The following is a 140,290-nucleotide window of genomic DNA, read 5'->3' as shown; positions in this document are numbered from 1 at the left end:
AACAGCCATATTGAGTGGCCTGAGCACACACCTTGGAAGTCTCCAAGTCACTCCATCATCCCCTGGTGATCACGAGGCTTGTCCAATTTCAAGCAGAGGGGTCGTAGACTGAGGAGAGTTGCAAGGTTCTGGAAGAACACGTGGGATGGGAAATATTATTACGGCTGTTTCAGAATAGAAACCAAATCTCTGCCTTAGGATGGTACCTGTGTGACCCGTACCCATCATTGGTCACAGCATAGTTATGTGAACTAGGTACATCCCCTGTGTTAGTCTGCTTGGGATGCCATATAAAATACTATAGACTGGGTGGCTTAAACAACAGAAATTTATTTTCTCTCAGCTCTGGAGGCTGGAAGTCCGAGATCCAGGTGTCAGCAGGGTTGGTGTTTGATGAGAGCTCTTCTTGGGTTGTCTTTTTTCACTGTGTGCTCACATGGCCTTTCCTTGGTGCCTTTGCAGAGGGAGAAGGAAAGGGAGAGAGGAAGAGAGATGTCTCTCCTGGTGTCTCTTCTTATAAGGACACGAATCCTATCAGATCAGGGCGCCACCCTTATCACCTCATTTAACCTTCATTACGTCCTTAGAGACCCCATCTCTAAATACAGCCCCTCTGGGGGTTAAGACTTCGACATATGAATTTGGGGGGGCACAAACATTCAGTCCCTAACATCCCCCATAGTGATATGAAATAGATGACACTTGACAAATTTATATTGATATTCATTAATTCAAGAAAACTTCATTGAGCACCTATTGTGTGCCGGACTCTCTACTAGGCTCTGGGAATACAGGTAGGAGAAAAAAACTGTTCCTGTCTTTAATGAGTTTATAACTGCGAGGGAGACAGAGCAGCCGTTACAATACAGTGATCGCTGCCAGGAGAGCTTGCTGTGACAGCTCCTGGAATGAACAAATATACCGCTCCGTGAGGCTGCAGAAGTGATGTCCAAGCAGAAACCGAGGATGAGGAGTATTGAGTAGTAAACGGGGTGGGACAGACAAGGGGATTAAGAAAGAAGATACACGGAGGCCTGAGGTAGAACTAGGGTGACCACAATCCTGGTTTGCCCAGGGCTGTCCTGGTTTTAGCACTAAAAGTCCCATGTCCGGAAAACGCCTTGGCCACTGTGCCTTCTCCATGGAACCGTGAATAGTCCAGTAGAGCTGGTGCACAGAGGAGTGGGTGTTGCCACAGGATTGGTGGGAGAAACGCTGGAAAAGTAGGAGGAGCCCAAACAGGAACTGAGACACACTCAGGAGTTAAGACTTTCTCTTGGAAGTAGTTGAGCCATCAATAAGTGATCTTAAATAGGGGAGCAACTTGCTGAGACTTGCATTTAGAAAGAGCTCTATCTGCTGGATGATGAAGAAGAGGGACAATACTGAAGGCCCGTCAGGAAGCCATGGTGGTTTTCCAGAGAACAGAGATGGGGACTTAAAGTAAAATAATGGAGGGAGATGGAGAGACCCAGAGGATTCAGAATGTCTTAAGGAGAAGTAACAGAACTTAGAAATATACGTGTGGGAGGTGAGAGAGAAGGAGAAATCAAGGATGACTCCCAGATTTCTGGCTTGGGCAACTGGAAAAAGTCTTGGGAAGTCATTAAGATGGTTTGGAAATACCTTCCCCACTGCACCTGACATGAGAATACAAACAAAGCAGCCCTCCTTCTGCTTCCCATACAGCTCTTGACCTAAAATCTCTGTTATTGTGCAACTGCCCCAGAAATCTCAGGTCCATAGAGCCAGGAGACTTATGGGAACATCGGGATAAGGAGGAGGCTTGGGGCGAGAGGGGGAAGGAGAGGGGGGTTTATGACACTAGATTCTTCCTCAAGGTTTATGTACACTATCTTTTTTAAGCGTCACGAGAATCTTACGAGGGAGGTAGGTGGAGACTCTTATTCCCATTTCAGAACTGCCGGATGGGGATAAAGTAGCATTCCCCCGGGGCCACTGCCACAGAGCTGCAGAGCTGGGCTCTACAGTGAGCTGTGTCTCACTCTGAAGAACTGCTCTTTCCACCATGCTGCTTCCCTAATTAGCGCACTAGTTTCTACCGATTGGATATGTGGTCACATCTACTGCCATGCCTTCATTCTATCTTCATTCAGCATTTGAGAAGGATGCAAGGAATTCCCTGGCGGTCCAGTGGTTAGGGCTCCACGCTTCCACTACAGGGGGCATGGGTTGGATTCCTGGTCCGGGAACTAAGATCCCGCGTGCCTTGGCGTGGCCAAAAATAAAGAGAGAGGAGGACGCGAACCAAAGTAAGGGCTCTACCTCCTTCAGGGCCCTAAGAGGCTAGCTGAAGGCTGCTTGAAGGAGCAAGCTTTGCAAGAGAGCTTCTTAATCCTCTGTAACTGCCCCGTGCTGATGATACCTGCAAAACTCCGAAAGCCATACTTCCTGTATAATTATCTTTGTGAACGTCAAGGCCAGACGAAGCTTTGGAAACGGTGTGCCCATCAACAGCCTGTTTAGGGAGGGAGGGATGGAGGGGAGATGAAACTCAAGGGATAGGTAGCCATGGGCAGGACACTACAGGGAAGAAAGGAACACGGGAGGAGTCCCCAGGGCCTCCCTCCCAAAGATGGGAGTGCACAGTGAGCTTGCCTAAACCTCAGAAGGGGCTCTGGAAACCTGACAGCCATGTAAGTGGCCCCTACCTGGAGGCTGCCCTCCCAGGTCCCTCCAGGACCCTGGAACTGGAGCCTTAAGAGAAACCTGAGAGCCGACTCAAGCTCCTTCGTAACCAGCCACGTTTACACTTTGATGCGAATCTTATCTCCTGTGGAGTCTTCATAGATAATCTATTCATTTTGCTTATAGTAAGCTAATCCATTTTGCTTTTAGTCTTCTATTGTTATTTCTGCATGGATTTTGTTCCCGTCCCCCTTCTAGATTGGTAATTCTTCAAAAGATCCTAGTTTCGCTCTCTCCATGCTTTCACATTTTCTTTTATGCAGTAGGCATGTGTCTGCAGTTTGTTGTCGTTGGAAGTGTCATCAGAAGATCTGAAATGTTCATTTCTCAGCTGGCTTCTTTATTCACTGACACTGGCACAGAAAGGACACAAGAGGGCGCTCCTTCCCCTCTTATCTGAGTTCAGGGAGCTGCACCTTTTCTGCCCCTTCAGATCTCTCTTGAAAGCTTAGACACGACTGACGTTGGTGAAAACATGTTTTTTACTACTACTGGGGAGAGGCTTTGGGGAATTTTGAATATTTATACTGACACACTTAGGGAAATATTTATTCAGCTCAAGTCTTTGATTCCATTTGAATCAAACAAATATTCACATAGTCAGTTTTGGAAGAACTTATAGTCTAAGGAAGAAACATCTAGTTTAAAAATTAACCAACCACTTTATACCCATTGGGATGGCTATTATGAAAAATGCAAAATAACAAGTGTTGGCAAAGATGTGGAGAAGTTGGAAGCTTTCTGCATTGCTGGTGGGAATGTAAAATGGCAGCTGCTATGGAAAATGGTATGGTGGTTCCTCATAAAGTTAAACACAGAATTACCATAAGATCCAGCATTTCCACTTCTGGGTATATTCCCCAAAGAACTGAAAGTGGGGACTCAAAGAGATATTTGTACACCCATGTTCATAGCAGTATTATTTGCAATAGCCAAAAGGTGGAAGCAACCCAAGTGTCCATTGACAGATGAATGGATAAACAAAAATCTACTTAATTCTACTAAAGCATACCTTTAAAGATGGAAGAAAAAAAAAAAAACCCAGACTGAGAGAGATGTATCTTTAAGCCCTGGTTTCATATACAGCCTTATCTCTTACCAAGGTGCCTTAGAGTAATGAAGAACCTCATGGCCGTGCATCGCCATGTCTGTCAGGGAGAGAGCCAAGGTTTCTGAATATGGCCCCTGCTAAGACTAGTGTCCCACCCACCTGGGCTCCTGGTTCCATCCCCTTTGGTCTCCTGGGACCATGCTTTCTCAGTTTAGCATCTTTCGGGTGCCTACATTTTTCACCCCACAATTTACCACTGGTCTTTAAAATGTTATCATTTGACCCAGCCTTGTTCCTCTCCTTCATTTCACTAAACACTTTCCTGCAAGTTACATGTGTGTCTTTCTTTTGTTCTTCAATAACTACTCTCCTTAACCTGGTCTCAGCCTTAACCTCATGGCAATTGTACTCTCATGGTGTCTCAGTCCATTTGGGCTGCTAAAACAAAATACCATAGATTGAGTGGCTTAAAAACAACAGACATTTATTTCTCACAGTTCTGGTGGCTGGCAATCCAAGATCAAGGTGCGGGCAGATTCGATGTCTGGTCAGGCTCCTCTCCCTTGTTCACAGCCAGCACCTTCTTCCTGCATCCTCAACTAGCAGAAGGGGTAAGGGAGCTCTCTGGGGTCTCCTTTATAAGGGCACTAATCCTACCAAAGAGGGCTCCACCCTCATGTATTAATCACTTCCCAAGGGCCCCAGCTTGTAACCCCAGGATTTCAACATGAATTTTTTGGGGACACAAACATTCAGATCATAGCACATAGGTTACCAGGACCCTCCTCATTGCCAAATCAAATGGACTTTTCTGTGTCTTCATTCAACTTGACATCTCTGTAGCATTTGGTCTAGACGAGCATTCTTTTCTTTCTTTTTTTAATTTTTTGGCCCCTCGGCATGTGGGATCTTAGTTCCCCGACCAGGGATCAAACCCACGCCCCCCTGCAGTGGAAGCGCAGAGTCTTAACCAATGGACTGCCAGGGAAGTCCGAGTTCTTTTCTTTACAGATGTCTGTCCCCATCTTGGTGACTGCTGACGAAGCCTGTTCTCCCCTCTGTCTACTGTCTTATTTGACTTCTACCCACTACTGGCTTCTCCAACTCTGGTTCTTCTCCGTCCCTTAACTGTGGTCAGTCCCTTGAGTCTGCAGCAGCCATCTGTTTACTCTATCGACATTGTTGTGATCTCGCCTTAGAGGTCATCAGATCTGTGTCTACTTTACCAGATTATGATGTTGACTCCCAAATCTCTATCCCCAATGCAGACCACCCTCCCTCATTTAATCCCACTCTTTCCCCAGATTTACAGGGTGTTTGTGCTTTGGATGTTCTGCCAGTACCTCATACACAGCAGCCAAGGATGTTTCGTTTTTTTCTTATTTATTTATTTATTTATTTGGCTGCATTGGCTCTTCATTGCTGTGTGGGCTTTCTCTGGTTGCAGCAAGCGGGGGCTACTCTTTTTTTCTTTTTAAAGACAACCAGTAATCTTTTTTTTTTTTTTTAATGATTTATTTACTTATTTATTTTTTGGCTGCGTTGGGTCTTTGTTTCTGCGTGAGGGCTTTCTCTAGTTGCGGTGAGCGGGGGCCACTCTTCATCGCGGTGCGCGGGCCTCTCACTATTGTGGCCTCTTTTGTTGCGGAGCACAGGCTCCAGATGCGCAGGCTCAGTAGTTGTGGCTCACAGGCCTAGTTGCTCCGTGGCATGTGGGATCTTCCCAGACCAGGGCTCGAACCCGTGTCCCCTGCATTGGCAGGCAGATTCTCAACCACTGCGCCACCAAGGAAGCCCCGCGGGGGCTACTCTTCGTTGTGGTGTGCAGGCTTCTCATTGCGGTGGCTTCTCTTGTTGCAGAGCACGGGCTCTAGGCGTGCAGGCTTCAGTAGTTGTGGCACGGTGGGCTCGGTAGTTGTGGCTCGTGGGCTCTAGAGCGCAGGCTTAGTAGTTATGGTGCACAGGCTTAGTTGCTCCACGGCATGTGGGATCTTCCCGGACCAGGGCTTGAACCCGTGTCCCCTGCATTGGCAGGCGGATTCTTAACCACTGCACCATCCAGGAAGCCCCCCTCGTTTATTTCTTAAACATAAAATGAGGCGGGAAGGATCTTAGACACTTCTGACAGGGCTCCCCCACTCGGCTTCATGATTGTGGGGATCATTTAACTTCTGTGAGTCTCAGTTTCTTTATTGGGGAAGAGATTTACTTCCCCAAAATCCTATCTGTGAGGAATAAGAAAAAATATCTGAGTGTGTGTGTGTGTGTGTGTGTGTGTGTGTACTAAGGTAAAATAGGGACTTCTCTGGTGATCCAGTGGTTAAGACTCCACACATCCATTGCAGGGGTCACGGGTTCTATCCCTGGTCGGGGAACTAAGATCCCACATGCCATGCAGCACAGCCAAAGAATTAAAAAAAAAAAAAAAAGTAAGGTAAAATATATAGGTGCCAAGGAGTGTCAGAGCAGGGAATGAGAGGCCGTGCCTTCTCCTGAGCGCACCATCACACACAAATGGAATCTCAGGTGGTCTAGAGATGCTTGTACCTGAGCAGGTACGCTGTCAGGGTGGTCTGCCCTGCCTGCTGGCATGGAAGCACATGTCATTCCTAGATCTGGCATATTCTTCCCCACTTTGTCTAGCAGAGTCTCTTACTCATCAGTTGTCAAGGAACTAAGAACTGATATACTCTCAGAAAGGTGCAATTCTAACCCAGTACAATCGAAATAATCTTATTTTGATAAATACCACCGATACCTTCAATTTTCTGTCATGGTGGTTCTCAACCCCAAAACACTTGAGGGAAATGACTCTCCTATTATATCAGTGGCTCTCTGTGCTGATGATTCTGGGAGAGTGCATAAAAATCGGGGCTTGTCATGAGTGTGATTTAGAACTCGGGAGAGCATGCACCCTGAGTTGAGAATCGTGGCTCTATTATAAGACAATCTTACAGAAAAGCCCAAATAAATACTCCCTTGCTAATATCATTGAAACACCAATAACTGATTTTTCATGAGACCCCCATCCACTTGTCATCGATGTATTTAACAAAGATAGCAGCCTTTTGTACTAAAAAAAAAAAAAAGTTGTTTCTCTTCCAGATTCCATAAAGGATTCTAAAGGCTGTAAGACAGGATCCCTGCAATCAAGGAAACTACAATGTAGCAGGAAGGTTTCTTATAGAAAAGAAACAACGGGAGGGCCTCAAAACTCTAGTCTTCATTTTAAAGGTGTTAAGCATAGTTGTAGTTCAAAGAATATAGTCGGTGTGGGCCAGGATCATTAAAGAGTGTTGTGAGAGTGAATCTTGCCCCAAGCCCCAAAGGAACGGGTGAGGCTTGGATAGACAGAGAGTAGGAGACAACAGTAGGAGCATGAAGACAGAGGTAGGAAAGTTTGCTACCAGGAGGGGTGTAAAGGCTTGACCCTTACCCTGTGAGGGCAGAAGAGGAAGGGAGGACGGGGAGTGTGGGGCTAAGGGTAGGCAAGACCTGAACAAGATGCAGTAAGGTGCCTTTGTGGGTTCTTGCATGGAGAAATGATACGACAAAATAAGTAAAACATAGAAGGTGAGATATTGGTCTTGGGAACGATTTTTTGGATTTGACACCAAAAGCAAGGGCAACAAAAGTAAAAATAAACAAGTGGGACTACATCAAACTAACAAACTTCTGCCCAGCAAAGGAAACCGTCAAGAAAATGAAGAAGCAACCTACAGAATGGAGAAAATAATTGAAATCATATATCTGATAAGAAGGGGTTAACATCCAAAATATAAAAAGAACTCATACAACTCAGGAGCAAAAAGAAATCTAATTTTAAAATGGGCAGAAGAAGAATAAAATAAAATGGGCAGAAGAACTGAAGAGACATTTTCCCAAAGAAGACATACAAATGGCCCAAGAGGCACATGAAAATGTGCTCAACCTCACTAATCATCTGGGAAATGCAAATCAAAACCACAGTGAGATATCACCTCATATCAGTTAGAATGACCATCATAAAGACATTAAGACAAGCAATAACAAGTGCTGGGGAGAATCTAGTGAAAAGGGAACCCTTACACACTACTGGTGGAAATATAAATTGGTGCAGCCACTGTGGAAAACAATTTGGAGCTGCCTCAAAAATTTTAAAATATAACGACCATATGATCCAGAATTCCACCTATGGGTATATATCCGAAGGAAATTAAACAGAATATTAAAGAGATGTCTGCATTCCTGTGTTCATTGCAGCATTATTCACAATAGCCAAGATAGGGAAACACAGTGTCTGTAAACAGATGAATAAAGAAAATGTGTATATAAACATGGAATATTATTCAGCCATGAGAAAGAAGGAAATTCTGACATTTGTGACCACATGGATGGACCTTGAGGGCATTATGCTAAGTGAAATAAGGCAAAGAAAGAAAAACAAATACTGCATGATATCACTTATATGTGGAATCTGAAAAAAAAAAGTCAAAACTCATCGAAACAGAGTAGAAAAATGGTTGCCAGGGGCTGGAGGGGGGATGGGGGAAATAGGAGAGGTTGGTAAAAGGGTACAAACTCAGCTGTAAAATAGAAAAGACCTGAGGATCTAACATAAAACATGGTGATTATGGTTGATAACACTGTGCTGTATAATTGAAATTTGCTAAGAGAGTAGAATTTAAATGTTCTCACCAAAACAAAAAACTGCGTTTTAAAAAGATTCCCAGGTGTTTCTTATGCACTTTGATGTTTGAAGAACACTTTTCACAGTAACATAGTGAGTTAGAAGAGATTATTATGATTTTAGAAGTTTTCACCAAGTAGAGAGTTGATTTGTTCCTTTAAGGCTGGACGGGGTTTGTATGGATAGGTGTGGGCCTAGACAGGGTTCCAGGGAGATAAAATTGTTTATGCAAAGGAGGAAAAAAAAAAGCGAATGTGAACAGAGATTAGACAACTTTTTCTGAAGTCAAGGATTCATGAAGAGGAGTAGTAGTGATAAGATTGGAAAAACCCTGAAGAAGAGGCCTCGGTATTTATTCGGGAGTGAGGTGTTTTCTCTAACGTGTTCATGATGAAATTTTGATATATTTCCTTCCATCATCCCAAAGAGAAACAATTTTAAGAAAGAAAATGACTATACCTTTAATATCATAATGATTACTACTACCAGCACGTGTGCCCAGGAGAAAACTAAGCTGTTAAAATAAATACGATCCACAATTGCCAAATCTTTGTTATTATTTACTTGCTGCTGGTTCATTCAGTTTGTCATCTGCTAATGCTAGCAGATAAAAGTTTGGATCCTTACCACTACGGAAAAACAAACATCGGGGGAAAAAAAAACATTACAAGTTGAGGAAATTCTACCCGTTAAATGTTCTTTTCTCTATGAATTGGGGAAAGGTCAAGGTTATTTGATATGAGGGCAGACCACCTTGGTTCAGCTCATAGAACATCAGACTTCCCAGGGAATATGGATTAAGTCCCACTGTCAACCATGGGAAGTAAGGACCCGAAAGGATAAATGTGTGCTTTTAGGCAGATTACTTTGGTAACTGTATACACGCTGGGTTGTTGAAGGGAGCAACCAAAGACAAGAAGACCAGTTAGGAGATTAGAGCAGTAAACAGCAGTAATCCAGACTTGAGATGGAGTAATAGGACCTTACATTTACCCTACTTTATGTTATACACATTCTTTTCACAGGCACTCCTTAAAATGATTATGTGAGGAAGTGTCATTAAAAACCAAAAAAAAACAAAAGTGGACATTTAATTTAAAAGGTGGTTATGTGAGCAATATTTTTTTTTAATTGACAGGACTTAGTGAGTGGTAGGTTCGTGGGGGAAGGGATGGCAGGGAAGAGAGGAATCAACGGTGATCCCAAAGTTTTTGAACTTGGGCACCTAAAAGAATATTATTGCTACTAACAGAACCCTAGAGGAAAAGCGAATTTGGAGGGGGGTTTGTAACGGTAAATTTTCTTTTTTCTTTTTCTTTTGAAATAATTTCAAACTTAAGAGAAAAGTTATACCAAAATAGTACAAAATAACTACCACATTCCCTTTACCCAGAAACTCACTCAACTTTCACCCGTCTCAATAATGTCCTTTTCAGCAAAAGGACCCAAAATAGGACCACGCAGTGCACTCAGCTGTCACGTCTTTCAAATCTCCTTCCATCTAGAAAAGTACTGTGATTTTCCTTTACTTTCATGGCTGTGACTTTTTTGAATATTACAGGCCATTTTGTAGGTTTGTCCCCCAGTTTGGGTTGGTGTATTGCTTCCTCCAGATTAGACCCAGGTGATGCACCTCTGATTGGACTGTCACAGAAGTGACCAGTATTCTCACTGCATCAACAAAGTGATTTATCTCATTACTTGTCATGTTAACTTTCCTACTTTGATTAAGATGGTATCTGCCAGTTTTCACCATGGTAAAGTGACTCCACCCTCCCTATCTAATTACTAAAATATGTAGTGAAGAGATACTTTGAAACAGTGCTGACAAGGCTGGCTTCCTGGCAGTACCACCAATGAAGTTGTACTGGGCCCTGCACTTAGAAGGGTCCCAGGTTTGGTTTACTTTTTGCTCAGTTCCCACAAAGAAGGAAGGAAGGAGGGAGGGAAGGAAGGGGCAAAGAGGTTCAAGTTTAAAATTTTTTTTAATTATTTATTTATTTATGTTTTGGCTGTGCTGCTTGAGGGATCTTAGTTCCCCAACCAGGGATTGAACCCAGGCCCTGGGCAGTGAGAGCTCAGAGTCCTAATCAGTGGACCGCCAGGGAATTCCCTACATTCAAGTTTTGACTTGTTACCTTTGAGTTGCCCGGACACCTAAGCGTTAGAAGAGCAAGGCTAGGGCTTGGGAGTGAAATCTGGGCTGAAGATAAAGGCTGGAACGTTACATGCACAAAGGTGGTGATTGAAACGGGGAGGATAATCTCTCCAAAGGAATGAGAAAGAAAAAGAACTCACCTTAGGGAACGCGCACAGATGCGGTACAGAAGGAAAAAGGGAGCCCGCAGAGGACCTAAAGGAATGCATCAAAGAGGGAGGAAATCCAATGGTGCCGCGTCAGAGAAACCAAAGGAAAGGGGGGTTTTGTAAGGAAGAGTAGTCAGCCATGTGAGTACTGCAAAGAAGATAAAGGAGACAGCTGACCAAGGAAAGATCCCTAGTTCTGATAACCAGCCACAAGGAAGACATTATCCGTCTGTTCTTGTATGCATCCGACAAACTTTGGTGGCGGAGGGGGGATGGTTAGCGCATAGGCTTGGTAGAAAGGGTGTTGGCAAGACCGCCATCCTGGGGGGTACCACCTGTGTAGGCACACAAGGTCCCGCGCTTAGAAGAGTCGCAGGCTTGGTTTAATGCTCTTGAAATTCTTAATTTCTGAGCAAGAGGTCCTGCATTTTCGTTTTGCACTGGACCTTGCAAATTACGTGGCTGCTCCTGAGTGACCCCGCAAGTGTAATCTATTCTTTGGGAATCTGTGTAGTGACAGAGAGAGATCAGTACCTTGTCCCAGGGGCAAAGCGCAGGTCAAATTTCACTTAGCCTTGGGCACGTGTGTTGCGAGAGGGTAGTGGACGGTGGGAGGAGATTACCGAAGCTGCCGAGTGAGGGCGGATTTACAGAAAAGGCGAAAGATGGGTTCAAGGCCTTTGGGGCAGCAGACTTAGCCTTGGTCAGGCAGCGGGACGGGAGGAAAATCGAGGTAGAAAGACAGCCAAGGCCAAAAAGGTGAGGGGACAGACTGAGGACAAGCCAAACGCTGCCTTAAAACCTTGTCCGGTGCCTAGGACTGAGCGGGCCTTAACGACCGGTCTGGTGGAGAGCCCGCAGGACCCGACGCCGGGGCGCGGGCGGGGAGAGGCCAGCCACCCCGGCGCAGAACCGCGCGCACGGCCCGGGGACGCGATTCCCATCCGCGGGCCGAGCACGACTCGGGGACTAAGAGGCCGCGCAGGCCGCGGGGAAGGCAGCGCGTCCGGGCTGCGGGGCTGCCCGGCCTCCATGCTCCTCCTCGCGTCCCCTCCGCTCTCCCCGCCCGCCGGCCTCGCGCCCGGAGCGGCGCAGGGAGGCCTCCGTGGGCTGGGGCACGTCCGCGCCGCCGCCCTCCTCGCCCCGCGCGCCCGGAGGCTGAGCTGGCGGGGAGGGGCCTCGCGCTGCCTCCGGGCCCGGGCGCTTCCGCCGGCCGCAGCCGGGGCTTGGGCGTTGCGCCCGGGCAGAGACGGAGCGGGGACGCCGGGCGGCCCAGGGCCTTGGCAGCCGTCGCCCCGCGCCGTCTGGGGGCGTCCCGGGCGCAGCTCCTCCGAGCGCTGACGAGCCGGGACGCACGAGGCAGGACGGCCCGGGCGCTGCTCGCGTCTGGGAAGGAACGTGCAGAAGCCCGCCTCCCCGCTTCGCCCCGGCCTCTCGAATCTTCTTTCTCCAGCCTCGCCGAGCTCGCCTGAAGGGCCCTGCGGGGGCTTCCACACTTTTAAGAGGGGGAAATTAAACTGGAGGAAATTAACCTGATTCAAAGAATTGGGAAGGAAACTGAGAGGATTTGAGGTCGGTTTCAACCTCCGCCTGCCACCATAATTACAGAAGTGTAACTTAATTAGACCAAATAGAAAAAAAAAAAAACCAGGAGCACCCATCGTTCCACTAACCACAAGAAACACTTGACATATTGGGATATTTCTTCATATGAGGCTATGTATATTTTTCTTTACATAATTGATAATTCTGTGCAAATTATTTAGTATCTTGCTTTTTGTGCTTAATAACCTTACAAACATTTCCCATTTCCTTGAACACATTTTCTGTGCTAACATAGAGCTGTAGCAAAATGTAACCATTTTCCTTTTTTAAAGGTCCAAAGGATAAAAATATTTTTAAAGTTCCTGATTCTTAATACTAAGTTGTTCTCCACGAAGACTGTACTAATTTATTTTTCCAGTCGCACTGAATGAATGGCCAGTCTTAGTACACCGGTATATGTTGATCAGAGAAAGACACCGGGGCCTTGATCAGGTAACCCCATCTCTCCTCCGCACCAAACCTCTGCTCTACCTGCCTCCTTTCGTTAAAAATGTAAAGAAAAATACAAAGCCTTTTGGACTCAAACATTGACTACTGGAGACTTTGGCCAGTTCTTGTTTTTCAGTTTCCCCCATCATTTTCTATTCCCCTAAAGCTTTGAAAGGATACCACCCAATCAGTATCTTAAAGATGGAAGAGAAATCAGCCAGAAGTCTCTCTTCTAGAACCCTGCCCTCCTGCCTCCAAGTGAGGTTACTTCAGTGTGTTTCCTCAGGGTCTCAGCCTGCTAATAGATGCAGTGGCTCCCATAGGATCAGGTCAATAAGAAGTCAAAGCTCAGGTGTTAAGTAATTAAGCCTATTAAGAATTCTCTGATTCCCTGAGAAACAACCTAAGTACCAGTAGAGGGATGAATGGCTAAAGAAGACGTGGGATATATATATCACATAGATACCAGATATATATAATTTGACCTTGAGGGCATTATGCTAGGGGGGATAAGTCAGACAGAAAAAGACAAATACTGTATGATATCACTTACATGTGGAATCTATAAAAAGCTGAACTCATAAAAACAGAGTAGAATGGTACTTACCAGGGGCTGGGGGATGGAGGTGTAGGGGAGATGTCATTTAAGGGTACATACTTGGAACTAGCACACTGGGGATAAGTCCTGGGGATCTAATGCTCAATACAGGGATCATAGACAACAATATTGTATTATAAACATCAAACTTGTTAAGAGACTAGATCTTAATTCGTCCCACCACGAAAATGAAATGATAATTTTGTGATGTGCTATGATCAAAGTGCTAGCTAATGCTACAGTGGTAATCATATTGCAAATGTATCAAATCAACATGCTGTGCACTTTAAACTTACACAATGTTATATGTCAAATGTATTTCAATTAAAAAAAAAAAGTCCCATATAGCGGGAGACCTTAGAGAATAAAATAGAGAGAAAAGAAGCAACATTGTGCACAGAAGTGACCTCACTCTCACCTCATCCCATGAAGAATTAAAATCTAAATGGACAAGTGCTATAATAAAGGTGAATGCAAAATGCCAAGAGGGGGGAAAAAAATCTCGAAAACTGAGTGCCTCTCCATTCAGGACTGCTTAGCAAGTCACAGTACTAGATTCCCCAAATCAGAGTGGCTGAAGGGACTCTGAGTGACTTTCTGGAGCTTTGGCATTGCATAATAAATAATAATAATAGAATAAATAATAATAGCCACTCTATTGAGCATGAGTTTGCATGCTCTGAGTGTTAGGTCATAATCACCCTTTGAGGAAGGTAGTATTATGGCCCTCATTTTACAGATGAGGAAACTGAAGTCAGAGTGGTTTGTCTGATTCCTTGATACTCTGTAACTGATAGCATATGTTGCTTTCTCTTTTTTTTTTTTTTAATTTATTTATTTTTATTTTTGGCTGCGTTGGGTCTTTGTTGCTGCGCACGGGGTTTCTCTAGTTGCGGTAAGCGGGGGCTACTCTTCGTTGTGGTGCGCGGGCTTCTCATTGTGGTGGTTTCTCTTGTTGTGGAGCACGGGCTCTAGGCACGTGGGCTTCAGTAGTTGTGGCACACGGGCTTAGCTGCTCCGCAGCATGTGGGGTCTTCCCAGACCAGGGCTCGAACCCGTGTCTCCTGCATTGGTAGGCAGATTCCTAACCACTGCACCACCAGGGAAGTCCTGTTGCTTTCTCTTTTAACCCTTTGCACCAGTGGAGAGAGAGAGTGAATATGAACAATATCTGCACTTTTTCTTAAATTCTAAACCCTTGTGTACCATGTCAACCCAATCATAGTACAGCACTGATGGGAGCAAACCACAAAGCTGCAGCAACCACTTTTCATGTTTACTTCTATTTGGCTGCAAATTTGTCATCACGTGGTTTTACCATATTCTATCCACTAAGCTGGCCTGCATTCCCAGCCCCATAAATTCAGCTCACTTCTGCACCCAGAGCCTCCTGTTCTGGCCTTACCTTTGAAGTTAGTTATATTCATATATTTGCCTTGCATCTCCCATCTGGGCCACTGGCCTTGTGATGTTCTTTTTTTTTTTTTTTTAATAAATTTATTTATTTATTTTTGGCTGCATTGGGTCTTCATTGCTGCGTGCGGGCTTTCTCTAGGTGCAGCTAGTGGGGTCTACTCTTCGCTGCGGCACACGGGCTTCTCATTGCGGTGGCTTCTCTTGTTGCAGAGCATGGGCTCTAGGTGCACGGGCTTCAGTAGTTGTGGCACGTGGGCTCAGTAGTTGTGGCTCGCGGGCTCTAGAGCGCAGGCTCAGCAGTTGTGGCACACGGGCTTAGTTGCTCCGCGGCATGTGGGATCTTCCCAGACCAGGGCTTGAACCCGTGACCCCTGCATTGGCAGGCAGATTCTTAACCACTGCGCCACCAGGGAAGCCCCCTTGTGATGTTTTTAAAGACTGCTTTAACTATTCTTTCCAGAGTGGATGTGTTGCTTACTTCTTCTTTGGGGTTTCCTTAAGACAATTAAACATTCTCTTAGCATCACTAACTCACAAAATGATTGAATCTTCAAGCTAGAAGAGACCTTATCCAGTGTCTACTCATCATTTTCAAGAGGAGGTACTCTCTGGCCACTCTGCTAGTTGAGTCACCAAGGCTAGGACACAGGCATCCCATGCTCTTTCCTGCAGCCTCTGATCACTGACTGTTTCCTTGGCTCCAGGCTCTCCTGAACTAGCTTCACAATGAGAACAGGTAACCCATCAATGCCCTTAGATTGAGCAGAGGCCTCTGCCTCTTGGCTACTCAAGATGATTGCTTAGCCAATCCTGAATTCTTTTTTTTTTTCTTTTTTATTGATCTTTGCTATTGCTTTCTTTGTTTCTATTTCATTTATTTCTGCTCTGATCTTTATGATTTCTTTCCTTCTGCTAACTTTGGGTTTTGTTTGTTCTTCTTTCTCTAGTTTCTTTAGGTGTAAGGTTAGATTGTTTACTTGAGATTTTTCTTGTTTCTTTAGGTAGGCTTGTATAGCTATAAACTTCCCTCTTAGAACTGCTTTTGCTGCATCCCATAGGTTTTGGGTTGTCGTGTTTTCATTGTCATTTGTCTCTAGGTATTTTTTTATTTCCTCTTTGATTTCTTCAGTGATCTCTTGGTTATTTAGTAACGTATTGTTTAGCCTCCATGTGTTTGTCTTTTTAACGTTTTTTTCCCTGTAATTCATTTCTAATCTCATAGCGTTGTGGTCAGAAAAGATGCTTGATATGATTTCAATTTTCTTAAATTTACTGAGGCTTGATTTGTGACCCAAGATGTGATCTATCCTGGAGAATGTTCCGTGCGCACTTGAGAAGAACGTGTAATCTGCTGTTTTTGGATGGAATGACCTATATATATCAATTAAATCTATCTGGTCTATTGTGTCATTTAAAGCTTCTGTTTCCTTATTTATTTTCATTTTGGATGATCTGTCCATTGGTGTAAGTGAGGTGTTAAAGTCCCCCACTGTTATTGTGTTACTGTCGATTTCCTCTTTTATAGCTGTTAGCAGTTGCCTTATGTATTGAGGTGCTCCTATGTTGGGTGCATATATATTTATAATTGTTATATCTTCTTCTTGGATTGATCCCTGGATCATTATGTAGTGTCCTTCCTTGTCTCTTGTAACATTCTTTATTTTAAAGTCTATTTTATCTGATATGAGTATAGCTACTCCAGCTTTCTTTTGATTTCCATTTGCATGGAATATCTTTTTCCATCCCCTCACTTTCAGTCTGTATGTGTCCCTAGGTCTAAAGTGGGTCTCTTGTAGACAGCATATATATGGGTCTTGTTTTTGTATCCATTCAGCCAGTCTATGTCTTTTGGTTGGGGCATTTAATCCATTCACGTTTAAGGTAATTATCGATATGTATGTTCCTATGACCATTTTCTTAATTGTTTTGGGTTTGTTTTTGTAGGTCCTTTTCTTCTCTTGTGTTTCCCACTTAGAGAAGTTCCTTTAGCATTTGTTGTAGAGCTAGTTTGGTGGTGCTGAATTCTCTTAGCTTTTGCTTGTCTGTAAAGCTTTTGATTTCTCCATCAAATCTAAATGAGATCCTTGCCGGGAAGAGTAATCTTGGTTGTAGGTTCTTCCCTTTCATCACTTTAAGTATATCATGCCACTCCCTTCTGGCTTGCAGAGTTTCGGCTGAGAAATCAGCTGTTAACCTTATGGGAGTTCCCTTGTATGTTATTTGTCGTTTTTCCCTTGCTGCTTTCAATAATTTCTCTTTGTCTTTAATTTTTGCCACTTTGATTACTATGTGTCTCGGCGTGTTTCTCCTTGGGTTTATTCTGTATGGGACTCTCTGCGCTTCCTGGACTTGGGTGGCTATTTCCTTTCCCATGTTAGGCAAGTTTTTGACTATAATCTCTTCAAATATTTTCTCTGGTCCTTTCTCTCTCTCTTCTCCTTTTGGGACCCCTATAATGCGAATTTTGTTGCGTTTAATGATGTCCCAGAGGTCTCTTAGGCTGTCTTCATTTCTTTTCATTCTTTTTTCTTTATTCTGTTCTGCAGCAGTGAATTCCACCATTTTGTCTTCCAGGTCACTTATCCGTTCTTCTGCCTCAGTTATTCTGCTATTGATTCCTTCTAGTGTAGTTTTCATTTCAGTTATTGTATTGGTCATCTCTGTTTGTTTGTTCTTTAATTCTTCTAGGTCTTTGTTAATCATTTCTTGCATCTTCTCAATCTTTGCCTCCATTCTTATTCCGAGGTCCTGGATCATCTTCACTATCATTATTCTGAATTCTTTTTCTGGAAGGTTGCCTATCTCCACTTCATTTAGTTGTTTTTCTGGGGTTTTTTCTTGTTCCTTCATCTGGTACATAGCCCTCTGCCTTTTCATCTTCTCTATCTTTCTGTAACTGTGGTTTTTGGTCCACAGGCTGCAGGATTGTAGTTTTTCTTGCTTCTGCTGTCTGCCCTCTGGTGGTTGAGGCTATCTAAGAGGCTCGATGGGAGGCTCTGGTGGTGGGTAGAGCTGACTGTTGCTGTGGCGGTCAGAGCTCAGTAAAACCTGAATTCTTGAGCAATGTGGATTTTGCCTATATTAACTCCACAGAATATCCTGATAAACTTTTTTTTTTTTTTTTTTTTTTGCTGTGCCACGAGGCTTATGGGATCTTAGTTCCCCGACGAGGGATTGAACCCAGGCCCTCAGCAGTGAAAGCGCAGAGTCCTAACCACTGGACCACCAGGGGATTCCCATAATGGGTCTGCACTGGACTGGCTCAGCATCTGACCCTCAGTAGCATGACAGGGAAAAGAGCAGGGACCAAAGAGGACCTTTCAAAAATCCCACTCTTTCATGCAGAAGGAAGGGGCACCCCTACTCCTGGCCCAAGGCTTAAAGCTTCTTTGGAGCTGGCAAGAGTTTTATTTTATTCTGTTTTTCAAATGCTTTAAAATTTATTTTAAAACCTTACCACAAACATACAGCATACTAACACCTTTACAATTTATTCGCAGGGTTTTTTTTTTTGTTTGTTTTTAATTTTAAAAGCATTGTTTGGGGACTTCCTTGGTGGTCCAGTGGTAAAGAATCCGCCTTCCGATGCAGGGGACGCAGGTTCGATCCCTGGTCGGGAAACTAAGATCCCACATGCTATGGGCCAACTAAGCCTCGCACCACAACTCCTGAGCCTGCGCACCTCAACTAGAGAGAGAAAACCCGCACAACTAGAGAGAAGTCTGTGCACCGCAACGAGAGATCCCGCATGCCTCAACGAAGATCCCGTGCGCTGCAACTAAGACCCGACACAGCCAAAAAATAGAAAATAAATAATGAATAAATATTTTTTAAAAAAGCATTGTTTGTGTTATATTTTTATGTAAGTTATATATCACTTCAATTCTGCAATTTACTTTCCTCCCTTTTTGTAAATTACTTATTTATTTATTTATTTATTTATTTATTTATTTATTTATTTATTTATTTATACAGAGACATGCAAATATCAAAAGTCTATAGCTTGATGAACTTTCCCAAACTGAACACACCCAGTTACTTGTATTCAGATCAAGAAACAACATTTCCTTCACCTCAGAAGCCCCCCTGTATAGAGCTTCTTATTGTTGTTCTTTCTGCCCTCTTTTCATAAATTTGCCTGACATGAAAATGGATTTTTATCTGATTTAAAGATGGCACATTCCCCAGCTTCCTTGCATGCAGCACGTGTACAACAGAAGAACTACTTCTTTCCTTCCTAGTCTTGAGGCCAAGTTAAAATCAAGTGCATTAAAAACTCTGGCTTCTCAGGAGAAAGCCTGAGGGTAGATTCATAGATTCATACATACTTAAACCTGGAAGGGACTTTGGTAAGAAGAGGTTATGGTCAAGGTATTGGACCTCTCAAGTGGCAGATCTAGAACTGGAGCCCAGGACTCCCAACAAACCACCATCATTCCTTGCATTGTTAATGTCATGTAAATAGCCACAAGGCAGAGTGGAAAGGCAGCAGGAAGGGCAACTTCTGGAAAATTCCCTGTGGATAGCTGAGTAATAACACTGTGGCAAACCTTGAACAAGGGTATGTGAGTCCCCCTCCCCCATTCTCTGGGAGAGGACTCTGCTGCCCTCTGGCTGCTTCCTTAAATAGTCTCTAACACAGTCCTCAGTCCCAGGTTCCCAAACTGTGCCATCTCACCCCAGGGTGCTGCAGAAAATTCACAGGGGCACCTTGGGATATTTTACGTTGTTGAGGGAAGCACACTGATGGGTAACACCGGTTCCACACTGTATGCGTTACTAGTTAAAGGAAATCCACAATTTCAACATAAGGTTGCATGACATTGTTTCGATGACATCCTATGTTTATGGAGTTGGGTTTTCTGCGGCTGCTGTGTTAAAAAGAAAATTGACGAGGAAAAGGAAAAGAGGGTGTTGTGCACATTCTGATTCCAAGGGTTGAGAAGTTTGCAGAGCTCCACGGGTGCACAAATTTCATGAGTACGTGATTGTAGCTGGGGAACTAACATCCTGCATGCCGCACAGTGTGGCCTGAAAAAAATGAAATAAAAGAATACAAAAAAATTGAAGTGTTAAAATCAGAAAACAAGAAGCTAGAAAGACAAAAAGGAGAATTAATGATAGGGTTCAAGAAACAATTAAAATTAATTGATGTTTTAAAAAGGCAGAAGATGCATATTGAAGCTGCCAAGATGTTGTCTTTCACTGAAGAGGAATTTATGAAGGCACTCAAATGGGGAAATTAATAAGTGATCTACTTTTTAACCTATAGTGCGTGGTGGATATACCCTTTATTTAACTTAACTTGTAATGGTTTGAATTATTTTTGCTCTAAGAAATGAAGATACTTGATAATGAAATCAAAATAATTCCAAATTCCCTGTGTAGATCTGGGGATGTAAAATTGATATCTAATATTACAAAATGGAAATATTTTATAAAATAAAGCAATAGGAATTAAAAAAAAATAGATAGGCCAGAGTCTAGGATGATTTTTATATAGACAAGGAAATTAAGTCTCAGAAAGTAACTTGATGGAGGTCATCCAGATGAGGCAGATCCAGGTTTCACAGGATCTGAAGCGTATACAATTGTTGAAGCTCTCTGTACAGACAATAATGCACAATTAGGGGTTCAGAATTGGGTAGAGGGCTTGCCAGGGGCCTATGCAAGGAGGGGTCCTGATGCTTAAGATAAGAATAAGACTCGAAATGATAAGAATAGGAAGATAAGAATGGAAAGATAAAAATAGAAAACCAGGGATGTGAAAGCACTCCTAGAAATGTGAGCCTAGCTGGGGCATCTCCGCACCTGACCCTCTGTAAGAAGGAACCTGAGAATGGGAACGCAATTTCTGTATCCTCTCACTGGAAAGTTGTGACAGGGGACTGGAAAGGGCTTTGGCATCAAAGCTGAGTTTGAATTCCGGCTCCACCACTTCCAACTCTGTGATCTGGGCAAGTCACTTACCATCTCTGGTGTTACTGGAGCAATAAAACCCACAACCCACAAGACTGTGAGGGTTACATGAGATATCACAGATGAAAGTCCCTGTTCTGTGGCAGGCACACAACTCAATCTCCCTCTCTTTCCTCTGCTCCCACACAGATATCATGTATATTTGGAGACAAAACAAATATAGAAAAGCTAGTTGGTGGCGTTTCCCTTCTTGTGTGGGTAAATTAAGTAAATGCACATATATGGCAAGCAACTGTCTACGAAAGATGCAAATCAGACCAAGTTGGCAGATATTTGTCTGGTGTCTTGCCTTGGTGCAGCGCCTAGCTCAGTGTCTATTTTCAGGGGTTCCCAATCATCCACAGAGCAAGGCTGAAACTCCTTATCCTGGTATTTGAAATTTCCCCACATCTCAAGTTAACCTTCTGGGAATTCCCTGGCGGTCCAGTGGTTAGGACTCTGCCCTTTCGCTGCTGAGGGCCCGGGTTCAATCCCTGCGGAGGGGCTGGGGGGGAAAAAAGATCCAGCAAGCAGTGCTGCCAAAAAAAAGGATTCAACTTAACCTTCTAGCTTCCCCCCCTCCCCCCCACCGCCTTAACCCAACCCAAACCTGTCTTCTAACCAGAGTGGTTTCTTCACTGACCTTTAAATATCCACCACGGCCTCAGGGAAAGCCAGGAATTGTCTCTCGTCTCCACAGTCCTGAATCCTACCCATTCTTCAGGACTGGTCCCCTCTCTTGGAGTGAGCATTTTCTGACTGACCCCAGGCCCTGGGGATTGCAGTCGTCCCAACCCCTACCACTCCTCCGATTTGAACCCTGCATTCAGGAATTAACCACACACTGCCTTATTTTGTTTTATAGCTTTTTAGGGAGTTTGTTTTTCCTTTCAATTGCGTTGTAAGTCCAGTGCAATGTCATGGAAATAACATCAGACGGAAAGCAGAGACTTGGCTTCTGTTTCTAACTTTCTGTATAACCCCGGGGCAAATTAACTCAGAAGTGAGGGGGTTGGATAGGGAAACTCTAAGACTCCTTTTCTTAAAATTAGGACCCTCCGGCCAAGGCCCAACTCAGTGATAGGCATGTTATACTTTCATTTAAAAAACATTCAAACATTTGTTGATCACTTCTTTCCAAAGCACTGAGCTAGGTGCTAAAGGATGAAAAAAGGAGACCAAAACACAGAGCTTGCTCTCAAGAAATTTACAAGGGAGGATTAGATGCACATATTCACTTGCGGAATTTATTGAATGAGGGGTGGGTCAGGAGCTAAAAGGTCAGCAACTGGTGGAGTATCTATCTGACATTCTCTCTGGGAGTGGCCTTTGTCTCCCCACTGCACTGTTTGAATCCCACCTCTGAATCGCAGCGTTCCCCCTATTCCAGCACCCCACCATGTACACCCTATAAGGGCAGAGCTCAGAAGCTCCCTGCCTCTGTGCTCACTCTGCCACACATCCTGTTCCCCTCCTCAGAAGTCAGCGTGCTGCTCTTAACCTGGGGCGGCCCCAGCCAACATGGCTCCCCTGCCTCTGCCCTTCCAGTCACTATCTGCTGGAGCCTGAAGTCACTCCTCTAAAGCTGAGCCTGGCCTGACAGATTAACCTGCCTTGCAATACACAGAGGGAGGCATCGGGAAAGAGAGCTAGGACGTAAAGAAACCCAGCACAGTGGCTAGCTCAGAGTGATTTCTTTGATGGCTTTATTATGTGACAGGCGCTGTCCTAACTCTACTTATATTAACTCATTTAATCCTCACAGCATCTCTATGAGGTAGGTAGTGTCATTATCCTCGATTTACAAGTGAGGAACTAGAGGCAGAGAGAAGTCACATGGCTTGCCCAAGATACCTAGTAGGGGGAAGAGCTAGGACTGGAATTCAGGCTGACTGGTTCCAAGTCCACGCTCCCAACCTCGAGATGAAACTGCCTCTCGGTAAAGGTTTTCTTTTTTGCCAGCTCTGATCTATTTCCTGCGCTACCCTGAGACGGACAGAAGGTAGAGGGCGGATACATTTTCCCCGGGGGGTGTGTGTGTGTGGGGAAATCTAGAGGGTATTAACTGATAACCAAGGCTGGAACTACCGGTTCAGGGTAGTCGGTTTGACCCTGAATTGCAGGAAAGGATCAGGGCAGAGAAGGCCCTGGCCACAGGAGGTCTGGTCTTGGTTCCGGATCTAGGAAATCTTTTCACCTTTTTGAACCTCAGGTTTCCCCACCTTCAAAGTAAGAGGAAGGAAAGGGAGCTGGGCCGGGATAGTTAATGAATGGAGAGGTGTCGGAAGGCGGTACAACACAGGTCTGTGTGTGCAGGAGGACTTCTCTGCGGGTGCAAGCAGGAAGGCGGTGTGTCTGTGCAGCAGGGGGCTTGTGAGTACGCAGGGCGCTGCGGACGGGGCAGGAAACTTCAGAGGCTCTGCCGAGTGGGGACTTGGGGGCGAGGAGTCGGGAGCGAGCCCAGCGGCCGGGCTGCAGGGGGAGACTGCGCGAGGAGGAGCAGTCACAGTGGCAAAGTCACTGGGAGGCCTAGCGCAGCGCTCGCCGGGCGAGGGGCCAGAGCGGGGCCCCAGCCCGGCCGGAGGAGGGGCTGGCGGCAGGCCACGGCCCAGGCGGGCTCGCGGGAGTGTGAGAGGCGAGGCTGGACCCGCCCTCCCGGCCCCCGCGGCCGTCGCCGCCTGGGCCCACGCAGGCTCCGCCCACAACACGAGTCACGTGTGCGCCACGCACCCTCCCTCGGCGCGGGCTGGGGGCTCGCGGGCTGGCGGGGAGCGGGGTCCTGAGGGAGGCGGCTCCGGGGGCGGGCCGGGGACTGGGTCGGCAGCCCGGACCCGGCCGGGACCGACGGACGCCGAGAGGTGGAGGGCGGGCGGTCCGGGGCGGGGCCTGTCGCGAAGGGCGGGGCCTGTTGCTGGGGCTGGCGCAGGAAACGGGGAGAGGGGGCCGGTCCTACCGGCTGCCTGTCGGGCTGCTTGTTTACTCCTGGCGGGGGAGCTTTAACCCGAAGGGCGGGAGGGCGGCTGGGAAAACTCGGAGCTGGATCTGCGAGCTCCCGGAGCGGGAGAGGGGCGGAGGAGGGGCGAAAGGCGGGACTGCAGCGAAGGTGCCAAGGCCGCTGCGTTCCTGGAAGGGTGCAGCTAAAGACGCCCAGGACAGTTTTGTTTTTTGTTGTTTTTTTTGGTGTGTGGGTGTTTTTAAATTTCCTAGCCTGTACAGCTCCCGCCCCCCCCCGCCTACACACACACACACACGTTGGTGAAGGGTGCTCGCCCGCAAGCCTTTCGGCCCTGAAATTCCTTAAACCTAGAATGGGCTCCCCTCCCCGGAGGAGAGGGCTGTGCAGACGTGCTCGTAGGGCTCCCTGCCTTACGAGGTGGATGTCTGCGTGCGTGTTGTCTCGGAGTGGGTCTCTGCCACTTTTCTTAATCCAGGAAATGATTCAGTTGCAGGATCGTCATATATTTTTGCGTGTCTGCGTGTGGCTACAGTTACGCAAATAAGTTAGTTTATATTCTAGGCATTCCAGCCTCTTGAACTTCATTTTCCATTTTGCACGGTAGATTAAAAAACTTTTGGTAAAATGTAAAGTGCTCCATAATGTATTCGTATAAAATGCCTTCCTCAACTAAGTCAGTTTTCCATTATCTGAAAAATCACCTGGTACCATACAGAGATACTGTCACATATAATTTGATATTGTACTAGTAACTACCATGTAACCATTTTATACCTGAGGAACTGTGGCTCAGAAAGACGAAGTGGCATGTCCGAAATCACCCAGCTGGTAAAAGAGCACAGGAACATGAGTCCTTTGTCTCCTAAATGTTATCCTTCCTTCCCTCCCTCCCGTTTGTGTAGTGGACATATGTGATGTCTCTCTCCAGCGTTCATTCCTCTGGGACATCAGTCCTCTATTCCCTGTGGTTTTACTTAGGCTCAAAATCATAGTAACCCATCCCTCTGGCAACAGTAGTCCAAAGTGGGGCATTTTAACTAAGCAGAATCAATTAGAGTCTCTCCCTGGAACTAATATGTGAATAGTGAGAGAGAGAATTTTGTTTTCTGCTGGTGTTGCTAAATCGGGATGTCATAGTTGGTAGTTGCCAGCAACAGGCTTCCCAAGTGTATGAAGGAAGCTCTTTTTTTTGCGGGGTGGGGGTGGTTCTTTTGAAATAGGAAAGAAGGGGACTCGTAAAAGGGGGCAAGCAGAAAGGAGAGATTTAGAGCACAAACCCTGACAACTTTGTTTAAACCTGAGGTCTGGCTGTGTCTGTGGCCAGTATAAACTCCTGGATTTCCCAGTTAAGTGAGCCAACAAATTCATTTTTTTGCTTAAGTTAGCATGAATTCAGTTCCTGTCACTTGTCTCCAAAGAGAGGGCTGACTAATAAGTTTGGCACAGGATTATTTCTTTATCCCTCAGAAAATAATGGAAGTTGGGTTCTGGCCACAACTATCACTTCTTAAGTATTCTAGTTCCCATGAGTCATACCAAGTGTCCCATGGATATGGGTAGACAGAAGAAAATAGAATTCTTCCTCAGTATTATTGTATGGTAAACAGGACACCAGCCAACAAACCCAAATTAGAAGTTGGATAGATAACATTTAACCTTGGGCTATTGTAACAGTCTGAATCATGAAGAGGATAAGACTGAGATTTTTGAGAGGCTTTTAGGCTTTTAGTGGATTCAAGCTGAAGTGTGGGAAGGGGACCGGTCAGTTTCAGAGATGTAATGAAAAACGACACTGAACTTAGGGCCTTAGGCATCACGGGATCTTAGAGACAGATGGAGTCCCTGACAGATCATTCTTCCTCCTGAATGATTCTGGTGATGGACAGCTAAGTAGGCCATTGAGCAAAAGGTGGTCAGTGGTCCAAGGAGAGCAGGGAAGTATGAGCAGGTCCTTCACATACTTTTTCAGCTACTCTAAGGGTCTGGGGATAAAACTATAGAGGCACCAGAGAGACTGGAACTGGTCTGATACTGATACTGTTGTCATGAGAAGAAGAAAAGAAAAACATTAAAATTTCAATATATACGATACCAATCCCTTGCCACTCCCTGGCTTCCATGGGGAGGATTCTTGGCTGGCTCAGACAGCTGCTAGGTCTTTGACAAAGTTCAGAGACAGAAGTCAGGAGCAGGCTATTTATCCATTTGAAGAAGGAGGAGAAAGAGGGGAAGGGGTAGTAAGGAGACAAAGAGAACAAGGTGAGGACAGTGGAAGACAGAGGAGGAGGAGGAGGAGGGGAGAGAGACAGCTGCTAACGGGGGTAGGATTTTTGGGGACAGAAGCTTGAAGAGAGGATTTTTGGAAGCTTTGTTATGTGTGGTGAGATGAAATTCCTTCTTGGCTTCCTCCTAAAGAAAATGTCAACAAAGACATATTATTTTTAAGGCTTTTTTGAACTGAATTGGTTTTTCTCCTGGCTGTGTCACCCAGATTTCACAAGTCTGCCATCAGCATTTCATCACCCCTCTAACTCACTGAAGGTGCTATAGCATCTCACCTCCTGCACCTTTCCCAATGCATAGAAGAAATCAGTGACAATGATAACTTTCATTTATCAAGTGGTGGGTTAGCATGTTGGCCGTGGGACCAGCGGATGCCAAAGTATGTGATAGTAATGATTTCCCAGCCATTTTGGCTTTTAGTATTCATGTCAAAGAAGCTTGGCAGGTTATTGGCTAGTGAATTTTCTCTTTGGGTGATTAGTTTGGATTGGGAGGTCAGCCGTGAAGGAAGAAGAGAAATATCAGACAAATAACAACCTAGGGTGGTCTGGGACTGGATAGAAATCTGGTTCCTATATATGGCAGATCTTCACTCCCACGTTTGGATGCTAAATGGCTGAAAACCTAGGTGAGGTGCCAGCCACTTCTCTTGCCCTCAGGAATCATTTAAAGCTTATCAGGGGTGACCTGAGAGGCAATCAATTATACTGTCAGATGGAGAAAGTTGGGATTTGGTGATTCAACAATTTATAAGTGAGAAGATTGTGAGTGGCCATGTCGAAAACAAGTACTGGCAAATCGGAGTGCTCCCAGGTGGATAACGCAAAAGGATAATTGAACAGGATTTTGTTAACTCACAGGATTTCTACTCTAATGTATTTTTAAAAAATATTTATTTATTTATTTTTGGCTGCGCTGGGTCTTCATTGCTGCGCGTGGGCTTTCTCTAGTTGCAGCGAGCGGGGGCTACTCTTCGTTGCGGTGCGCAGGCTTCTCATCGTGGTGGCTTCTCTTGTTGCGGAGCACGGGCTCTAGGTACGAGGCTTCAGTAGTTGCAGCACTTTGGGCTCAATAGTTGTGGCTCGCGGGCTTTGGAGCACAGGCTCAGTAGTTGTGGTGCACTCGGTTGGTGGCTCCGTGGCATGTGGGATCTTCCTGGTCCAGGGCTCGAACCCGAGTCCCCTACATTGGCAGGCGGATTCTTAACCACTGCGCCACCAGGGAAGCCCCTACTCTAATGTATTATAAGGATTATTAAGGCAGGATGTGCCCTAAAGCTAGATGAATTGTAGAGAATCACCGTGAAAAAAAAAAAAAAAGAATCACCATGGTGACTATATGGATATATTATCAAGGTAAGTTATAGGTTTCCTGGGCAAGCATTTGACTGACTTTCTTCAGAAAACTAAAGATCAGGAAGGCTTACTCTTTTCATCTAAGTTAGTTTAGGCAGGTCTATGGAAAGAGGAGAAATTTTTTGTCCGTAAATGATTTCAATTTGAAAAAATTAAATTTGAAGGAGAAGCTAAGTTTCAGACCTTATGTAGGGCTAGTGAACAAAATGGCATGTATTTGAGGGGGTTAACAGCTTGGCAAAATGAAACTCTGGCAAGTTCTCCAGAGAAAAGGCCACCAGCCCCTTCTCTGGGAAGCTGTGGACTGGGGAGAGTACTACCGCCACGGGAGGGAAAACAAAAATAGAAGGCTTAAGAGCAAAATCACGTGACAAAAAACACAGGGCAGGAAAGTAATTATTGTTTTTGTGGGGTTTTTTGGCCATGCCACATGTGGGATCTTAGTTCCCAGACTAGGGATCGAACTCTCTCCCCCTGCACTGGAAGCACGGAGTCTTAACCACTGGACTGCCAGGAAAGTCCCAGAAAAGTAATTATTGTTGATTGGAACCTAAGAAACTAAAATAAGGGGTGGCATGGAGGTGTATTCACAATGCACACTTTTCTGGCACTGCTTTGCTTCTTACTGGTTGTTTTGCCTTTGCTTGATCTCTCTTTTCTCCCAATCTGCTTTTCTCATCACACTTGTTATCTCGGGGGTGAGATGACTTCAGCCCCCAACCCCACTGGGGTGTGACCCAGTCCTCTTCAGTTTCACAGTCTAAGTTTTCCTGTCTTTTTCCACCTTATTTAATGTTGCTTATCTCTTAAACAGCTCTGTGTTATCTCCTGGAGTAGGAAAGCTGGCTGCTTCAGCCCATTTTAAGGACTTTCTATGAGAAGACTGTTTTTACAAAGGTTACACTGGGAAAGCCGAATGGAGAAGGACTCCCAGTGAGATTGGGAGCGGTTCCAATAGTATTTGTTGAGTTGACGGAACTGGTATTTACACCACGTGGTATTTTCCTGTAGCTGGTATGCTTCAGCGTGAGAGCCATGCCTAGATAGTCTTAAGCCTGGGCAGAAGTTTTTTCCTAGGCCTCTCGTTCCTGTGTCTCAGTTACTAGCATCTCCCCTGGGGCACCATGTAGGATTAAGCTGGAGTTGGTCCACCCTCAAATTGGTACTGTTCTGGATTTTATCTTCCTGCCCTGAACAGTGAGAGGAACATACTTTTAATCCTCATTTTTTATGTCCTCACTAGAAAGCAGACAGGGTTGTTCCAGAATGGATTTCCTGTGTCATAGAAATCACAGAAGCATAAAAGGAAAAACCAGATGTGCACAGAGAGCCTGCCTGGGCTTACACATTCTTTCATACCCAGAGTTATAGGGCTTTATGGTCTGTCTTCCCAAAGTCAGCTCATTTTTTCCCCTTGTGAATATGCACTCTTTCTTGTATTCCCAGTTTCAGAGCTAGGAAGAAGTAAGCAAGGATCTGGGTGTTTATGCACTGGGGTGTGTCTGTGAGTATCCTTACACATGTGGGAGCTTGTTTGTTAAAAAGTATGGCTGTGCAGATCTAAGCAACTACTCCAGGGATACCCTTAAGCTTTGAACAGCCTACTTGCAACCTGTCAATCCTTTCTCTTCAATGAAATGCAAAGCCCACCTTCTCCAGGAAAGCCTTACAGATTGGGTAGATCAGAGAGAAGATGCCAGTTGCCTCAGGCATAACTGCAACTGACTTTCTCTTTATTATTATTTAAAATTTGTTTTTCTTTTTGGCTGCGTTGGGTCTTCGTTGCTGCGCGTGGGCTTTCTCTAATTGCAGCGAGTGGGGGCCACCCTTCTTTGCGGTGCGCGGGCTTCTCATCCCGGTGGCTTCTCTTGTTGAGGAGCTTGGGCTCTAGGTGCGCGGGCTTCAGTAGTTGCAGCGCGTGGGCTCAGTAGTTGTGGTGCACGGGCTTAGTTGTTCCACGGCATGTGGGATCTTCTCGGACCAGGGATCGAACCCGTGTCCCCTGCGTTGGCAGGAGGATTGTTAACCACTGCGCCACCAGGGAAGTCCCTGACTTTCTCTTTAGAGTTCCTGAGTTTTGTGCCTTTTAGAATGAAAAGCTTCAACTAGGTGTTGGGTCTGTTTTGGTCACTAGGACACATTGTACTTTTTCTAAATCAAAAGAAAAGGATAAAGTCTGCTACAAATGCAAAATTTGCAGTATTATCCTTTTCATTTGAAACTCATAGCCTGGTTTGAGGTTGTGATATGGAAGCTGTGTTTCAAACTGTGTATCATAGAGGTAATAGATGTCCCTGGTCTAAGTGGATGAGAAGCAGGGTGGCAAGCCATTGGGCTGCTGGTGTCCTGATGCCCTAATGTAGGAGAGCTAAATTCTGGAGGGACTAGTTGGGATTAAAGCAGTGGATAGGAACCTGTTCAGGGATAACTTTTTGGTAGTCTAACCCGATCCTTGATTCGTGATTCTTTCTTTCTTTTTTAAAAATATTTATTTATTTGGTTGCACCGGGTCTTAGTTGCGGCTCTCAGGCTCCTTAGTTGCAGCACGTGGGCTCCTTGGTTGTGGCATGCAAACTTTTAGTTGCAGCATGCATGTGGGATCTAGTTCCCTGACCAGGGATCAAACCCGGGCCCCCTGCATTGGGAGCGTGGAGTCCTATCCACTGAACCACCAGGGAAGTCCCTCGTGATTATTTCTTGAATGTTTACCACATGCTAGACACTGTTCTAGAAGCTGGGGATACACAGTAAACAAAACTACAGTCTCTACTATCCTTGAACTTACAGTTGAGTGGGTGGAAACAGGCTGTCAGGTGGTGATAAATGCTAAGAAGGGAAATAAAGCTGGGCCAAGGGATGGTTGGGTGGTGCTATTTAGATAGGTTAGCGAGGGAACGTCTTTCTCATAAGAGTGCTTTTGAGCAGGGACCTGAGTCAAGTGACGGAGCTGGCTATGTGGATATCTGGAGGAAGATCATTCCAGCCCAAAGGAACAGACCTGAAAAGACTGAGTTGGAAGTGGGTCTGAGGAAGAGCAAGGGGACCAGTGTGGCTGGCACTGGGGGACCCAGGGGAGAGTGGTGGGTGGTGGGACCAGAGAGTTGACTGGGGGCCTTGCAGTGAGGGAGGTGGGAAGCAGTTGAAGGTTTTGAACAGAATGGTAATGTGATCTGACTTAGGTTTTAAAAGGATCATTCTGGCGCTATGGTGTTGAGCAGAGTGTAAGGAGGCAACAGAAAAAGCAGGGAGAGCCGGTAGAAGTCTATTGTGGAAATCCAGCTCAGAGAGATGGTGGTCTGCCTAGTGATGGAGGGCTGGAAATGGAGGGATGTCACTGATTCTGGATGTATTTCCTAGATGGAATCAAGAGGATTTTCTGGTGGATTCGATGTGTAGTAAAAGAAAAAGAAAGGAGTTAAGGATTAAAGAAAGGACTCCAAGGTTTTCTTGTTTCTCTGTTTCCTGAGCAACTAGAAAAATGGAATTGCCATTTACTGAGATAGGGAGAAGCCGATTTGGGAGGGAAATCAAAGTCTGGTTTTGGACGTGGATATTTGAGATCCAATCTGACATCCAGGTGGAGGCGTTAGGTAGATCACTGGTGTTCAAGAAGCCAGGTTAGGTATAAAGTGAGGCTCTGGTGGAACCTGAAAACTCAGTTCATTCCATAGACTGCGTCCTGTTCTAAATAAGTGGTTAGAAAGTCTTCACCAGCCCTGACATCTTCTGAACAGCTGAGGCACGCTTCCAACTAGGGATTGCCTGGACCATGGATGGAAAAGCTCTAGTCACTCCCCAGGTTTCAACCAGCAATTCATTACTCACCAGTGTTTATCAAGTGCCTACCCCACACCCAGCACTCTGCCAAATGTTGGGTATTCCATGGAGACGAGACACACTCCTTGTTCAGTGTTGTGGGGAATTAGGACAAGGGAAGGGAGATTTCGGTACAATGCACTGGGCGGGGGAGTGAGTATAGGTCCTACTGGACGTAAAGGAGAGGCACCTAATCCAGCCTTGGAGGCCAGAGAAAGTGCTATCTAAGCTGACTCTGAAGGCTGGGTAGGGATAGCCAGATAAAGACATGAGAGAGGGGGCGGAGGGTGTTCAGGGCGGAGAGAAGAGCATGGGTCAAGCAACGAAAACGGCTGTTCAGGCAAAGGACAGAAGTTCAGTTTAGCATGTGTGGAGTGCAGAGTGAAGGGGCTGGAGGCAGAGAGCCGCAAGTAGTGGCTGGAGAACTAATTAAGAGCCCCACCATGAAGGATCTTAATGAGCAATGCTGGGACTTTATTATAAAAGCTACAGGAAGCCTTGGAGGAGTTTGAAGCAGAGGAAGGAGGCTGGTGTAAAGCATGGATTGGAGGGAGGCAAGCCTGGAAAGGGTTACATCAGGGGATGGGAGATTGTGGCAATTTCAGACTCACAGTGCCCTGAAAATCTCCTCTAAATGTGTCCATATAACATGAGACAAGGCCTGGGTCTGCTTTGCTGAACCCCAGCTTAATGGGAGATGCTCTCTGAGAAGCTAATGACTTTGATGGAAAGGAGGTACCAGATGTCTACATTTTAATAGGGGGCCACGGTAAGGGGCAGTTCTAGGATGGGACAGCCTCCAGGGAGGACGAGCTCTACTCTGGGGGGTGGGGCTGGAGCCAAGATTGGAAACCAACCAGTTAGAGTTTTCTAAGCACCTCCTGCTTTATGTCCTGTGTGCTGCGCAGTATGTGTTTAGGACAGGGCCTGGAGTCCCTGTGAAGGTTCTGAGAGCTGGGTGTGTGTTTTGGGAATGGATGTTTGTGAGAGAAAGTTCTCAGTCTGTGTTAATGTGCAAAACTCTGGAATGCATACTGACAAGTACATACCTGCAGTCAAAGGGGATATTCATTCAATATATGCTGTAAGAGAGCACGTGCCTTTTGATGGCCTGTCTCAGACAGAACAAGCTCTGGGTTCTGTTCAAATTTAGAAACTCTTTTGGTTCACGCTGCACACAGCAGGCACTCACATAGTTGTCAAACGAATGATTGTTTCCATTTTATTAAAGTTTGATCGTTTTAGGAAATATATAGGTTGGGTTACAAGTTTGAACTGGATGTTTTAAGAAAAATAAACTCACAGCCAGGCACCAACATCCATTTACAAAGTCTAGCAGTTTAAATCCTGGAATGGAATTTATATACTAGCTGGAGTCCTATCTCATGTCAAAAGCTTTCGCTATTTCATTTCATTCAACAAACATTTACAGAACACCTCGGCCAGGCAGCACTGGGTGTTGTTGCTGGAACTCATTTCCCTTGCCTCTGTGCCACCTTAGTCTGGGTGCTGCAATTAAAGCTTAATTATATGCTATCTTGTATTGTTCCTTAATTGTTGCATGTGCATTCATCTACTTCCAACTAGGCTGGATGTTCCTTGGGGGCAGGGACTATGTTATAAACTTCAGGATAGGTGAGGGACTTAGCAGAGAGCTGAATCTGCAGAAGTGAGTAAACACCCACTGTTTGAGGAAAAAGGGAAACAGAACCAAAAGCTATTTGTGACTTGTAGTAATACATAATATATCATAAGATACCTTAATAATTAGGGCACATACATTGGTTGTTAATTAAGTAAAATATTCCTTTAATAATAAAATGTAAAGTTCGAATCTGCATTTTCATGTTAAGGGCAAGCTTTGCATATTAATATAATTGCTGTGGTCCCCCAAATGCTTTCATTCTTGTGCTCTTGAATGCAAAACAAGAATGTTTCCTTGAGGATGAGAACTAAAAGGTAGAACCAGTCTTTGGTGAATTATTCGATGGCAGAATTAGCCTATAGCAGGATTTCTCAACGATGTCACTATTGACAATTCAGACCAGGTAATTCTTTGTTGTATGGGGCTGTCCTCTGCATTGCCGGACGTTTAGCAGCTTCGTTGGGCTATACCTATTAGATGCTAGGAGCACCACTACCCCAAGTTGTGACCATTAAAAATGTCTCCAGACATTGCCAAATGTCTCCTGGGGGCAAAATCACCCCCAGTTGAGAACCAATGTCCTATAGGAATTTTTTTTTTTTTTTAGATTTTTTTCTTTTGTAACAAATGGTGGACGTGGGGGAAGGAAAATAATATCTAGTGTTTATTTGGTGTGAGCTAGGCACTATACCTATGTTTTTTATTTCATCTTACAGATAAAGAAACTGAGGTTCAGAGACATAAAAGAACCTGCTGAAGATCATAAAACTAGTTCAGCAGTAAAATCAGGATTGCAAACCAGTCTTGTCTGACTGCAAAGCCTTTAGTCCTTTCCTACACACTCCCCACTGCCTCTCTGCAGGAAAAACAGCATACCTCAAATTGAAGGTGAACGGACTGCAAACTCAACAAGTATGTCCAAAAATATTTTAAAACTTCTGGGGGGAGGGGATTTATTTCTTTTATCCATTAAACTTATTTGAACATGACTCTATATGCTCACACATATAGGTACTGGGGCTCCTCACTACAGTTGTGGCTCTGGTGTTATCTCTGAAAAACACAGAGCAACACAATGGATCCGCTTCAATTCTCCTTGTTACAAATTATACAAAAGCCAGAGCCTAACGGTGCCAAAAGCAACTGGTATTGTTTACATAAGGGCTGAAGGCTAATAGTTAACTTTCTCTCAAGTTAATTCCAGAAACAGCAAATAACGCCTCACTTTACAACTACAAACGAGTGAGATCGAGTAAAATGTCATAAAATGGAGAAGACAACATTAAAGCAAAGGAAGATGGAAAGGTTGGTTCCAGCGTTCCCTCCCTCTCGCCTTTCGCTCACGCTCGGCGGGTCGGGGCGGCGCGGCCTGGGTCTCGATCGCCCCCGCCAAGCGCCCGTCGGAGGCGCCCGGAGCCCGCTGGCGGCATTTCCCGCCTTGGGGCGAGCTCGGCCTCTCTCGGAGAAGCCTGTCCCAGAGCCCGGCCTGGAAAAACAACAGCAAGAAACTTTGGCTCGGTTGCCGGTTCAGTGAAAACAGGCTAAGACTCAAGTTTGGTTCGGGACTGCAGCCGCCGGGTCCGATTTGGGGGTGGGGGCGGGGGCTTCACCACTCGGTCAGGTTCAAGTGCGCATGTGCGCGAGGAGTCGCTCGGGCACTTATTGAGCGCCCACTGTCTACGAGCGGCCGGGGGTGTGTACGCCGGGCGCGCGCTGGGGGGATGTTGGGGCGGGGGACGCGGGCGCGCGTGGCCGGCGAGGCGCACGCAGGCGGCGTGCGCGCGCGGCGCCGGGGGCGGGGGGCGGGGGACAGAGGGCGGGGGGGGCAACGGAGGGAGGGCGGCGAGGGGGTGTGTCCCCCGCCTCGCCCCGGCGCTCGCTGGCTGGCGCGCGCCTCCGCTCCCTTCCCGGGCGGGGAATCCGGGCCGGGTTGTGGCCGCGGCCGCGTACGTGAGCGCAGTGTCCCGGAGAGGGAGGGCAGGCCGGCCAGGTGGGCGCGAACGGAGCCTCGGCGGGCGGGCGGGCGACCGGAGCGGAGCCGGGCGGTGGGCCGCGCCGGGTGGGCGGGGGCCGCGACAGCCGCAGCCCCGAGCCGAGCCGAGCTGTCCGAGCGGGAGCTGCCCGGCCCGCGCCACCGCTCGTGGCGGGGCGAGGTGAGCTGCGCGGGGACCTTGCGGCGCTGCAGCCCGGGGACGGGGGCGGCCCGGGAACTTCCCACGCTCCGCACGCCCGCGGGGGCCGGGCAGGCGACAGGAGGGCCCGGGAGGCGGGCGCCGCCGGGGCAGCGGCCAGTCGGGGCGCGGGGGCGCTGCGGCAGTGGCCGCGCCGGCCGGGAGAGGGTGGCCGCCCGCCCTCCCGTGCGCCGCCTTGTTTATCTCGCCCGCCGCCGGCGCTCGCCGAGGAATCCCCTCCCCAACTTTGAGCGCCGGCCGGGAGTCGCCTCTCCGCCGGAGGGTGACCTGCCCCCTCCCTGACCCTTTCCGGCCGGGCCGCCGGCCCAGTTCTCCCGGCGCCCCGCGCGTTCCTGCCCGCTCCGCCGGGCGGCCGGGCGGGCGAGTGCCGCGCTCCGGGACGCGCGGCGCGACACACCCTCCACTTCGGGGGCTGGCCCCCACCCTCCCGGTCCCCTTTTGCCCTTCTGTCCACCCCCGCTTCCTTCTGCGCGCCTTCACCCTGCCTCTCCTCGCCGGCGGCCCCTGACCCTCCTCAGCACTGGCACTGTGGGCATGTGGGGTGCCCGGGTGGGGACCTGGACGGGGAGTTTGTCATGTGCAATTTCAAAGGTAGCATTTTCTTTCCTGCCTGGGAATTCAGGGCTCAGCGCCTTCACTTTGGGACGGACGCAGTAACCTAAAGAAGCCCACCTGCCAGGCGGCGAGGGGGGTCCCGCTGCCCCCTTGATTGCAGGCAGCCTGGGCCAATGTTCGGTGGCTTTGGAGCGCTTCTCGCAGGCCGGCGTTCTCCTGATGCCAGGCGGCCAGGTGCAGGGGTTACCTACAGGCCACCGGTCTGTTCTTTACACCCCCTTTTCTAGAAAAGTGTATTTGGTGTATTTTGCCTGGAAGTGAGTGATCCACAGGTATTGAAGGCCTTTTTGACACCCTCCTAAGATGTTGTGTAAACAGAGGTTCTGGGTCTCAGGGAACTTGAAACACCAGGAAACATAGCAATTAAGTTCAACTCCACAGGTACCTCTGGGGGGCTGCTGCGTTCTCAGCACCATGCCAGGTTCTCTGGGAGATAAAAGACACTCAAGAAATCTAAGGCCTCAGAAAGCCTACTGACCAGGTAGAAGTGATTTGAGAGCTCAAGTTCAAATTAATGTGCGCAGACTGCGTAAGTGACTGCAAATGCTGGGGGACAGGGGGACTATCAAAGGCAAGGTCAGAGTTGGGGAATGGACTTAGAGTCCTAAGTTAGGAAATAAGTTATGCACGTGAAGGATAACCGGCAAAGGCCAAAGGCAAGGGAGAAAGAAGTAACGGGTGTGAGAGGTCAGAAAGGGACTACGGAGTAGAAGAGGTTCAAACAGTTATCTTAGTGAGGAGGATGCAAAAGATACATGAGATGATTCCCTCCAGGGTTTATAACCTCGGGGGGCGGGGGGACAGAAAGACTTGAGCATGGGAAATAAGACCTCAAGATAGGGCACAATGACCTGGCAAACTGCGAGGTGTAGAATAGGTGCTGTTGGCGTTCAGAGAAGGAATAGGGTAGGAACCACCAGAACTGTATTTCTGGAGCGTGAGACCTTTGAGATGGGCCATGAGGTGCAAATGAACATGACTTTTCCTGAGAGACAAGGAGATGGCCTTGGCCAGACCGGGGGATGTTTCCTGAACAGTAGGAGATAAAGATAGAGAGGAACAATGGTTGAGGTTGTGAACGTCCTAGAAAGCCAGACTGGGGGATTGCATTTTACCCTGTGTGTACTGGGGAGATAGTAAAGGTTTCTGAGCCAGAGACTGATGTAAGGAAAGGGTATTTGGAAAGATTTTTAAAAGTAATGTTAGGAGACAAATCAGTAGGCTGTTACAGTTGTGGAGTGCCCAGGGCTTGGACTGGGATAACTGGAAATGGAAAACAGGGTGGATTTTAGAAGCATTACTGTTGAAATAATCTGTTGACAGGGGCAGGGTGAAGGAAGGAGATGAATGGAAATTAATTCTTTGTGGAAATTGATTACACGCCAGGGCCTTGGAGCTGCTGTAGTTGGTAACTTGAGAAATCGGAAATGTGTGTTTTGGAGAGAAGTAATTGACACTCAGGCTGCAGGGAAGTTTCTTGTGTTTGCCAAGAAGTCGAAACATAGGTGTCCTGCTAGCAGCTGTGGCTCTGAGGTTGGTGGGAAACCAGGGTGTGTAGGGTGGAAAAGGCTGCCAAAGCCGGGGAGGGAAGGCTCTCCGAGGAGTGTCTTCTTGGTCATGGGGTGGGGGGCAGTAGAGGATGCTGTTGAGGGGGACTGGGGGTCTGAGTTGGAAGGTTCTGTTCTGTCTTGCCATTCAGAAGATACCACCTGGTCCTGAACATGAATTTGGCAAAGTAACTCGGAGGAAATGAGGCTCCAAGGAGGATGGGCCACTTCTTCTGCTAACCAGGAGGGTGAGGGTGGGATTGGAGATTTGAGGGAAGTAGAATGGAATTCAATAAGCACATACATTGCTGGGCTTTGAAATACGTTGAATTTTGCTCTCCACTGAGACCTTCAGTCTAGTCCTGTTGTCCCCTTGTAGATGTGCGTGGGGGAAGCAACAAGATGAGGGGGCAGCAAGATGATCTAAAAGAGGAAGGAGAAGATTGTGGGCCTAGGGATAGTGCCTTTCCCTGGGCCAGGTCCCTCCGAACCAGAGCCCTTGCCAGTTTCCAGGAAGCCAGCGACCAGCCCGCAGAGGGGAGCTGGGGCTTCTCCTGAGCTCTGAATTCTGCTTTCCTGTTGCAAGGGTGACTTAGGGTGATTTGCTGAACAAATTCCCTAAGCCTCAACTTGCAGCATCCGAGGGCTGGTGAATTTGAAGGGTGATTGCAAAAAGTTGCAGAATGAGTGAGGATGTAATTGCAGTTACTTAGCCTCCCTGTTTCTCTGAGTTGCAGGACCAGTGAACTAGCAGGGGAAGCTGACTCGTGTGGGGAGAGGTAGCCATCAGATAGTTTTTTCTTTTTAGGGAATATATGACTGTCAAAAAAAAAAGCAAAGTTGCGTGGAGCACGCGTGGAGCACTGGTGGAGCTCATCTCCTTAGCAGTGTTTTCTACACTTTCGACCATGACCTACGTTAGGAAATAAACTTTGTATCATGACCTAGTATACTCAATCATGTATGTAAAAATCTAATTTAAGTTCATGAGTACTACCTCTTTTGCTTGGTGCAATCTCCTCTGGTACTTTTATTTTCTATTCCATTATTTTTCATTTAAAAATGCTTATTGTTTCCCACTAAGTCGATGTAACCAGTCTGTAGTGGATCCTCACTCACAGTTGGGAAAACAGCTATAGAGCATTTTCATATCTAGGAAGTATTTAGTAAGCTGCGCCTGGGCAGAGCTACCCTTATTTGTGCTGGAGGTGGAAGGAAGCATGAGGAAGGGATTGAAAGTTTACAGGCTCCATGGAAAGATAGGATCCACCTGTGATTAAGGAGCAAGGCAAGATGACGAAACGCCAAGATGAAAAATAAGTAGCCATAGGGCTCAGGAGAAGGGGCCATGCTTGTTTGGCTTGGAGAAACTTGCTGGAATAGGGAAGGAAGTCTGGGAAGAACCCTTTGGGGTGTCTCATGGTGCCGCACAGGTGGGGTGTGGATCACGGGCCACAGCCTGGAGTTAGGGGTGTACATAGTGTGCGGAAGAGTGAAGAACAGAGGTCCTTGTGAGAGGAGGGAGCAGTCAGGCTGGAAAGGTCGGTTAGGATCAAAGGGTAGTGGAAGGGTTGTAAACGGGACGCCCGAAGAATGTGTTCAGCCTTCAGATGAGTTGTCATTGGGACCACGCAAAGGTTTTCAAAAATTAGGAGCAATCCAGAAAACCTCTGGAGTTGGGACTCTGGTAAAGAGAGCAGGCAGGTCTGTGCAGCTGAGTGGCAGCTGCCCCCTGTGGGCGGGATATGGCCCGGGGCTCCCAGCCGTCCCAGTTCCCATTCTTTCTGTTGCCTCAATCCAGTCGAAGTCAATTCCCTGCTCAGCCCTGCAGGCCTTTGGGTTTGTGACCTGAGTTTTCAAGAGACTCGAAGGCCTAGTAGGGACTTTGGGATCGCGTCCCTGGCTCTGGGTGGCCACCGCAGGGATTCGGGTAGGAGCGTGACATGGAATCTGAGAGCCTTGTGTGCAAATGATTTGTTTTGGGCAGGTGAGCAGCGCTTTCTGAGTTGCTGCCGGCTGGCACTGTGAAATATTTTTCTGATGACTGGAATGGTACTAATTAGAGACGGCTTTGGGCTGTATTCTCTATGGTGAAGCCAATTTCTAGCGACCCCAAGATCTCTCAGGCCTTGCCATTTTCCACTTCAGGCTGACCTGGTTAGCTGGTGGCTCCTGGCACGTATCCTCTGAGAACGATGTCGGGGTAATAACTTGGTGAGATGTGAGTCATGGCCGCCAAGTGCCGCAAGACATTAGATTCTCAGGAGCTTTGGTTCTGTGAGTCAGTAATAAAGGAACGGCAAGGAGAGGGGCTGTGTCACTTCTTATTTCCTTCTTCCTAGGATGGGCCCGGGGGTAGGCCTCCAGGATCCAGAGATTGAGAAGCCAGGATTCGTAATGACTATGGAATAATTGGTTCAAGGTGTGAATGCAAATGACTCCTGGAAAACTAGGCTGATTTGGGACCAGCTGAAATGAATAAGTTCAGATCTCTGTGGTCTGGAGACAGTTTGGTTTACCCTGGGGGTCCATAACCGCCTGTGATTCAGAGCCCTTCCCTGGGGGAGCCACAGGTGACAGGGACTGAATAAGAGCCACCCTGCTTTATACAGGTACGCAATCTGATTATTTTAAAATACAGGTTTTGGGGAAAAAAACGTAGAAACTGAAATGCTTTTTGCTTAATTGCTTGAAAAAGTGTGCCCTTAGGATGCAGGGATAATCAGAAGTCAGCCAGATCGTATCAAATTAAACCCATTTCCTGTTTTATATGATGGTTACTATATCAGAGAAATGGTGTAGCAGCTATAGTACACTTTGTCTTTAGTAAAGTACTTAACAATTTCTGAAGATATGAAGGTCCATATTAAATAAGTGGTAGAATGTGGGCTGGATGGTGTTATTATTTTAATTTGATTGTCATATGCAAAAACTGTAAATTAGTGGCACCGAGTCAGCCTGGAAAGGGGTCTGAAAATGAGTGCCATAGGGTTCTATTCTTGGCCTTGAGCTGTTCGACATTTATTCCAGTGCCATGGATCAAGATACAGAAGGTATGTTTGTCAGCTTTGTTGATGGCGTAGAGGTGGGAGGAATTGCTTATTTAGTAGATAAACCAAGGTTCAGAGATATCCAGAATAAGGGCCCAAATTTAAAAAAGAAATTCAGTAAGGGATAAATGTAAAGTCTGATTTTAGTTTTTAAAATTTGAATTGTAATGTTCATACATTCTGGTAAGATAATTCCACTTCTGGAGACCACATCCAAAATGTAGATGATGCTTTGTGCACAGAGATTATTTAGAGGTGTTTTTTTTTTCCTTTTTTTTTAAACTATAATGGAAAATTGGAAACAACCTAAATATCCAATGGTGCGACTGGGCTGGAAGTAATCCGAAAGTGATTCCACTAATATTCCGTAATAGTGGAATATTATGGCCATTAAAAATAATGTTTAGGAATAACTTTAAAATAACATGGACAGATGTTTCTGCTAAAAGTTAAGGTGCATCTACAATATGATTTCAAATCTTAAAGGAACGAAGTGCATAGAAAATGACTGGAAGGAAATATATTAAAAATTCTAATACCAAAATACTAATATTGGTTACTTCTAAATGGATGAGTTGAGTGACTTTCTTTTTTTACATTTTAAATTTACTATTTGTATTTTTTGTAGTGTGTATGTATATCACAGTGGAAAAAACACTACCATGTATGTAAGTATATTTTTTAAAATATACTTTATTTTTTAGACCAGTTTTATGTTCACAGCAAAACTGAGAGGAAGGTGCAGAGAGTTCCCACATACCCCCTGCCCCCTTCACATGCACATCCCCCTACCATCAACATCCCCTACCAGATGGTACATTTGTTATAACTGATGAACCTACACCGTCATAATCACCCAAAGTCCATAGGTGACATTAGGGTTCACTCTTGGTGCTGTACCTTCTGAGTTTGGACAAATGTACCCACCATTATAGTATCATATAGAGTACTTTCACGGCCCTAAAATCCTCTGTGCTCTGCCTATTCATCCCTCCTTCCCCACAACCTTTGGTAACCAGTAATCCTTTTACTGCCTCCACAGTTTTGCTTTTTCTAGAACGTTATACAGTTGGAATCATACAGTATATAGTCTTTTCAGATTGGCTTCTGTCACTGGGTAATATGCATCTAATCTTCCTCCATGTCTTTTCGTGGCTTGATAGCTCATTTCTTTTTAGCACTGAATAATATTCCATTATCTGGATGTCCCACAGTGTATTTATCCATTCAGCTACTGAAGGACGTCCTGGTTGCTTCCAAGTTTTGGCAATCATTATGAATGAAGCTGCTATAGACACCCGTATGCAGGTTTTAGTGTGGACATAAATTTGCAACTCCTTTGGATAAATACCAAGGAGGGCAGTTGCTGGGTCATATGGTAAGAGTGTGTTTAGTGTTGTAAGAAAGCACCAAACTGTCTTCCAAAGTGCCTGCACCATTTTGCATTCCTACCAGCAAAGAATGAGAGTTCCTGTTGCTCTGTATCCTCACCAGCATTTGGTGTTGTCAGTTATCTGGATTTTGGCCATTCTCTTAACTGTGTAGTGGTATCTCATTTTAATTTGCATTTCCCTGATGATTTGTGATGACATCTTATGTGCTTTTTTTGTTATCTGTATGTCTTCTTTGGTGAGGTATCTGTTAAGGTCTTTGGCTCCCTTTTTAAAATTGAGTTGTTTGTTTTCTTATTGTTGAGTTTTAAGAGTTCTTTGTATATTATGGATAACAGTCCTTTATCAGATGTGTCTTTTGCAAATATTTTCTCCCAGCCCGTGGTTTGTCTCTTCATTCTCTTGAACACTGCTGTTTTAAAAACATTTTATCGTTCAAGGACAGGATGGGTAAAGGTAGATGATTCATTTAGTGACTAATCTTGAGTATTTACCTGCATGTGTCAAGCACTGACTAGGTACTGGAGTCAAAAAAAGAAGACTCAGTCCCTGACCTGAAGTTGATGATCTGATTTGAAAGGGGGAGACTGACAGGTAAACAGACAAGCACAGTGTAACCCTGGTGGTCCTCCAGGTGCCGAGGAAGGGGCAGATCATGTGGGAAAAAAGTTTTGAGATTGTTCTGTTCATGAGTTAAATGTGAGCCCTGAGTGGGATGAAGCTTTTTAGAAATTGAATCCCATTAATAACTGGATCAGAAATTCATCAGTCCAATCACAGGGTCTAGTTTTAATGACCTCCGCTGGTCATGTGACATTCGGACCACTGGGGGGGCCATGATTTAAAAGAAACATGAACAAACAAGGCTTCACCCACAGGAAGGAGACTAGGATGCTGTGGGATCAGGAATGACCGGAGTGCATTCATGGGGTGGGTACACAATAGCCCTTTTCAAATATTTTCATGGTTATGAGGTATAGGAAGGAGTCGACTTGTTCATTTCTGCTCTGGTGTTGGAGTATGACCAATGGATAGAACAACTGCTTTATCCTCTCTAGCTTCAGATTCTTCTTCTGTAGAGTGATTGCATTACATGATTCCTTATCCACTGAATGATTACACTGAAGGTGACGAGCTTTAAGGTTCCTTTTAACCCTAAAGACTGGGAGAGCAGATTTCAGTTCCATCAGAAGAGGAATTTTCTAGCTGGCAGGTCTGACCAGCAGTGGAAATGTCTGCCCGTGGAGTAGTGAGCTCCCCATCATTGAAGGTATTCAGGTTGGGCTGAATGCTGTGGATTAGGGGTGCTGTAGAAGAGAACAGGAATTAGGCTGGCCTCCAAGGTCCTTTCTCATTCTTGGGTTATTGTGTGACTTGTCAAAGCTGAAAGATAATGTGGAATATGGAATATACCTCTAGTGTGTAGTACTGGGGTCAAATCATCATTTTAAGCTCTTTAAAAAAATGTTAATAAGTGGGTCCTAACATTTTCAAGAGATCTTCTGGGGTTATTTTAGAAAGGAGGAAGAGAACTATTCCAAGGTGGGTCAGGACTCAGTTTGTGGCCCCAGGGCTGCTGAAAATGGAATTTTGTCTTTAGGGAAAGCAAGAAGGTGGGTGTGGGGTGGAAAATGGCAAATAACAATAAATAAAACAGATTGACATACGGAGGACTAATGTGTTTATTGGCCGGTTGTATTCAGTATAATGAATGAACCAAGATGGGGACCTTTAACTGACTCCTGGGTCCTCTGCTTGGCTGCGGAGGATCTGGGAGTGTCCTTGACCATCTCCTTCATTTTCTCCACTGCAGATTTATATCACCAGGTGTAGCACGTTAAAAACCATCCCAACATCAGGGACGAGTCTGAACCTTGTGATTGCTCTGTAGGCTTAGTGACAGAGGGAACAAGAGACAGATTTAAAGAAACTTTCGGGTGGGATTTTCCAGGAATGCATATATTTAGTTGCTATCCGACAGTAAATTTGTGGTTTGAATGAAAATTTTTTTTGTTTTTGCATTTTTATTATTTGTACCTTACATGTGGAAGTTTAATTTTGCCTAAATTTTACTTAAATATATGGTTTATTTAGAATCCACCCTGATTATTTAAAAATTTTAGATTTTCTTCCTGATATTTTTGGATTACTTCTTTTGCTGTTGGGGACACTGCAAGGGCTAAGTCACTTAGCAGACATTTCTTAGAGAAAATCCACAAGGAGAACAGAGGTTTATCTCATCTTTTGGAGAAGAACACAAGATTTCTGTCACCAAGTGATTCATGCCTACATTTTGGCATTTGAAAAAAGTCAGTATTGGGCAAGGAAGTGCTCTCTTCACGTGGAGTAATTTCAGGGTGCACACCTAGGGGGCGTCAGTTTTCGATGTATGTAAAAAATGTAGGCAGAACTTGGTAATTGGAACTAAAGTTGGAAGTCTTTGTGCAGTTGATGAAGGGCCCAGGCCGCCTTTATCTCAGTATCATTTGGACCTCACACAGTGTATGACACGTCATCTGTGCTTGTCGCATTGCTGTGAATCGGCTCCCTGGGCCACAGAACAGTGGGTATGGGAAAAACTTAGGGTATCATACTTTTTTTTTTTTTTTTTTTAAGGCAAAACATGATGAGAAGTAACAGCTCTCAGCCTTTTTTGTCCTTTGAGTATTGGGAAGCCATAAAACTCTTTTAGTAAAAACAACCACACTCAATGGTTGTTTTTCAAAGTGCAGGGGGAATGAAAAACTCCCTGTCCTCTATTTTTCTTCTGCCGAAAACGAATTGCTCCTGGTGCGCCGTTCTTAAATTCCTGTGTCCTCTATCCATTTTAATCTTGTTATCTATTTTTATGGTGACTGTCGCCATGGTACTTGTGCTCTTTACATAGCACAACAGAGATTTCAGATGTCTGATAGGACAGCTCAAAGTTCTGCTGCAGCTAGCAGAGAAACTGTACTGGGGTAGTTTTTTTTTTTTGTTTTTTTTTTAAATTGAGGTGTAATTTGCATACAGTGGAATGCTCAGATCTGAAATGTGCTGTTTGATCAGTTCTGACAAATGCATTTCGAGACAGAACATTTCCATCACCTCCGAAGTGTTCCACGTGACCTTTTCCAGTGAATCTTCCCCCGATCGGAAGGACCACAGCTCTGTTTTCTATCACCCTAGGTTAGTTTTGCCTACCCTAGGTCCTTAATATTAGAATTTTGTGTTTCTAAGGACTTTTCACGTAGTGTCTTGAAGAGGTGGAGGTGGAGGAGTGTCTGTGTTTAAAAATCAGCGTTCTGTGTGGTTAGGTGGCCCTGGGGGAGTAAATGATATTTTGGAGCTTTTCTAATGTGGTGGTCAGATTCTTCCTTCTCATTAGCCCACAGGATCTGAATTTCTGTTAGAAATCCTGATTCCCGGATGGAAGAGTCTGAGGCACAGCCGGCTAGGCCTGGTGTGGATTACGTGTGGTTGGGCGAGGGCTGCCATTATTGGCAAGTGCGTGTGTGCGTGTGCATGTGCGTCTGTGTGTGTGTGTGTGTGTGTGGTGGAGAGCTGGAACGCTCAACCAGAAGAACTGAAATCGCTCCTTGGACATCCCTTTGAATCACCCAGAAGTCCTCTGACATGCCTTTCTCTTTTTTCTTGCCTCTTCCTTGAACTAGTGTATAAATTGAACGGTCCACAGAGTCACAGAGTTGGGCTTCTAATATTGAAACAAGATCTGTGTTGCAGAGCCCACTGCTTTGTACTGCTGAGCGCTCAGCCTCCCGGGAAGCGTGTGTGAGATTTGAGTAGAAATTGCCCCCAAACACGTGACTGAAATGTACGGAGAAGGGTCAGTTTCTTTCTTTTTTAAAAAAAGTACATGGTGAAATGAAAGTTTCATTACACAAGTAGTACTTGAACACATTCTCTGTAGGGGGAAAAAAAATGCAAACCTTCCAGAGCAAACAAAAATCTTCCTTGACAACCACTCCTAATCCCAGCCCTTCCCCGGAGGTTAACCACTGTTACGAGTTTGTTGGTATTCTCCAAATGCTTAACATACTTGCATTTATACCTAAAGAACTTAAAAGAAGCTAAGTGCACTCACTCGAGTAGTAGTGTGCTGGCCCCCTCCACCCCACTACATCTCAGGGATGGCTTCCTGTCAATATGTATAAGTCTTATTGATTTTGTTTAACTCCTGCATAGCCTTCTTCAGAATCACAAGGCTAAACTGTTGGTTGATTTAGCCTAATTGATGGCCATTTAAGTTACTTCCAAATCCTCTGCTGTTACAAATGCTGTTACAATAAACATGGCCGTACATGCCTCTTTGTCACACACGTGAGTGTTTCTCTAGGGTAGATCCTGAGAAAGGGGACTTGCTAGGTAACAGGGTACATTAATTTTAAATCTTAATAAAGACCCATTACAAGGTCAGTTCCAAGCTTAGATTTAACGTAGGCCGGGCATACATGAGGTGGGCTCAGACACGAAGCAACTGTTTTCTAAGAATGGGGCAGGCTTTAGGGTGTGCGAGTGTGTGGCCCCCATGCTTCAACACGGTTTGGCTGGAAGGGTGGGTGTTGGGAAGGGCTTCGCTGAGCCCCATGGTCAGTTCTGTCTGGCCCCCTGAGGACTTCGGCCTGCGTGTTGGAGAGGAATTACCGGATGGATGAACAGAAGTGGTGGACTCTGGATGGTAAGTTCTAAACCCACTTCATTCCCTAGCTGGACATCTTCAACGCATCTGTGAGTCTTCTCCGTCCGTCTTTAGAACACGAAGTGTGGCCTCACGCGAATTATACAGCACAGATCTATGAACGTCACTCTGGAGCGTATTAAGTGCTTTAATAAACAAGTGCTGGGTGTGGGATGCAGGAGGAGCTCAGCGAGGCCTAAAGCTCTCTAAAGGCAGGGTGTGAAGCGGAGGCTCCGCCATTCTTCCGTTCGGCTCATCGGCAAGAGCCTGCACGTGTGTCGAGTACCGGCAGATTGTTTAGAACGCTGGTGTTTTGGTTCTGCGGCTCCCCTTGCCCTGGGTTTCTGGTGAGTCGGTTTTGCCCTGTGTGCTGTGTAGGTCTGCACGGGTGAATGTGGATCCAGATCTGGGACAGCTGGAACCCGGGACTGAAGCATCAGATTTGGGGGGTTGTTCTCACAGAGGCTGGTCACGCTCTGCCTCGGGAAGGCCTGGCAGCGGGCCTTGAACCGCCCTGGGCAGGGTACCAAGATGGAGATTTCAGCTGAAAGAGGAGGGCAGGGTTGGGACCTGTGGGCTGAGAGCGAGGTGAGGGGCCAGGTCACGTGGGCTCCGCTTTGGGCCACAGGGCAGAGCCGGCCGGCTGGGTGTTGAGCTCTCGAAGCAGGGAGCCCTGGGGTTGGTTCACTGTGGCCAGCTGGCCTCTAAATGGAATGTGCTGGATTTCTCGGTTCCCCTGTCTTGCCGAAATCAGTTCTGTTTGGGATTTCAGTTAATCAGCGGCTCACCCGTGGTCAACTTCTTGATTCTCTTTAGAGTCAGTAGTTGTATTACTGGTTCGGGTTGAATATCCTTTTGCAACCTCAGTTTCCAGATGCCAGCGGGACACTGGCTCCTAAGCTCTCCGAGTGGCCCACCGTGTCATTTAGCTGTCTAGTGCTGGTCTGAAATCGGGGAACAGGGGAGGCAACACATCTGTTGAGATCCTTTCACATGCTGGGCACCGTTCTCATTTTTCACGGTGAGGCAGGAAACTGAGGCTCCGAGGTGGTGGCTTGTTCCCGAAAGTCACACAGGTCAAGGTGACGGGCTGCCACGAGCCCCTTCCCTGGAGAGGCGTCCTCGGCAGTGTGCCCGGGGTCAGCTTCTCTTGCACGTTCTGTTTCCATTTCGAGGAGCCAGTTTTAGTTGCTCAGGTGTAACCAGCCTTTTTTTTTCCCCCTCAGCCACAGCATTCCTGGGGGATGGGAAGCATTCCCGTTGGTACTGGGGGAGATGCTGCAATCCCAGGAGATCAGAGCAATCTCCCGGGAGAAGGTGATAGAGTGACAGCGTGAGGAGCCACTGCCATCCTGAGACAGAAAGCCTGTACGGTCAGCCGGGAAGTCAGAAGGGAGGGAAAAGTTGGATTAAAAGTTGATCTGTGGAGGCCTGTTATCGCCCTTCTGGCTAGACACATCTATTCCCTTGGCTGGTCAGCCATCCTGGTCTTGGAACGAATTCTGGCACCCAGCTCTTATTTCAGGTTTTTAAATGTTATCAGCCACTAGAATGTTCTGTCATCCCAACAGCACGTGTTTCTTATCTCGTGACTCATAACTGCCAAGATTACACTTTTATTTCCCACTGGCTGGTTTGGCACCGGTGGCTCCTAGATGAGACTTGGATTCCGGAGGGGTATCTTGGGCACCTTGATCCCTTCCCGTACCTGTTTCTCTTTTCTGGTTTGGTGTCTCCAGTTGACTCATCCTGTCTGCGTGTGCATAGTTTCTCATCTATAATTTTGCATCTTCAACTCCTGGCCAGGCCACTCCGGGCCACTCCCCGGACCAGGTGGTTCCTTTCTTGGGCACCTGCAGCCCTGTGTGCTCTGATTATCCACCCCTGTAGAGGGCTGCTACCTTTTTACTACCTATTGATTTCAGCCAGGAAAGTCACCAGGTGGCTCTCACCTTCCCTACAACTGCCGCCCCCCACCGTCTGTTTATTTAGCATAGTCAGGGAATGTGATTATTCATTCAAACGACTGTTGAGTTCTGAATAGTTTTTCTACTTTAACCACTTCAATGAAAAAATAGAGAGAGCCTGCATTTCTCTGCCTTCAAAGTGGGGGAGAACATAAGGGGCCCTTTTCTTGCATCTCGGGGTTGGCACCTCAGGCATCATGATCACAGAGCTTTTCTGGCGTGTGCACCACTCAGGGCCTTACACTAATGGGTCCTGGACTGTTAGGCGTTTTAAGTTCTCCCCTCTGTGTTTTATATTTTGGGGGATGGTTCTTTTATTGCCAGCTTTCCCTTTTCATTCCTGTAAGTGCCTCTAATAGATCCCTTCTTCCCAATGAAACTCACGCTTTCTTCCTCACAGCGTTCATTGTGAGGATCAGACAAGGCAATGTGAAGGCATTGGGGCTGGGAACTCTGGAGCCCTTCCAGCCCGAGCCCCTGTCCTGCTGCTGGGTCTCCCGTTGAGGGGAAGAGAGAACGAGTCCAGGGAGGGGCCAGGAAAGCTGCAGGCACCCCAGCTGGCTAGCTCGGGCAAATCAGTGGCCTTCTGGAGGAACCTCAGTTTTCTGAGCTATAAAATTGGGATTAAATTGTCCCTCCGTGTTTCCTTGAGTTGCCAGGAGGTCAGAAAAAAAAGGAAGCCTCGAATGTGTGTATCAAAGTGACTGTAAACCCAAATGCCATTCAGGCATTCATTGGCGGTTAACGTTCAGGTTGGAAGCTTACCCTGCAGACTGCTGGAGGGAACTGTCAGTTCTCGGAGGCTTGTTCTCGCGGAGATACTCAGCTCCTGGCTCCCTCCTTCCTGCTGGCTCCGGGTAGGATGCTGAGTCAGCAGTCATGCATCTCCATGCCTCCTGCGTCTCACATAGTTTTGGTACAGCCAAATCAGGTTTAACCACAGTGCAGGCACCCACATGTCTACACATGCATGCGTGCCCCGTGCATGTACGAAAACAGTGCTGGATCATCTATCCCTCTCACATGGCACGTTCGTAGGCATGCTTTTACTTATCCCTGCTTCCTTATAAAGCATTCTCTACCTGTTTTCAAGAAAACACTGCTATCTTAGGACCGAGTCTGAACACTGAAACGCTACTAAGACGCTATGACTGTTCTTCATTTTTGGGCGAGCAGCAGGTCTTATTTCTTACAACACGTTTTTTATTTTTTTAAAGTAGAGGGAAGGATTTTTTTATTTATTTATTTATTTTATTTTTGGCTGTGTTGGGTCTTCGTTTCTGTGCGAGGGCTTTCTCTAGTTGCGGCAAGCGGGGGCCACTCTTCATCGTGGTGCGCGGGCCTCTCACTAACGCGGCCTCTCTTGTTGCGGGGCACAGGCTCCGGACGCGCAGGCTCAGTAGGCGTGGCTCACGGGCCCAGTCGCTCCGCGGCATGTGGGATCTTCCCAGACCAGGGCTCGAACCCGTGTCTCCTGCATTGGCAGGCAGATTCTCAACCACTGCGCCACCAGGGAAGCCCAACACATTATTTTTTAAATCTGGGTCTCTCCTCACCTATGGGAATAGCATCTCTTCAAAATCATAAATTTGATGGGATAAGCAAGGGCTTGCCGTCTAAGGGAGATGCAGTCCGTCGGAGCTAATAGAAGTAGTTACAGATCACTGAGCCCTGTGTGCCCAGTGCTGTGCTAAGGATTGTCTTGTTTCATACAGAGTAGTGTATGCATGACAGAGCAATGAATAAAGGGCACTGGTGGTTTTGAAAGCAAATGGGGAGCTAGGTGTGAAGGAAGGGGAAGTATAGTTCTGGGCTGAACTGTGAAAATGCTTTCCTTCCCTGCCGGCAGTGCAAACAGAATGGTCTCTTTTACTTGATTGAATGGCCGTTGTGCAGTCAGACCAACAAAAGTATTTGTTGATCAGGGTCATTTGTTATTTGCTGGAGAAAATTCAGTGTAACCAGATCAGGTGACCTATTTCTGTGGCCCATCTGCTGGGATATGAAAATAGCATGGCTATTTGGGGCCCTTATTTTCTCCTTCCGTTTTTCTGTTACATCTAGTACTCAGTGATGGGAAGGCTGGACACTCAGTTATAGGAAATGCTGTGGAGAGGATCCAGCCCCGAATGGGGGATGGGCAACCTTTAAGATCCCTGCCAATCCTGATCGTCTAATTTTAATTTTACCGGTAGTCTAAACTATTATACATTGAGGCAGTGTAATCCAGTTTTTAAAAACCTTCAGACGTGCCACAACTAAAGATCCTGCACGTGGCAACGAAGATCCTGTGTGTTGCAAACTAAGACCCGGCACAGCCAAATAAATAAATAAATAAGTATTTAAAAAAACCCAAAAACCTTCAGAAGAAGACAACAATTAGAATGACCTGAGAATCCAAATGGTCATTCTCTGAACAGCTGATTTAGAAATCTTGGTATTGAATCAATTACTAATATGCTCAGTGCTGTGATCTTAAGCTCATATCATGAAAACCTAAAATGCATACCACACATTTAAAAAATGGTGTAACAGGACCTGATGTATAACTTGAGAGACCTAGATGTTTTGGTGCAGGCCCTTGGCTACCCTTGGAGGTTTTTCTGTCCAAAGCCAGGCTGGGAAGAAAATCCTCTGGGAAGAAACGGTCAATATATGCTCAGTGAAGTGAATTTTTTTTTTTACTTTTTCTGGAGAAGTCACCCCGGAAGAAAATAAGGCTTAAGAAACTACCAGGCAGCATTTGGGCGGTGATGGTGGAGTATGACAACTTACATCTTTCTGCCAAGGTTCAGATGGCAAGGACCACAGACGTATTTGCATATAGTCATCAATATGCTGTGGATGCACATGGCATCTCTCAACAGAGATCGCCCCTGGCCAAGAATTGCTGAAAAATGAATTGTTTTGGACAAATGAATTGTCCTATTCTCCACTGAATTCTGTTATAAAATAAAAGATGTGGTGTGCTGCAACATTTTGACCTTTGCATGAGCTTAGAATGTCACATTGAAAAAAGAAATTAAGTTAAAACTTTACAGATTTAAAAGAAAACATTAGGGACTTCCCTGGTGGCGCAGTGGTTAAGAATCCGCCCGCCAATGCAGGGGACACGGATTCGAGCCCTGGTCCGAGAAGATCCCACATGCCGTGGAACAACTAAGCCTGTGCGCCACAACTACTGAGCCCACGTGCCACAACTACTGAAGCCCGTGGGCCTAGAGCCCGTGGTCCGCAACAAAAGAAGCCACTGCAATGAGAAGGCCACGTGCCACAACTAGAGGAAGCCCGCACACAGCAACGAAGACCCAACGCAGACATAAGTAAATAAATAAATAAAATTGAAAAGAAAACATTAGCAACTTTCTGATAAAAGATTAAGAATGATATGGAGAATATTAGCCAAAGAACCCAAAACTCAAATCGATGTTCTGTGCAGTGGTTACCAGGGGAGATCATAGAGTAGAAAGCTGAGGGTTAGTGGAGAACCTGAAACTCTTGGAAGAGGAGTAATGCCCGGCACCTTGGTCCCTAAATTGTTCATTAGAGAGGCAGCAAAGCACCCATGCTTCGGCAAATGGGAGTCTTACTCCAAACTTCACCCTCCTTAACGACAAAAAAAAAACCCATCGCCAAAAACCCCATTAGTTGTGTAATCAGTTTGACTTTATGACCTGTGTCCTGGAAGTGCTACTCGGTGACGTCATGGCCTGTTGCCACAGGAGGTAGGAGAGAGCGCCTGTTGAGTGTGGGCACATGCGCGTGCGCGCACACACACATGGATGTGCTGAGACCTGGGATTGTCTGGCAACAGTGACGTGTCAAATGGCAATTTGCAACTTAGAACCACAGAGAGGGTTTGTTTTCCTATTCTGTCTGTCCCAGTTATTTCACTGATGGCAGATGTCCTCATGAAGGGCTATTAGCGCATCAGAAGATGTTTGCTGAGCCTGGAAAAGGGCTAACCCCTTTTACATGGACCAAAATACACCTTCTCGGGTAGCCAGTCCCTCCCTGTGGGTGACAGTGGTGTGGTGAGAAGCAAAGAGGACTCGGGATATCTTAAAACTGTACATCAGCCAGGAAGTCTTTTTTAGCTTGAGTTTATGTTTCGGTCAAGGACTTCAGTAAGTCGAAAATGTAACATTGTAAAGCTGGATTTGACTATGTGTTGAAACACTGTTATTGTTACCCTGAAATAGATGTTTCTTGATTTCTCTTTGCAGTACCAGAACCATATGGCAAGTTAGGGGCTGGCTGGTTATTATGGACCATCAATAGCTCCCAAGAAAGAAACCAATAGGGGGGTGAGTTGAAAGTAGAGATCAGGGAAGAAAGATTTGAAGGAAGCGGTGGTTACATTGGTAGAAACATGCTGGGAGGGGGTTGGGACCCTCGAGCTAAGGTATAAAGTAACAGACCGTCCTGGAAAGTCCCTCTAGAGTCCAGATTACCCTGGATCCTCTTCCTGCCTGCATGGCAGACCTCTGTAGGTGCTTGAATTCACTTCTGAATCCCCGAAGGACTTGAGGGATGGTGTTATCTGTTGAGCCATGTTCCTAATGTAATGCAGATCAACAAACCTGGCCATCCTGCCCAGCCTACATTTAGTCTAGATTCATGTTTTTTCACTTCCATGCTATCAATCCGCAGTGTAAATTTGGCTAAGATTTCCCTTAACTTTTGGGATTGATTACATTATCTCTCTGCACCCTCTCAGAGGGCAATATTGTGTATAAAGGTCTTCCCAAACCGCTCAGTGATTAACAGTGACCTGGACTGCTGAACAAGGTTGGAGGAAAGCATTGACCTTTATTTTGTAGGTGGGAGGCTAGGATGCAAATGGAGAATGGGTTTTCAAGGAAAGAAAATGCGCACAAGGAGACTTGCAGGATTGGGAGCTGGTTTTTTGTTTGTTTGTTTTGCTTTTGCTTTTTTTTTTTTTTTTTTCCTGTAGAGGTTCACTGACATAGGGGAAAAAAATACCACGTAGATGAAAAGCAACTTGAGTGTTTTATTTTGAGAGATCTCACACCTATTGGAATAATGGTATTTGACATTGACACCAGATAGACATGAGTTCAGTCCCTAGTGGCTGCCTTTCCTGGTTGTGTAGCCTTGGCAACCTAACCTCTCAGTGGCTCAGTTTCCTCATCAGAAATAAAAGACCGTATGTTTATCTTAAGTCGCTCTGAGGATTCAGTTAGGTACAATTTGCGAAAGCTGGTGCTATTAGGCATTTAATAAAGGCAGTTTCCCTTCCTTCTTTCTCTTCTGCTTTTAAAAATTAAGATTTGGGCGCACTATAAATAAATAATAAAAGGTATTTCAGGGTGGAATTCAGGCCAGTTAAAGGTGAAAGGCCAGAGAACGCATGTGGGAAGAAGCCGGAAGTGGGCAGGTTCACCAACTGTGCAAATCCACCAGGCTTTGGAAGGTGCGGCTTCACAAACCAAGTAAAAAGCGTTCTTTACATTTAAAAAAAAAAAAAGACTTAACAAAAACATCGTCAGAGTCTGTTAGCCAAATATTTCAGGCTCCGTCTGGAAGCCCAGGAATTTTGGAAATACTACCCTTTCTTCATTTTCAGTGGTAGAAACCTCAAACTTCCTGCTGTGGAAAGTGGGGGTGGCCACTGTGTTTTTTTCTTTCTTTCTTTTTTTTTTTTTGGGTCAAGAGCAGGATTGTTTCTTTCTCTGGATGGATGCTGCCATCTGATGTCTCTAAGTGGCACTGTGGCTTCACTTCTAGCTCAGCGACATTAAACTGAGGGTTAGAGGTTCTTGTTTCTGGCTTGAGGCTTCGAGGATGGTGGTAGGTGACTGAGTTTTTAAACGCAAATTAGCACCAAATTAGCTTGGACATTTTTTTTTTGGTAGTGGTAAAGAATTTACTCCTTACGTTTTTATTCCTTTTGATGACATACATAGTAAAGCTTTCCAATAGAGTGTTACTAAATATAAAGTCACCAGACACCTAGAGAGGAACTCTGTAGGATGCTGTGATTTTGACCTTTTTCTTATCTCTTTGCTTTCTAGGGAATTCATGGTGGAGATACCATACTCTCTGATTCTAGCCCTTGAAGCTCTGAGTAAAACACTGATAAAAATGTGCCAAACCCTTTTCCTCTATATTTGCGACTTTATTCTTATCTTTTAAGCTTATTTTTACCCTTCACGTTTTGTTATTGTGGAGATGTTTGCTGAGCATACTTTCCTGGGATGGTTGGGAAGGAGGCCAGGAATCGGGAGACGTGAAGATGGCATGGGACCCAAACGAAGCCCCGAGGTACTTCTGGACAAGGGTGAAAAGTAAAGAAGGTTTATGGAACTATTCAAAGAAAGTTTGAACCCATAGCTGTGGTGCAGTTTTCTCCTGGCGTGGGTGCGGCCAGGGGCAGAGGGGTGGGAGGGAGGAGAAAGGCCGCTGGAACAGTCTCTGGGAATGCCAAGCTTAATAGACAGGGGTGGAGTTAGCCTGATGGGCATTCCAGGTAGGGAAATGGTGTTGGTATTGAGTCCGTGAAAATCCTAGTATTTTACACCTGCCACAGCACCGGGGATATGCTCTGTACAAATCAGTTCCTCGGCTAAATACTGACTGGAGAGGTGAGTTAAGAGGGAACAGAGGACCTGGGGCAGCAGAGACTCGGAGTGTGCTAGGGTACCCGGAGGGAATGAGCTGCAGGATGGCTGAGGAGCCACGAGCGCTCTGGAGAAGGGGCAGCATGAGTTCGCAGGGTGCCAGGTCTGAGTCTTCCCCTTCCGCCAGCAGACCCAGCAGGCCTGGGAGCAGCTGTGCCCCCTGGTAGTGATCCACCCCTCGAGCCCTGTGCGGATGCGAGGGATTCTGGTTTCTGGGGGTGAAGGGACTGCAAAGTTCTGACCTGTTGTTGGGTGACCAGTGGAAGTCAGTTCTTGGAGAGGAGCTGGTGGGAATGAAGCTGCTGAGAAGGGCAACCAGTAACCTGAGGACCGGGAGGGGGAACCAGGAAGGAGGGTATGCCTGGGGTGGTGAGCACTAAGCTTGACCCTCTGGTGCTGGGCAGTGCCTTGTGACCCAGGTCACGACGTGGACAGCAGAGATGGAAGTCAGTGGAGTCCGAGGAGGTGAGGCTAGGGAAGTAGAGGCCATAGGTCATGGGCCCCAGGCAGAGGGTATTTGGAAAGAGGAGGGGGAGCGTGGTGTCGTCCTAAAAAAAACACAGACTTTGAAGACAGTAGGTCCTGACGGGCCCTGATTTGGCCTTTCACCCTGACCTTGGTCAAGTCTTTTAATCTCTCTGGGTCTTTGTTTTTTTGAGAACAGAATAAGGATGGACGCTAATGGTACCTGTGGAATGAGAGAATGCCAGTACCACACTTAGAGTCTAGCACATAGGAAATGCTCTTCAGTGTTAGGTATGGATACCGTGTCTACACATAAATGAGGTGTTAAGAGGTGAGCTGTCCAAATAACCTGGGGGTTACATCTTATTACCTAATGGGGGAAAAAGGGATTATTCATCATCTTTTTAAGAACATGAAAGGTTAGTCTAATACAGAATTATTTAGAAGTCTGTGTCCAGAGGGCTTCTACTGGAACGTTCTCATTGCTCCTTGAAGGTCGATAAGGGGAGTATTTAGCATTGTGACTTACAGATGAGGAAACAGGCTCTGAGCGGGGTCCACAGTGCGGCCGGAGGCAGATCTACCGTGTTTTTCCTGCATCCTGCTTAGCAGGGAGGCTGTGGATCCGGGCTGGGATTTCCCAAGAGCAAGCTCGTTGACTGTTTTGAATCTCTGAGGTCCCATGAGATTGACTTCCTCTTTTCTGGAATGGTGTAGGCACCTGAAGGTCAAGGGGTATCCCCCGCCCCCGCCCCCCGCCGCCGCCGCCGCCGCCGCCCTGGGGCTTATAGAGTGTCGGCTGGTTAGAACCCCGCCTCTCAGGCAGGAGGATTTTGACTAAAGGAGCATCACACCAAGCCTTCTGGTGTTGTCTCCTTCCTAGCTCTGCTTCCCTATAAAATGCAGAGGACAGCGCTCCCCAGTGCCCTGCTTTCTGGAGTAGTATACGTGGGGGCGAGCTGATGGCTCTGAGCACGCAGAGATGATGTGTGCGGTTTCCAGAGCAGCTCCTGTCCATCGTGGGGTGACCGTGCAGAGGCCTGGAACGGTTCTCCCTGGTCCACGTCAGGGCTGTGGTCCTGCGTTTCCATCAGCCCTGAATGCTCGAGTGGCCTAAGCCCGGAGCCTGTCGGGGGCAGGGTGCAGGCAGCTGGGAGGCGCTGAGAAGACCTGGGTTTGGAGTCAGGAGACCAGATCTCGTTCAGGCCCTGACACCAACTACCTGTACCGCCAGCAATAAGTGGCTTAAGCTCCGCACATGAGTTCTCTCAAGTGGAAAACAAGGATAGTTAGCACGGCTCACTTCTGTGGCTGTTGGCAACTTTGAAGCCAGCTGAGCTTGAGAATCTGAGTGTCTGACAGACCCCCTCCCGCTCTGACTTAGTGCTGTGGTAATAGCATCCTGACCCGGGAAGCGGACGTTGGTGTGTGTGCTGAGATGCTCCCTGCGGGCAGAGCAGTTTCAGCAACACAACCCTGGGTACAGCCCTCAGGAAGAAGGATAAGGAATTTGTTAAATTTGCAGTGATGCATCTGCCTAAGAAAACACTGTGTGACTTATAAAAGTGAGATTGTAGAATAACATTCAGTGATGCAGTATAACCCACACAGGATAAGTGTAAATTCAGTTTACCAAACCATGATCCCATTTTTGTAGAAATAGAAATATATAAATCCATGTGTAGGGGACTTCCCTGGTGGCGCAGGGGTTAAGAATCCGCCTGCCAATGCAGGGGACACGGGTTCAAGCCCTGGTCCGGGAAGATCCCACATGCCACAGAGCAACTAAGCCCGTGCGCCACAACTACTGAGCCTGCACTCTAGAGCCCGTGCACCACAACTACTGAGCCGATGTGCCGCAACTACTGAAGCCCGCATGCCTAGAGCCCGTGCTCCACAACAAGAGAAGCCACCGCAGTGAGAAGCCCGCGCACCGCAACAAAGAGTAGCCCCCGCTCGCCGCAACTAGAGAAAGCCCACGCACAGCAAAGAAGACCCAATGCAGCCAAAAATAAATACATAAATAAATTTATTTAAAAAAAAAATCTATGTGTAGAAGAAAGCTTGGAATGCTGTATAGGAAACATGGGTATCTCTGGGAGGCTGCTTCTTGAGGGATTTGTTTTTCTTTGTGCTTATCAGTATATTCTAAATGTCCTACTAGTAACAGGTATTACTTTTGTAAAAAGAACAAAGTTGTAAAAGTTACTTTAAAGTGTTTCATCCTTTTTAACGGACGCTCACGGGTTCCGGCTGTGTGTACGGCTTCCTGATGCCTGCAGATACAGGATAAAGGACTCTGTGTCCCCTTTGCCTCCCAGGAAAGGCAGCGGCATGGCCAGCGTTCTGTCCCGGCGCCTTGGCAAGAGGTCCCTCCTGGGCGCCCGGGTGTTGGGGCCACCCGGGGCTGCCCCACCCTTGGAGCCTCAGGCAGAGCTGCTTGAGGGGGCGGCTCCCCAGCCCTTCCTTGCCTCTAAGGACACGTCCTGCCAGGAGCAGCCCAAGGAACTCCTCAAGGCTCCAGGCACCTCAGGCCTCCAGCAGGTGGCCTTTCAGCCCGGGCAGAAGGTAGGTTGATCCCCGAGTGGACAAATGTCTGATCTCCCCAGGCTTGCGTCTGGTGGCCCAGTGGTGCCCTGAGTGAAACTCTCTGGGCACTGGCTTTAGCATAGACCTTTCCCCTGCAGCCATATGAGCCCTTGGGCAGCAGGCTTCCCAAGGGAATGAGCAGACCCAGGGCTCCTCCACGACAGTTCTGGGCTCAGGCCTGTTCAGAACCTCAGTTCAAAGCATGGCCAGAGCTGTTTCTCTTAATCTGTCTCAGTTTGCAACTTTACAAAAACAAGGGAAAGAATCTCAGACTTACAGGAGACAGATAAGATTGCATCTTTGAATTACCTTTAGATGTTTTCAAGAGATGAAGGTGTTTGTTTAGTTAGAATGCCATTTGGAGTCCCTTTTCCAGTGTTTCCTCCCCTGTGGCAGGGCTCAGGCATCACCTGTGCCTGATATTGTCACTAGATCCAGATGCATGGGCTTCTCTTTCATTGCCTTCTCAAGAGCTGATAATAGAGGCTCTGCTTTCTGCCTCTGTTTCAAGGCTTGTGTCATCCAGACATCTCTTCCCATGAGGTGAGGCCACCTGGCAACTGCTAGGCACCCTTGAAAGCAGTCAGCCTACTTCTTCACCACTACCATCTTGCTCCCAGGTAGACTCAGGATTCTCTGAAGGGAAAAATGCAGGGTGTGAGCAATTCAAGGCAATAGTTGGGGACCAGCAGATATGTAGGACTTCAGAGGCTAGTCAGGGCAAGAAATCGGGAGGAGGGACACAGATTCCAAATTCGTTTGATTTGAGAATTTAATCCGTTTACATTTAAAGTAATTAGTGATAGGTAAGGACTTGGTATTGCTATCTTGTTAACTGTTTTCTAACTGGTTTGTAATTCCTTTGTTTCTTCTTCTCTTGCTGTCTTTTTTTTGGTGATTTGTTGATTTTTTTTTTTTTTTTTTGGAGTCCTGTGCGTTGATTTATCTTTTGTGTATCTCCTAGAGGTTTTTTCTTTGTGGTTACCATGAGGCTTACAGAAAACATCCTATAGTTATAACAGTCTATTTTAAGATGATAACAACTTTAATTGCATATAGACTCCAAGTTAAAAAAAAAAAAAATCCCAGAAACTGACACATTCGCTCTCTCCATCTAGAGAATTTATAAGGATTTGTTTTGGGAAGAACCAATCCACTGTAGCTAGTCTGGGTGTTCAGGTGGGAAGCAGGTACCTGGGAGCATCTGCTTGAATTGAAGATGAGTCAGAGCATGCAGTTTGTGGCATACGGCTCCTGGCTCCCAGAACTTGGGACATATGGAGTGAGAACTCCCAAGTGCTGACCACTGTTTGCTGTTTTTCTCTCCCCAGGTTTGTGTGTGGTACGGGGGTCAAGAGTGTACAGGACTGGTGGAGCGGCATAGTTGGGCAGAGGATAAGGTGACTGTCTGGCTGTTGGACCAGAAGTTACAAATCTGCTGCAAAGCGGAGGAGGTGTGGCCGGCCGAGCTACAGAGCCCCATCCCCCAGGCACCACCTCCCGAGCAGGGAACCCAGGCGCCAGCCTACAGGCCTGTCTCCAGGAACATTGATGTCCCAAAGAGGTTTGTGTGACAGAACCTGGGCTCTGAAAGACACATGGGTGGTGAGGTATGGGGTTTGGGGATGCCTTGTGTTGGGGAGGGAATGTGGAACTACCAGGTGTCTAGTTGTCAAGATATCGGACAAATGGGATACAGCGAGAGGGCATCCTTTTGAAAAGACCCAGAAGGGCGTCTTTTCTTCCCTGTAACTCTATTCTGGGTGATATAGCTTTGTCTGGCTAAGGGCTATTTTTTTCCCGTTTCATGCTCAAACTAAAATTAGGTCTTAGTTTTTCATGATGAGAGAGAAAAAATGGCTTAGATCAGGAGTCAGCAAACGTGTTCAGAATGGGCCAGAGAGTAAATAACATAGGCTTTGTGGGCCAAGTGGTCTCTGTCACAGCTGCTCTGCTTGGCTGTGGTCACGTGAAATCAGCCACAGATAGTATGTAAACAGGCGGGCGTGTTGTGCCCCGATAAAACCTTACTTACGGACACTCAGATTTCAATTTCATGTCATTTCCATGTGTCATGTCAAGAAGGAATATTCTTCTTTCGATTTTTAAAACCATTTAAAAATTGTTGAGCCATTCTTAGCTTGTGAGCCAGGCTAAAACAGGCAGAAGGCTCAGTCTAGAGATTGCAGACCCCTGGCTAGATATTTAAAACTATTGACGTTGAATGAAGAATGCTTACTTTGCTTTAGAATTTTTTTTAAAAATTATTTTTACTTTTCTGGCCACACCGCACAGTATGCAGGATCTTAGCTCCTGACCAGGGATTGAACCCGCGCCCCCTGCAGTGGAAGCGCAGTCTTAACCACTGGACCCCCCAGGGAAGTCCCTGCTTTAGAATTTTATGACATGATTTTTTTCCCTGAGAATATGTATATTCTAATTTCTATGTTATATACTTTATGCACATTGATATTTTAAGATTAAAAAAGAAAATCTGCCAATGAGATTCTTTTTTTTTTTTTTTAATAAATTTATTTTTATTTATTATTTTTCGCTGTGTTGGGTCTTTTTTTGCTGCATGCGGGCTTTCTCTAGTTGCAGCGAGCAGGTGCTACTCTGTTGCGGTGCGCGGGCTTCTTATTGCAGTGGCTTCTCTTGTTGCAGAGCACGGGCTCTAGGCATGTGGGCTTCAGTAGTTGTGGCACGCAGGCTCAGTAGTTGTGGCTCGTGGGCTCTAGAGCTCAGGCTCAGTAGTTGTGGCGCACGGGCTTAGTTGCTCCGCGGCATGTGGGATCTCCCCGGACCAGGGCTCGAACCCGTGTCCCCTGCATTGGCAGGTGGATTCTTAACCACTGCGCCACCAGGGAAGCCCCTGCCAATGAGATTCTCGTATACAGGATGTGTAAGCAGTTGAGCCCTGCCCCCCGCCCCATCTGTGTTTGTCTGTGAGTGTTACTGTTATTGACGGTACACCCCGTGTCTTGAGACCAGACCAGAGCAACATTTGTGATTGTCAGTTCAATGGAATACTGGCAGAGAATTTGTCTTTCTATGCTGTGGAAATAAAAATACAAATAATCATATAAAAAAGGGGGATGCTGACACGTTTAATACATTACTAGTTTTCGTTTAGCTACTTCAAGCCCAGTCGTATATTTTAGTGGATCTGAATTGTAAAGAATGAATTGTATAATACAGTCCTTTGAAATAGAGGAGCCACCTAGAAATTTATTTCAGACTGACTTCATACTTTAGCATTAACTTATAGATAGCTTTAATTTTATTTCCAAATAATATAACTTTATATGGATTAAAAAAATTACGTGTAAAATTTTATAGAACTCTGCTGTATACAGCATTGAGATTTGCACTGGAAGATTTATTTTAGTATTTCTGGGTTTTTTGCTCATTGGCTTATGTACCAGGTTCTGTTCACATTCAGAAGCTATCACAATACCTCATCATTAATCTTGGGGGGAGGGGAAGGAATTGGTTAGTGTAATTGTTCCCTCTTAAATTTAAATATAAAACGAGGAAAGGAAGGTAATTTTGGTGATTTTGAATTCTAGCTGGCCGTCTTTTATGCCCATGCTTTATGTCATTGCTTGGACTCATTTTCCTTTCCCCCAAATAAAACTCTTGATTTTAAGCTGCAGACTTAGAGTTAGGAAGGGAATTCAAGGGAGAGTGGAACTGCCTCCTGGTGTCAGCAGTGGGATGGGGACCAGCCTGCTTCTGCGGGCATTGACTGATATTATCAGCGTAGCTCAGAATTGAGTATCTTTCATGAAGAATGAGGAGAGGTCTGCGTGCTTTATTTAACGATATTACTTGAGCACACACTGACTGATTGGAGTCAAGGCGTGGAGGGGACAGTCTAGGAATGTAAGATGCTCACATGACCAGCTGTGTCGGGAAGTAACCTTTGGCTCTCACCTGTCTGAATCCAGGAAGTCGGATGCAGTGGAAATGGACGAGATGATGGCAGCCATGGTGCTGACGTCCCTGTCCTGCAGCCCTGTCGTGCAGAGTCCTCCTGGGGTCGAGACCAACTTCTCTGGTGAGGAACGGGGCCCGGGTGGGTTCTGGGCGTGGCAGAGGCCCACGACCGACCTCTTCTGCTTTGGGCAGCTAATTGCCTAAGTCGCTGGCTTGGCAGCAGGGTTTCTGGAGTCTCTTCTCCCTGGCATCCCAGAGTGGCTGAGTGACACGGAGTTAGCCGCTTCCATTCTTTTTCCTCAGTTTCCTCCTCTGGGGAGAAGCTTCCTGGTGCATTGTGAAGATGATTGAGCACGGGACTGAGCCACACTGGCCACTTGAGTAAGTTCTTCAATGGGAGTAAGCGAGCGAGGCACTTGTGGGGCTGAACGTGGCCAGTGGAGGAACATTGAGTTCTAAAGGTAGAAACTTACCAAATGGTCCCCTAGTGGCCTCAGCCGATTCACTCCCCCGTTACAAGTGCCTGATTCAGCCTTGTAAATTAGTGTGGAACAAATGAGCTGAAGTCTAAAATAAATCTAATTGAGTAATACAAATCGATAGTAAGACTTCACAGCAAATTTATAAATTAAAAGAAAATTCTAGCACAACCCCCAAAATACATCACGAGTAATATGGGAGGAAGGAGGGTTGCTGGATATTAGTAGCTTGATAAGACTGGTAGTGAACCTGAATGGGTTTTTTTTGAAACTTGTCATCAGGCTGGCCTAACTTACTCCCAGGGAATAACTTTTTCATTGGTGAGATCTAACTGAATTGCAAGCTCCTTAAAAGCTTATAGGAAAATACGGAGTCAGCTCTGAACACATACCAGGAGGAACGTGGCCTTTATAAGCGTCCCTCGTAAGTAATCTCCCTACATAGAAAATCAATTTAAGGGGGTGATAAGGCAGACTTACTTGTTTCACCCAAGGCCTGTCGTCAATGGCTAGGCTGCTAGAGGAAGCTATTGCAGTCTGACGGTACCAGCTGTGAGGCAAAGCATCGCACACCTGCTCTGTGAGCACCTGGGGGCCACACAGGCAACGCAGGGAGGAAAGGAGTCAACTTTAAGTTCTTAGGAAACTCTACGAGTTTAGGAGATGCAGGAGGTTGGTCAACAGGAAGAAGATCCAGGAAAGTGTCATAAAGGGAAAGAAAATCGTTGACTGCAATTCCCATTAGGGTGTGTGTGTGTGTGTGTGTGTGTGTGTGTGTGTGTGTGTGTGTGTGTGTGTGTGTGTGTATAATCCATCTACATATGTTCACACACACATCCCAACACCAGCATGTATGTATCTTAACTGATAATATGCCATGACATCTTAAGTCCCCTTTGATAAACATTTTTCATTGTCTATTAAAGACTTTTTTTCCCATTACAGTATCTTTAAAAAAAAAAAAAAAAAAATTTGTGGATTGACTGATTGATTTGGCTGCCCCAGGTCTTAGTTGCAGCTCGCAGGATCTTTAGTTGTGGCATGTGGGATCTAGTTCCCTGACCAGGGATCGAACCTGGGCCCCCTGCATTGGGACTGTGGAGTCTGAACCACTGGACCACCAGGGAAGTTCCAATATATTTCTGATGTTACGCTGAAGTCAGTGGAGAAGTAAGGCCCCCTTGGCAGCTAATTACGTTGACGTATTCTGCAAGGTGAGGTCTCTACAACAACCAGAACCTTGCTCTAATCGTGGATGCTCTTTGCGCAGAATCCACCCATCCCCTCTGGTCTCCGTACTGTTAGGATGGCTCTGCGTGGGCGTGTAGAGAGCAGAGGGAATCGCAAGGCTTTCTTAGACGTTCACCACGCGTTTGCAGGGGAGCACTTTGCTTTCATGCTCTGTTGACCCTGCCCTAGAAAATCTTACGACCTAAGGTAGAGTGATTTCTGTTCCTCTTACAAGGTATAGGTTAATTTATGGGATTCACTTTTTGCTTTGTTTCGTATTTTTCCTTGTGTGCCAATTTGCCAGCGTCATCGTGGAGCCACCTGAATGGTTCCTCGGTGGAAGGCTGCTGTGTTGTAGGGCGGGCCTGCCGTTCGGCCTGCTCTCTTCTCCGGTCCTGATGCTAGATGTAGCACTTCCGCTCCCTTGCCCTTCTCTCGCTGATGGGTTTCTTGAGTTGGACGTGTGCGAACCGTTGACCTGCTGGCAGCTCCTGAGATCTTTCCTGAAGGGCTACCCTATTTTTAGCCCCATGTGTAGATGTCGTAAACTCTTTGGTTTCCAGGAAGTCATTGCTTTGCGACTTGACAGTGACACTTAGGAAGGGCAGAGTTCACCTGTCCCCTTCTGTTTGGGTGGGCTTTTCCTGGCGTGTGAGACTTAATTAAGGAGAGCCTGCGTTGGAGGCACGCAATGCTGGGTGTCTAGATTAGCCTAGAAGCGGCTTGGAATATGGAGCAGGTTGAGAGAAGAGCCGTGGGATGCTTATCCTGCCACAGGGGATGTGGGAGACCATCTCGGAATCCAGGGTAAGGAGGCTCCGTGGAATGCTGCCCATGTTGGGGGTTGGGGCTTTTGGGGACTCAGGCCACCATACCTGCGTGTGTCGCAGTGTTCCCCCCTTTTCTTGCTGTTTCCACAGATCAAAATTTCAGACTCTCCCATAGCAAAAATAAATGTGGGTTTATGGTGTCGGCATGGAAGAATCTGGGTCGGGCCTAAAGCAGCCCAAAGAAGGGCAGCGTAAAAACTGAAAATTTGCCACGTCTCACCTGTGACCTTCCTGTTCAGACGCACTGCTGGGAGCAGGGCAGCGGGTTGAGGCCACGTCGGCTGTGTGGGCCTCCCGTCATCTTGTGATGAGTCTGAACTGCTCTCAGAGCTCGTCTGTCCTTCTCTAAGCGTGTTGCCTGTGGATAAAAAGAGGAGCCACCTGGGCCACAGCTAGCTCTGGTAAAGGCTACGCCTCCTGACAGCTGCGAGAGCTGGCTGGCTGGTTTCTTTTCACACGCCGGTTTTGATGTACTTGCCCGGGCTTAAATGATCAAACAGGCATTTTTCAAGAAAGCCTGGTTAACAAGCCCTTAACCTGGCCTCTCCATTCCTACTCTGCTGCAGGGAAAGCTTCCCAAGTGGTACCCAGCCCGCTTGTCTGTGCTTGGGAAGGAGGCAGGAGGGGCTCTGCCCCTCCCCTCTCCCCGCTTTCCCCCTGCCTTTAAAGTGACAAGTACATTTTAATTAGGTTATCTTTCCATTAATAATACGGGTTTCCCCTGCTATCTGAAAGTAGAACGTTTCGATGAAAGCTGAAATGGTATAAAGCGAAGCAATTACCTTAGGACACATCTTGCTAACTGACGCACAGAATACATCGAGACAAAGCACAGATGCTCACAGACACAGTTCAAAGCTGTGGTGGCTAGGTGCCGAGGCGCTGAGTGTGGTTCCCAGAAAGGAGCTCAGCGGGGCCGCTCCTACTGCTTGGGGCGCGCACTGCCTCTGTCACAGCTCGCTGCAAAACCAACATCGAACGCTATTTTCACCTCTTTTCGTAAAGTGAAAACCCTCCTTAGATTTCTTTTAGTTAATGAGAAACAGGTACTAATGTATGGTTGTCACTTGGTATTTGTGGGGGATTGGTCCAGGACCCGTGCGGATACCAAAATCCGTAGATGCTCAAGTCCCTTGTATAAAATGGCATAGTACTTGCATGTAACCGACGCATATCCTCCTGTATACTTTAAATCACCTCTAGATTACGTTTAATACCTAAAACAATGTAAATGCTGCGTACAGTGTAAGTAGTTGTAAATACAATGTAAATGCCTTTTAAATGTTGCTGTTTAAATGTTTAATTGGTGTGTGGCAAATTCAAGTTTTGCTTTGGGGAACTTTCTGGAATGTTTTCTTCCCGAATATTTTCAATCCACGGTTGGTTGAACTCTTGGATGCGGAAACTGCAGATTCGGAGGGCCGACTGTGGGTCTTTCATCAAACGGAAATGGTGTAAAGCAAACTTTCGAAAAGTGGGGGACACCTGCACACAAAATGCAGTTGCAGCGTGTGTCCGGCGGTCAGATTATCAGCCTGGCTGTTGCCAGGAAGTGTCCACTGCAGCGGAGCAGGGCCACCCACAGACAGCGCTGCGATGAATGGACCCACTCCTCATTTTTACTGAAGCTCAGAAAGGGGAGGGGCTTGTTGGGGGCGGGGCAACATTTTTTTGTCTTTTTGTTTCTCCCCCTTGGAGTGGCAAAGCCAGGCAAGCCAGAGCCAGGAATTAGATGCGAGAACCCAGGCCCCAGACTAGAGTTTCCTGGCCTCTGCCCTGGGCTGTCCGTGCGGAATCCAGAGTGGACCCAGGGACAGGCCCCTGAGCATCCTGTCTTGTCTCTGCCCAGCTTCCCGCGCGGCCTGTGACCCGTGGAAGGAGAGTGGCGACGTGTCGGACAGCGGCAGCAGCACCACCAGCGGGCACTGGAGCGGGAGCAGTGGCGTCTCCACCCCCTCGCCCCCCCACCCCCAGGCCAGCCCCAAGTATTTGGGGGACGCCTTTGGCTCTCCCCAGACTGATAATGGATTCGAGACCGACCCGGATGCTTTCCTGTTGGATGAACCAGCTCCCCGCAAAAGAAAGGTACGCGGCGTGAGTGGGGAGCTCAGCCGTGGACGGGGCCCGGGTCCTGGGCCTTCTCAGGCTCCATCCCGTTTCAGCTTTCCTTTGCCTCTTCTCTTTCCTCCTGGCGTTCCCAGGAGCCTGCACCTCCTCTCCAATGCCACGTCCTTGGCCTTCTCACCTCTGCCCCAACCCTACCTTCGTTCCTGCTCTCCTGCAGAGGCCTCCGGCAGGCCTTCCTTCCTCCCCGCCAACCCTCCCCACCCCAGGCGCCAATGCCGGACCCCGGGACCAGCTGCCGAGTCCAGGCTCTGTGCCCCTGCTTGTCAGTGTCTTTGGTCCCTGGGAAACCCTTTCCTCGGCCTTCTGCTGGGTCCTGTTCGAAGGCAGCTAAAGCCCCCACTGGGTGAGGCTGGGAGGGGGCTGAAGGGGAGGACACGTCCCCCTTACCACGTCTTCCTTTCCCCCAGAACTCGGTGAAGGTGATGTACAAGTGCCTGTGGCCCAACTGTGGCAAAGTCCTGCGCTCCATCGTGGGCATCAAGCGCCACGTCAAAGCCCTCCACCTGGGGTAGGTACGAGCCCAGGGCCCCTCTGCCGAGGGTGCCGTTCAGGCTTCCTCCACCTGCCGATTCCCCGAGACCCGCAGTCCCGAATGCCTCTGAGAAACTGGCCGGCTGAGGACGCCACCTGTCCCCGGCCTTGTGCCCTGCAAAACAGCCCCTTGGAAAGAGATCTTTGCCGGGAAGGAGACCCCTCCTGCAGTAGTGGATGTTGATGCTGTTGATGGGAAGGGAGCTCTCTCCACCTTGCCGTTGTGTCTTCTCACCTCACTGTAGGAAGGAAGGTGTTTCGGTTCTGGACAGATAGAGGGCGATTGGTGAGAGCTTGTAGCTTCCCCTCGGGAAGCCAGGGCTCCCTTTGCACTGACTCCCTGGAGCTGGGGCAGCTTACGGCCAAGGAAACTGACTCAGAGCCCTTTCCCTGAAGGAGAGCAACTGCGAGTGGGTGGGGCCTGGAGAGGACCCGGGGCGGAGATCAGAGTCAGGTCTTGCGGGAGGAGAAGCCTTCAGTGATGGGGAAAACAGTTCCCGTTGACGGGCCAGCATGGAATCCCCTGCGAGCCCACGTCAGGAGCAGGGCTCCCGGGTGTCCTGCTGGCCTTCTTCCCAGACTTGCCAGGTGGCCCTGGGCAAGTGCTCCCCTCGCGCCTCACTCTCCCCTGTGTTTGGACCGAGGCAGCGTGTCCCTGGTCATCAGTGCGTCTCCCTCCCGCGCAGGGACAGCGTGGACTCCGGCCAGTTCAAGCGGGAGGAGGATTTCTACTACACAGAGGTGCAGACGAAGGAGGAAGCTGCTGCCGCTGGCGGCCCCGCCGCCGACCCGGCTCCCAGCCCCAGCCTGACCAGCCCGCCCCTTGCCATTCTCCCGCCGCCTCCTCCCAAAGCCCAGTCCTCAGGCCCAGATCACCCTGGCCTGGAGTCCTACCTGCCCTCTGGTGCTCTCAGCAAGTCAGCTCCTGGCTCCTTCTGGCACATTCAGGCCGACCATGCATACCAGGTACAGGGTGGGGACCTGCTGGGAGCTCAGTCTGGTGGCCGTGAGGACATTCAGCGTCCGACTGTCACTGGGCAGCCTGATCACGGGCCGCTGGCCACCCCGGCTGAAGGCCGAGTCCTTTGGCTGCATCACTAATCTCTGACTTCTACAAAGAAGAAAAGAAAAATGACTTCACGCTCGATAAATATGGGGATTCCAGAGTTCTACCTCAGTGGCCGTCATGAGCGGTTATGAGAAATCTGGATGAATCCCTGGGTAACCGGGCTGATGGATTTGGGCTGGGGAATTGGTACATCGCTGGCTATAAAAGGGGATAGAATAGTGTAGTTGGGTTTCCCAAAGCAAATCCCCAGTTCCTAGAATTGTGTTAAGAAATAACCTGGCACTGAGTTTTTTGAATACCTACTAAGCCTCGGGCTAAGCTTTACGGATAGAATAAGACATAGTTCCTGACCTCGTGAAGTGTGTGCTTTAGCTGGAGAGAGAAATGAATGGGTAACTATGGTTAATCATAATAAGTAATCAAAGTATCTTACTGGAGGCATAAGAAATTGTTGTGGGGACAGGAAAGACCAAGCTGCTATGCCTGTGGGGTTGGTAAAGCTGTCATGGAGGGAGTGGCATTAGGATGGTCTTTACTGCACGTAGCAGGTACTGAACACCCTGCTTGCCACGTGTCGGTTTTTCTTAAAATCCTTGTATGCCTACAGCTTGGTTTTATCCGACTCTAGGCTGATCTGCAAGTTTGTAATTAAAAAGCAGTGTTTCCCATCAGGAAGCCTTTACAGATCGAGGCATCTCTCCTGCTCATTAGAATGAGTGGCTGCTTAGCTATTTCATGTTGGGCCAACCTCAGGTGGCCCTTCGGGCAGCCGGCCAGCTCTGTGAGATGGGGCCTGGAGAGGGCGGCTGGTGTTTTTACAAGCAACCCTCAACCTGGACGTGCCGCTTCCACGCGGTTGCCTGGGGACGCCAGACCCTTAGCGCAGCCCCAGAAGCTCCCACTCGGAAGGCTTTTGGACTTCTTGGGGGAAACTGCCTCGAGCACGTGCTTGGTGGGTGATCCAGCCAAGAAATTAATCCGCGGAGATGATTAAGTCATGAGGCTGGCATGTGCACCAGCTCCGAGAGGAGGGCTCCAAAAAAAGATTGGAGCCTGAGACTGAGGCGACTCCACGGAGTCGGTACTCTCCTGTTTCTCTTTGGAAGAGCATTTCGGGGTGTCCCAGAATTTCCTGGTCCGAGGTGCACCTGCTGCTGCAGACCGTGAGGTCACGGGGGGAGGGCTGGGCCCCGAAGGCTTCCTGAGCTGCGGCCCAGGCTGACGCTCTCTGATCTCCGGCAGGCCCTGCCGTCCTTCCAGATCCCCGTGTCACCGCACATCTACACCAGTATTAGCTGGGCCGCTGCCCCCTCTACAGCCTCCTCCCTCTCTCCGGTGAGTGTGCCCAGCTCTGAGCCCGTCAGCACTTCCAGGGACCCGGTGCTGGAGGCCGCCTCCCCGCGCACGCCTCCTGTACCCCAGCTTCTCGAAGGTCTGTGTGCCCTCGCCCCCCAGCTCGCCCCCCGCTCCACCCCCAGCGGGTGGAGAAGGTGGGAGGGGCGCACCTGCAGAGGAGCACGCAGATCAAGCAAGTTGATTGCCAAGAAGATCACGGGGCCAGGCGGGGTCCGTGCCCTATTTAGCCGTGAGCATCTGTGCGTGCTTGGTAAGGTTTTAATGCTGAGAGGAGAAGGGAGAGAAGGCGGGAAAGCTGGAGAGGAAGAGGGCGGGTGGGAAAGGAGGAGAGGAGCTTGTGGGTGGGCTGTGCGGGTGGATCAGAGGTCCCCAGGCCACTGGGGACCAGCGCCTTAGGTGGCTCGCCTCTGAACTGAAATACACATCGGAAGTCCTTTTGAACCACGTTTGATGGGTTCCAGTCTGAAACATCCCCTGCAGGAAGGCATCACACGTCGTAAAACCCACATGCCTTGGAGGTGCCGTTGAGGCAGGGCCGTCCCTCCTTTTGTCCCACATATGGTGGCTCCATCCACACCTGCAGGGAGCAGTCCGCAAGGTGGCCAGGCCAAGTGGCTCCCCCTGCCCGTGCTCCCTACTCCCAGCGGGAGTGTGGCTTTCCAGGCCGGCTCCTCCCTCTCCGCCTCCCCTCCCTAGCTGGTCCCTGCTCACCTCTGCCCGGAATGTCCTTCCAGAGAAGGCCTCCTGGCACAAGGCGGGTGTGGCCGGCTGTCCCTTGGGATGGGCTTCTCTCCTTGCACATCCACCCTCGTGCTCACGGCCCTTCCCCCCCACCCCCCGCCGTGCCCAGGTCCGGAGCCGGTCGCTCAGCTTCAGCGAGCCCCAGCAGCCTCCACCCGCCATGAAATCTCACCTGATTGTCACTTCTTCACCCCGGGCCCAGAGCAGCACCAGGTGAGACCGTGTGCTCCCGTGGCCTCCCTTCTGGCTTCGGTCCCCGCCCGACCCTCGTCCGCAGGGTCAGTCCCAGGGAACCACCCTGGGTGCGGGGGGTGGGGAGGCAGCCGGTCCTCTGGTCCCGGTGGCTCCCACCCCTTCCCGCCACCGCTTCTGGCTCAGCCTCGGGCCCGGCCGCGCTCCGGCCAGCGCGTGACCGTCCCCTCGTTGCTCCGTCTCGCAGGAAAGCCCGCGGGGAGGCTAAGAAGTGCCGCAAGGTGTACGGCATCGAGCACCGGGACCAGTGGTGCACAGCCTGCCGCTGGAAGAAGGCCTGCCAGCGCTTCCTGGACTGAACTGTCCCGCAGCCCTGCCCGACGGCCAGAGGACAGAGGCAGCCGCGTCCTAAGCCCTCAGCAGGGACCTAAAAGCTAAAGCGTGGACATTGGGAGTTTGGGCTCTATTGGCTAAGGTTTAATACTTAAAACGTTTTTCTCTCCCTCGCGGGAACGTTTTATTCAAAAAAAACAAAAAAAAAAACAAAAAAAAAACCCACAAAAATATTTTTTTCCCCCCTAAAATAGAAGAGAGCCAAAACTGACCAAGGGTATTCTGCAGCGAACCAGAGACCAAAGAACTGATTCCGCTCCCCTCCCCCCAGCCCGCCTCCCTAGGGGATTAGTTTGTACGTATGGAAAGAAGGAACAGCTCGTTCTGTTTCCTGCTGAGGTGGTGAATTCTCTGCTTTCTCCACTCTTCCAGAAGGGACGGTGAGCAAGATGGATTTACTTTTCTTTAAAAAAAAAAAAAAAAAAAGGAAGAAAGAAAGAAATTTCTGGCTGATGACTCAGAGAGCAGGACCTGCCGAGGCTGGGGTGGGAGAGTGGGGGGAATCTGTGGGCTTTGTCAGGTGCAGCCGGCCCTCTTCTCCGCCCGAACCTGGGAGAAGGGAGACCTCGTCCTCACCAGTCAGCTTCCGTGGAAGTCGAAGGAAAACCGTTTTCCTGGTGACGACTGTTTTGAATCTGGGCTCCCTGACGCTGAGTTGCAGCCCAACAGATATTGTATGGCTTCTTCTCCAAGCCCAGGCTCCTCGTAGGTTTGTAAAGACTGTCCCCAAATCACTGAGACAAAAGGCTCAAACGAATTCACGTTGTGCGGTGTGGCAGTTCAACACTACCTTGATCACTCTTTCCTCTTTCCTTGAGGAGAGACCAGAGGGTATAGTATTTGTGAGAGTTGTCCCCTGTTCCCCGAGTGAATCGACTCCCCCCAGCTCTGGAAGACACCCCGGAAACACTTTGTTTTCTGTTACGGTGTATTCAGAAGCCTCTTTCTGAGTAAAGGTCCCTTTTGTTTGGCTGAGAGACCCTGCCCTGAGGTAGGTTCCTCTTTGTCTCTGGTTTCACCAGGGATTTTCCCATGTCCCTCCAAGGCCGCAGGGCTGGGCTGGCGGAGAGAACAGACTGAAAGGTAGGTGGCAGCTTCCCCCATTGTGAGAGGGTGTTGAGTGGTCCCCAAAGGGTCCACTGGCTCGCCTGCCCCTTTGGGGACCATCTGGTCTCCTTCCTGAGGTGACAAGTAGGACCGGACTCTTCAGTCAGTGCAGGAGACTTCTGGTTGGTCCAGTCAGTGTGATGGGGAGGGGCACTTGGATACAGTGTCACCTTCCCAGATACCTGCTGAGCGCCGTTTCTGCCTGCCGGCAGGATGCAGGAAGTTAGGATCCTGAGGAGGTCACGTGAGGGGCACCAGGGTTGATTTAGCAGCTGCTGGCGCTTCTGGAGACCTCAGGAACGGAGGGGAGCCCGGATTGCGATGCTTGGGAGGTAAATAAGCCAAGCTCTTCTTGTTGAGGGAGAAGAGGGGGGTTCCGCGCCGTGCCAGCCAGTGATGGATCAAGGCTGGGTGAGCTGGGCTGAGGGGAGGGCGTGTTTTTGTCTGGAAGCCTCACCTTTCTTCTGAGCGGGACTGGTCTGGGGACTCCTCAGGGCCTGCGTCCCAGATGTCAGGGGCTCAGGGAATCCCACCAGGCCACCCCTCTGGGGCCTGCACAGCGGCGTCCAGCCCTTGGCTGTGAGCGAGGCTGTCCTCCTGGTCCAGGTGGGATCATCTGGCTGCTGAAGCAGGAACCGTGCAGATGCCTTTCAGTCCGAGACACACCTGCAAACGTGCAGGTTTCCGAGTGTTGCAAACATGAGAATAGGGCTGTGGTGTTGTGAAGGGTGATAGTGACCTGGGTTTGGTGACAGAAGGGAAAGACACTCTTATGCATGAGTGTTTTTGGTGGTGATGGGGTATATTTTTATCATTTAGTCAAAAAAAGAAAAATGTTATGTGGAATTCTGTCCCTTGGTAAAGCTTGAAACCAGGCCAGCGAGAGGTGCCCTGGGTTCTTCCTGCTGCCCCTTCAAGCTCCCTGATTAAAAGCTAATGCAGGGGTTGCTGTGCTGACACCTCACTTCCCACCCGTGTATCTGCAGGTCCTCCCCGAGGGGCGGAAGGGGCTTCTGAGATGGGGGTGGGGGGAGGCTCAGCCCAGCAGCCTCTTCCCTTCCCTTCTTAATCAGAGCTCTTGCTGGGTCTCGCCTTTAGAAAAGCTGTTTTAATTTCCCCCTCAGTTTGGACCGTGTAGATATAACTGGATACAAAGATTTTCTCTAAGTAAGGCAGGCTTCTTATGTCACTGGTGCACAGGGCAGAAAAGGAAGAGAGAAGAAATTGATGCAACAATTTAGAAACTGAGGTCTTTTTTTCTTTAATGTTCTGGTGCGGCTTTCCCCGTCAGCATTCGCTCCTGCCTCCTTTCTGGAGGCGGTGGCCTCTGGCCGCCCTCCTCCAGCTGCCCCATCTGTGGCTATCGTGTTGGTTCTTGACGTGTGGTCTGTCCTGGGGTTGTCCCATTCGTCTCTTCTCGGGGGTGGGGGTGGGGGTTTGTGAACTGATCCCGCTATCACGCCTGTTTTCTTCATCTCTGTATCTCTCCCTCCTTCCCGGCCCACCCAGGCGGCAGAATCTGATAGGAGGTAAGAGGCCACAGGTGCGCACTGGAAACTAACAGGACGGATCGGCAAAAGCAGGTGTCTTGGGAAACTCTCTATTCCAGGGACGTTTCCCTTATTCAGAATATTTCTGGAAGTACCTTTGGAGTCTGTGGTGCCTGCTCGGGAACAGCCTTAATGATACCAAATCTGCACACGTGCTTGTGCATTCAGTGCAGAGAGAGACCGGCGAATAGTAGCTGTGGGCAAATGAGGTCACAGGTGCAAAGCATTAAGGACCAACGTGCTAGTAAAATGGCTTGGATTTAATGGTCTGACTCCTAAGCCGGCTGTGAAAGCAATTGTGTAATTTCAGGAGGCATTCTGAGCGACGTCCTCATTGTTGCAGTCGGCCCGCGGCGGCTCGACTTCTTGGAGGACCGAATGAATTTGGATGTGGAAACTCTGATTTGTTTGAAGAAATCTGTCCTGTTACTTTCTGGTCCTCCCAGGTTCTGACTTTACCAGGGGCAAATAAAAAAAAAAAAAGGAGAAGAGGGAGACAGATCCCATCTGTGAACTTGTCTTATTGGCGCCTTTTCCCCCAGCTGTCTTCCAAGTATTATTTTTACTGTCAAAAAATTTTTTTAAAAATGTGAAATGTAATGTTTTTACAGCAACAATATGAAATATATTTTATAAGGAATAAAATGGTACATTGTCTGATTTAATGTGTGCCTGTCCCTTTGCCCTCTCCCCCTACAAAGGATAAGATATCATTGTCCTTGGTGTTAAACAAGTGATAGCCCTGGGGGCGAAGCATACACACTCATTTGCTTATAACAACAGGCAACATTATCAGGGACCCAGCCAATTGCTTACATGGATTACCTGAATAACCCACTAAAGAGTTACTATTGTCAGTCCCGTTTTTATTTTATTTTATTTTAAAAATTAAAAATTTTTTATTTTTAAAATTTATTGTATTAATTTAATTCAATTTATTTTCTTCTTTTCATCATTCCCATTTTACAGATGAGGAGAGTGAGGCCCAGAGGTTACAAAACTTGACCAAAGTCATCATCTGGGAAATAATGGCACTAGGATTATAATCTAGGAAGTAACCATTTTCTTTTTTTTTTTTTTTTTCTTTTTGGTCTCCAATTTTTATTTTTACAGTTTAATGATTTATCACAAAGCAAACACCAAAGTATCTACCAGTCATTCAAGAAACAGATCACTGCCAGCATTCCAGAAATTGCCTTTGTACCTCAAGCAAAGTGCCACTCCTCTCTTCCGCATGAAAGCAACCACTATTCTTTGACTTTCTATGTCAGTTACTTTCTTGCTTTAGGAAGTAACCATTTTCTCTCCTGCTTGTATTGACAACAGGGAGATGTTCCTGGCTGTGTACCTGAGTTTGTTGGGGAGTGGGCAAGAGACTAAGGAGAAAATGAGTCACATTCGGCTTATGGAGTGAGCTCTGACGCTAGGGAGTGACATGGGCTGCTCCCTGAATTCATGGGTTCCGTGTCCTATGATGGCCCACGTAGCTGGTTCAGAGCTGGCGTGGGTGGGAGGGGAGCTGGTGCAGAAAGCTATGTCTCGTTCTGGTAGCTCAGGGACTGCTTTACGAAATTGGAGGCGTTTCTGGGACGGTGAGGCATCTCTGGGAGGGGGTTCTAGGGCCCCCTAACAGCACCCAGTGGGGAGGGTGAGGCCACTTGGAGAAGACCCAGGGACTAGATTACCGCCGAAGTCCGTCAAGCTCAGCAGCCTGCGGAGGAGGTTGTCCTTGGCCTTTTCCTCACCTTGGGGTAGAACAGAGGGCTCCTTTCTCCCCCTTCCCTTGTCCTTGCCCCACTTCTCTAAGAAAGCCCCAAATAGAATCATTGCTCTGTTGCAGTTTGACCCCCTTCCCCCATCCCTCCTTTAAATCAGTTTACTGCCTTTGGGCTGGACATTGTCCGTTTGCGGCCCTGGGCCCTCCCAGGCCTACCTTTGTGGCTGCATCTGAGGACTCCCTAACTTTCTGGCTTCCAGTTGGGTTTGACCAACGGGAGACAACAGGCTGGAGTTGGAAGGGACGGAGGAGAGGAGTTGGGGTATTTGAATCTCGCTGCCCTTTACTGCCCTGCACAGTGAGTGGCCGTTTCCCTACTGACCGCTAGAGGGAGCTACAGTTCTCACTGGGATCCAGTAATCGCTCACCAGGGCCCCCCAGTTCCCCAACAGAGAGCCTTGTCCGCCCTCCCTTACTGATTTCCCACGGCCCCGTCTACTTCTGTAGATGTTTGACTCTCTGCAGGCACTCCGTTTGGGTGGACCCGAGGTTTCTTGGCTGAACTGATTACACATCGTTAACATGTTTCGTGTTAATTGCGACCCAATCCGGGGGTCCCAAACCCGCAGGCTCTACATCACCTGGAGCTTGTTAAAAATGCAAATTTCTAGTGAGTCAGAAACTGGGGGTGGTGCCCAGCAACCTGGCCCCCGCCATCCCGCCCGGTCCAATCACGCAGCTGTGGGCTTGCATCTGGGGACCCAGCACAGTCGCGGCGTTTCTGCTCATGTATCTCGCCCGTCACACTTTACATAAAGCAGAGCCTCTCTCTTTTTGCCTCTGCCTCCCAGGAGAGGCAGCTCTGACCGTGTGTCCGGCGTCTGTGCTTCTCACTTACTTCACTTAAAAACAGCCAACCAGGGCCTCCCTGCTGGCGCAGTGGTTAAGAATCCGCCTGCCAACGCAGGGGACTGTGGTTCGAGCCCTGGTACGGGGAGATCCCACATACCGCCGAGCAACGAAGCCCATGCACCACAACTGCTGAGCCTGCATGCCACAACTACTGAAGCCCGCACACCTAGAGTCCATGCTCCTCAAACAAGAGAAGCCACCTCAATGAGAAGCCCGCACACCACAACTAGAGAAAGCCCGTGCGCAGCAACGAAGACCCAATGCAGCCAAAAATAAATAAATAAAATAAAAAGTAAACACATTTATAAAAAACGACAACAAAACAGCCAACCAGTTTCTGCTGTGCAGCGGGGTGATCCAGTTATACATATATATATATATTTTTTTTCATATTCGTTTCCATTATGCTTTGTCACAGGATACCGAGTGTATTTCCCTGTGCTATATAGTAGGACCTTGTTTATCCATCCTATATATAATAGTTTGCATCTGCTAATCCCAGCCTCCCACCCCTCCCCCCACCCCTCCCCCCCTTTGCATTTTGGATCATATTCCTGGGTAATTTCTGGATTTAAACATTTTGTCTTTTCTTTTAAAAAAAAAAAATTTATTTATTTATTTTGGCTGTACCAGGTTTGAGTTGCGGCATGCATGCGGGGTCTAATTCCCCCATCAGGGATCAAAACCCAGCCCCCTGCATTGGGAGCGCGGAGTCTTAACCACTGGACCACCAGGGAAGTCCCTCTTTGTCCCTGTTTTTATTCTCACTAAAGGCTCTTCAGGAATAAAAATGCTCACTTTTTAAGAAAAAAAAACCAGCCAACCAATTTGCTAACCATTTGCTCAGTAGAAGTTTAATGGAGAAATATCTGTTTAAAACAATAGGTCAAAAAGAACAACTCTGTTACAAACAAGTTATGGCAGTGACGAGTCAAAACCCCACTCTTGATTTCCTGTTCCTTGAACCCACCCCTAGAAGAGGGAAGAGGCGGGTGAGAAGGAAAGATGGGCCTTTTTAAATGTTAGCTGGAAGAATTACAAAAATACACTCTGATGTAGTAACAGGGTGGTCATGAAACATGCCATGGGGGGCGGGGGCAGGAAGGAGGGGGGAAAGGAAAGACAACCAGATGCGGCTGGGCCCTGGGGGTGGAGGCCTGGAGACAAGGCCTTCCTCAGGGCCTTGGGGAGGAAGGAATCCTGATTCCCAGCCTGCAGGTCTGGGGCTGGAGACATGCTGATTTGGGGATCACCCGGACACCTGGGGAGACAGAAATGATTACAGTGGCAAATCTGACAGTTTTTCTGACCCTTCAGTTCTGTTTTCCCTAGTGCCTGAGCAATAGACAGGAGGCAAAGAAAAGCTATCATTCACATAATTAGCCCCAAAAGCAGCAAGAAGGGTTCCCTGTCTCCCTCTACACACCTGCTTTCCTGGCCCCCGGTCTAGTGGCAGGACCAACAGAATGAAGGGAGGTCTGTGGGCTAGGGCTTGAAAGGCAGAAGGGGAGAACTGCCCAGAAGCAGTTCTCTCATCCCTGGAGTTTGGAATCTGTGTGTGGTAATTCATTTCTTCAGGCTAAATAGAGCCCTCATTTATGGCTCTCTTTTATAATACAAGTGCTAACTTCACTAATTTCTCACCAGGAATGAATCTGCTTACTTTCCACAGTCTAGAAGTTCAAGGCCAGGGACAGCAGAAGAGAGGAGGGAAGTATAGGGCCAGGGAAAGGGACGGTATATACCACGACCAGTTGTGCACTTTTCACAGGTCTGTCTAGGACTGGTCCTGCACCCCAGTGTCCTTCCTTTCTAGGACATCATTATGTAACAGGGAAGAACTTTTGTATTCTATTACATGTTAATCACTAAAGAGATGCTGCCTATAAGCTTAAGTTATACATAAAGGCCCATCTCTGGGAATCCTGCTTCCCAGGTAATGAGCATTAAGCTAAAATACCTTTGTTTAGCTCCCAGGAAACACCCTGACTAGGCCCACCTGTGAATGACTGCAGGGAGGAAGAAATTAACACATCCCCTCCAGAGGCTGATGGGAACCAGGAAGTGTTTGACCTTACGTCCTCCCCTTTTAGTATAAAAGGAGCCTGAATTCTAACTCAGGTGGGGTGGTTTGGCTCTCCGTCTTCTCGGTTTGCTGGCTTCCCGAGTAAACTCATTATGCTTTGTCCCAACAACTCATCTCTCAGTTATTGGCCTGTCGTGTGGCCGAGCTTAGACCCAGTAACAATTATACTTTCTGAATAAGGTTTTTTCTTTTTTTTTTTTTTTTTTTAATATTTTGGACGCACCGTGTGGCATGTGGGATCTCAGTTCCCCGGCCAGGGATTGAACTCACACCCCCCCTGCGTTGGAAGCGCAGAGTCTTAACCACTGGACAGCCAGAGAAGTCCCTGAATAAGGGCTCTTTATCCCGTGTGTTAGGTGGCGCCATTTCCTCCAGCCTTCTAAATATAGGTTGGTGTTGGATGTCTCAGGAGTCCAGAACAGCCTGGCAACAGGAGTCCCCCAGCCTTGGAGAAATCTCAAGCATGTGTGGGGCGGGTTGGAGTATGTGTAGGCGAATAAAGACAGGCTTACGGGACTCATAAATACACATCCGCACTGGAACTCAGCAACCATGAATGCGTGGAAAAAAGAATGAGTGAGATGGTCACAGGAGGAGAGCAATCAATAACACCCAAATGAGCTGGTTAATATCTGCAGTGTTTCCATCAAGAACTTTACATCTTGAGCAAAGCCACAGACAGAAGCTGGTTACCAGTTATGTTTCAGTGCCACTCAGTTGGAAGCTTAATAGGTAACTAGAAAAACCAATTACCTGAATAGGGGCTCAAATAGTTTTTGTTTTGTTTTTTTAAATAAATCGATTCTTGCTAATGTGCCTGATTCTGAACTGTCTTTAGGTAAAGAAAATGGTTGCAGTTCAGAGTTAGACATGTCTTCAGTGTTCCTTGAGGGTCCCTTTCAAGAAGAATATCTTTAAGATTTGAAAGAATTCAATCCATGCTAGTTCTGAAAAATTTACCATTAGGTCCTGTGCAGGTATGGCTTAGGAAAAATAGAATGCTTGTTAAGGATCCAAGAATATGACTTCAAAAACAGTGCAGGTTAATTCAGGGCCTTCGGAGATTAGTCATTCTGCTAAAATAAACACGGCGGCCTTCGGCTCACAACTTAATACCTATACCCGTGTTTGGCAGTGGATGTTTTGCAAACAAGCCAGCCTACCTGCAAAGCACTACGTGGGCTGCCTCCCTGCTAAAGTGTGGTTGCCAAAGATTCACACGTGTATTAATATACTTTGGAGGAAGATTTTCAACAATCTGGCTACCTTTGACGTACGGGAAGCAAAATAACACAGCACATGCAGACTTTTTCCTCTTATGCCTCTGAGTCAGGGAAAAGCCCCCACCTGGGTAACAGTGTTTGGGGAAAGTTTTTGACCAACTGATTAGTTCTTTCTGTTAGGGGAAGTTTCTAGACTGTTTAAGGAAAGATATGAGATACTGCAGATAATCATATTCCCACACATGAATTAAGGCATATATGCTTGATGGTTGGGATTTTCTTAGATTTTCAGACAATTCCACTGTGCTGGTTCCCTGTGCCACTCAAAGTTACGTGTAAGTTGATGGGCTGAGGAAAGGTGAGTTTGTAATGACTGGGCAATAAATTAGCATCTCTGATGTTTATCATCTGGTCTGCATTATAGGCACATGTATAAACATGTCTATGGGGGTAAGAACATACCAGAAGGGAGAGAGGAAGAAGGGCAAGCAAGCAAACAAACACAAAACAAAAATGGCACCTGGAAAGAGGCAAAAACTGAGGAAAGATGATGATCCCTTAGTCCCTCTTCCAAAAGCGACTCAGGTCATTTGGGCCAGATTCTCAAAGCCTTGCTCAGGTACCCTTGGCTGCAAAGAGTCAGCCCGTCTCTGGCAAAGTGGTCAGATGGACGAGTGATGTGTGGAAGAAAGAGAAGCAGAAAAGTGTCCTGACAAGGACGAGTCCTAACCAGAACTCCTTGACTGGGGGAGACTGGGAGAGTTTAATGGTTTCCATGGAAGCCAGTCACCTTGAGATACAGGGGGGAAGGGAAGGGACAGCTAAGCCATCTTTGAAGGTGAAATAGCAACATCACAGCCACAGAAATCAGACTCTCTGCGAATGGCTAAGCGTAGGTCCAGTTCTCGGTTCTTAGTCTCGGAGGAAAGGTGAGTGAATGGTTCCTATGGCAACCAGATAGGAGGATTGGTCCACTTAACTGTCCCCATAGAAACTAAGCTCCTGGAGAGCTATAGAGGAATTAGTTATCTCAACACACTACTATTATCCCCATGGTAACCAGTCTCTTAATGGCAGTGGTCAGCGTCCAGAGCACTCCCAGGAAAATCTTTGCTCCCAGAGAGAAGGTGGGCAGGAGGTAGGGAGGTGGCTTTACCTCCCAGGCCTCCCAGGAGCTGAACCCCTGGAGGTGGTGTAGGGTGTGTGCATGTGTTTGGGGGCCAGCGTGCTTCCCCAGGCCAGGGAGGATGGCTAAGACAGGGGTAGAGGAGGTTTCTTTTTGCCCCCAGCTCATTCGGGCCCCACTCACTCATGGGTTGAAGTGGACGGTACAGCTGGGAGGGGCTCCCCTTCCGGCTACGCATTACCATTCTGGTTCAGGGTGCGCCGGCGCTGGCTGGACCGCAAGCTCAGGACCAGGTACTGCCTCATAAACTCACTGAACCGCTTCTGGTTGGCCAGCTTCCGGGCCGACTTCCGGGCTCCGGTGAAACCCCCGAACCTCTTCTGCAGCTGCCTCTGCTCCATCTCCCCTACCTCCTCCATGCCGGGCTCTGTCCGTTTCTGAGCTTGGAAGAGGCTCCTGACACGGGGCATTCTCTTCAGATGCTGCATCTCAGAGGCTCTTGGCTGGTCAAGAGCAGCTGCCACGTGCTCTGGGTCAGCAGGGCTGAGCTGCCAGGAGCCCCTCGCCATGACCTTGGTGCACGGAGTCCAGAGAGGGCCGGAGAAAACCTTCCCTTCACACTCGAGGATGCACACCTGCAAAGATGGAGGTGGAAGAGGGAGAAAGACCAGGGACAGCTATTGGTCCAAGGCAATGAGGAGATCAAGTCCGTGAGGAGATCAAGTCCTTCTGTCGTCTACTTTGGTGCCAATGCAAGTGCTCCTGAAGCACCTATTTATCAAGTACCGTGCAGCAGTTTTACATGCAGTTATTTAAGTTCGTAGAATTTCAGAATTGGAAAGAAGCAGAAAACTAGCCCAGCTCTGTCATTTCACAAAGAAAACTGGGGCTCAGGGAGGTGAGGTTAACTCACCACAGGAGACACAGCGAGTTAACAGAATGAGTGCACCAAATCTGCCCCGCGTTATAGCCTTCGTCGGGTTTTTGGAGCCAAACACAACTCATCAGGGTCACCCATAAAGAAGAATTTTATTTTGTTCTCTTATCAAGCTTAGGAGAGGTCAGATCGGTTTAAGAAATTGGGGATGTCAAAGTATGTAGTCACGTAGTTAAATCTGCATGGTTATTTTAAGGTCACCAGGTAAAGGTCAACCTTGGTGTGATTCATTTTTCACCTCACATACGCTAGTCATCACTATCTGTGCATCAGTTATAGAAAATGGGGGTCAAACGGACTTGTGGTTGCCAAGGGGGAGGGAGAGTGGGGGAGGGATGGATTGGGAGTTCGAGGTTAGTAGATGCAAACTATTACGTATAGAATGGATGGATAACGAGGTCCTACTGCATAGCACAGGGAACTGTATTCAGTGTCCTGGGATAAACCATAATGGAAAAGAATATGAAAAAGAATGTATATATGTGTATAACTGAGTCACTTTGCTGTACAGCAGAAATTAACACAACATTGTAAATCAACTATACTTCAATAAAATAAATTTAAAAAAAAAGAAAATGGGGGTCAAGACTTTGGGATCTAGGCAGGTTGGGCATTCGGGGAACATCGGACACAATCCAGTAGACCCGCCAGCCCCCGAGGAACTCCTGCTGCTGCTCTGTCTCTCCAGGCATCTCCATTTCTCATCTAGACTACCAGCCTGACCATGATATCTCCCACCCTCCTGACTGGTCCTGGCCTTGGCCCTTTCCTCCCACGTTCTGGTCTCCGATTAGGTCTCCTGGAGGCCTCTGCCTCCAACTTTTTTTTCCTATTTGCTCTTTTGACTTCACCCTGAATGCTCCTCTCTGTGTTTCTGGCCTTAGCCAGATGGAAACCGCCTTTCAACCTGACCTTGACATCATGGTCAGCAGGAAGCTGCAGAGCCCTTCGTCAGACCTCAGAGTCTTTGCTTGGCTTATAGGGCATCAAGAGTTACTGCTCTGCCTGGGCAGGTGTGGGACGTGAGAGGATGTGTGTGTGCCTCATCGGCCCTACCTGGGGAGCAAAACCATCCACCCAGGTGTTCAGAGTGGCACGGATGCCTCTACAGGCAAGGTTTCCAACCTGATCTCTAACCAAGGAGTGAGATATGTGTGCAGCTTAAATCACAGACCTCACAGGCTGTTCCACCAAACCCTCAAAACGTTCCCTTCAATCCGACTTCTCCTGAAGCCTTTGCCACCTCCAACCCTGCCCCTCTGTTGTCACTGCCCAGGTTCTCCAAGATGTGGTCATGTGCCCATGTCTCTATCTCAGCATCTTCCCCTTTCTCCTCAACTCCTTGAAATCTGCTTCCCACCCTCACCCCTACTTGAGGGACCTCCAGCGACTTCCCAGTCACCAGATCCAATGGTCCTACTTAGTCCTTGACCTGCAGCATTTGGTAATGGGGACCACACCCTCCTGAAAATTCTCTGTCTGACACTGCACTCACCTCTCAGACTGTTTGTGCTCCTTCCTCCTGTGTTCCTAAGATTCGGTCTTTACACTTCTCATCTCTCTTTACAATCTGCCCCTTGGTGACTTTGTTCATCTCTGTGATTTTGGCCATCACTTCTTTCAGGGCACCCCAGGTCTCTATATCTGGTACCTGTTACCTCCTGAAGTCCAGACACTTCTCTGATCCCTGTCTCCTATCTCCATCAAAGTGTCTGACCAACACATTAAGTGCAATTTGTTAAGAATAAAGCCCACCTTCTCTTCTGGGGCAGAGGCTACCAACTGCCCATTCTGTACCCATCTCCCCTCTTCCTTTCTAAGAGAACACTTGTGGGACTTCCCTGGTGGCGCAGTGGTTAAGACTCTGCTCTCCCAATACAGGGGGCATGGGTTCGATCCCTGGTCGGGGAACTAAGATCCCACACGCATGCCGCAACTAAGAGTTCGCATGCCACAACTAAGGAGCCCGCCTGCTGCAACTAAGACCAGGTGCAACCAAATAAATAAATAAATATTAAAAGAAAAAAGAGAGAGAACGCTTGTTTTCTTCCTGAAGGCCACATATATGTTTCCCAACCTCCTTTGTAGCCAGAGGTGGCCGATGACATATACATGGAAAGGACCAGGTGGGGCTTCTGGGAAAGTAGGGAGCTGATTTATCCGGGAAGAACATCTTTTCTTTTTCCTTCTTCCTCCCCTTCCTCCAGCCTCCTGCTTAGAATGTGGACATTTTGGCTGGTGTTCAATGGGCCATCTTGAAATCTTGAGGAGACTCAGAGGATGGAACCATATGAGGGTGGCAGCCGTAGACAGGTAAAGCAGAAAGCGAAGGAGTCTGTGATGTGATGGAGCTGCCATACCAGCCGTGGACTGGCCACCTCCTGACTTCTTTGTGAGGAATCAAATCTCCATCTTTTCATCTTTTTTTTTTTTTGGTTGCACCACGCAGTCTCAGTTCCCGGATCAGGGATTGAACCCAGGCCAGGGCAGTGAAAGCCCGAAATCCTAACCACTGGACCACCAGAGAATTCCCAAATCTCCATCTTATTAAAGATGTTACTTTAGGTGTTTGTTACTAGCAGGTGAATTTAATTCTTATCTGATATACTTTCTCCACCCCAAGTCTGTCCTTCTTCTCTGTGTCTCTTTGTCTCTCTCTGAACAGCACCTTATTCGCCAGTTGACTCAGGTTTAGAACCCTGGGCACCACTCTGACGTCTCCCTTCTCAGGACCCCATTCCTCCATCCAATCAGCATGTGAGTCTGCCCCCTCCTTTCCATCCCCTCTGCCTAAGTTCCTCTTGGGGTGCAGTGGCTTCCTAACAGATCTCTCCATCTCTGATCTTTGCTTTGCCTTAATGCATTTTATATCCCTGGCAGAATAACCTTCCTGAAGAATGGATCTAAACATATCGTTACTTACATATAAACATATCGTTACTTGGACAACTGTCCAATATCTGTCTTTGTCTATAAAATACTGTAACTCCAAACTCCTGAGCAGAGCATTCAAGTGACTCCACCATCCTGTCCTTGCCCGTCTTTCAGTTTTTTGTTTTTGTTTTTTGGCCGCGCAGCATGCGGGATCTTAGTTCTCTGACCAGGGATCGAACCCGTGCCCCCTGCTGTGGAAGCGCAGAGTCCTAACCACTGGGCCACCAGGGAAGTCCCTCATTCTTATTTCTGAATCTTCCACTCAACACCCCTCATTGCTTCAGGCATATGAGGCTGCTCCTAGTGCCTCAAACACAGCGAGCTCCCTCGCCTTCCCCGCGTGTCTTTTCTCACTCTGTTCCTTCTGATGGAATAACCTCCTTCCATCCATCCTTTAGGGCCAGCCAGGCTCCAGAGCTACCCCTCAATGACACCTGCTCCTGGCTCCCTGGCTGGAATTGCTCTCTCCTGCTTCTGTGCTCCCACAAAACTTTGTTTTGCGCTTGTGGAAATTTGAATGCTTAGTATAATTGTAACACCTTATAAGACAGAATATGACAAGTTAGGGACCACATCTTACTCATAGAGGAATCTTCTCCATCCAGTAAATAGGAGAGTTTCAAGTAGAGGTTTGTTGCCTTGAGCTGTATTAATAAAGAATTCACTGTATATTTAGCTAAGCGTGACAAAGGGGGAACTTTTTTTAAAAAAAAGAAAAGAAAAAAGATGAGAAAGGGAGTCACTGGAAGAACAGGAGTTGCAGCTAGTTGCAACCAGACTCGAACTCCTCTGGCATTTAGCACACGCTTCTGACGTAGTGCTTGTCACCCTGTTGCAGCTCTTTGTCTTGTCTGTCCCATTAGACCAGGGTTCTTCACCTTTTTTTGGGTCATGGACTCTTCTGAGAATCTACTGATTCTCCATAAGGGATTCCCTCCCTTTCACCGTATAAATGCACATTCATGTCACATTTGCATATAATTTTAGGGGGTTCATACATCTTCTAAAGCCTAGCCATGGACAGGCATCCTTGGACTCCAGGCTTAGGACCTCTTCACTTGGCTGCTAGCTGTGCTGTAGGGAGAACGTGTATGCATTCCAGGCATCTCATAGCTGGAATACAAAGTGGAGTCCATAGTGAGGATGTGAAATGAAGAGAAACAAGAGGAGGAAGAGGGGGTCTGCAGTTGAGGTCGCCCAAAGGTCTGCAACCATGGCCACACTGGGAGATGCCTCAACTCTTCTCGTGCATCATCAAGGCATTGCATAGACTCCTTGGGCAACACCTGGTCCAATGGGTCCTACACCTGCGTGTGAATCTGAATCATCTGCAGAACTTTTTAAAACACAGAATTTCATAACCCAGTTAAATCTCTGAGGAATAGAACCAGGGTTTAAAGCTTATTTTTTACAAAGCTCAGGTAACTGTGAGATTTGCCTAGGTTTGGAAACGACCAGTGTGGTCCATGTTCGCATGTTATAATGAGGTTCAGTAATGGGTCCAAAACTACATGGCGAAATAACAGTATAACCTGAACGCAACTCCAGTGTTTCAAGTCCCAACCCAGGACACCTCCTAGTCAGCGACTTCTCTGTGCTTGCGATACGAATTGGTGGAAACTAATGGGAAAATAAGGATTCTATGAGATCAAAAAGTAAGGTTCTGATGGGGAAATTGCTCATTTTCCGCTGGACCAGAGAGAAGAGAGAGATGGTATCCAGTGGAAGTGTTACTCTCACTCTCCTTCACTGGTAAGGTTTCCAAGGAACACCTTTGCCCAGACCACCCGCTGGCCAGAGGTGGTGAGGTTGGCCCCTACTGATACACAAGATTTTTTCGAGTATGTCTTTCCCATTTAGAGTTTCCTCCGAGATGCTGACAACTCAGTGAGATACATAGAGAAACCAGCTTTTCACACCCACAAACTCACTGGGTAAGAAAGAATGATGGGCAAATTCCACAGATGGGCAGGGTGGACTCTAGAACAATGGAGCTGCAGACTTGAGTGGTCTTTATGAACCCCTACTGGGATTTGTTAGAATGCAAATTCTTAATCTATACCCCTGGAGATTCTGATGCAGTAAACTGAGGGTGGGGCCCAGGAATTTGCATTTGCAAGCATCCCAGGAGATTCTGAGGCTGGATTACACTTTGAGAAACCCTGCTTTGGAACTGGCTCTGAGGAGGAAGAAACCATCGTGGAACATGGTGGCTGGGGACTCCTTCAGAGAGTCACTTGGGTCTGTGCTTCGCCTGCTCCTGAAACACTTTGAAGAAAACTGAGTAGAACCAATTTGTAGTTTGTTCTTTTAGATCATCATCCTATTGGGTTATTGCTCTACAGCAGTGGGTCTCAATTGGGAGCAATTTTGCCCCCCCAGGGGACATTTGGCAATGTCTGGGGACACATTTGGTTGTCACACAGTGGGTGGGAGCAGGGAGGCTACTGCTATCCAGTGAGTGGAGGCCAGCTGTACTGAACACGAGGTTGTGTGCCCGACGCACAGTGATGCCAGACAAACCGAAACACTGGAGTCTGGACCAGAGAAAGGTTTATTGCAGGGCCAAGCAAGGAGAACAGGTGGCTCATGTTCAAAAATCCCAAAACCCCTGATGGTTTTCGGGGAGAAGTTTTTAATAGGCAAAATTTGGGGTGAAGGCTGCAGGGTGTGTGACTTTGTTCTGATGTGTTGGTGGTGAGGTAACAGGTGCTCCAGGAATCTTGTGCTCAGCCTGGAGTTACCATCCTCCTAAGGATGGGGGCCTTAGTTCCCGCAGAAGAACACAAAGGTATTGTTATGTGTATCCCTTGAGGAGGAACCCTGCCCCAAGGCTGCACTATTGTTTGATTGCTCCTCCCTTGTCCCTGATTAACAACTGTTTGAACCTACCCTTTGGAACTCAGGGAAAGTTCTGGAGGCTGGATGAAGCCTATTTCCTACAAAAAAAGAAATGGGGGACACAGAAAGGCTTTGTACCCAGGAGGGCCCCATAGAGTCCTGCTCTGTTTCACAGGGACACTAGCAAACATACTACAATGCATAGGACAGCCCCCTCCTCCCCAACAAATAATTATCCTGCCTAATACATCTACAGTGATGAGTCTGAGAAACCCTACACTACAGGGTCAAGGAGATAACAGGAAAGCATGGGTAGCACTGGGAAAGCCAGTAGAAGTGAAACAGGAGGGAAGGGGGCAGGGCACAGCCTCTAAAAGAAGGACATAGCCCTAGAAGATATGACATAAACAGGTTAGAACCAACTAGGTCCAAGATGGTGGATGGATTCGACTTCCAGTGGAAGGTTGAGCCTCATTATACACTCACTGTAATACATTAACATCTAAATGACACACCTACAGGTGCCATGACAGTTCTGGGGCTGACCATAAAAGGTCAAAAAGTGGGTGGTGGTCCAATTCCTGGAAATCTCCTCCCCCTCTGCAAAATAGTTGGAATAATCCTCCCACTCATTAGCCTGTGAAATTACCCAGCCCATAAAAACTAACCACCCCATATTTCGGGGCCTCTCTCCTTCTGAGATGGCCCACACTCTGTCTATGGAATGTGTATCTCTCTAAATAAATCCACTCTAAATAAATCCACTTCCTACCCTTCACTTTGTCTTTTACTGAATTCTGTCTGTGATGAGACATAAAGAAAGAATCTGAGCTTCATTAAGTCCTGAGACCAGGTGTGTGATCTCAATTAAAAGACCGTGGGTTCAAGTCTCAGTCTGGGTTTTGGCTGGGTTCCAGTCCCAGCCCCATTGGTTCAAGTCCCAATCTGAGTTGTGCGGTTTCAGGAGTGAAGTGTAGAGGTGAAATGGACCTTTGGAGCACACTGGGTCCGATCCTCACAGAATAGGAGCCTCAAAGTGCTTGTTGTATTGTTCTGCTCCTTCCATTTACAGAAACAGGTGGAAGCTGTTAAGCCCAGAGGCTATCAGATCTTCTGTGAGCCCCTGAGTTTCTAAGCCCAGGTGGTAATTAGGTTGTGTGTCAATCAGAGAAAATGAAATTCTACGATCAAACCAGATGCAGAGCCCGCGCCGGGACACAACATACTATTAGATGAATTAGGTACTAATAAAATCATCTCAATTCTTGATTTAGGAGAAGGTTTTGGGCAAAAATGAGGAATCCAAATTCACAACAGCATTTGTAACACCAGATGGGCGTATGAGCTTAATGCCTAAACTCTCTGGTCTGAGGGACCCACCAGCTTCTTTCCAGAGATGGGTTAATGGCCCGTTAAGTGAGCTGGACACATTTTCACAGCCCACACTGATGACATTGCTATATTTAAGCCACAGTGAGGAGGAGCATCTGGAAAGTCCCAGATTGGTGCCAAATTGATCTGTAAAGCTGGGCTTGGGAGGAAACTGAGCAAAGGGCCATTTGGATGTCTGGGATCGAAGATTAGGGAAAGAGGCCCACGAGCCCATTGGAAGGAAAAGAAGCAGCTCATTGAGTTTGTCACGTTTCTGCCACTAAGGAATCCAACCACTTCTGACAGAGAGACATTTGAGATCTATTTGCTTTAGGAGGTTCTGCCAGGATATCTGAGGGCCAACACTAGCAGGCCAGCAGAGGAATAGAACAAAAGAAAAACGTATTAGGAACTCCTACTGCAAGTCAACTACTAAGAATTTTCATGTAATGAAGACAGAAAGTACTAGCAGAAGGTAGTCTCTTCTGCTGTTAATAGAGTTTTAGGGAATTTAAATAAATTTCCCCAGACCTTTCTTGGGAGTTACCTTCTTCTTTGTCTCTAAAACAACTCAGTGAATCTAGTTTTTTTCTTCTTAAGCCGTTGGTGTAAGTACCATTCACAATTTAGCTGAAAGCCCAGGACATTGCAATGGTTTGGGGTGTGTGTGAATCATTTACTGACCAAAATGATAGTCTAACAAAAAGACAACCATACTTGGACCATTGCCCTGGAATGAGAAATAAAGAAATTCTTGATGAAGCCAAGGGTCCAGAGGGTCCTGGGAATAGCTCAGGATTACATCATTTGGTGGAGGGATTGGGGAGGTGACCCTTGCCTAAATATCTGAGTCCCCCATCATTCACAGAGTGGACATACTCAAGGGTTGAAATATTCGGAAATGAGATGTGGTTGCCTCAATTCTAGGCATCTCATAAAACTTTAAAAAATAGGTTAAAAGTGAATACAAGCTAGAAACCAGACAACCAGGCAGCCAGGTCCTCTGGGGGTCGGCAGGCACTGGCGGGGATTATCCCTCACTGTGAGGCTAGAACTGGCCATTTTCTAACAGTGTTGTCTGGACCCCAGAGACTGAAGATGCTACGGAGAAATGGAAACAGGCTCCAAATTCTTTCCTGGCTTTGAAAGACACCAGTGTAAAAACTGTGCAGTGCCTGCACCTCTTAGGAGACTAAAGGTCTTGCAATTTTACAGTTTCCATGGGACCTCTTAACTGAGTACTGCTCTGTGCCGCACACTGCAACATGCTGGGGATACCCAGAATAATCAGCAAAGAAAGCTCATACCTGGTGGTGAGAGACTAGCCGATGCAAGTAATCATCAGAGAGCAAAGGAGCTAGGGGCTGGCTCAACTGGGGCCAGGTGGGGAGAATCAGCAAAGATTCTCCTAAGAGGGGAAACCTAATCTGGGTTCTGAAGAATGAGTAGGATTTATTGGCTGGGGGAGGAGGGAGAGCCACGAGCAAGATGGCAGGTCAGGTTCTTGGAGCCGTGGAAAGGGAAGGGAAGGCTGGATTTCCCAGAAACTATGGAAAGTGATGGAAGCCCAGCAGAGGAGAAGTGAGGAGTGTACCTTTGGGCGTTACCTGCTGTCTGGGGAGAGCGGACGGCCTGGAAAGTGGATGCGGCATCTCAGAAGGAGGTAAGAAGCAGGGAATCTTGGCGATTGCTTATGTTCAGGGGGCAGGAAAAGGAACAGGACCCCAACAGGAGGCAGAAAAGGAAGAGTCATAGTGGGGAAGAGAGCCGGGTTCACCCAGAGAGGACGAGTAGAGGAAGCCTGCACATCTGCCGGGGGTTCTGTGGTTAGGAGCTGCTGGTGACCTCCGAGAGCAGCTAAGGAGTGAGGCAGAGGCAAGGGGCTCAAAGTCACAAGTGTAGATACTCTTTCAAAAACCTGACAACGGAGGGAAGGAAAGAGCAAGTGGGAGAGGGGAAAAAAGGAAAAATTCCCAGCAGGAAAATCAATGGTACAAAGGAAGAAGGAAGAAGAAAGGGCTGGAGGACAGATCCTGAGATGGCAATAAGGAGGCTGGAGAGAATCTGTCCCTGGTGGCCTCTGTTGTCTCAGAATAGAGCTCCCAAGGTCAAGGTGTCCTGGGAGTGGGAGCATTATAGTGCTTCACAGTCAGGTGCGATGTTTGTTACAAACAAATCACCTAAATCTGTGAATGCTTTACTTTGTAGAAAATAAATTAGAGCAGACTTAGGGTTATCCTTACAGCTGAGGTCCTAACGCTTTTCCTTCTATTGTGAAATACACATATCATCAAATTTAGCATTTGAACCCTTTTTAAGTGTACAGCTCAGTGGTATTAAGTATTGATATATTCACATTGTTGTCCTACCATCACCTCCCCCAACCATCTCTAGAACTTTTTCATTTTCCCAAACTGAAACTTTGTACCCATTAAACACTAACTCCCCTTTCCTCTTTCCCCAGCCCTTGGCAACCCCCATTCTACTTTCTGTTTCTGCGAATCAGACTACTCTAGGAACCTCAGGTAAGTGGAATCATACAGCATTTGTGCTTTTGTGACTGGCTTATTTCACTTAGCATACATCTTCAGGGCTCATCCATGCCGTAGCATGTGTCACAATTCCCTTCCTTTTTAAAGCTGAATAATATTCCACTGTATGCATAGACCATATTTTCTTTATCCATTCATCTCTCGATGGTCAGTTGAGTCATTTCCACCTTTTGACTCTTGTGAGTAGTGCTGTTATGAACATGGGTGTACAAATATCTGTTCGAGTCCTAATGCTTTTTTGAGTAGGAGATAAAGGGTTGCAGTTAAAGCTCGTGATTCAGGAATTGTTCACAACTTTCAGTCTTGTCTAGGCTGCAACCTCAGAGCCTTAACAGTGTGGCGATTATGAGATTATTGCTTAATCAACTCCTTCACTGGTTTACGTGTAAACTAGTTGTCTGCTCTGTTTACTAAGACCAAGGGAAAGCGTTTTGTTTTGGGTGAAGTTTTAAGCCTCTCTGGGCTGCACAGAAAAGGCAGGTGGGCCTTCTGTGTTCTAGCCAAACTCAGCTTTTCTCAGTTCCTTAATTGCCGCTCCCCTCCCCGGAAAGGCATTTGCACATGTGCCCCCCTCCCCTCCCCCACGCCTCCCTCCATTACCTGGGCACCTGGGGCTCTGGCTCCCTGCCTCTTCACTCCCGATCCTCTTTCGGTTTCCTTAGAGACTTAGTTCCTCCAAAAGCCCCCTCTGCCCCTCTAGACTAGGTTGGGGTCCCCTGTTCTTGCTTCCCCGGGGCTCAGTAATTACGCTCATGGAGGGATTGGGGGTTCTTCTCTCCCACCAGTTGCAAAAGCCATCCATCCACTCACCTCGGGGCCCTTGGCCTAGCCCAGTGCTCAGCACGTAGTAGGTGCTCAGGAAACCCACCATGGCTGAATGAGGAGGATGGATGAACTTTGAATGGGTTCTCTGGGGACGCGCTTCATGAATCGGTGGTTATTACCGTTCAGAAAACAGACTTGAAAACCACTGAGCTGGCACAGGAGGAGCTTGGTGTTTGGGTGCGTCGGGGGCTGTGTCTGCTCACGTTAGGGTGTTATCCCAGCGTGAGTACTTGGTTCCTATATTTGTATGCTTGCCTTAAGAAACAGTACGCTTGCCTTAAGGAACAGTAGGCGAAAGTTTGTTCTTAAAGGTTGAGGAGTTTCAAACTCTTTTGAAAAGAGTTTACTTGACTACAGAGAAAAAGTAATTGAGTTATATTAGATTTAATAGGAGAGGAATAACTAAGCTGTAATGAAAGCAGTTGAGAAAGCAGCTTATTTAGTAAAAAGAAATTTAGTGCTCAAATCAAAATTTAAAATACGAGAGAGCATTTAGGTGTTCATTGTAGAACTGTCTATAATATCAAAACGGAAGGGCAACATACATGTTCAACAGGAGGGGATTGGTTAAGCAAAGTATACTGTATTCATGGGAAGAAGTAATTTAAAATAATGTTAATAACAAGGGAAAATTATCCTTGTGTAACATAGCAAGTGAAAAAACTAGGATTCTTTCTCTGGTGGGATTAAAGGTGATTTAAATTTTTTTTATAGTTTTTGGAATTTGCCAAATTCTCTAGAATGAGTATGCATTATTTTAATGATGGGAACAAAATGGCAGCATGGGTGGGTCTTTATATGAACGTGGTAAAGTGGAAAGATGACAGGGTTTGCTTTCAGAAGATGCTCAAGTCCACATCTGTTTCCTACAGACCCTCTGACACTGGGAGAGTCACGTGGCCTGGGGGGGGGGGAGGGAGGGGAAGACAGGGCTGCTCCTGGACCTACCTCAAGGTTGAAGCTGTCAAGAGCTGGGCGGAGCTTCTCTCTGCAGGTCATACAGTCCTCCTGACAGCTGCTGGACGCGCTGGAGAACAGGCTGAGCAGCAGGAGGTCACAGAACAGGATCTTCATGGTGCAGGAGCTGGAAGCAGGATGCTAAAACACAAGTGAGGGCGGGTGGCAATTAGCACAGCCCTTCTGTGGGGGCCGGTAGGGGCTGGAGACCCTCACACAGGGGATGCGGGAAAGACTCTTCTGAGGGGACTGTGCAGCCGGGCCTGAGATTCCACCTCCCAGGAGGGAGTGGGCTGTTGAGAGCACAGGTGGCCCGGGGCCTGTCTGCCAGGCATAATGTTCATGCAGGGCTAGTGTCTGGGCTCCTGGGGGGAGCACCCCTGCGATTCCTGCCACTCAGCTGACCTCCACGGGCATGAACCCTTCCAGGGAGCTAAAGGCCTCACTTTGCAACTTAACCAGTGTGCGGCCTGAAGACAACCTCGCCCAGCCTCAGTTTTCATAACTCTAAAAGGGGAATAGTGGTACTCACCTTGTCCCAGGGCTATTGCAAAGATTAGACCCATAAGGGACGTTTTGCAAAGTGCGGTGATGAGTGAGACGTGTAAAGTAGATTTATGTGCGACTGATCCTCCCCGAACTCCCCTGCCTCTGCCAGGAATGCCCCGAGGCCCAGAATTCACTCTTCCGGGACGGTTCTGCTAGGTTCCTTGTCTGTTTCCCCTGCTAGACGTGAGCCAGCTTCCTGAGCACAGAGCTAATATGTTCACCTTGCTAAGCCGTGCAAAGCACAGGACGAGGCTTTGCAGAACCAGGCTTTGGAGTTATCTATTGAAAAATGAACAAAGAAGGACTTCCCTGGTGGTTCAGTAGTTAAGACTTCGCCTTCCAATGCAGGGGGTGTGGGTTCCATCCCTGGTCGGGGAGTTAAGATCCCACATACCTCACAGCCAAAAAACCAAAACATAAAACAGAAGCAATATTGTAACAAATTCAATAAAAACTTTAAAAATGGTCCACATCAAAAAAAAAAATCTTAAAAAAACAAAGAGACTATTCTAAGGTAATAGCTCTAATGATTATTAGTTAGATCAGTTGTTTGTATTCTTTATGTAGGATTGTCTCAAAGATGTACAGTTCTTCCTGTTTCCCTTTAAATTTTTCCTGTGATCAAGTCTCCTGAATCAGAAAGCTATTTTCTTGGACTACATCACTTTGGGTCCCTGTAGAACCATCTTTATTTGGAGGATTAAATGGAAAGGGGAACCAGGGAACTTTCTGGAAATGTGAATGTTCTTGATTGAGGTGTAGGTCACAGGGGTGTATACGTTTGCCAAAAACCCACTGAATTGTACATTTAGATTCTGTGCATTTCACTGTACGTAAACTTTACCTTAATAAGAGTTGAGCATAGAAAAACAAAACTAATTGCCTTAATTGCTTTTTCATCAGACTGTACTGAGAAAACGTAATAGCCTTGCTGTTCAAATGCGGTCTGCAGGTCAGCAGCACCCCCTGGGATCTTGTAAGAAATGCAGTATTTCAGGCCCTACCCCAGAACCACTGAATCTGGATCTTTTCAGTAAGATTCTCAGGGGATTCATACACATGCTAAAGTTAGCAATGGTAGAAGATGGATGTGAAATGGAGCAAGTCAATGGGAGAGGGAGGGGGATCCAGTGCCAGTGGCCATGTTGGGAGACCACCCCAGCTCTTCTTGGGCGTCATCCAAGCATTTCATACCAAGAGGATGTCGAATGAAAGATGCTCAATCAATGTTTGTTAAGTCAATGAGGTGACATTTGAGATGGGTTTTGAATAATGAGTAATAGTCTGCCAAGAGGACAAAGAAGAGGGCATCTGAGAGACACAGAACTACCTCGCTTTTAACTAGTGACTCCACCTTTTCAAAGGCGTATTGGAATCGGGACCACAGCCCGGGATCGGGGGGTGGGGGGAGATAAGCAGGCAGCTGCACTGGGGCCCCCTCCCTAAGGGAAGCACTTGCTTAGAGAGAGAGAGGCTCCGTCTAGATGAAACAGGGTCATGTTGGCCATCCTAAAGGGTCTGACCTTTACCCTACAGACTGGGATGTCTGGGGTTAATGAATAATGAACTTGAACATCTATTCAGATGAATATATCTCAAATGCATTTTTCTCCTGTACCCCGAGGGCTAGTGCCTTAGCTGAGATTTATTGCCTTGGTTACTGTGATCGCCCCCTAATTAGTCTGCCTAATGATCCCCCTCCCTGACCAAGCCATCTCTACATCTGATGATGTTACTCATACTTGAGATAATTCTGTAACCCCCAGTGGGAGGCGGCGCGGCTCCTGCCCAGCTCTCTGGCTTCAGCTCCTGTCACCCTTGAATCTCCTCCATTCCTAGTGAATCACACATAATTCCCAACTCTATCGGGTCCTTCACGCCTACTGCGCTTTGGCCCTTGCTCTATCTTCTGCCCAGAATACCCGCCACCAGCTCATACTTCATACACACCCCAGGAATTATCCCCTCTGGGAAGCCCTCTCCAAGCCCTGGTCTGAGTTAGATGAGTCTCCTCTGCTCTCGTGGCTTCGCTAAGCAGCACATCACACCGGGAGGCAAGCGAGGCCCAGGGGCCTGTCAAATAGGCACAACAGACCTCCCGAGACGGGGTTGTTGGGATTCACGTTTTCTCAGCTGCTCATCGCTACGGATGTGGGTTCAGATCCCACGCTTGCAAGTCACCCTCTCAGGTTCTCATCTGTAAAACTGGGATAATAATAGTACCTATCTTATCGGACGATTAATGGGTTGATGTTTTTAAGCCGTTAAAATAGCACCTGGCACAGAACAGGTACAACGTAAAAGCTTGTCAAAGAAAGAGCCTAGGACATAGCCTTCACTCTGTGATACTATCATTGTCTTTCGCGCGGCCCTTAGCACTCTACGTGGTAAGCTTGGACTTATGTGTCTATGTCTCCCACTGGCTGTGAGTTCCTGAAGGGCAGAGATCTCGTTGTATGGTTCTCTGAATTTCCAGCACCCAGCACAGGGCCAGGCACTTAGGAGGTGCTCAAGAAAGTTTGATAAGTGACAGTGGAGTATCTCAGGAGCCCTCTCCCTTCTCCTTCACAAATGGAGAACTGGGGAGTGTCTGGGAGCACCGGCCCCCCGGGGGCCCGGGATGCCCATGGCACAGGAGCCACTTCAGGACCTGTGTCACTGACAAAGGGTCCAGCAGCTAACTGTTCCGCTTGGCGGGGGGGTTGGCAGGGAGGGGTGGGAATGAGTTTTGCTCCAGAGCAAGGCAAGATGCCATCCTAAGCTGGAACCCCATGCCTGTTCTGTAAGAAGACTGGTTGCTAGTGGCCGGGAGGCATGGTTGGAATGGTTAGCTACACGCTAAGTTTGCTCTGGTGCAATGTGTTGGTAGACGATCCAGGGAAACCCATCACCACTTACAGGCTCTTTTGAAGAGAACACGTATCTTGAGTTCCAAACAGCCACCATATAAGCAAAGGTCTTAAACTGAGGACTGCTTGGATAGATCTTTTGTTTAATTTGGTAATTGCCTTTACGTTTCTTGTTCTACTCAATTTCATTCTAGGCGGGAGACGGTTTTGTAGGATTTGTCCAGCATGCTATGCTCTCTCTGGCCACATGATGGCAGTGTCTGTACTTCACAGAAGACGGAAAGGCGGGGAGAAAAGGAACTGCTTCCTAATACAAAATTGCAACACATGTTTGCACAGGCTGAGCTGATAAGTTGTGGCAGATGTTAATGAAGTGCTCTCCTGCTGAGGTTTTTCATGAACTTCATTAACCGTGGCAATTTGCACATTCAGGAAATGTTTGATGGATTGACTGCTCCTGTTATCTCAAATTCTGGGTAAATGGGTTTTTAGGATGAGTTGAGGAAAGAAGATGAGCTCCTGGGACATTGAGCATGTGTTCCATTTGATACGTTTCCTGCATGTAAAATGTGGGCCTTTGTTGGTCTGGCACTTGGAAAAACCTTATCAAATCTACTTGGCATTAGCCTGGCCCTCCTTGCTGGTCCATGGTACACTTACCTCTCTTCCCATCTCTGACCTCCCTACCCCTCCACGTCCTACCCCGCACTTTTATTTATTTAAAATTTTAAAATTTAAAGTTGTATTTTTTTCAGAAAGAAGAAAGTCATTTTTATTCAGCCAATTTGCTTATTCCATTCCCCAAGGCTAATCAAGGCATGTGATTAATAATATTCCCTTAAAATTGCATCGTGGGAAGTGTTTTCACTTAGATTTAATGAAAAACACTTGGAAGCAATTGAGTGCCGGGGAGGCATGGTTGGTTATTATCCTTGTTTATGAATTAGCATGAGTTTAAAGAGTAGTTGATGCTAAAGGCTAAAGGTTTTCTTTCTTTTTCGTAACAATGTTCCAGCCACACTGAAACAGAAAGATTGATCAATTTCAGTGGGCATTTAGCCTGTAAAAGAAGCCGGAAGACAGAGATTTCTACCCCTTGCTTTTAACTAGTGACTCCACCTAGTAATTAAAAGCCAGTCATTACTCAATGTTATTCATTCCCCTCTGCAATTCAAAGAATCCTTAAAATGGGAATCACCACACAGTCCAACTCAAAGATGGTTTCTGATATTTAAATGAGATGAATATAAATAAAAGCTCAAAATATATGTAATAATCCTTATAAAGGGGACAACGCTTTGTCCTTTTTGGTACTCCTCACAACCCTCGAACAATTGTGTTCTAGATTAAGACTAAACTTTCTTGAAAACTCAATAGAAGTTTTTCATTTTTGAGAAGACTGGACAACATCTGTGTGCTTTGTTGCTCTGTATATCAGTTAATGTGAAGTAAAATGAAGGTGAGGAATTAGTTAATTCCCGAGTTATATTTATGTTTGATCTTTGCACTTTGTGTGACTTTGGGCAAGTTGTTTCCCCTCTGAGAGCCTCAGTCTTCTCACCTGCAAAATGGGGGTAACAACAGTTTTTGTTGTTATTGTTGTTCTAAATTGTACCATAGAGACCATCAGTAAATGACACTACCCTAAGTGTGTTTGAATTTTACATGGCTTGTATTCACTTAGTGAACCAAACTCAGCTAACCCTTCTATGTGGGGATGCTATGCGTCTGGACATCTTGTATTGAGTAAAGAAATGTTTAATTACCTTTTATTTCAGTAATAACACCTCATAAATTAATCATGCCTCACTCTTTATGAAGATAAAATACCACTGTGTTTAGCTTAATCTATTTGCTTGTAATCTTGCTTCCAAGGGCAATGTAATTAGTTGCTTATCTGTTTGGAGGATTACATATGAAGATTTAGCCAAAGCTAAAAGTTAATTGGGTTTTGTCTTATGACCTATGAAAAGCCTGTAATTTTAGTGCTTCTAGTGGAGAAGGGAAGATGACAGATATGCCTTTCTGCTAGAGGTATATCTGTCCCCATTCTTCTCATCAACCACATATATAAATATTGTTCTTGTAGGTTACAAAAGAGTTTTATATTCTTATACAATCCTATAATCTAGGGTTAATATTATCCCCCCTTTTGAGATAAACATAAGTTCATAGAGGTTAAGCAACTTGCCTAAGATCATCCAGCTTATACAAGAGCCAGACAAATTCAGGTGTTTTGACTCTAAAACGTGTTCTGGGAAACCGTAAGTTCCACACACTAGTCCTGCTTTGGAAAGGTTGGCAAATTCTGGTGGAATCTCGTTGGGATGGTCTCTGTTTGTATTTAATAGTAATCACATTATTATTATATTTAGCATCTTCTGTGCCAGGCACTGTGCTGATTGCTTTATAAGCATCCACCCTATGGGGTAAATGCTGTTGTCCCCATTTTACAGTTGAGAATATTGAGGCTTGAAGAGGAGAAATAACTTGAAGTGGCAGAGCTGAGAACCCAACCCATCTGATTTGCAAGCTCATGCTCTCACCAGACCTCTCAGTGATCTCGGCAGGGGAATTCCCTGGCGGTCCAGTGGTTAGGACTCTTCGATCCCTGGACAGGGAACTAAGATCCCACATGCCGCGGCCAAAAAAGAAAAAAAAGTTTTCGGCAGTTTTCTGTCTGTGTTCGTGTTCGTGAATTCATTGTAAGGAGCTCCTTTTGTCCTGAACTCTGGCCTCCCCCTCTCTGATGACACCCTCTTTATTGTTGCCTCTCCCCAGTTCCTGGAGGAGTGTTTCCTTGCCCACCAGTACGGGGGTTTGTCTTCCACACGCCCCATTTCTTTAACGCAGACGTGACTCCTACACTGAGTTTTGCTTGTTCACCAGCTATGACTGAGGCCCCTTTATTTCTTTTCCTCCTCTGACGAATACACTTACATCCAAAAAGGTCCCTCTTCTGCTCTAAATTTCCACCTGGAAGGAGGGGATGGGCGCAGAGGAGGTGGAGGGCAAAGCACGCCCCCGCCCTGCACAGACCGGGTGTGCCTGGAGCTGGTGGGCAGTGAATGAACAAAAGCCCTCTGCTTGGAAGCGAGAGGCCTGGCTCTGCCCTCACCTGTGGGATCTTGAACAAGGCCCTTTCTTTCTCTGGGGCTCAGTTTCCCCTTCTCCAAAAAGAGGCAGTTACAATAGATTAGATGGTCAATATTTTTGATATTATAAGTGGCCAGATATTTGTTAACAGTAGCCCAGCTGGGTCTCAGGAGAGGGCCACATTTTCTTTCTTTCTTTTTTAAAAGTCTTTGTTTTTATTTTATTTTAAAATTTTATGTTTATTATTATTTTTTATTTTTGCTTCTACCCTCCGCCCCCCGCCCCCCGCCAGGGATTGAACCGGGGCCCCGTCGCCGAGTTCTAACAACTGGGCTGCCAGAGAAGTCCCAAGGGACACATTTTCTATCAGGGCTGCCACAAAAGTGGAAAGGTGTCATCGCTCTTAACTTGGATCTTCCTGATTCTGGCCCACGGTTCCACATATACTGTCAAAATAACTTAAATGGAGTTTTCAAAGCTTTTATTTACTTTTACAATAAAGCCTCTTAAGGTTCCTTTCAAAAAGATTAGAAAATACAGATAAGCAAAAGAGCAATGGATCTAGACCAATAATCTTCAAACTTCTTTAACTTTATACTTCTAGCAATCAGACCGTTTTGAGCTCACCTTCCCAATTTATTTATAAAAGTTACATGCAATATAAAACCCACTAAAGTACAAATTAAGAAAGACCAGATAACCACATAGAAAATTAAGCCTCAGTTTCCCAAAGCCCAGTGGACTGTCGGGCACCCACGCCCCTTTTGGAGACCACTTGGCCTAGACTCGTTCACATCTAGTGACATTGGCCAGAGCTCTGAGGACAGGCTGCCAGGTCTGTTTTCTTGGCACTCAGCACCCCCGGATCCTATCAGTAAGCCAAGCACGTTTCTCGGCTGAATGAATGAAAGGATGAATGGGGACTTGGTGGGGGAGGGGCACAGGATGAGTGTGAGCTGAGGGGAGGTTGGCTCTGAGCCCTGGTTGCAAGGCAGAGCCCTGGGTGTGTGCTGGTGATCCGCTGACATTTTCACCGAGACCCAGGACTCCTCGGAGGCCAGCCCCACAAGTCACATGCCGAGCCAGGCCCTTCAGAGCTGGCGATGCTGTGTTTCTGCAACACTGAGGCAGCAACCAGTACTTGAAAAATCACAGGATGGCAGATAATCAAAACCGAACGTGATCATTGGCTATCTAGGGAGATGCCCAGAAAATCGGCTTGCCCCCCAAACTGGTGTGCCCTAAATCTCACAGCCAGTGTGTGGTGAGAAGGAAAGCAGCATGTTGGTTAGTGGGAGGACCTATAGATATTTACATAGAAGTGTTTAGAACATCCAGTTTGCCTAATGAACTCCCAGCCATTCAAGCCACTGCAGGCTGTCATCACTATGACTCCTGTTCTCTGGGCGGGGGGGCCCATCCCCTCCCTAGGATATCTGATGAGTAGTTCCACCCAGATTCACATCAGGTAGATTTCCTTCATGGGAGCTCTGGGGCTGGGGGCGTGAGGCTAATTGAACCGTGTGGATAAAAGCGTAGAGAACACTCACCCTAAACCTGCCATCCCTACTGTGCGTGTGTGTATTAGCATGAAATAGACATGTAGACAAATTTAGCTCACTACCTGGCACATAGTGGGTTCCAATAAAGGTTCATTTCTTTGCCCTCCTTTTGTGCCCTTGTCCCGGCTGCCACCTCCCTCTCCAAAGCCCTTGGCTCTTCCAGATTCTACCTCCTTCCCTGCCCGGTTCGAACCCCCGGAATCTCTGAGCAAGGACTCCTTCCCCCAAATTCCTCCAGCACTTGCTGTCTGGACCACGCAATTCAGGACTTAATTACACCCAGCCTCGCATCATCCGCGAGTTGTTTCACTGTGTGTGTTGCCCCGAGCCCACCCCGTTAGTTTGTAAGCACCCCTGGCCCGAAGAGGGGGATGCAAAGGAACCAGCAAGGCTGGACTCAGTCCCCTCTCTGCCACGTCCTCAACAAATTATTTAACCTCTCAGCTTCAGTTTCTTCAACTGCAACACGGAGATAATGACACCATCTCTCACGGCTGTTGCGGGGGCTAGTGGGTGTGAAAAGCGCTAAGATGTCAATCGTTGTATGAGTGTAAAGGGCTGTTATTATCACCTCTGTTGGATCCACCCTGCCTGGTGGAGTGTAGATGATAAATACCTGATTGAATGCAGAATAGCTTTGTGACAGCTCCTGTCTTGGGCTCCAGAGAGCACCGGTTTGTGCCTAATCCTGCAATTATTCCCTTCGTTGACAATGCAAAATCGGCATCCTCTCAATCCCCCTGTACCCTCAGCCTTCAGCTGATAAAGCCAGGGCTGCCGCCCCTGGGAGAACAAAACTGCACCCTCTGAATGACCCCAGGCTGCACCACAGCGCCCTCGATGGGCAGCACAGGGAACGGTGGAAGCTGTTCCTTTTACCAAGATGGTGGTTGGGGGCAGTCTTTTCAGGGACCCTCCCCTGCAGAAGACTCAGCAAGGCCAAAGGAACACGCATGCTTTTTGTGAATGGTATCACAGCAGCGGTGGAAGCGTGCAGACTTTTTCCCTGCCACACTTTATAAATGAGAGAGAGGAGTGTCTGCAGTAGCCAGCTACAGGAAGCGAGAGAGCAGCAGTTTCCCTGGGAGGTTTTGATAAGAAGCCAGGCACTTACTTTCCCCCCCTCTATGTTGAAAACTCCGGTTTAGGCTTGCTGGCGAATGCCACGCAAAGCTCATCTTTTGTTAGTCTGCCGACCAATGTTATTGGTTATAATTGGGACAATTATGGGCTGCTCAAGGAAACGAAACACAGATGTTGAAGCCCAGGATCAGGGTATTCAAGTCCAAAGCTGCTTGCTTTAAATAGTCCATTTCCCGAATCATCCTGCCTTACTTGAAATTCCCCCAGAACTTGCCCATGTTCAGAACGAGATGGGGGAGGATGGGATGGGTAGCGGTGGGAGGGGAAGCCAGACGCAAAGGGAGAGCCGCACAAAGAGAGAAGGAGGAAAAAGGCTGAGCCAGAGAGAGTTTGGATGACTTCTGAACATCGTATTCCACAGGACCCCGGCAGAGACCTTTAGGTGGGAGAGACGGGCGGGAGGAAGAAAGATGTAAAGAAAGAGAAGAGACCTCCAAAGGATTCAGCGTCTGGAGACCAAGGTCAACCTTGCAGAAATCTACGCGGAATTCACACACAGCGACCGCGATCAGCCACGTACTGGTGGAGCACAAGGCAGGGTCCGGTTTCCGCCCCCCGCATCATTACTAGCGATTTGTATTCGGTGCCTAGGGGAGCAGGGTTCCCTCAGGATTAAAAACCCAAATCCGAATCAAGTTCAGTGATATGCTGAAAACAGCCTGCACGCCCTATGAAAAGAAGTCAGGCGCAGAGAGAAATCACTCACAAGGGTGCTTGGAGGGCTGGGGGCTTCTGGAGGGTTGCCTTGAAATGCAAGCCCTCACTCCCACCCCCAAGTGCCTGCCGGTCCCCTAACCTCACACCTATAACCACCTTGTCGCCACAGACAGCAGTGACAAAGTAGGGGCCACAGCTGGGGAATCAAAACTTTTCCTCATTTCCAAGTTCAGCTCTTCGGCATCTCTCTTCAGGATAAAAGCCTCAGCCCTCCCCTCCACCCCCCCATCCGAGCCCAGAAAAGAAGACGAATGAAGGGATAATCTCACAGGAGGCCAGCAGCATCCACACTGGACAAAGGAGAGGGGCTGGGGAGAAAGCCCTGCCGCCCGGCTACTTCCCCAGGCTCTCAGCAGCGAGTCTTGGGGCTGGGGCTTGCTTGCAGTCGCCTACCTGGGAGCTGTCAGTAGCCAGGCTCCTTCGGATGTGAGGCTCCACGGTATCAGCCACACCAGCATATATATGCTCCCCCCCCCCCGCCCCCCGCGCCCCACACAGCCCTCCCCTTCCCTGCCCACCTCGATGACACAGACACACGCTGACCCCCTTAATCAAGCGAGCAGCAGAACCTACCATCCTTCCTGGCTGTTCCCCGCCCCCCTAGCTCTGTGCTCAGACCTGTGACATCCCAACCTCCCCATCAGTCCATTCCCAAGCCTGCTTTACCTGGACTCAGCTCAGCCAGGATCCCACAGCTGCCGTCCCTTTGCTTCCAGAGGCGCTGCGAAGACTGACGGGGAGCTCTGGCTAGTCAGGAAGAAAAAAAGGCTCCTGGTGACAGTGACAAGGCAGACCCCAGTCCTGGAGTCTCCTTGAGCAACCTTTGTGCCTGAGGAATGAAGAACAGGGAGTGGGCAGAAAAGGGGGGAGCTCCCACCGGCACAGAGAAGCCCAGAGCTGAGCTCAGATGAGCCCCCTCCTGCTGTCACCGCCCCACAGGCAGCAGCAACTAGGCCGCTCAAGGGAGTGGCTCCACCTGCCATGGGCCGGGCCGGAGATGCCTCACAGGTGCCCACCGTGCAGCACAATGGAAGATGCTGAGATTTTAGACTCAGCATGAAGTGTCTGAAATTCTGGTTAGAGCAAGTTCTCTGTGTGAACCTCAGGTCCTCCTTCTGTAAAGGGGTGAAATATCTCCCAGGATGGTTGTGGGTAGAAAAACGAGATTCTGTTTGTATTTGGAACCTTTGAGACATTTAATAAATGCGAGTTCGGCATCCTCTCCATCCTTTCACAAAAATCATTCCGACTGAATCTGAAACTCCTCTCCCGACATCTACCGTCACAGTAGAGTGCTTTTAAAGCTGCTGCTCTACTTTAGGGTGTCACCACCAAGCACCCACCCCTCAGCGTGGAGCCTCCTTCCCTTCCCTTCCTTTCCCTGTGGGAAGGTAGCCTCACGGTCAGCCCAGGCAGGGAATGTTTAGATTCTGCAGCGCCCTTGTGGATCCCTCCTTTCCCAGCTGTAGGTGAGTTACACCATGACCTCCTCCTTGGCTCTCCCAAGAAGATCCACAAATATTCTAGAATCCCAGGGTTTGAGCCTTAGTGGTCCAAGGATGTTCAGCACTCTCTCATGTGGCGAGTCTGGCTCTCTGATGGACCTGAGACTTGGTGGAGAAGGATTAAAGAAAACATCTGCTCTGACTGCTAATGGATATGGGGTTTCTTTTTGGGGTGATGGAAATGTTCTGGAATTAGATAGTGCTGATGGTTGCACAACGTAGTAAATATACTAAAACCCCACTGAATTGTATGCTTTAAAATTGTGAATTTTATGTGAAGTATATCTCAATAAAAAAAAAAAACAAAAACAACCGGAAGAAAGCAAGGAAGAGAGCAAGCAAGCAAGCAACACCTGCCCCAGGTTAAGAGCAACACCTTCTAAGAACAAACTTCGCTTCCATCTGTATTGACTACAAAAGGGTCCAGGAGACCGGCACACTCACGATTTTCCACTTAGATGTCTATTGCCCAAATCTTACACTTTGTTACTACAGGGCAAAGCCACCACTATGAACTCTGAGAAATCAGCATGACATGTGGTCAATTTTGCATCCTGTTGTATGTTGGGGCCTGGAGCTTGATTTTACACACGCTGTGGCAGATGTTGCTGGTTGCCTACTCGACACCCATTCCCCTGTTCCTCCTTACTACACAGTATACTTGATTTTATTCTAGGTGGCAATGTGCTCCACTAAAAGGCTACCTTTCCCAGCTTTCCTTGCAGCCAAGGGTAGCCAATAAGAATCAAACTGCCAGTCATTGGGTAGGGCTTCCAACTCTTTTAAAGAGGAACAATTCAGGTAGAAGAGCCCTCTTATTTGCCTTTCTTTCTTCCTCCCTGCCTGGAACACAAATGTGATGGCTGGAGCTTCAGCAGCTATGTTGGATCATGAGACAGCTTTGAGCGTGAAAGCCATGAACTAAAGATGGTGGAGCATCAGGATAGAAGCATTCCGGGTTCTGGTTGACTATGGAGCTGCCACACCAATCCTGGATTTGAAACCTCCAACTTTTTTTAAGAGAAAAAAACTCAAATATTTATTTCAAATGTCAGGATTCAGTTCACTGTTGCTTAGTAACAAACCACACCAAAGTCAGAGGCTTTGTTAAACAACAAACCATTTATTTGGCTCTGATCCTTCAGATTGGCGACTTAGGCTGGGATCAGCAGGGAAGTCCTGGTCTCAGGCACCCTCGTGAATCTGCAGTCAGCTGCACGTTGGCTGGCTGTCGGTTGGAGGCATCTTGGTTCTTTCCCAAGTGTCTTATCCTTCCTGTGTTTCTCACATCCCCTCAGCAGGCCTGGTCTGGCATGGTCTCATAGCAAGGCTGAGGTGCGAGTGCAAGCAAGTACAATCAAGCAAGGCGCCAAGCAGAAGCACGTAGAATCCCTGGAAGCCTAAGCCTGGCGCTGGCACTCCGTTTGCTCTGGCTGCATTTATTGGCTAAAGGTCATCACAAGGCCAGTCCAGAGCCAGGCTGGGTGGAGACCACAGGGTCAGAGGACAAAGGGGTGGCTATACCGAGGCTGTTCACTGGAGCCATTGCTAACTTTTTTTTTTTTTAATAATTGATAATATACTTTTAAAAAAATTAATTAATTTATATTTTTGGCTGTGTTGGGTCTTCGTTTCTGTGCGAGGGCTTTCTCTAGTTGCGGCAAGCGGGGGCCACTCTTCATCGCGGTGCGCGGGCCTCTCGTTATCGCGGCCTCTCTTGTTGCGGAGCGCAGGCTCAGTAGGTGTGGCTCACGGGCCCAGTTGCTCCGCGGCTTGTGTGATCTTCCCAGACCAGGGCTCGAACCCGTGTCCCCTGCATTGGCAGGCGGATTCTCAACCACTGCGCCACCAGGGAAGCCCCATTGCTAACTTTAGCCACCACATTTTGTTTAAACCCTTCTTGGGTTTTCTGTTACTCGCAGTAGAAAAGCATCTTCCATGATCTCCCTGCCCTCGAGCATCTCATCATTCCCTGGGTGTTGGGGGACCAGATGCTTTTCTGTCCTTGCAGTGGAGGGAGAGAAAAAGCAAGAGTGAAAAGCCACTTAACTTCTCTGAACTTTTCTTTGCTCCTTTACCAAATGGAAGCGTTGAACCGAATGAGCCGGACGTTCCTCCTGGGTTGAATGAAGCTGCTTTTTGTGGGGGGTTGTTTCCTGTACCGCCTGGAGCGGAGGGCAGGAATGAGCCCAGAGGGAGTTTACGGCCACAGTTGTGTGTGTGGGGGGGGGGGGGGTGGGGGGTGGTGGTGTGTGAGAAGCTTGCCTCTCGGAACAGCAGGAGTGAACTAGCAGGGGTGCCAACTGTGGGTGCAAACTGGGTGGTCAGGGTCACTTAAAGGCTTTCTCCTCTGCACTTGGTGGCTGAATCAAGACACCTTGAGGCCCGTGGGCTTCCCTCGGGGGTGGGACCTGGTCTTGGAAAAGCAAGCTGCCCTCTGCTCTTCTGACTGACAGCACCTACTTATTCAGATCATTGGAGAGGAGAGGTCACCTCTGCCCATCCCAGCTCCCCATCCTCTTGCAGCCAAGGGGCCCAAGCCAGGGTGGCTGCAAGCATTAGACTCCATTCAGTTCTTTTTTGAAAAAAATTTTTATTTCATATTGGAGTCTAGTTGATTATCAATGTTGTGTTAGTCTCAGGTGTACAGCAAAGTGATTCAGTTATACATATACATGTATCTATTCCATTTTTGTCGTTGTTTTAATCATTTATTTATTTATTTATTTATTTATTTTTGGCTGTGTTGGGTCTTCGTTTCTGTGTGAGGGCTTTCTCTAGTTGCCGCGAGCGGGGGCCACTCTTCATCGCGGTGCGCGGGCCTCTCACTATCGCGGCACAGGCTCCAGACGCGCAGGCTCAGTAGGTGTGGCTCACGGGCCCAGTTGCTCCGCGGCATGTGGGATCTTCCCAGACCAGGGCTCGAACCCGTGTCGCCTGCATTGGCAGGCAGATTCTCAACCACTGCGCCACCAGGGAAGCCCTAATTTTTAAAATTTATTTATTTATTTATTTGGCTGCACTGGGTCTTCGTTGCCGCCTGCGGGGTCTTTAGTTGCAGCATGCGGGATCTAGTTCCCTGACCAGGGATCGAATCTGGGCCCCCTGCATTGGAAGTGCAGAGTCTTAACCACTGGACAACCAGGGAAGTCCCTATATCTATTCTTCATTCAGTTCTGACAGGTAAGTTTGGAAGCAGATCTAGAAGCTCTTAAAACAGCCGCTGGCAAATTTCAGTGGAGGGAGTGCAGGGGGAAGGGACAGCCAGAGCTGGGCTTCCACCGTGAACATCTCAACCTTCCACCTACCCAGCACTTGTCCCTCTCGAAGGAAAGAGGCCCTCATCACCGGGGATTTGGCTGCTCAGAATTTAGTGATTAATTACAGCACCTAGGCCAGTTGGTCTCCTTAGTAACCATGCGAGCAGGGTCCCAGCTGGAAAAGCTGCTTCATATTTTCAAAGAGGGCAAACCCTCTTCACACTGTAAAACACCCTAAATCAGAACACAGATAGCTTTTGAAAATGGAGAGACTCCCCTGTTTCTCCCCAACCTTGCTTCCCCAAATGGATGGGCTTTTGGGGCTATTGGGGGAAAGTTGAGTGGTAGTGATCGTTTTAAATGAAGAGTTAGGCAAATCCAATGTCAAGGCAAAGAACCCGTTGTTACTGTCACAAGGGTAGGTTTTGTGACCCAAAGCATTCAGCCCAGTGCTACTCCAGGTGACGGGAGAGCAAAAGCGAGACGGACTCAGGTGTCCCGCCCTTGAGAAGTGAGCCTGCGGGACAGGACAGCACACACTCCGGTGGCTTAGAAATGAGAGAATGAGAGCGCACGTCATAAGGGGCTAATTGCAGATCTGCCTGGAAGTGAGAGAAAAGTTCGGGTGAGACGGGAGAGACAGGATGTTTGTCTTATTTTTTGAACGAAATGTTAAGAAGCTGAAGATCAATTGCAGGTTCTGAGTGGGTAGAAAAGGGGCAGCTGGGCTTCAATCTGGGTAAGTATCAGGATTGGGGGTATATTGGTCCGCTCAGGCGGCCACAGCAAAGCACCACAGACCAAGTGGCTTAACGACAGACATTCATTTTCTCACAGTTCCGGGGGCTGGATATCTGAGGTCAAGGTATCAGCAGGGTTGCATCCTCCAGAGGCCCCTCTCCTTCTGTATTCTCCTCCCTGTGTCCTCACGTGGTCTTCTCTCTCTGTGTGTCTGTGTCCTCATCTCCTCTTATTATAAGGACACCAGTCATATGGGATGAGGGCCCACCCTGATGATTTTATTTAACCTTAATCACCTCGTGTAAAGACCCTTTCTCCAAATACAGTCACATTCCGAGGTCCTGGGGATTAGGACTTCCACATACATATTATGGGGATGGGAGAGCACAATTCAACCTGTAATGGGGGAAATGATACTGTGCCCATCAGATAATGGGGATAAAGTCCCAGAAAGGGGACTAAAGGTCACTATGGGACACCGGGCGACTCATGTGCACAGTGGGTTCCTTCCCCTGCCCCCCACCCAGACCCCCAGACCCAGACCCTGGTAACCCCAGACACCAACCCCTGACCATACATGTCCCGCTTTGCCGTATCATGGTGCGCCTGGCACCCGTGCCGTTCTCAGGGCCATGTCTTAGAGTCCCATCCCTATAGGGAGGTGTATCCTGAAACTTGGAATGTGAAGATCATGGAAACTTAAGGAGTGCCATGCTCAGAGGAAGAAGGCCTGCAGCCACTTCAGGTCAGTATCCGAATGCCGGGGCGTGGCTCCAACATCCTTACGTTTCATCGTTTCGTGTAAATAATGCTACGAAACCCCTCTCGAGCTGGTTCCTCTGTTAAATTAGGCACAAGTTTCGTCAGTGAGCTTATTTCCTTGACCCACTGGGGGGATCCTTAGGTCTCCCTCAGCCCAAAGCTTCCCTTGGACTCCTGGTGCCACGTTGCCAATGCCTTCAGGAGTTCTCACTAATGTCACCTCGATGCCCACAGGGACACTGTCCTATTTACTCTAGCCCACCCCCCTCACCTTTCCAGTGTTGCAAACAACACCCTCACGTCCACGACTACAACCTGAGTCGTCTTCCGCCCCCTTCTTTCCCTAGCCTTTGTAACCAGGGTGTTATCAAGTGTCATCATTTCATCTTTATTGCCATTTGTCAGAGCTCCCAACCGGCCCCCCCGACTTCAATCTATCCTATACAGAGCAGCTTGCCCAGTATTTTTTATTTTTATTTTAAAAAATTTATTATTTTTATCACTTTTTATATTGAGGTATAATTTTTTTTGTTTGTTTGTTTGTTTTTTTATACTGCAGGTTCTTATTAGGCATCAATTTTATACACATCAGTGTATACATGTCAATCCCAATCGCCCAATTCAGCACACCACCATCCCCACCTCACCGCAGTTTTCCCCCCTTGGTGTCCATATGTCCATTCTCTACATCTGTGTCTCAACTTCTGCCCTGCAAACTGGCTCATCTGTACCATTTTTCTAGGTTCCACATACATGCATTAATATACGATATTTGTTTTTCTCTTTCTGACTTACTTCACTCTGTATGACAGTCTCTAGATCCATCCACGTCTCAACAAATGACTCAATTTCGTTCCTTTTTATGGCTGAGTAATATTCCATTGTATATATGTACCACATCTTCTTTATCCATTCGTCTGCTGATGGGCATTTAGGTTGCTTCCATGACCTGGCTATTGTAAATAGTGCTGCAATGAACATTCGGGTGCATGTGTCTTTTTGAATTACGGTTTTCTCTGGGTATATGCCCAGTAGTGGGATTGCTGGGTCATATGGTAATTCTATTTTTAGTTTTTTAAGGAACCTCCATATTGTTCTCCATAGTGGCTGTATCAATTTACATTCCCACCAACAGTGCAAGAGGGTTCCCTTTTCTCCACACCCTCTCCAGCATTTGTTGTTTGTAGATTTTCTGATGATGCCCATTCTAACAGGAGTGAGGTGATACCTCATTGTAGTTTTGATTTGCATTTCTCTGATAATTAGTGATGTTGAGCATCTTTTCATGTGCTTCGTGGCCGTCTGTTTGTCTTCTTTGGAGAAATGTCTATTTAGGTCTTCTGCCCATTTTTGGATTGGGGTGTTTGTTTCTTTGATATTGAGCTGAATGAGCTGTTTATATATTTGGGAGATTAATCCTTTGTCCGTTGATTCGTTTGCAAATATTTTCTCCCATTCTGAGGGCTGTCTTTTCGTCTTGTCTATGGTTTCCTTTGCTGTGCAAAAGCTTTGAAGTTTCATTAGGTCCCGTTTGTTTATTGTTGTTTTTATTTCCATTACTCTAGGAGGTGGATCAAAAAAGATCTTGCTGTGATTGATGTCAAAGAGTGTTCTTCCTATGTTTTCCTCTAAGAGTTTTATAGTGTCCAGTCTTATATTTAGGTCTCGAATCCATTTTGAGTTTATTTTTGTGTATGGTGTTAGGGAGTATTCTAATTTCATTCTTTTACATGTAGCTGTCCAGTTTTCCCAGCACCACTTATTGAAGAGACTGTCTTTTCTCCATTGTATATCTTTGCCTCCTTTGTCATAGATTAGTTGACCATAGGTGCGTGCGTTAATCTCTGGGCTTTCTATCTTGTTCCATTGATCTATGTTTCTGTTTTTGTGCCAGTACCATATTGTCTTGATTACTGTAGCTTTGTAGTATAGTCTGAAGTCAGGGAGTCTGATTCCTCCAGCTCCATTTTTTTCCCTCAAGACTGCTTTGGCTATTCGGGGTCTTTTGTGTCTCCATACAAATTTTAAGATGATTTGTTCTAGCTCCGTAAAAAATGCCATTGGTAATTTGATAGGGATTGCATTGAATCTGTAGATTGCTATGGGTAGTATACTCATTTTCACAATGTTGATTCTTCCAATCCAAGAACATGGTATATCTCTCCACCTGTTGGTATCATCTTTAATTTCTTTCATCAGTGTCTGATAGTTTTCTGCATACAGGTCTTTTGTCTCCCTAGGTAGGTTTATTCCTAGGTATTTTATTCTTTTTGTTGCAGTGGTAAATGGGAGTGTTTCCATAATTTCTCTTTCAGATTTTTCATCATTAGTGTATAGGAATGCAAGAGATTTCTGTGCATTAATTTTGTATCCTGCAACTTTACCATATTCATTAATTAGCTCTAGCAGTTTTCTGGTGGCAGTTTTAGGATTCTCTATGTATAGTATCATGTCATCTGCAAACAGTGACAGTTTTACTTCTTCTTTTCCAATTTGTAGTCCTTTTATTTCTTTTTCTTCTCTGATTGCCGTGGCTAGGGCTTCCAGAACTATCTTGAATAATAGTGGTGAGAGTGGACATCCTTGTCTCGTTCCTGATCTTAGAGGAAATGCTTTCAGTTTTTCACCATTGAGAATGATGTTTGCTGTGGGTTTGTCATATATGGCCTTTATTATGTTGAGGTAGGTTCCCTCTATGCCCACTTTCTGGAGAGTTTTTATCAGAAGTGGGTGTTGAATTTTGTCAAAAGCTTTTTCTGCATCTATTGAGATGATCATATGGTTTTTATTCTTCAATTTGTTAATATGGTGTATCACATTGATTGATTTGCGTATATTGAAGAATCCTTGCATCCCTGGGATAAATCCCACTTGATCGTGGTGTATGATCCTTTTAATGTGTTGTTGGATTCTGTTTGCTAGTATTTTGTTGAGGATTTTTGCATCTATATTCATCAGTGATATTGGTCTGTAATTTTCTTTTTTTGTAGTGTCTTTGTCTGGTTTTGGTATCAGGGTGATGGTGGCCTCATAGAATGAGTTTGGGAGTGTTCCTTCCTCTGCAATTTTTTGGAAGAGTTTGAGAAGGATGGGTGTTAGCTCTTCTCTAAATGTTTGATAGAATTCCCCTGTGAAGCCATCTGGTCCTGGACTTTTGTTTGTTGGAAGATTTTTAATCACAGTTTCAATTTCATTACTTGTGATTGGTCTGTTCATATTTTCTATTTCTTCCTGATTCAGTCTTGGAAGGTTATACCTTTCTACGAATTTGTCCATTTCTTCCAGGTTGTCCATTTTATTGGCATAAAGTTGCTTGTAGTAGTCTCTTAGGATGCTTTGTATTTCTGCGGTGCCTGTTGTAACTTCTCCTTTTTCATTTCTGATTTTATTGATTTGCGTCCTCTCCCTGTTTTTCTTTGATGAGTCTGGCTAATGGCTTATCAATTTTGTTTATCTTCTCAAAGAACCAACTTTTAGTTTTATTGATCTTTGCTATTGTTTTCCTTGTTTCTATTTCATTTATTTCTGCTCTGATCTTTATGATTTCTTTCCTTCTGCTAACTTTGGGTTTTGTTTGTTCTTCTTTCTCTAGTTTCTTTAGGTGTAAGGTTAGATTGTTTACTTGAGATTTTTCTTGTTTCTTTAGGTAGGCTTGTATAGCTATAAACTTCCCTCTTAGAACCGCTTTTGCTGCATCCCATAGGTTTTGGGTCGTCGTGTTTTCATTGTCATTTGTCTCTAGGTATTTTTTTATTTCCTCTTTGATTTCTTCAGTGATCTCTTGGTTATTTAGTAACGTATTGTTTAGCCTCCATGTGTTTGTCTTTTTTACGTTTTTTTCCCTGTAATTCATTTCTAATCTCATAGCGTTGTGGTCAGAAAAGATGCTTGATATGATTTCAATTTTCTTAAATTTACTGAGGCTTGATTTGTGACCCAAGATGTGATCTATCCTGGAGAATGTTCCGTGCGCACTTGAGAAGAACGTGTAATCTGCTGTTTTTGGATGGAATGTCCTATATATATCAATTAAATCTATCTGGTCTATTGTGTCATTTAAAGCTTCTGTTTCCTTATTTATTTTCATTTTGGATGATCTGTCCATTGGTGTAAGTGAAGTGTTAAAGTCCCCCACTATTATTGTGTTACTGTCGATTTCCTCTTTTATAGCTGTTAGCAGTTGCCTTATGTATTGAGGTGCTCCTATGTTGGGTGCATATATATTTATAATTGTTATATCTTCTTCTTGGATTGATCCCTGGATCATTATGAAGTGTCCCTCCTTGTCTCTTGTAACATTCTTTATTTTAAAGTCTATTTTATCTGATATGAGTGTAGCTACTCCAGCTTTCTTTTGATTTCCATTTGCATGGAATATCTTTTTCCATCCCCTCACTTTCAGTCTGTATGTGTCCCTAGGTCTAAAGTGGGTCTCTTGTAGACAGCAGATATATGGGTCTTGTTTTTGTATCCATTCAGCCAGTCTATGTCTTTTGGTTGGGGCATTTAATCCATTCACGTTTAAGGTAATTATCGATATGTATGTTCCTATGACCATTTTCTTAATTGTTTTGGGTTTGTTTTTGTAGGTCCTTTTCTTCTCTTGTGTTTCCCACTTAGAGAAGTTCCTTTAGCGTTTGTTGTAGAGCTGGTTTGGTGGTGCTGAATTCTCTTAGCTTTTGCTTGTCTGTAAAGCTTTTGATTTCTCCATCGAATCTAAATGAGATCCTTGCCGGGTAGAGTAATCTTGGTTGTAGGTTCTTCCCTTTCATCACTTTAAGTATATCATGCCACTCCCTTCTGGCTTGCAGAGTTTCGGCTGAGAAATCAGCTGTTAACCTTATGGGAGTTCCCTTGTATGTTATTTGTCGTTTTTCCCTCGCTGCTTTCAATAATTTTTCTTTGTCTTTAATTTTTGCCACTTTGATTACTATGTGTCTCGGCGTGTTTCTCCTTGGGTTTATTCTGTATGGGACTCTCTGCGCTTCCTGGACTTGGGTGGCTATTTCCTTTCCCACGTTAGGGAAGTTTTCGACTATAATCTCTTCAAATATTTTCTCTGGTCCTTTCTCTCTCTCTTCTCCTTCTGGGACCCCTATAATGCGAATGTTGTTGCGTTTAATGTTGTCCCAGAGGTCTCTTAGGCTGTCTTCATTTCTTTTCATTCTTTTTTCTTTAGTCTGTTCCGCAGCAGTGAATTCCACCATTCTGTCTTCCAGGTCACTTATCTGTTCTTCTGCCTCAGTTATTCTGCTATTGATTCCTTCTAGTGTAGTTTTCATTTCAGTTATTGTATTGGTCATCTCTGTTTGTTTGTTCTTTAATTCTTTTAGGTCTTTGTTAATCATTTCTTGCATCTTCTCAATCTTTGCCTCCATTCTTATTCCGAGGTCCTGGATCATCTTCACTATCATTATTCTGAATTCTTTTTCTGGAAGGTTGCCTATCTCCACTTCATTTAGTTGTTTTTCTGGGGTTTTTTCTTGTTCCTTCATCTGGTACATAGCCCTCTGCCTTTTCATCTTCTCTATCTTTCTGTAACTGTGTTTTTTGGTCCACAGGCTGCAGGATTGTAGTTTTTCTTGCTTCTGTTCTATATTGAGGTATAATTGATTTACAATGCTATGCTAATTTCTGCTGTACAATAAAGTGACTCCGTTATACATACATATCCATTCTTTTTTTAAAATATTCTTTTCCATTATGGTTTCTCATAGGCTATGGAATATAGTTCTCTGTGCTACACAGTAGGACCTTGTTGTTTATCCAGTTTATATATAAAAGCTTACATCTGCTAACCCCACCTCCCATCTCCATCCCTCCCCCAAACCCCTCCCACCAGTCTGTTCTTTATGCCCGTGATTCTGTTTCTGTGCCCAATATATATTTTTAAAATTTATTTATTTTATTTACTTTTGGCTGTGTTGGGTCTTCGTTGCTGAATGCGGGCTTTCTCTAGTTGTGACGAGCGAGGGCTACTCTTCATTGCGGTGCGTGGGCTTCTCATTGCAGTGGCTTCTCGTTGTGGAGCACGGGCTCTAGGCACGCGGGCTTCAGTAGTTGTGGCACGTGGGCTCAGTAGTTGTGGCTCGTGGGCTTTAGAGCTCAGGCTCAGTAGTTGTGGTGCACGGGCTTAGTTGCTCCCCAGCATGTAGGGTCTTCCCGGACCAGGGCTCGAACCCGTGTCCCCTGCATTGGCAGGTGGATTCTTAACCACTGCACCACCAGGGAAGCCCCCAATATATATATATTTTTTAAAGATTTATTGATTGATTGATTGATTGATTGCTATGTTGGGTCTTCGTTTCTGTGCTAGGGCTTTCTCTAGCTGCGGCAAGTGGGGGCCACTCTTCATCGCGGTGCGCGGGCCTCTCACTATCGCGGCCTCTCTTGTTGCGGAGCACAGGCTCCAGACGCGCAGGCTCAGCAGTTGTGGTTCACGGGCCCAGTTGCTCCACGGCATGTGGGATCTTCCCAGACCAGGGCTCAAACCCGTGTCCCCTGCATTAGCAGGCAGATTCTCAACCACTGCGCCACCAGGAAAGCCCCCCCCCCCAATATTTTTTTAAATGACGTTTTCATTTTGCTTCACTACCTTGCTCCAAAATTCTAATTTAAAGGCAAAGGATGATAGAGTCGGAAGGCAGTGGGGGCCCAGTGAACTTGAACTCCAAAGACCCAGGTTTGAGTCCTAGCTTTGCCCCTCCCCTGCCATGTGACTTTGGCCAAATCACTCCTGCTTCCAGGACCTTGTCCTCTTATTCTTTAAGATAGTAATCCCTAACAACAGCGGTGTGACATTTATTCAGCCAGTGTAAGTGAAGGGGCTTTGAAAACACTAAGGTACCACACAAATACTACAAAATATAATTACCCCTCAAGACCATCTCAAGCACAACCACTTCTTACAACTAATTAAAAGCTGGCCTTTTTCTTTCCTGAGCTTCCCTAACGCTTTTCCTGACAACTGCTTGTGGTATTCAGATTTGCAGTTTGCATTGCATGGTGCGCCCCCTGCTGTTCTCTGCCGGTGTCACATCTTGCCTGTCCAGGAGGATTGTAAACCACCCGAGGGACGCGCTTACATTCTCTCCTGTTCCTCTCCAACTGAGCACGGTGTCAAGCACACTGAAGTCAACCAGTCCCACGTACACTGACTGAGCATCAGATATTTGATTCACACAAGGCACATATGAATAAGCAAGAGATTCAGTGAACTATAATAAAAATACCTGCACTCAAAGAGCTTACAGTCTGGCTTGGAAGATGACCTGCAGGAATGGAAAAAGATGCATAAGACTGTTACAAAAGACACGTGGGTGTTTAAGGGTGATGGATCCCCCTCCAGCTGGGGTGGTGGGAAAGACTTGGCCAAAAGGCAAGATTTGACCTGGCTCTTGGACGATGGGTGAGATCCGGATAGATGGAGATGCGGGGAAGTGGGTTACAGCGAACAGGCCAGCTCACCTGCAGTGGAGGAGGCTTTGCAGAAGAGGGCGGTCAGAGGAGGGGCTGGACAGGCCCACTGGGTGAGACCGTCGCAGGCCTGGAATGGTGGCCTCAATGATTTGTGTTCTGTCTTGGCGATCGGAAGACATGGAGAGTTTTTGCTCAGGGAGTGAGGGGCTCAAGGCAGTCTTTGGGGAGCACTACGCTAGGGCAGATGGGAAATACTTACTGATTGGGAGAAAGTGGGAGAGTGTCTGGGCCCCTTCTTCCTCCCTCTCCCCAAAGTTCACAGAATGCCATTTCACGAAATTGTGTTGTTTTTCACACAAGATGACTATCTTCCCAAAGGTATTTCATGGTTTCGGGAGAGGAGAATACAAAACAGATATATATATATATATTTTTTTTTTTTTTTTTTTTTGAGAAAGGAAATTGTTTTCATTCTTTGCAAAATGAAATAATAGATCTCCAAGTCCAAGTTTTCTGCATCAATTAAAAGATATTTCCTAAGAACCTCGTCGTGACTGTCTCCCTCCCTCATGTCCTCTACCCACCCTGGGCCTCTGCTGGCCGCACGCACTCGCACACAGCTGGTACCTCCCGCTCTGTCTGCCATCATTACAATCAAAAAGCTTTTCCCAAGCACCCACATGAGCTGGCACCATCAGAATTACTCGCAAAATGTATCTTGTTGAATCACACAAGCCCAGCGCCTAAAAAAATCCAAAGCCACATGGTCGGTTAAGATAATGGAATTGTTCCTCTGAGGGAAAGGTAGGAGATTAGCCTCTTGTGTCATATATAACAAAACCCAGTGCAGACCTCCAGGAGGGGAACTTTTCCAGACGCTAACTGGGGCTGGCCAAAACTTGGCTCCGTTTTACCCTCCGATGGTGAAGAGTTCCCCAGGCCTGGCTCGGGGGCTCAGGCTCCTGCCCTAATGACAGATAAGACTAAATGAGAACGGGACTCCCTCCTGAGGCGGCACATCTGTATTCCGGGCTGCCACGTGGCCTCCACGGGGCTGCATCCAGGACCTGAATGTTTTATGGAACCATTAATAGTGAATTTTCTGCTTGGATTCCCTGCAGCTTGGAGACAAAAGACACCAGAGGCCTCTGAGTCAGGGCTCAGGATTGGGGTGGCAACGTTCTCATTTGCAATTCCATAGCTTTGCACGTGTGCTTGGTCTAAACACACACAGACCATCCCCTCCCCCGCCAACACAACTGTCCGTATTCCTGTTCATGCATTCGACAGACACAGACTACTGACCTCCTCTGTGCCGGCACTGTGCTCGGGGCTGGGCACACAGACAAGGAGACAAGATCCCGTCTCTAGCACACAGTAACTGTCGAAGCTTGAAAAATGCGTTTAGAATGAACACAAAACAGAACATGCTCCAAATATGAATAGATTCCAGAGGGTTTTAAATGAATGGGTTGATAGATTCTGAAGAGAGAATTAAAACGAAGGCCAGGTGATTACAACTGGGTAAAATGATATGGACACAGATGGGGGGGGGGGGTGGAAACAAGAAAGAAATCAACGTGGTGATTTTTCCTTCTTTTCAAAGTTTTATTTCACGTTCTTACAGTAATATTTATAGAGTAAAACAGGGGGAAAAAACATAAGTTTAGATGAGAAAACCTTCAAGATATATCCAGAGTCTTTGCAAGCAATACAATATTCTCTCATACTGAAATGTTTGCTAAATGAATGAATGTTTCATCACACGGACAATTATTCCAGTAATTTTCAGGGATGGAATGACCACTTATGGAACAGAAAATGGTATTTCCCCCAAAATGAAAATAGTTTTTTTCCTCTGACTATATAAGCAATGTGTGTTCGTTATAACAAATAATATTTAGACTATACAAAAAAAGCATAAAAATAAAAGTAAAAATTTATCTGGAGACCCACATAGATATAGTCAACTGATCTTTGACACAGGAGCAAAGACAGTCTTCTCAACAAATGGTGCTGAAGCAACTTGACATCCACATGCAAAAAAAAAAAGAAAACGAAAAAAATCTAGTCACAGACCTTATACTCTTCACAAAAATTAACTCAAAATCCATCATAGACTGAAATGTAAAACACAAAACTATAAAACTCCAAGAAGATAACATGGGAGAAAACTTAGATGACCTTGAGTATAAAGGTGACATTTTAGATATGATGACACCAAAGGAATGATCTATAAAAGGAAGAATTGATAATCTGGACTTCATTCAAACTAAAATCTTTTCTGCAAAAGACAATGTCAAAGAATGAGAAGACAAGCCACAGACTGAAAGAAAATATTTACAAAAGACTATTGTCTGTAATATGCAAAGAACTCTTAAAACTCAATAATAAGAAAACAACCAGAATAAAAAATGAGCCAAAGACTTTAAGAGACACTTCACTGGTGGGAAAGCAAAATGGCACAGCCACTTTGGAAGTCAGTTTGGTGGTTTCTTATGAAACTAAATACACTCTTACCAAATTATCCAGCAATTGTGCTCCTTGGTATTTATCCAAAGGAGTTGCAAACTTACGTCCACACAAAAATCTGCACACAGGTGTTTATAGCAGCTTCGTTCATAATAATTGCCCAAACTTGGAAGCAACCAGGATGTCCTTCAGTAGGTGAATAGATAAATACACTGTGGTATATCCAGGCAATGGAATGTTATTCAGTGCTAAAGAGAAATGAGCTATCAAGCATGAAAAGGCATGGAGGAAGATTAGATGCATATTACCCAGTGACAGAAGCCAATCTGCAAAGACTATATACTGTATGATTCCAACTGTATAACATTCTAGAAAAAGCAAAACTGTGGAGGCAGTAAAAGGATTACTGGTTACCAAGGGTTGTGGAGAGGGAAGGATGAATAGGCAGAGCACAGAGGATTTTAGGGCCGTGAAAGTACTCTATATGATACTATAATGGTGGGTACATTTGTCCAAACTCAGAATGTACAGCACCAAGAGCGAACCCTAATGTCACCTATGGACTTTGGATGATTATGTCGTGTCAGTGTAGGTTCATTAATTACAACAAATGTACCGTCAGGTGAGGGTTGTTGATGGTGGGGGGATGTGCATGTGAGGGGGGCAGGGGGTGTGTGGGAACTCTCTGCACCTTCCTCTCAATTTTGCCGTGAATCTAAAACTGCTCTAAAAAAATAAAATCTTAAAAAAAATGTATCTCTACTTCTATCTCTTAGAGATAACTACTATTAATATTTGATTGCACAGACTACTGAACTTTTCTTTATGCATGTATCGTTAAAACCCTACCACCATGTTCATAGCAGCATTATTCATAATAGCCAAAAGGTAGTCTATCAACAATGAATAGATAAACAAAATGTGTATATACGTACAATGGAACATTATTCAGCCTTAGAAAGGAAGTAAATGCTGGCACAGGCTACAACATGGATGAATCTTGAAGACAGGATACTAAGTGAAATAAGTCAGTCACAAAAGGACGTATACTGTAGGATTCCACTTATATGAGATAACTACAGGATTCAAAATCATGGTAACACAAAGCACAATGGTGGTTGCCTAGGGGGTGCAGGAGGGGAGAATGGGGAGTTGTTTAATGGGTACAGAGTTTCAGTTGGGGAAGATGGAAAAGTTCTGGAGATGGATGGGGGTGAAGGTTGCACAAGGTGAATGTATGTAATGCCACTGAACTGTACACTTAAAAAAGGTTAAAATGGTCAATTTTATGTTATGTATTTATATATGTATTTTTTTCAAATTGAAGTATAGTTGATTTACAATATTGTGTTAGTTCCAGGTGTGCAGCAGTGATTCAGTTATGTATAAGTATATATATTTCCATATTCTTTTCTATTATAGGTTATTACAGGATATTGAATATAGTTCCCTGTGCTATACAGTACCTTTTTTTTTTTTAAATTAATTTATTTAATTTATTTTAGTTTTGGCTGCGTTGGGTCTTCGTTGCTGCACGGGGGCTTTCTCTAGTTGTGGCGAGCGGGGGCTATTCTTCGTTGTGGTGCGTGGGCTTCTCATTGTGGTGGCTTCTCTTGTTGCAGAGCACAGGCTCTAGGTGCACAGGCTTCAGTAGTTGTGGCGCACGGGCTTAGTTGCTCGGCGGTATGTGGGATCTTCCCAGACCAGGGCTCGAACCCGTGTCCCTTGCATTGGCAGGCGGATTCTTAACCACTGTGCCACCAGGGAAGCCCCTATACAGTAGTACCTTGTTGCTTATCTATTTTAGTAGTTTGTACCTGTTAATCCCACAGGCTATGTATACTTTACCACTATAAAAAATGTTCAATTAAAATAAAACCCTACCACCTTCTCCTCACCACATAACCACCACCCCTACCAGCACCACTTGGTTGCAGGTAACAGAAAAACTTGCTCAAATTAGTTTCAGCAAAAGGAGGACATTAGATATAGGAATGTCTCCGAGAACCCAATGGCAGGCATGCGGCTGGCTTTTTAGACTGGGACCAAGAACTAAAGCTTCAGAAACAAGGAGATGGTCTTATCAGTCTCTCTGTCTTTGGGATTGCCTGGTCTCTCTTTTCTGTATCCTTCTGGACGTCTGTTTCTTCCGTTTCTTCATCTGGGCTGTTTTCTCTGTTTTTCCGAGCATGTGGTAGAAGGTGGTTGTCCTTAGCTTCTGGATTTACATACTTGTCTTCTTTGAAAAAAAAAAAAAACCAAAAAAAAAAACACCCCAAACTCAATTTTTAGGTTTGATTGATCAACCTAGAATGACATTTCTAAATCCGAATCGCAAATTCCCAGGAAAGAGATTATTTGCTCCCAAGTGTATCTTGAAAATTTTCAAGCCCATAGAAAAGTTGAACGAATAGAACGATAAACCTTCAATCAATCAGATTCATCAATTAACATTTTGCCATGTTCATGCGCTTTCTCTTTCTCACCCTATACACACACACGCGCGCGCTGTTTTTTGACTAAACCGTTTGAAAGTATGTTGTAGATATTACGATGCTTTCCCCCAAAATTCTTCAGCACGGCCTCCTAAGGTAAAGATTTTCTTCTTCTGAACCACCATACCCTCATCACACCTAAGAAAATTAACCACAATTCAACCATATCATGTAATGTCCAGTATATATTCAAAATTTCACAAGTGTCCCAAATTTCCCTTTATAATTTTTAAAATCGAGGATCCAATCAAGGATTTAAAAAAATTTTTTATTTTATACTGGGGTATAGTTGATTAACAGTGTTGTGTTAGTTTCAGGTGTACAGCAAAGTGATTCAGTTATACATATACATGCATCTTTTCTTTTTCAAATTCTTTTCCCATTTAGGTTATTACAGAATATTGAGCAGAGTTCCCTGTGCTATACACTAGGTCCTTGTGGGTTATCTGTTTTAAATATAGCAGTGTGTACATGTCAATCCCAAACTTCCAGCCTATCCCTCCCCCCTACCCTTCCCTCCCGGTAACCCTAAGTTCCGTTCTCTAAGTCTGTGAATCTGTTTCTGTTTTGTGAATAAGTTCATTTGTATCATTTTTTTTTAGATTCCTCATAAAGGGATATTATATGATATTTGTCTTTCTCTGTCTGATTTACTTCATTTAGTATGCTAATCTCCAGTCAAGGTTATTATGCTGCATATTTTTGGTCATTTAAAAATCTAGAACAGTCATTCTGCCGTCTTTCATGTTTCTCGACATTGACCATTTTGAAACCTTCTGGCCAGTTGTCTTGTAGGATGTCCTTCATTCTGGATTTGTCTGGTGTTTCTTCACGATTAGATTTAGGTTAAACATTTTTTGGTAAAACAGTGAACTCGGTGATGTTGTATACTTCCTATTTCACACATCAGGAGGCAATTTCTGGTGAGACTAAACTTGATTATTTAGTTAATATAGAAACCACCAAGTTCTTCTATTGTAACGTTACATTTGGCTTTTCTAATCTGTAAGCAATCTGTGGGGTGATAACTTGGAGGCAGTGTGAATATTCTGTTTCCCTGCAACTTTTACCCAATATTCTTTGATGATCTTTGCCTAAATTAATTACTGTGTTGCAGGTTGCAAAATGATTTCCTATCAATCCTTCCTTAGTTTTACATGGCAGTCTTATAAAGAAGAGTTTTCCCCATTTTCCTTCTATTTCCTCCTCTTTCTTTAGGAGCACTATAGAACTTATATCTTAAAAAAAAAAACCCTCAATACTTACTGTAATTACTCTTTTTTTGATACGTTGCCCCAGATTTGGCCAGTGGGAGTCCTTCAAGTTGGCTCCTGTGTCCTGAGCTAACCCCATGAATACTTTGTGTCTTCTGGCACAATATGTTCCAGAATTATCTTGGACTTCCTCACCCCAGATCTGAGACCAACCAAAAGAGAGAATCTGAATGGTTTAACACGAATATGTTACCCCCCATCCTCCACCCCAGTGGCTATGGAGGGGGCTGAGGTGCAAGGTGAGGGGCCCATGGAACAAACCTTCCTGCCTGTGTGTGTGTGTGTGTATGTGTGTGTGTGTGTGTGTGTGTGTGTGTTAGAGGGGAGGGGATTCCCTTGGGTGCTGGAAAAATCTGGAAGGTTTAATACTCCAGGACATCAAGACTGGGACTAAGGGCCTAGCCCAAGCTTTCCGCATGTTATCTTTTTGAGACACGTCCATCCCATTTTTCTACTTCAAACCTACCTTTGATGTTTGTTTGAACCCAGGTTTACCCATATGAATATGTTGGTGGGAGCAAACAGTTTTATTTATTGGGCCCCTTACCTCCCTAGGGGTCCATATGCAGACAAACTCTCAAAATTCAGCTAATATTTACTGATCTCCCATTATTTGCCAGGATAGCTGATGTCACAGGCAGTATCTCCTTTATTTATTTATTTTTAAATTTATTTATTTATTTTTGGCTGAATTGGGTCTTCGTTGTTGGGTCTTCATTGCTGCGCGTGGGCTTTCTCTAGTTGCGGTGAGCAGGGGCTACTCTTCGTTGCGGGGCGCGGGCTTCCCGTTGCGGTGGCATCTCTTGTTGCGGAGCACGGGCTCTAGGTGTGCAGACTTCCGTAGTTGTGGCACGTGGGCTCAGTACTTTTGGCACGCGAGCTCTAGAGCGCAGGCTCAGTAGTTGTGGCGCACAGGCTTAGTTGCTCTGCGGCACGTGGGATCTTCCCAGACCAGGGCTCGAACCCATGTTCCCTGCATTGGCAGGCGGATTCTTAACCACTACACCACCAGGGAAGTCCCAGTATCTCATCTATATTTCAAAACAACCATGCAAAATAGATACTATTATTCTGTTTTTACAAAGAGGGAAGGAATGTCAGGTTAGGAAACCTGCTCCAGGTCACATGCTAGTAAGTGTCAGAGTCCAGACTTGAACCAGTTCTTGAGACCCCAAAGGTGGCACTTTCTCTCTGTGCCGTATAACCCTGTACGTGTAAACAACTGGTACCCTGCTACAGTCAATCAAGTGCGTCCTGAGTACCTACTATGTATTGCATCAGGCATGTTCAAGGATGTAGCATTTATTAAGCACGGACTGTGTGTTGAGTGTTAAACTCGTTAATGTGCAAATGAATGGAAGACATGCTTCCCATTGTTCAGGAGGTTATACTCACACTTGGAAGTGAGGGGAAACACCGGGAAAGACTTGTACAGAGGAATAGGTGCATGTTGGCTTGAAGAATGTGAAAAAAAGTGCCATATAAATGTCAAATGAGTCAATTCTGTAACAACTGTGAAATGTCATTTCAACTTGTTTGAAGGACTTTGTGAAAAAAGTATTGACCCAGGGGCTAAAAGACTTTAATGATAATTCATACTTTTAAATTGAGCATCTACTGTGTGCCAGGTATGTTATATATGGTATATGCTCTAATCCTCATAATGCTTTGTTACAGACTGAGTTTTGTCCTCCCAAAATGTATATGTGGAAGCCATAACCCCCCATGTGACTATATTTGGAAATAAGGTCTTTAAGGAGATAATTAAGGTTAAATGAGGTCATAAGGGTGGGGCCCTATCCAGTATGAGTGGTGTCCCTATAAGAAGAGGAGGAGACACCAGGGATATGTGCACAGAGGAAAGGCTGTGTGAGGACACAGTGAGAAGTTGGCCGTTGGCAAGGCAAAGAGCAAGGCTGCAGGAGAAACTTTGCCACCACTTTGATCTTGGACTTCCAGCCTTCAGAACTGTGAGAAAATGAATTTCTGTTTTTAAGCCCCCCCAGTCTGTGGTATTTTGTTATGGAAGCTCTAGCAAAGTAATACACACTTATTCAAGGAAGGAACTAGGACCACCACTTCTCAGATAAAGAGAACAAGGTTCAGAGAGGCAAAGAAACTTTCCCAAGTTCCTGCAGGTAGGAAGTGGTGATACCAGCATTCAAATCCAGGTCTGTCTCACACTGAAGCTATGACGTTTTTCACTGCGCTCCCCCTTGGTCAGTTTCTGGCATTGCCACAGCCGAAGTAAGCACCACCGTAAAGGCAAGGATGATGTGTAATGTGCATACTGTTGTGTCCCTATGGCCTGCTGCAGGGCCAGTCACAGCACTCAAATGTTTGTTGGCTGAATATCTTTGCCCTAAAGAGCATTATTATTTGGTTTAGGTAAGAAACCAAGCAAATGTAAAAATCACATGAAACTATTGTTATGGTGGAAGTTTGGGGACAGCAATTCTAGAAAGGGAATATCAGGGTGGGCTGGAACAGAAGGGAGGTTTCCAGGAGGTAGATGGAAAAATAGTCACCATCAGGGTCCAATGGTTTATTTATTTGTCTTTTATATTTTAAGTCCCTCTATGAATACTTTATTGAAGTGAACATAAAGGAATAGTGAAAAACAACTTCATTAGAAATTTTAATAAGAATTCAAACATAGTAAACCTCTTTGTATCAAGTAAATTTTGAGTCACAAACATCATAAAAAATGAAACTGCGATCACATGTCCTTTTAGCAAAATGGGATAGGCCAGGTGCTTGTAACAATTATCCATCCTTTGACAGACTAATGATGAAAATACTGTATTCCCTTCTGTCCTTAAAAATACATTGTCCACACATTGGTTCATAAATTTGAGAAGAATCATCAGGATACCATCATCTGATGACCTGCAGTCTGAGATTTCACTTACAGGTTACATTTTCCCATCATGATTCTAGTCTAGAGTGCTGCTGTCTGTCGCTTTTCATTTCGTTTTCTGGTTTGTCTAATAATTTAAAATGTCTTTCTCTGTTCGTTTTATTTTCTTTGCCTTCAAAGGTAGGAAGTTGAAAATTCCAAATTGTCATTTGTGTTTAATGAAGGCTGAGAGCAGACTACAAAGATTGTGTCCACTGCCTTCTTCTATACCGTCTTAAAAGATGACGTATTTCTTTTGGCAACAAGAAAACAAAAGAATGATGATTTCTTCACTTTGCACCATCTTCCTAGGCAATGCCGTCATCCTTCCATTTAAAAATTATTTTCCTCTTTTTTAGCATAGTTGGGAACAGTCGATGAGTAATGATGGGGAAAGATGAGCAACAATATCCCAGGTAATGGAAGAGTAACATGTTTTAAGATGTAGGGAAAATAAGATCATTAAGATCCCACGTTGTATCTTAGACACATTACCCTTAGATACAAGGGTCCATAAGGTAATGGCAAGATAGAAGTTTTTACTTAATTAAAAATATGGGAATTCTCTTTTTGTTCTTTGGAAGACCTCTAAGAAAGAAGATAGTCCTAAAATATCAATCCTTATAAATAGTTAGGACTCAAAACAGAAATGCAAAGGGGGATTTGGAAAAGTGGGTGAAGATGGACAGACACTCCAGCTGTGGAGGGAGGGTTGGCAAACAGATATGACGGGGAGAGGCAACGTAGCCCTGTGTGTATGGGAATCAGTAAGTACATCCTATTTATCACATCTGACATTTTGTTGAGAGCATCCGGTTGGAGGTCCAATTGTGGACACCATCCATTTGAGCAATGTAGACTCGATTCTGCAAGGCAAGGCATAGTAACTCTTTTTTTTTTTTTTAACATCTTTATTGGAGTATAATTGCTTTACAATGGTGTGTTAGTTTCTGCTTTATAACAAAGTGAATCAGTTATACATATACATATGTCCCCATATCTCTTGCCTCTTGCGTCTCCCTCCCTCCCACCCTCCCTATCCCACCCCTCTAGGTGGTCACAAAGCACCGAGCTGATCTCCCTGTGCTATGCGGCTGCTTCCCACTAGCTATCTATTTTACGTTTGGTAGTGTGTATATGTCCAAGGGCGTAGTAACTCTTAAAGGTTTTGAAAAGAAACAAAAGGAAGGAAAAAGGTATTCACAGTCCAACCATTCATAGCCAACCTGTTTATATATAAATATTCGTTTATACTTTTCTAAGTTCTTTTCTTGTTCTTTTTTTTGTTTATACCTTTCTAGACTTAAAAAATAGATTTAGTTTCATAAATTGCACGACGGTATTAATAATTATTTTCTAGCCTACTTTAATCAAGTGGTAGTATGTTATGAAGAACTTTCTAAATATCAATTCACTTTATTTTTCTAAACAAATGAATAACATTTCATAGTATGGAAGCACCATAATTTGACCAGTAAATTGAGGGACATCTACATTGTTTTAAATACATTTTGTGCAGCATGGTGACTATAATTAACAATAGCGTATTATGTACTTGAAAGTTTTTAAGAGAGTAGATCTTAAATGTTAGCACCTCACACATAATAATTGTAATTATGTGAAGGGATAAGAGATGTTAACTAAGTTTATTGTGGTAATCACTTTGCAGTATATACATATATCTAGTCATCACATTGTACATGTTATACGTCAATATATGTACATATGCACATATGTTATATGTCAATAATATCTCAAAGGTGGGAAAAAAATGTAAAAAGTCAAACAAAAAAGAAAAGGTTTTGAGCAGGGGTGGCCTGATGCATTCAAACATTTTCTGGCTGTTTTTTATTATACTATGATTGTGATGCTTTATTCCCAAGGAAAAATTTTAGTTTTTAATGTGTAATAAAAATCACACATAAGAATCTTAACATTCAGTTCAGAGCATTATACATTTATTTTCAAGTACTCCAGTATGTATTACATTCTTTTACACAAATTAAAAACCCACATGCTGTCTTCAAACTCAATTAAAACCATACACATATTAACAAATAACCTACTTAGTTAAACTCCATTTCATTGGGAGTTTGCACTGACTTCACAGGCCTTGAGTGTTTTAGGTGCCACGTTTGTTTGCCAATAGGGGATGTGATGAAAAATACCAGACTTCTCAGTCTGGAAAGGTTAAATTTGAGAGCGAATGGGATTGTAAGTTCTGAAATGGTTAAGTGCAGTACAGAAATTGAGCACACATTTGTTTTTCAAATTCTGGAAGTGTTTCATAGGCAAGAAGCTTATGCGACTATTATCCCAAGAGGTGGTATTGCCTGAAAATGTAATTTCAAAGATTAAGATAAATGTGGAGATGACAGTCATAATTGGCTATTAAAAAGGAAAAGAATATTTTGAGTGGCCCTTCCCTAAGACTATTGTCAGGGCCATACATTTCTAGCTGTGTAGGCAAAGTCACATTTAGTGTGCTCCTTCTTACATCCTTGGGAAGTAGTCTGTGCCAAGAAGAGCATCTTGTTTTCAGAACACATGCCCATTGACTTCTTCTTCTTCTTTTTAGACAAAGTGATCACTTATTGTTGACTGGGCTTAGGAGGTTCTCACTCAGGGTGTCTCCTGAGGTTGCAATCAGATAGTGACTGGAGCTGGAGTCATCTCAAAAGCTGTCTGTTTGTTAGGACCTCGACTGAGGCTGAGGATTGAAAACCCTACACTTGGGCTCTCCATTGTCACCTGGGCTTCCTCACATCATGGCGGCTGAGATTGAAGAGCAGGCATCCCAAGAGAGGGAGAGCCAGGCTAAAGCACCTTTTATAACCTAGCCTTGGAAGTCACACAGTGTCACCTCTGCTGCATTCTCTTCATTAGACGTGAGTCCCTAAGTCCAGCCCAATACAAGGGTAGGGGAATTAGATTCTACCTCTTGACAGGAGGCCCATTGACTTTTAGGAAAAAATGCTGGTTTTCATTCCCACATATTGATAATAATTATACCTAACATCTCTCCCTTGCCATTCAATCAATCAATTAATCATTCATTCACTCATTTAGCAACTATTTATTATGTTGGGCATTTTGTTCCTACTTGACATCTGAATAGGGCTTTATAGTTTCAAAGCAACTTTACATCCATTATTCTACTTGATATTCTCAACAACCACGTGTAAAAGGCTGAGTGTACTTTATTCCATTTTTTTAGATAAAGCAAGAGGAGACTCAGGAACTCATCCAAGTGTCTGAGCTGGTGCCTGGTCCAGAGGTTACTCATTCCCAAGTCTGTCCTGGGACCATGTTCTTTCCACTCACCACCTAGAGCACCACCATCCCTCTCTCTCAGCATGGCCAAGATTGGGGGGGGGGGCGGTTAGACAGACAGAGACTTGCTGTGAAGTCACATGGCCTTTACACTGGGTGACCTCATTATCACCAAACCGGGACACTTGAGAGTGAAACATGATGCTACTTGCTAGTTATACCGTGATGGCAGGCTTAAATCAGAACCGTTCCAGGTAAACCAGACCTATGGGCACTCTACCCACAAATAGGCAAACTTCACTGGAACACAAGTGTTTTTCCACCAAAATCCTGCCTTAATTTTTAAACTTCTCTTTTTTAAAAACTGTATTTTATTTAAGTGTAGTTGATTTACAATGTTGTGTTAGTTTCAGTTGTACAGCACAGTGATTCAGTTCATATATATATATATATATGTTTTCAGATTCTTTTCCCTTAGAGGTTATTACAAAATATTGAGTATATTTCCCTGTGCTATACAGTAGGTCCTCATTGTTTACCTCGTTTATATATAGTAGTATGTATCTGTTATTCCCAAACTCCTAATTTATCCCTCCAGCTCCCTTTCCCCTTATGGTAACCATAAGTTTGTTTTCTGTCTGTGGGTCTACTTCTGTTTTGTAAGTAAGTTCATTTTTATCATTTTTTTAGATTCCACATATAAGTGATATCATGATGTTTGTCTTTCTCTGTCTGACTTACCTCACTTAGTATGATATTCTCTAGGTCTATCCGTGTTGCAGCAAAATGGCATTATTTTGTTCTTTTTTATGGCTGAGTAGTATTCCATCGTATATATGTACCACATCTTCATTATCCATTCATCTGTCGATGGACACTTAGGTTGCTTCCATGTCCTGGCTATTGTATCAATAAATAATGCTGCTATGAACACTGGGGTGCATGTATCTTTTCGAATTAGAGTTTTCTCCGGATATATGCCCAGGAGTGGGATTGCAGAATCATATGGTAACTCTATTTTTTTAAATCTCCTGTCCCTTAAAGCAAACCCAGCAAATGCTAAGGGAGCCATAAGTACATGAGCGATCCACACGCCCCAGGATAAGGGGCATTTTCACACGCACTTACACGCAGCTGCTCTACCAGCTCCCGGAACCTGGCTCGTCCCACGTGAGCTGAGGCCCCTGTGTATGGGTTTGGGCTGGTGGGCAGAGGCCTGTGAGGAGATGGTCCAGCTGTCCTCAGCTTCTCTTCTGTGCTGTGTCACTGATTTCGGAGAGGCAGGAAGACCACACGCCAGAGAGCCGCAGTTCAGGGTCAAGGGGAAGACTTAGGGTACAAAGTGAGGAAAGAAAGGCTGCCTGAATTGGTGGCCTACAGCTCAAGCCTAGCATTGGGATGGGCAAGTCAGGGAAGAACAAATCGAGCACAGGGGGCCGCCAGTTGAGTGTGGGGTGGCCTGGCCTGGGGTGTGGTGTGGGGCAGGTCAGGTTCTCCAGAAGCAGGTACTGAGGAGGAGTCTGGGGTGTGAGAGGTGTGTCTCAGGGATCAGTATCTGTGAAAGAAAGGGGAAGGAAACAAGATCCGGCAGAGGAAGAAGTCACAGTGTGATGTGGGTCTGATAAAACCCTGGTTAGCCCAGCAGGAAGCTCTGGAGTGAATGTTGCCTATCTGCGCCGCCCCTGTTGGGCAGACATGGCTGGGTCTTTACACTCCGCCTCATTCAGTCAGTGGATGCAGGCTGCCCAGGAAGGGTGTGACCCTGGGTGGCATAGGCTTGTACAGCGCAGGCAGACCCTGAAGGAGCTGAAAGCCGGTGGCTGTGTGCTGACCGTATATGCATCCCACAGCTGGGCCACTGTCCTTCCTGAAAGGGAGTTCAGGGGGGGTGCATCCCCACGTCCATCCCAGGCGGTTACAGGAGGGACAGAAAAATAGGAGGAAAATTTCTATTTTAAATTAGGTGTGGTCTCAGATGGTTTTTTTTTTTGAAGGTGAGAAACTTTACAGGAAACTGAAAATGAGCAAAGCAAGATTTGTTTGTGGTGAAGGATATAAAGAACATAAAAAAGTGTCTTCAAGATTTTTCATGGAACATTGTAACTGATCAAATTAAGGTATCAATATTCTCTAACAAAAAGTAACTGATCTGAGGAAGGGTAATGCGAAAGTATTCTAATGCATTGCTGCCCAGTAGAACTTTCTGTGATGATAGAAATGTTTCATCATCTCTGTGCTGTCTAACACAGAATCCACCAGCCACATGAATACTCCCAATGTGGCTAATATAATTGAACTGAATTTTTAATAAGGCTTAAATTTAGCCACTTTAAAAAGTGCCTACCGGGGATTCCCTGGTGGTGCAGTAGTTAAGAATCCGCCTGCCAGTGCAGGGGACACGGGTTCAAGCCCTGGTCTGGGAAGATCCCACATGCCGCGGAGCAACTAAGCCCGTGCACCACAACTACTGAGCCCGTGTGCCACAACTACCGAAGCCCGCGTGCCTAGAGCCCGTGCTCCGCAACAAGAGAAACCACCGCAATGTGAAGCCCGCGCAGCACAACGAAGAGTAGCCCCTGCTCGCCGCAGCTAGAGAAAGCCTGAGCACAGCAACGAAGACCCAACGCAGCCAAAAATAAATAAAGAAATAAATAATTTTATATATTAAAAAAAGTGGCTACCAATTGAACAGCATAGTTCTAATGCCTCATAGGTCAAAACAGTGGTTTCTTTGGGGGACTTCTCTAACTGCCGCTGAGGGGTAGGGGGTTAGGAGTAGAAAGAGAAGAAAGCTCTTAACAGGTCTACTTAGTCACTTACACAAGACCTTACATTCTCCACAGCTTCCAGAAGCAGTAGTTGGCACAACCTGCTGTAAGGGGTAGGAAGGAAGGATTCTTGGGGAGGTGGTCTCAGATTTAAGGGACCCAGACCTGGAGCAGATTCTGTCACTAATGAGTTATGTGACCGCGGGCGTGTCTTTCCCCCTTTCTTGGACTGAACAGTCTTGCCTGTAAAAGCGAGAGGGCCGAATTAGAGTTGGAACCAGCCTCCGTCCTGGCTCACAAAGTTACCTGGGCTGGGCAGACTTTTCTGCCTCTTACAGTGGGTTGAATTAAGCATTTTTGCTCTTGGTTGGGGTATTTGTCACAGGCTATTCAAGGTAAACTAGAATACCCCCATGGAGAATAATGTTTTAAATGGAACTACAGAAAATTGTGACTGTTAAGTGGCTAAAGAACAGAGAATCCCTAGGGAGCGATCAGATGCTACTTGTCATACTTGGAAAAGCTTTAGCGTTTCCGTTAATGGGAAAGAGTGTGCGGAGCTTCGGTGAATAACCGCGGAAGGTTTTTGTGTCTTTCCTGTCCTTTGGATTTTACTTCCTTTCCGAAAATTCTTCCCTGGCCTCTTTTGTGTCTCGTAAGCATCAACTTAAACTGCGCATTTGACGTGGAAGGTTTTTTGAAACTAATGGCTTATCTGTAGCTTTCCGTTATTCTTATCTCCTGTTTCCAAGGTAATTAAAAGATGGCTGCACCACTGAGTGATTTCAAGCGCTTTATTCAGTTATCTACAGTATCTTTCTCTGCCTGGCTGAGTATCCTCTTTAGTTAAAGAAATCTTGGCACCTTCACTGTTTCTGGCAGATTGCTGGCAGGAAGGGGATGGTAGGTCATCCAGGGATCTGAGAGTCTTCCTGGCGGTCAAGTTTCAGTGAGGTTGAGGTGCCCGTGTCTTAAAATATTCTGCCCCCTGACTCCTTGGAGAACAGGTGGAAGGTAAAGGGGAAGCCAGGGACTTTGGATGGTGGACATCTCTGCAGCATGTACAGTTCTGTCAGGAAGAGATTCAGGGAGCCTTGATTCCCACCAGGTGTGGGAGAGTAGATGGGGTCCCTTTGGGCAGAAGGGCCACCTCTGGGGCTGCTAGTCTTCAGCAGTGAGGGGGGGCAGGGAGCCCAAAGTGGGGGGCATGTCCAGTTGATAATGGTCATCTGTGTGCTACTCTCGGGTTTCCTAGGGGTGAGTTCCAGGCTGGATTTTGAAGAAGGAGAGGGGTGTAGACGGATGGAGGGGAGTCGGGCAAATGACATCAGGAAATACCAGCAGCAGCAGAACTCAACTGGTCACTCATACATGCTGGAAAACAGGCCTTGGCTGGCACCGGGGCCCAACTGGGGAAAGAATGTGGATGAAATAGATCCACTGTTAATAATCAGAAGTCCTTCCTCTCTATTTTTTGCCAGGAATCTGAGGGGTTGAACTGGGAACCACTTCAGGTTCTCGAGCCAGTGGGAAAATGTGTTTGGAGTGTGATTCTAGCAGCCTCTTGGGAATGGATCACAGTAGAGACTGGGTGGTAGGGGAGTGACGCCTTGAGGGAGATGGGGGTGGCTCAGGGATGAGAGAAAGGAAGGGGAAGTGGTGTGGAAACTCAAGTGCTGAGCAAATGTGTCCCCTCTTGCTTAATGTCACCAATGCCTTCCAGAAACCTGGACCTCCAACCCGGGGGGCATCCCGAAGAGCCCCACACGCACCATTTCCACTTCACTGCCCTGCCCCTACCCGAGCCCTTTGATATTGTGAACTTGGACCATTATAAAAGCTTCGTTCCTGAGCTTCCTGCCTCAATCTCTGCGTCTGATCACAACCTCTTCACAGCCTCTGGAGCAGTCTTACTAAAACACAGCTACAATCCTCTCCTCTGGCTGAAAACTCTCCAAATCCCCCCAAACCCTCCGAGGGCAGCTGAATTCCTTAGCAAGCCTTAGCCTTCACCTTGCTTTTTTCCCCTTATCTCCTGTATCCCCTTTCTTCCTCATCTTATAGAAACTCACAATTTTAATTTGGCTGCTTCTGTGTCTTTATTTATAACTTGTCTTCCTGGTCAGAATCTCTTCCTTTTCCTCCTTCCTCCCTTAAACTCATCTATAGAACTCTTACCATCCCTAAGACAAAATTCTGATGCCGCTTTTTTTCAAAAAGCTTATCAAGACTTCTCTGAATCCACCTTGTTCTCTTCTCTGCTGGCACAGCACTATTATTACATGTAACCCAGTTTGCCTTGTTTATTGGTTGTTTTTCCGCCTTCCCTGTGAACTGCTGGTAATTAGGGGCAGGGAAGGTGTCTGATGGATCTGTATATGCCACATGCCATCTGGGCACTGAGAGACAAATTGTTATAACTGTTACAAATTGTTATAACTTGTTACCTTGTTAACAAGGTTCTCTCTCCCTTGAACCTTGGGCATCATTGATTCTCTTCCTACAAGCTGTTCCTCTTAGGGACCAAGATCCCTTCCACAAACTCCTGTGTTTTATTCTCTGTAGGGCCCATGCTATTCTGCTTGCAAATGTTCCTCTGGATGGTGTAATAACAGTCAATATCATTAGCCCTTTCCTGCGGCAGAAACTGTGATTTCACAAGAGCTCTGTTTTCACTGTCCTGGAACCCAGCCCGGTAACCCACCAGGGTCAGAAGGGCTGAGTCATTGGATAAGCCCATGCCCCCATTTTGCAGATGTTAAAAATGGAGCTCAATAGCTACTTCTCAAGGGGTAGTAAGGATAAAAATAAAATCGCTGGCAAATGAGCACTTTGTAAAGAAAAGTTTAAACCTCAAGATGAAACATTCAGATGATCCTTCACTCATTACGTGACTTTTGGATGTTGTTGAAAATATCAGTTCACCTCCATCCCTCATCTGTAATGTTATCATTATTTTTTAAATTAATTAGTTAATTAATTTTTGGCTGTGTTGGGTCTTCGTTGCTGCGTGCAAGGTTTCCCTACTTGCAGCGAGCTGGGGCTACTCATCGATGCGGTGCTTGGGCTTCTTATTGTGGTGGCTTCTTTTTGTTGCAGAGCACGGGCTCTAGCCGCACAGGCTTCAGTAGTTGTGATTTGTGGGCTCTAGAGTGCAGGCTCAGTAGTTGTGGTGCACGGGCTTAGTTACTCCGCGGCATGTGGGAATCTTCCTGGACCAGGGCTCGAACCTGTGTCACCTGAGTTGGCAGGCAGATTCTCAACCACTGCGCCACCAGGGAAGTCCATCATCGGTAATGTTAGCACTAAGGGTTCTCAAAAATATTTGTCTGACCCCCTGGAGCAAGTGAGGGGTGGACAGAAGTTAAGTGACTGGCCCAAGGTCACACAGCTAGTGGGTGCCATATTTTGTAATATATATTACACAGCATTCACCCAAATATAGAAAGAAGAGGAAGTTCTGCTTGAAGCTAGGGATGCTGAGGGAAAGGAGATTTTCTTCCTGAACAGATAGACTTGCCATCTTCTCAATACATTATTAAGTTGATTGCTAAGGCCATAGCTATCGACTAAATGGGTCACCTGACTCAGTCACCCATACTTCTTTCCAAAAAGACACAAGTAACTATCTCAGACTCTGCCTTTGGGGTATCATGCTGCAGCTATCTCACCAACACTGCCACTAGAGACAAGAGCAGTGTGAAAAGGCATGGCCAGGAGGGCATAAACTCTCCTGTTGGGCCAGCTGGAAGAGTTGTTGGAAGGTTACTAGAGATAATGGATGGAAAGCACACCCCGCAGCTCCTGACACAGAGTATGCATTTAATATCACCCACTGCTGTTATGTTTATTCATTCTACATCCCAGAACTGTAGTATGAACTATGCAGAATATGCAGCTGAAAGAAATGTTCAGATCTCCTAGCTGAACCTCTTCAATGAGGAATTCCTGACAGATGGTCTAGACTAGAGTCTTGGTACCCATTGAATCAGACTTATTGCATTTTAATAGCATTTAAAAAAATAGAGGATCCTGCTGAAATAATCTAGATATGCCTTAAGTGTCTCTAGGGCCAGGGAACTAACTACTCCCCCATTGGTCAGCTTTGTTCGTTCTTCCTTACTTTGAGTTGAGGGTCTTCCTCTGGTGATGAGGACCCCTGGTTGGGGTTTGGCCTTCTGGTGCAGCATGGAGAAAGTCTCTCCTGCTTTCTCAAGGGCAATCTTTCAGGTATTTGAAGACAACCATTGTTTCTCCCCTGAGTCATCTTTCTGCCTAAAGGAGCCATTCCTTGTGACCCATGACTTTCTGAGCCTTCACGATCTTCCTTCCCTGCTTTAGGACAATTTTCACATCTATAATTAATGCAGAGCCTCCTTCCTGAAAGGATTAGAGGTGGCTTAGGACAACAATAGCAAAAACACAGCAAGGTTAGGCTTTATTCCTAACTGAAATGGGAAATCAGGATCAGGAAAAATGAGGAAACAAATATGATAACTCTAAGGGTTAATGAAGTTGATGTGACCCAGCGTGGAATTTGGCTCTGAGCTTCTGAATAGCAAACATAAAAATAAGGACAGTAAGTTATAGGAACTTATTGTTAAAAAAGAGGAATGCATAGAAGACTCTCTTGGGAGATGTGTTTTTTCTTCTAAGCTTCTAAGCTTCTCATGTGAGCTTTTTATCCCCTAAATACATATTTTATTTTGGAATAATTTTAGATTTACAGAAAAGTTTCAGAGATAATACAGTGTTCCTGCAGACTCTCCACTCAATTTCCCCTAACATTTACCAAAACTAAGGAATTAACATTGGTACATAAATATTAATTAAACTCTAACTTTATTCAGATTTCACCAGTTTTCACACTAACATCCTTTTTCTCATCCAAGATTCAGTTCTAGTATCTGGGTGTCCAAGATTCAGTCCTGGTATCCAGGTATCCATATATCCAGGACCGAATCTTGGATTTAGTCATCTGGTCTCCCTAGTTTCCTCTGGATTGTGAGTTTCTCAGGCTTTCCTTCACACAGGGTTTTTATTGTTGTTATCCTTGTTATCAGGAATGTTGAATAATTTACTTAATAACAAGATTTTTAACAAAAGCAAAATCACATTTCATACACCGTCTGTCTCTGTAGTAATGCTCAATGAAAGTTGATGTTAAAACTTAAGAGCACTTCAGTGAAGGTGGTTCTGTAGCTCAGGCTATTGGGGGCCAAGTATGAAGCCTTTTGGTGGCTTCACCTGAACAATTGGTAGGACTGAAGTTAGAAGTAGGTGGCTCTAGGACCCCCTTAAATGCCATACCTCTTAGCAAGACTTTCTAAAAGAGCAGAGTAGGTGGTTCAAGGTTGTATTTTCTGACAGTGGCCTGCAATGGTGGTATCTCTGTTGTTGATTCAGGACAAACCCTTATCTTTTGGGAAACTAGGTAATCATGTAGTGGCTTGTTGTCATGCAGGTACAAAAATCCATCCTCTTGGTTAAGTTTTAAAATGTACTCTATGCTGCTTTTCTCTTTCTCTCTTTTTCTTTGCCTTCCTCCTCTCTCCCTCCCTCCCTCCCTTCTTTCCTTCCTTCCTTCCTTCTTCATTCCCTCCCTCCCTCCCTTCCTTTCTTCTTTTTTCTTTCTCTCCTTTCCTTCACACTTAAGAATGAGTGTGCTGGGACTTCCCTGGTGGCGCAGTGGTTGGGAATTCGCCTGCCAATGCAGGGGACGTGGGTCGAGCCCTGATCTGGGAAGATCCCACATGTCGCGGAGCAGCTAGGCTTGGGCGCCACAACTACTGAGCCTGTGCTCTAGAGCCCACGAGCCACAACTACTGAGCCTATGCGCTGCAACTACTGAAGCCCGCGTGCCTAGAGCCCATGCTCGGCAACAAGAGAAGCCACTGCAATGAGAAGCCTGCGCACCGCAACGAAGACCCAACACAGCCAAAAATAAATAAATAAATAAATAAATACCCTGTTTTTAAAAAAAAAAAAAGTCCCAGCTTGCCAGTTTGTTTGGCTCTGACCTACAGAAGAAGCAGTTTCTTCCGAAGCAGTCAGCTCCCCACTGCGTGCAAGAGCCCAGCATCCTGACTTGCATTAAGTGATGCAAACAGGCAAAGAAAGCCCCTGAATCATATAATGGGCTCAGTAGCCAGAAGGCAAATCTAACCAAAACTAGAATAGGGAGTTCTGACACAGACTTAGGAAGAAATTAGAGATTTAAAACATTATACAAATCTTACTATATTGCAAAGGAACAGTCAAATAGAAAAAAAAAATTTCTGGAAATACAAAGTTGTTTCTGAATTTAAAAAAGTGAACAGAATACCTGAAACAATGGAACAAACATGACTGATTTAGTTATCCAGAAGATCAAAAGGGAAATCAGATCTACTGTGATTATTGTGATCCCTGCCCAGCTATCAAGTGATTCACAGGGATTTTCAAAAGAAAAAACAATGGGACAATATTTTTCATCTGAGTTTTACAAATTTATAATCTCAGTTATAATTTTAACTAAAATCTCACTACATTATTGTTTGTCTTCTTAAACATCTTGTATTTATTACAAAATGTATTGTGTATTTCCTCCAATTTTGCGATATCATCTCATGTAAAGTTTCAGTGAATAGAATTCAGTTCATCTAGCTCATCGTACTTCCATGTCATTCGTGAGTTATTGTATACATTTGTTGAAGTTTGCATTTGTCATAGTTAATCTTTTTATTGTAATGTCGAAAAAACCAGTGAAGTGGAGAACAGGAGAACATTTTATATCAAAACCGGTTGGACACAGTGAAAGCAACATTTAAGGGAAAATTTCTAGTTTAAAATGTGTTGTAGCATTTCCCTAGTTTACAAAGAAAGATAGATGGCTTGGAAGTGCTTCAATGAAGCATTACAAATAGAGGTGAAAACAATAATGTAAAGAGTACAACTCAAATGTAGTATGTGAGTCTATGTGCTGGAACAAGTAAGACCACACAATTTGTCAAAAGAGGAGTGCAAAGAAGCGTGACAATAAATTAGAAATTGGATTTTGTTGGACAGGTCATCTATTTCCCCCAGTCCCTCATATGTTGTCTGAAACTTTGTCAAGTAGTGAAAGAGAGCCATCAAATTTCTTGCAAATGAAGCACAGAAACCTCCTTAGTAAACCTTGAACTGATTAATTTTCCCGTTAAAGGCAGAAGGGAGACCAAAACTAGAGGCATCATTCAGAATTGCTATCCTCAGAGGAAAAAGAGGTATTATTTATGTTATTGAAGGGAAGCTTATAAAACCAGCTAAATACGATGACAATTGTACTCAGAGAGAAAGCATAACAAATTATTGAAAAATTCATTAAAAAAATGATGCTGTTGGGACTTCCCTGGTGGTGCAGTGGTTAAGAATCCGCCTGCCAATGCAGGGCACACGGGTTCGAGCCCTGGTCCGGGAAGATCCCACATGCCGCAGAGCAACTAAGCCCGTGCGCCACAACTGCTGAGCCTGCACGCCTAGAGCCCGTGCTCTGCAACAAGAGAAGCCACCGCAATGAGCAGCCCGCGCACCGCAATGAAGAGTAGCCCCTGCTCGCCGCAACTAGAGGAAGCCCGCGCGCGGCAACGAAGACCCAACACAGCCAAAAATAAATAAATAAATAAATAAATTTTAAAAAATGATGCTGTTGGATATCACATGAAAGAGCAATTATCATCATGTATGATTGGACGAAACTACTGATGTATAGAGGGTGAAATAGCTCTTGGAATACGTGTGATGCAAACATGAGGGAGAAGTGTTTAGAGACTTTTTGTCTTGCTTCTCAGTCAAAAGGCATGTGCTGCAGAAGAGAGTTTTCACCTAGCTGCTGATTGGTTCATGAGTGATGGTGTAGACTAGAAAATAAATGTTGGGACCTTCCCTGAATATACATAGCTGTGTGTAAAGCAAGGAGGGGCATTCCAGATGTAGAAAACAAACTTATGGTTACCCAGGGAAAATGGGGGGGAGGGATAAATTGGGAGGTGGGGATTGACATATACACACTACTGTATATAAAATAGATAACTAATAAGGGCCTACTGTATAGCACAGGGAATTCTACTCAGTACTCTGTAATGGCCTGTATGGGAACAGAATCTAAAAAAGAGTGGATATATGTATATGTATAACTGATTCACTTTGCTGTACAGCAGAAACTGGCACAACATTGTAAATCAACTGTACTACAATAAAAAATTTAAAAAAAGAAAAAGAAATGAAGAAAGCATAGAGATTATACCTGAAAAAAAAAAAAAAAGTCCTCTGTAATGTCGTGCCCACACTGCTCTATTTACTGAGAATAATTGTTGGCCAACAGTATGCATCCTATCTTCAATGTGTCTTTCATTGTCTGTGTGCTGATGCTTTGACATCTGGGGCCTTGCTGACACTGGAGAGACTACCCCTCCCAGGATAGCTAATTCCTAGAGAAAGTAAATGAAAATCACCAGAATTGCCTTTTATATGCAGACCAACCAATCCAGAGCCCATACCTCCAACCACCTTCTTTATCAGCCTCTCAC

At 46.2% G+C, this 140,290-nt stretch overlaps 2 protein-coding genes across 5 annotated transcripts; one reads left to right on the top strand and one right to left on the bottom strand.

Annotated features, from left to right (window-relative positions):
• The first annotated feature begins 34,716 nt into the window (after positions 1–34,716).
• On the top strand, positions 34,717–74,139 carry ZNF395 (zinc finger protein 395). Of its 4 annotated transcripts, none has more exons than XM_068552706.1 (10): positions 34,717–34,787; positions 57,668–57,914; positions 59,267–59,499; positions 61,886–61,995; positions 66,263–66,498; positions 66,948–67,048; positions 67,758–68,037; positions 69,383–69,475; positions 70,347–70,450; positions 70,677–74,139. In XM_068552706.1, exons 2-10 carry the CDS (start codon positions 57,681–57,683, stop codon positions 70,786–70,788), a joined length of 1,503 nt encoding a protein of 500 aa, XP_068408807.1. In that variant the 5' UTR covers positions 34,717–34,787; positions 57,668–57,680; the 3' UTR covers positions 70,789–74,139. The 4 variants fall into 4 exon arrangements, with proteins under 4 accessions (XP_068408807.1, XP_068408811.1, XP_068408809.1 ...); XM_068552710.1 differs by lacking the exon at positions 34,717–34,787 and adding an exon at positions 34,841–34,950; XM_068552708.1 differs by lacking the exon at positions 34,717–34,787 and adding an exon at positions 47,532–47,638.
• A 6,634-nt stretch (positions 74,140–80,773) lies between these two features.
• PNOC (prepronociceptin) lies at positions 80,774–93,077 on the bottom strand. The gene is made up of 2 exons (XM_068553652.1): positions 92,952–93,077; positions 80,774–81,178 (listed from the first exon to the last, which is right to left on the bottom strand). The coding sequence occupies exons 1-2, from the start codon at positions 93,075–93,077 to the stop codon at positions 80,774–80,776; spliced, it is 531 nt and encodes a 176-aa protein (XP_068409753.1).
• Positions 93,078–140,290: the final 47,213 nt, after the last annotated feature.

Source organism: Eschrichtius robustus, chromosome 10 (assembly GCF_028021215.1).
Source record: "Eschrichtius robustus isolate mEscRob2 chromosome 10, mEscRob2.pri, whole genome shotgun sequence".
Taxonomy (NCBI): domain Eukaryota; kingdom Metazoa; phylum Chordata; class Mammalia; order Artiodactyla; family Eschrichtiidae; genus Eschrichtius; species Eschrichtius robustus.
This window is presented reverse-complemented; position numbering and strand designations above follow the sequence as displayed.

What these genes read in the sequence shown, in the direction of transcription:
- PNOC (XM_068553652.1), bottom strand. Translation starts at nt 93,077, where the DNA reads ATGAAGATCCTGTTCTGTGACCTCCTGCTGCTCAGCCTGTTCTCCAGC. An exon ending in TTGACAGCTTCAACCTTGAG is followed by an intron (nt 81,179 to 92,951) that starts GTAGGTCCAGGA and finishes CCATCTTTGCAG; the next exon opens with GTGTGCATCCTCGAGTGTGA.
- ZNF395 (XM_068552706.1), top strand. Translation starts at nt 57,681, where the DNA reads ATGGCCAGCGTTCTGTCCCGGCGCCTTGGCAAGAGGTCCCTCCTGGGC. An exon ending in AACATTGATGTCCCAAAGAG is followed by an intron (nt 59,500 to 61,885) that starts GTTTGTGTGACA and finishes GTCTGAATCCAG; the next exon opens with GAAGTCGGATGCAGTGGAAA. An exon ending in AGGCCGACCATGCATACCAG is followed by an intron (nt 68,038 to 69,382) that starts GTACAGGGTGGG and finishes GATCTCCGGCAG; the next exon opens with GCCCTGCCGTCCTTCCAGAT.